This window comes from Erinaceus europaeus, chromosome 3 (assembly GCF_950295315.1).
Source record: "Erinaceus europaeus chromosome 3, mEriEur2.1, whole genome shotgun sequence".
In the NCBI taxonomy this organism is placed as follows: Eukaryota; Metazoa; Chordata; class Mammalia; order Eulipotyphla; family Erinaceidae; genus Erinaceus; species Erinaceus europaeus.
This window is the reverse complement of record NC_080164.1, coordinates 179,554,789-179,676,684: the sequence shown is the minus strand read 5'-3', so window position 1 is coordinate 179,676,684 and position 121,896 is coordinate 179,554,789. Positions and strand designations below refer to the sequence as shown.

Sequence of the window (121,896 nt, the reverse complement as noted above, 5' to 3'; positions counted from 1 at the left end):
ATAGATACCAGTATATAAATACCCCAACAATGTGACCCAGGGTCCATGTATATTCACATTTAGCATAGGAACCTGTGTAACCTCCACATTCCTGTCAGACTGAGATCACAGTCCATGGTCACAGCTGGGAACATTCTAGGCTGTGCTCATTTCAGGACCCATCTTCCTCAAGTGGCAGAGTATGTTGACCCAGTCTCCCTTTAGAGAATAGGGTAGTCACTTTGCTGCTCTACAGTGAGGGCCTAGAGCTTTTCCATTTCCTTCCTTCCTTCCTCCCTTCCTTCCTTCCTTTCTTTCTTTCTTTCTTTCTTTCTTTCTTTCTTTCTTTCTTTCTTTCTTTCCTTTTGCCTCCAGGGTTATTGCTGGTGCCTGCACTACAAAGCCACTGCACCTGGAGGCCATTTTTTCCCATTTTGCTACCCTTGTTCTTACCCTTGTTGTTGTGATTGCTGTTGCTGTTGTTGGATAGGGCAGAGAGAAATCAAAAGAGGAGGGAAGACAAAGAAGGGGAGAGAAAGGTAGACACCTACAGACCTGCACTTAACCTGCTGCGCTACAGCCCGTGCCCTGCTTCTCCATTCCTTTAGAAGCTAATTCATGGGAGTCGGGTGGTAGCCCAGCGGGTTAAGCGCAAGTGGCACTAAGTGCAAGGACCGGCGTAAGGATCCCGGTTTGTGCCCCCGGCTCCCCACCTGTGGGGGGTCACTTCACTGAGGGTGAACTAGGTCTGCAGGTGTCTATCTTTCTCTCCCCCTCTCCGTCTTCCCCTCCTCTCTCCATTTCTCTCTGTCCTAGCCGACAACAACAAAAGGAAGTAAATAAATAAACATTTTTTTAAAAAGAAGCTAATTCATTCAGGAAAGTGACTGGTGTGGTTCCCTCTGAAAGACAGGCAATTCAAGTATTTGCAGAAAAACCTTCTGGCCTTTTGGGGAGCTGATCTTGTGGAGGGGAGTATCAGGAGCAGCAGGTCTGAGTGAGCAGAGAGAGAGACTCCCATGTGCTGGAGTCTCCTGAGTGCATGCTCTTCTGTGTCTAAGGAGCCATCTCGAGTGCACCTTGGGGCGGTACACCAGGTTCGTAGATTTCAGCTAAGCTTCCTTTCAGTGGTTTCCTAGTTCTTTCAACAGTTAACCAATACCTCCTGAGTGGCTACTGCAGTTCAAGTAGGTTTTGGAGTTCAAGGCACTACTCCCAACATGCTAACATTCTTTCTTATTTTGTCTCCAAGGTTATTGCTGGCACTATGAATCCATTGCTCCCGGTGGACATTTTTTCTCCATTTTTTTCTATTTTTATGTTTACTTGGGAGGATAGAGAGAAACTGACAAAGAAAGGAAGATAGAGAAGGAGAGAGAAAGATAGACAGCTGCTTCACCTCTCATGAAGTGTCCTCCCTGCACGTGGGGAGTGGGGGCTTGAACCTGGATGCTTGCACATAGTGACATGTGCACTTAACCGGGTGCACCACCGCCTGGCCCCAGCATTCTAGCATTCTACAACACATGATCGGGCCAGGTGGTGGCACACCTGGTTGAGTGCACATGTTACCATGTACACCTGGGCTCAAACCCCCTGTCCCCACAGGCAGTGGGAAGCTTTACGAGCAGTGAAGCAGGGCTCAGGTCTCTCTCTCTCTCTCTCCCTCTCCTTCCCTCTCAATTTCTTTCTATCTAGTAAATAAATAAATATGAACATTTATTTACTGTGTACCTTTTAACACTATATATGTATTCTTAATATTTATTTATTTATTCCCTTTTGTTGCCCTTGTTTTATTGTTGTAGTTATTATTGTTGTTGTTATTGATGCCATTATTGTTGGATAGAACAAAGAGAAATGGAGAGAGGAAGGGAAGATAGAGCAAAGGGAGAGAAAGATAGACACCTGCAGATTTGCTTCACCTCCTCTGAAGCGACTCCCCTTCAGGTGGGGAGCTGGAGACTGGAACCGGGATCCTTATGCCAGTCCTTGCACTTCACACCACATGTGCTTAACCCACTGCACTACCGCCCGACTTACTAACACTATATATATATATATATATATATATATATATAATTTTTTAAATTTTTATTTATTTATTATTATTATTTCATTTTTCCCCTTTTGTTGCCTTTGTTGTTTATCATCATCATCATTATTGTTGTTGTTATTGCTGTCATTGTTGGATAAGGCAGAGAGAAATGGAAAGAGGAGGGGAAGACAGAGAGGGGGAGAGAAAGACAGATACCTGCAGACCTGCTTCGCAGCCTATGAAGTGAACCCCCTGCAGGTGGGGAGCCGGGGGCTTGAACCAGGATTCTTAAGCCAGTTCTTGAGCTTCTCGCCTTGTGCGCTTAACCCGCTGTGCCACCATTGTCTCCCAACACTATATATTTTTTAGGACAAGCATGTGGCTGGCAAGACAGCTCGCCTGTGAGGACAGCTCCTGTGCTTTGTGACCCTATGACGTAGGTTTCAGCCTGGTCCCCACCACACTGGGAGAAACTTCAGTGCTATAGTGCCTTCCCTTCTGGATGTGTGTCTGCACAATGACTTCACCGTTCCTGGTGGCTTTCACTTATTTGTTTTTTTAGGAGAAACTAAGGAGAGGGAGGGCGAGATGGAGAGAGAGAGAGGAGAGACAATTGCAGACCTGCTTTACTGCTCCTGAAGCTTTTCCCCTACAGGTGGGAAGCTAGGACCCTCAGCTGGGTGTGTCACCGCCAGGCCCCTGGAAATGTCTTGCAAGACTGTAGTTTGTCTCAGGGACACAATTTCCTTGCTGGGATAGCCTGAGGGTGCTTCTTCTCAAGCAAGTGCTCTCTGGGTTGGAGATAACTCAAGTGGAGCCAACCTAGGCTGATCAGGAACTCGTGCCGGGCTATAGCGTAGCAGGAGAGAGACTCTGGGACTCTGGGAGCCAGAAGGCAATTCCCAGTGTGTTTAATCAGAACAGCAGCTGTATATGTACTTGCCAAGTAGGGTGGAAACAGGATGTGACGTAGAGAGGGTGGAGCGAAAAGAGAGTGGTGGAAGTCAGGGTGTGTCTAGGAGAGGGGCAGAGCAAAAACAGAGTATGAACCAGTGGGGCTTAAACCAATGCCGTAGGCAGGGTGGTTCTAGTGGTTATGTAAATAGACCACAGAGGCAGAGTAAAGCAGGGGGAAGCTGGCATACAGCCCAACATTTCCTATTGCCCCAAATATGTCAGTACATTCTGCCTACCCTCAAATTCATCTGTCTTCACTGCAGAGTCCTAGACCCCCTTCTTCCTTTAAAAAAATTTTTTTTTATATTTATTTTTTCCTTTTGTTGCCCTTGTTGTTTTATTGTTGTTGTAGTTGTTGATGTCACCATTGTTGGATAGGACAGAGAGAAATGGAGAGAGGAGGGGATGTCAAAGATAGACACCTGCAGACCTGCTTCACCACCTGTGAATTGACTCCCCTGCAGGTGGGGAGCTGGGGGCTCGAACTGGGATCCTTGTGCTGGAAGCTGGTCCTTGTGCTTTGCGCCACGTGTGCTTAACCCACCCAACTCCACTCCTTCTGCCTTTTAACTCTCTTCAGATCACATTTAGTAATTTCTGATGTGCAGCAACTGTAGACCAACTGTTTATTGATTCAATTTTCTTTTTTTTCTTCCTTCTTGTCTTTCTTCCTTCCTTCCTTTCTTTTTTTTTTTTTTTGACATCAGGGCCTTTATACCTATGTGATCCCACCACCCCTGGAGGGCTACCCCTTTTTGTCTACTCTCATAGAGTCTGACTATGGGTATTAGGGGGATGAGTTAGACAGGGGGCGGGGAACAGGTGGTGGTACACCTGGTTGAGCGCACATGTTACAGTGCTCAAGGATCTGGGTTTGAGCTCCCAGTCCCCACCTACAGGAGGGAAGCTTCACAAGTGGTGAAGCAGTGCTGCAGGTGTTTTTTTTCTCTCTTTCTCTCCCTCTCTATCACCTCCTTCCCTCTTGATTTCTATCCAATAAATAAGTAAAGATAATAATAGTTATAAAAAAAAAGCAGGAGCGGGGACTTTGCCTTGGGCTAAAAATTTAGTCAGGATTTCAAAGGGGCTCTGGTTACCTTCAGAACTCGGTGTGAGAGTGATGGTGGAGGTACCAATGGTGGCTTTGCAATCCTTCCTGCCTTTTCTTCCTAAACTCTGACAGTCACTGATATCCTGATCTTCCTGGGAAGTTTTTTAAAACCTTGTCTCCTGAGTCTCACATCACAAGTGTCTGCTCTGTTTCTCAGCTTGGAGACCCCACTGAACCTGACAAAGGACATGGTATCAGGGAGATGTCTTACTTTTATTTATTTATTTATTTATTTATTTATTTATTTATTCATTCCCTTTTGTTGCCCTTGTTTTATTATTGTAGTTATTTTTGTTGTTATTGATGTCATCGTTGTTGGATAGCAGAGAGAAATGGAGAGAGGAGGGGAAGACAGAGAAGAGGAGAGAAAAATAGATACCTGCAGACCTGTTTCACCGCTTGTGAAGTGAATCCCCTATAGGTGGGGAGCCGGGGGCTCGAAATGGGATCCTCACTCTGGTCTTTGTGCTTTGCGCCACATGTGCTTAACCCGCTGTGCTACCGCCCGACTCCAGATGTCTTACTTTTTAACAAGATACCATCCCTAGGAAAAAAGCATCAGAGGTCCAGGGAAGCATCTGCGTTGAGTGTCCAGTTCACTGTCACCTCAGGTCAAGGAGATGTGTCACTGAATATCAAATTTCAGTGCTTACTGCTTGAAACCCCACATTCAAAAGACAGAGCTTGGCAGGGAGGGGAGGGGGCTGGGTGGTGGCACATCTGATTGAGCACACATGTTACAATGCTAGGGCCTGGGTTCAAGTCCCCGGACCTACAGGAGGAATGTTTCACGAGTGGTGATGCAGTGCTTCAGCTGTCTCTCTGTCTTTCTCTCTCTCTCTATCTCTCTCCTCCTTTCAATTCCTGGCTCTCTCTATCCAATAAATAAAGGTAATAAATTAAAAAAAAATTTCCCCTTTTATTGCCCTTGTTGTTTATTGTCCTCATCATTGTTGTTATTATTACTGTCATTGTTGTTGGATAGGACAGAGAGAAATCGAGAGAGGAGGGCAAGACAGAGGGGGGAGGGAAAGATAAACACCTGCAGACCTGCTTCACCACCTGTGAAGCGACTCCCCTGCAGGTGGGGAGCTGGGGGCTCGAACCAGTATCCTTGCGCTTTGCGCCACCTGCGCTTAACCCGCTGCACTACCGCCCAGCTCCCCAAATATTTTTTAAAAGAAAAAAATATTAAAAATACATGGCTTGGCAAGGGGCAACCATGTTTATTCAGGTACTAACTAGCTACATGAGAAGATGACAAGACTTGGGTCTCCAAATGCTGTTTTGACCTCAGACTGGAGTTCTAGTGTGACAAGGGGCAGGAAGGGAAAGCTTGCTTGGGAAAGGGATGATGAGCCCAGGACGGTGCAGTGGCCCAATTGCCAGGTCATCTCTCTGGCACCAGTGGTTGTTCGTGTCAACCTGCTGAGTTGCTATACAACAATCTTGAGGTGATATTATTGTGCAAAACTTGTATCCAGAGGTCTTCTGGTTAGATGGAAAGCAGCTGTACGCACGGAGAGACTGGAATGGCTTGATCCATGTAGACTTACAGCAAGCTTTTATTTATTTATTTATTTATTTATTTATTTATTTATTTATTTATTTATTTATTATCTGTTTGCTTCCAGGGTTAGCACAGAGGCTTGGTGCCAGCCCAACAAATCCACTGCTCCTGGCAGCCATGTTTTCCGTTTTATTAGCTAGGATGGAGAGAAATTCAGGGAGAAGTGGAAGATAGGGAGCGAGAATGATAAGTCACCGGCAGACCTGCTTCACTGCTTGTGAAGCATCCTTGAAGTAGGTGGGGAACCAGGGATTCAAACCCTGATCCTTATGTGAGTGTTTATGCTTAGTACTTTATGCACTTAACCTGGTGTGCCACTTCCCACCCACCCTCTATTTTTTTTTTTTTTTTCCATCAGGGTTCTCTCTGGAGATCAGTGCCTATACTATGAACTCACTACTCCCAGAAGCCACTTATTTCCCCTTAATTTTCATGAGATAGGACAGAGAGAAATTGAGGAAGGAGAACAAGATAGAGGAGGAGAAGGAAGGAGAGACACCCGCAGACCTGATTCTCTGCTTTTTTTAGCCCCTTTGTTGGTAGGCTCAAACCTGGGTCCTTGCAACTGGTGATATGTGCACTGAACCAGGTATGCCACCACCTGGCCCCTAGCAAGCATATATTGACTGATGGGTCCATTTTCTTTTCACACTGAGTGAGCACAGGCATCAGAATTTCTGGAGAGAATAGTGACTGATTTGCAGTCACAGAGAGTGCTGTTGACCACCCCCCATATACACACACCAGTCACATCACCATTCCCTGAGCCTTTGAGACAAAGTAACCCATTTCAGATCTTTTTTTAAAGAATTTTTATTAGTGATTTAGTAGTGATTAACAATATTTTAAGATAACAGGGGTGCAATTCCACACAGTTCCCACCACCAGCGCTCCATGTCCCACCCCCTCCATTGGAAGCTTCTTTATTCTTTATCCCCCTCTGGGAGTATGGAACAAAATTCTTCATGAGGTGCAGAAGGTGGAAGGTCTGGCTTCTGTAATCGCTTCTCCACTATACAAGGCTGTTGACAGGCCAATCCATACCCCCAGCTCATTTCAGGTCCTTTTGTTGTTGTTAAATCATCTTCTGAGGCCTCGCTTGGAGATGTTTATTTCCATTATGGGATATTTTGGACCAGATTTTTAAAGAGAAGGGGCCCAGGAGTCTGCACTTGAAGAGAAAGGGTAAGTTTAAGAAAGGGGGAGAAAGCTCACTGGGCAGATTTATGTCCATGAGTTACAACAGACACTGTCCCTCTGTCTGAGTAAGCTTGGTAGGAACTGGAAGAGAAAGCAGGATACTGTGGCAGCACATGGGTTTAGTGAACCGGCAGATGGGCAGATGGGAACCAGCTGTCCTGGGAACTGACAAAAGAAGACGCTTGAGGTTCTTGAGAAATTCTTACACAAACGCAGGTGAACTGGGGCTGTGGTGTGTGGACTGTCAATTCCAGCAGGTTTCTTGGAGAAATATCAGAGGAGAAGCCAGCACTCCTTACTGTCCAAGCTGTTTTTCTTGAATCAATCCATACGCAGGTAGGAAAAAAACAGAGGTGTAGGGGAGCAGAGGCTGAACTAACTTATTTAGATATGGCTTTCACTTACTGGCTAGCTTGATTGGGCCTGGGAGATAGCACATTAGATAAAGTGTTACACTCACAAGCATGAGATCCCAAGTTCAATCCTTGGCATTTTACGGTGCTCTGATTCTTCCTTCCTTCCTTCCTTCCTTCCTTCCTTCCTTCCTTCCTTTCTTTCTTTCTTTCTTTCTTTCTTTCTTTCTTTGTCTCTCTCTCTCTCTCTTTCTTTCTTTTTAAAAAATATTTATTCCCTTTTTTGTTGCCCTGTTGTTTTATTGTTGCAGTTATTGATGTTGTCGTTGTTGGATAGGACAGAGTGAAATGGAGAGAGGAGGGGAAGACAGAGAGGGGGAGAGAAAGACAGACACCTGCAGACATGCTTCACCGCCTGTGAATCAACTCATCTGCAGGTGGGGAGCTGGGGGCTGGAACCGGGATCCTTATGCCGGTCCTTGTGCTTTGCGCCACCTAAGCTTAACTGCTGCACTACCGCCTGACTCCCTCTCTTTCTTTCTTATCAATGAATAACTAAATCTTTGGAGGGGGGAAGAGGTAGATTTACAAGTAGTTAAAAATCAGATACTGGGAGTTAGTCAGTAGCACAGTGGGTTAAGTGCATGTGGTGTGAAGTGCAAGGACTGGTGTAAGGATCCAGGTTTGAGCCCCCGGCTCCCCATCTGCAGAGGAGTCGCTTCACAAGCAGTGAAGCAGGTCTGCAGGTGTCTTTCTCTCCTCCGTGTCTCCCCCTCCTCTCTCCATTTCTCTCTGTCCTATCCAACGACGACGACATTATTAACAACAACAATAAAACGAGGGCAACAAAAAAGGGAATAAATAAATAAATAAATATTTAAAAAGGTTGTTAATGTGAATAAAAACAGTTTAAAAAAATCAGATACTGGCCAGATTTTTGGAACTGGAGGTGACCACGATGCTTAGTGAAATAAGCAAAGAGTTGAAGGACAACTACTGATGACTTCACTCATATCAGGAGTCCAGAGAACTGATCCACATAAACTTGGAAAATCAATCAAACAAACTCAAAATCAAGAAAACTGATTCTGAGACTTGTGAAGAATCTGGTGTTTTTTAAAAATTATTTTTATTTTATTTATAAAAAGGAAACACTGACAAAACCATAGGATAAGAGGGATACAACTCCACAAAGTTCCCACCACCAGAACTCCGTATCCCATTCCCTCCCCTGATAGCTTTCCTATTCTTTATCTCTCTGGGAGCATGGACCCAGGGTCATTGTGGGATGCAGAAGGTGGAAGGTCTGGCTTCTGTAATTGCTTCCCCGCTGAACATGGGTGTTGACAGGTCAATCCATACTCCCAGCCTGCCTCTCTCTTTCCCTACTGGGGCAAGATTCTGGGGAAGGGGAGCTCCAGGACACATTGGTGGGGTTGTCTGTCCAGGGAAGTCAGGTTGGCATCATGGTAGCATCTGGAACCTGCTGGCTGAAAAGAGAGTTAACATACAAATCCAAACAAATTGTCTATTATGTTTTTTTGTTTTTGTTTTTCTCCAGAGCACTGCTTAGCTTTGGCTTATGTTGGTGTGGGGGATTGAACCTGGAACCTCAGAGTTTCAGGCATGAGAGTTTGTTTGCATAATGATTATGCTATCAGTCCCTACCCTAGTGTTTATCTCTGGGAGGTGGGAAGGTGAGAACACAGAACTGGCAGTGAGTGTGGTATGGAATTATACATTGTAATCTTATAATCTTGTAACCTAATTAAAAAAAAAAAAGAAATCTATGTGGTTCTCGACAACAAGCCTGTGCAATAATACAGTTGAGAGGCCTCCCTAGGCTCAATTTATTAATACTGTTTTATTATCTATTATTATTTTAGAGGAAGGAGAGAGAGCTAGAGGCAAGAGGAGAGAGGAAGAGAGAGGAGAGACTCTGTTGCACTGTGTCACCATCCATGGAGCCCATAGTTGTTCCTGTGGGGTTGGGGCTCAGTTCAGGGCTTCACATCCGACAGGGCACGTGCACTATGAGGTGAGACATCTCCTGGCATTAGACTGACTCCTTGTCCTGGAGCCCCACCCTACTAGGGAAAGAGAGAGGCAGACTGGGAGTATGGATCGACCAGTCAACGCCCATGTTCAGCAGGGAAGTAATTACAGAAGCCAGACCTTCCACCTTCTGCATCCCACAATGACCCTAGTTCCATACTCTCAGAGGGATAGAGAATGGGAAAGCTATCGGGGAGGGGATGGGATATGGAGATCTGGTGGTGGGAATTGTGTGGAGTTGTACCCCTCCTATCCTACGGTTTTGTTAATGTCTCCTTTCTTAAAAAAAAATCACTTTATCTATAAAAAAATAGAAATAAATAGACTGTCTCCTTAATTTTCAGAATCCAAAATGACTGGCAGTGTCCATTTTAACTCCTGTAATGTCTATTGGGGGAAGATTCCTTTTGAACCAGAGAAGCTAGAAACAGCAAGTTTGCAGTTAACAGTAATGTTTGAAGGGAAACAGGGACATGGGAGACAAAAATAGGAAAAAAGGCAAATTCTTGTTCATTTTTTTTCTGGGTGAAAAAATGTTAGTTGGCTTATTTCAAGTTTGACTTCCTGAAGGCAGACAAATTGGTTTCCGCAAATAAAAACAACTCAGAGCTTTGATGATAAACTCACTTAGAAAAGATGACATTTTTTAAAAAAGAGCATTGCACTGATTCTGCTTGAGGCCAGAGGGAAGGCATTTATTAAAAGCTCACAGCAAGGATGACTTTCAGGACACAGGAACTGAATGATTGAGGACACCAACAATTTCTGCAGAGGATTAAAAAAAAAAATCTATGCAGAATTTCTGCTTTAGAAAACTTGGCCTGTCTTTTGTAGGCTTTTTCTGGACCATACCTTCACAATGAACTAGCAATGATAGGGACTGTCCCACTCTCCAAAAGGAGGCTCGGTCAGCCTACTCTGCCACTTGAGGAAGACTGGTCCTGAAATGAGTGCAGCCTAGAAGGTTCCCAGTGGGAGTCGGGCGGTAGCGCAGTAGGTTAAGCACACATGACACAAAGTGCAAGGACCAGTGTAAGGATCCTGATTCAAGCCCCCAGCTCCCCATCTGCAGGGGAGTTGCTTCACAAGTGGTGAAGCAGGTCTGCAGGTGTCTATCTTTCCCTCCCCATCTTCTCCTCCTCTGTCTATTTCTCTCTGTCCTATCCAACAACAATGACATCAATAACAACAACATTAAGAATTACAATAATAAAAAAGAACAAGGCAACAAAAGGTAATATAAATAACTTTTTAAAAAAAATAGAAGGTTCCCAGCTGTGACCATGGACTGTGAGCTCAGACTGACAGGAACCCAGAGGTTATTTAGTCTTCTGTGCTAAATATGAATAGATATGGGCCCTGGGATAGATCATTATGGCAAAAAAAATAATTGTACTTATATATTTTATTCAATTTTGTGAGCAACTCTCTGCCCTAATCCTGCTTCCTAGCTTTACTCTCAACTCTGACACCATCTTCCCAGACAATATTTCTTGTCCACGCCCATGTTAGCTAGCAAGCTCAAGCAGAGATTACTAAGACACAGGCTCCTAGAAACATTTTTTTTTACTTTTAAAAAATATTTATTTATTCCCTTTTGTTGCCCTTGTTTTTTATTGTTGTAGCTATTATTGTTGTTGTTATTGATGTTATTGTTGGATAGGACAGAGAGAAATGGAGGAGGGGACTACAGAGAGGGGAGAGAAAGACAGACACCTGCAGACCTGCTTCACTGCTCATGAAGCGATTCCCCTGCAGGTGGGGAGCCAGGGGCTCAAACTGGGATCCTTACATGGATCCTTGTGCTTTGCACCACCTGCGCTTAACCCGCTGAGCTACTGCCCAACTCCACGTCCCCAAACATTTCTGAAAGAGACTTCCAACTTCCTTCTACCTTAAGGTTCCTTAAGGTTCTCCTCCATTCCTACTTTATGGTTCCTGTTTATTAAACAATTTTGTCCTGCTTTCCATCCTACTGCTTTCCAGCCACCAAGTTGTAGATGCTACTATGATTCCATTCTGACTTCCCAGGGCAGACAGTCTCACCAGTGTGTCCCAGAACCCTGTCTCCCCAGAGCCCTGCCCCATTAGGGAAAGATAGAAGCAGGCTGGGGGTATGGATTCACTTGCCAACACCTATGTTCAGTGGAGAAGCAATTACAAAAGTCAGACCTTCCACCTTCTGCACCCCATAAAGAATTTTGGTCCATATTCCCAGAGGGATAAATAATAGAGAAGCTCCCAATGGAGGAGATGGGACACAGAACTCTGGTGGTGGGAACTGTGTGGAATTATACCCGTTATCTTACAATCTTGTAAATCAATATTAAAAGCACTAATAAAAGATTAAACAAAAGGAAAACTTGGCATATTGGGTACTTGTCAAGGCCAATTGCAACACTCAGACACTAGATTAATTATGTTCTTCAATTGTATCCTTAATGCACTGGAAGTTTAACTATGTACAGAAGTATGGGGTGTGTGTGAGTAGGCAGACTGTGCCCATGCAAGTTATTTTCTCTTAACTCCAAATCCACCTTATTTAATTGTATATATATATATATATATACATACACACACACACACACACATATACACACATATACATATTTTTCCTTCAGGGTTATTGCTGAGGCTAGGTGCTGGCACTGTGAATTCACTGCTCCTTTTAGCCACTTTTTTCCATTTTTTTGATAGGACAGAGAGAAATTGAGAGAGGAGGAGGAGACAGAGAGGGGAGAGAGGGGGGAGAAAGAGAGAGAAAAGAGAAAGGGAGGGAGAGAGAGAGAGAGAGAGAGAGAGAGAGTCCTGCTTTACCACTTGTAAAACATCCCCCCTGCAGGTGGGGAGTGGGGGCTTGAACCCAGGTCCTTGTGTGGGGATTTGTGCTTGATACTCTGCATTTAACCAGGTGAGATACCATCCCCCCACTTTTTTTTTATTTCCATTGAGGTAATGGCTTATGAGGCTGTATGTTTTGGGGGCATGATATCACACTTTTTTATGATGTCACCACACTGCACCCACCAGCCAAGTCTGTGGGATACCCTCCCTCATTACAGCCCAGGTCTCCATCTCTGATGGCCAAGTTCTGCTTTGGAATCTAAAGATGTCTTCATCTCGCTGATCTTTTGTTTTGCTTCTTTCTAATCCCTCATGAGTGAGATCATCTGGCATATGTCCACTTCCTTCTGCATTATTTTGGTTAGCTTGATCTCCAATTCGATCTACTTTGCAGGAAAAGGCATGATTTACTCCATTATGGCTGAGAAGTAGTTCAGTTGGGTTTATGCCTGGTTAAGCGCACATAGTCCTAAGTGCAAGGACCCTCGCAGGGGTTCAAGCCCCGCCCCCAGCTGGCTCCCCAGTTGCAGGAGGGATGCTTTACGAGTGGCAAAACAGGTCTGCAGATATTTAGCTTTCTTTCTCTCCCTTCTCTCTCTGTCCTATTCAATTGAAAAAAAAAATTGAGAAAATGGCTGCCAGGAGCAGTGGATTTAGCACCACACCAAGTCCCCAGTGATAACCCTGATGTCGGGTTGGGAGGGGGAGTATTCCAGTATGTTCCAGACCACAACTTCCTTGTCCACTCGTCTGTCACTGGGCACTTTAGGCTGCTTCCGTATCTTAGCCTCTGTGAACAGGGGCTGCCACGAACACAGGAGTGCCGGTATATCATTTCACATGAATGTTACCGTGTTCATTCCATCCCTTTTCATTCTGCTTTGTGTGGCTCAAACTGGGGTCTGGGGCTGGGGAAGTTGCTCACTTAGATGATGTGTTGCTTTGCTATGTACACGACCCAGGTTTGAGCCCAGCCTCCACAGCACTGAAGGAAGCTTTGGTGGTTGGGTCTCTTTCACTCTCTGCCTCTTTGTTTCCATCTCAAAACACAGAGTCCCCCCCCCCCCCCACTAGGGAGAGATGGCCACAGGCTGGGGGTATGAATCAACCTGCCAGCGTCCACGTCCACAAGAGAAGCAATGATAGAAGACAGAACTCCCACCCCCCAAATGAATTTTAGCCCATGCTCCCAGCTAAAAACTAGTGAAGTTCCCAATGGAGGAAATGGAAAACAGCAGTCTGGTGGTGGGAACTGTGGGGAACGATACCTCTATTTATCTTACAGTCCTTTAAATTGTTATTGAACCACTAAGAAAAATTAAAAAAAATACACAGTAAAATAAGCCAGGTTTCTCTTTAGCCATCAGACTCTTATGAATTCTGTTCACTTCCTTTCTCTTCCCTTCCTCTCTCTCCTAATTAGAAAGAAAGAAGGAAAGAAAGAAGAGAAAAATGAGGGAGTCAGGAGGTGGCGCAGTGGGTTAAGCGCAGGTGACGCAAAGCGCAAGGACCCGCGTAAGGATCCCGGTTCAAGCTCCCAGCTCCCCCCCTGCAGGGGAGTCGCTTCACAAGTGGTGAAGCAGGTCTGCAGGTGTGTCTTTCTCTCCCCGTCTCCTCTCCACTCCTCTCTGTTCTATCCAACAATGATGGCATCAGTAACAACAACAATAATGACTACAACAAGAAAAACAAAAACAAGGGCAACAAAAGGGAATAAATATTTAGAAAAAAAACTTTCAAAAGAAAAAATAGCCACCACGAACAGTGGATTCATAGTGCTCTGTTAGCAAAAAAAAAAATAAATAAAAAAAAATAAGTAAAAAAATAAGCAAAAGCAAAGAAACATAAAAAGGCCTGAACTTATTCCTACCGTGTATGCGGTAGGAAGATTGTAGTCTTCAACCTGATACAAGGGACACCCTGGTTGAGCACATGTTACAGGAGGGCCTGCAAGTGAGGGGCCTCCCGGCAGACCACTGTTAAATCGTGAGAGCTGGTGCTCAGGGAATGCCAGGAAGGCTGGGTATAGCTACAGCAGCGACACGACACACACAGCCTCTGGAAACTGTCACACAAGCCGTGACGGTCCAAAGAGAGGCAAAGTATGGCTGAAATGGTATTTATTGCCTTTTGTTGCCCTTGTTTTATTGTTGTAGTTATTACTGTCATCGTTGTTGAGTAGGACAGAGAGAAATGGAGAGAGGAGGGGAAGACAGAGAGGGGGGGAGAGACACCTGCAGACCTGCTTCACCGCCTGTGAAGTGACTCCCCTGCAGGTGGGGAGCCAGGGGCTCGATCCAGGATCCTTATACTGGTCCTTGCGCTTTGTGTCACCTGCGCTTAACCCGCTGTGCTACCGCCCGACTCCCAGAATTTATTTTTTTACATAACCTGGGAGGTGACTTGGTGGCAGATTTTAAGACCTGCGTATGTGAGACCCCAAGACTTGGCACCACCACATATGCTGGTAATGATGCTCCTCTTCCCACCCCCTTTTTAAGTTTTTTATTTATTTTTATTGGATAGAGATAGCCAGAAATCGAGAGGGACGGGGGTGACAGAGAGGCACCTGCAGCACTGCTTCATCATTGTGAAGCTTTCCTCCTGCTGATGGGGACTTGGGGCTCGAACCTGGGTCCTGCTGCACATTGTAACGTGTAGTCGACTAGGTGTGCCACCACTGTGGCCCCCACCCCCTTTTCTTGTTAAATAATCTTTTAAAAATTGTTAATTTTCAGAACATATTATTTGATCTTGGGTCTTAAGACATAATAGGAGCTAATTAACCACAAAATGGAATTTCTATTCAACTGTATTTAACATAAAAAAAAAAAACCCAAACTGTTCACCCGGGGGCTGGGAGGTGGTGCATCTGGTTAAGCACACACATTAGTGTACAAGGACCCAGGTTCAAGCCCCGAGTCCCCACCTGCAGGGGGGAAGTTTCACGAGTGGTGAAGCAGGGCTGATGGTGTGCCTCTCTTCTTTCTCCCCCTTCCCTCTCAATTTCTGTGTCTACCCAATAATAATAATCACACACACACACACACACACACACACACACACACACACATATATAAAATTGTTCACAGGAAGTGAAGACAAACTCATCCATATAAAGGAAGAGACAATCCTGCTCCTCTTCTCCCGGGTACCTTTCAGTTCTAACATTCCACTCAAGCAGCAGAGGCCATCAACCACTTAACTTATATCTGAAGGTGAAAGTGGAGCAAATATAAAGGCTGTTCATTTGAAAAGAAGACATTTTTCCATCAGGATAAACTTGAAAGTATGGAATAAGATTCTTACCACTCAAGTTTTGGGAAACATTTTATAATTTATGTATAAAATCTCAGTAAGAAACCATTTAAAATGACAGAAATATTCACCTTACATTGAGTAAAAAAAAAAAAAAAAAAAAACCGCACACATTGAATGTATATTTTAATTATAAAGGATATGAACAAAACACTTTAAAATAATTGCAAATTATTTGGCAACTCATCACATCATTGCTAGAGACAAAAATTGATCTTAAGAAGAGTTGAATCTTATGAAAAACTTAAGTTGGACAGTTTCCTCATATGGGAGTTAAAACATGTTTTAAAAAGAATCTGGCTACAAGCCAGCTTCTATTTTGAAATCATTGTGTCTGAGACAACATGGGATCCTGGACCTCCGCAGGTAGGAGTAACGTGATCCTCACTGTTACTTCTCTTCATTGCGAAAAGCCAGGCCGGGCAGGAGGGGGTGGTGGTGGTGGTGGCTCCGGGAGTGGCTCAGGGCAGGAATGAACACCCACAGATGCACTTTTGCTCAGGTGAGGGCTCTGATTTCAGCAGAACTAGAACCCGAATGCCAGCGGGGTTGGGGAGGAGTCACAAATGCGAGGTCAAAACAAACCCAAGAATGGAGCCACAACTGTGAACAGAAAAGCCATGGAGACCCGTTATGGAGCTAAGCCAGAAGCTTCTGCGTTTCCTGCAGGGTCCTATACAGACAGTTACAGGGCAGGCCAGCTCCTAAAACATTTCTACTAGTGACTGCATAACATTTACCCCTCCCCCCTTTTATTAAAAAACAAAAAAACCAAATAAGCAGATATATAGCAAAGTTCACAGATAAGTTTTCTCTGTAAAATAAATAAAGTGTTCATTGATTAGCATCATACATCGAGTAAAATACAACCTATTTTTACATGTTTATATTCTGTACACAGATTAGCGGTAGGCGGGCCCGTGTCCCGTAGGGCTGGGCAGGGCAGGGCAGGGCAGGGCAGGGCAGGGCAGGGCAGGGCAGGGCAGGGCAGGACCACCTTGGGTGGGTGGGTGGGGGAACCCTCCCTTTCCAATGTTAAAATATACAACTACTTTGCTTGGAGTTCAGATACAAAGTAAACGTATTGACCTTCATCTGAATTAAATGTACATAGTATCTTCTCTGAACAAGAGTTTGTACAGCTGCTGGAAACAACAGGGAGAGCCTGAGCCAAAGGCCTCAGGTGAGCACGGCCTCCGCCTGGTGATGCCCCCCAGCTCGGCCCCCACGGCCACTGGGTGCTGCTGGGGCCACGTTACCGCTTTGCTTTCTTGGCCGGTGTCTCCTCCCCCCTCTGCTGACCTCGGGTGCGTGCCCCGGGTGGGCTGGCTTCTCTCTTGCGCTTGGTTGGCGGGGGGAGCTGTGCCTTTGACCTGTGGTGGACAAAAGTGCGGAGGGAAAAAAAAGTAAGTCAGAAGGACCTGCTCACCTGGTCTTGGGGTCCCCCCAGGGGGCGGGCGGAGCTGTGAACTTGAGAGACCTAGAAGCAGTGCTGTGTATACAGGCCCATCAGGCTTCGGGGTGCTTTGCATACACCGTCTTTGTTGTCGCTGCTTGGAGGGCGGATCTCCTGTACCTGCAGTGCAGGGATGTGTACCGCCGTTTCTGCATACACCACGCACCGCACGGCAGTGTAAATGTGACTCGTGCGCGTGTGGGGAAGCCAAAACGTCCGTGACTCGCTTCATGCGCACCTTCACTTTGGTGGGGCGCTCTGATCTGAACCCCCAGCCTCTCGCAGCTCCAGAGGAGCTTGCCCCTTGGCCACAGCAGGGCTCCGGGGAGGGCCTTGGAAGGCTCTGCTCTGGGCTGCCCTGTCACACAAGGTGCTGACCTCGCTCCAGTCCCTGTTCTTTTCTAGCCCCTAGTTGTTCAGCCTACACAACAAACAGACTGACAGACAGCCCCTTCGGATGCCGCCTGCCTCCCCACCCTCTGTGCCAAGGTGAACCAGGGGGGTTCACCTAAGTGCACAGGCTCGGCTCCTGGGCAAAGCCCGAGGTGGTGGGAGAGGTTTGGGATTCCGTGGGCACCAGCCTGCCCAGCTCTGCAGCCCTCAGCACAATGTCCCCTGGGAAGCAGCGCTCAGTCACAGCACTGTCCTGTGGATACACTCTGCAGACGCTCCTCTTGGCTTTCTGAAACTTCCGGTACCGCATCACCCAGAGCATAACTTGCAGAGTCCTCTGAACCTGCCTGACCTCAGCATTGCCCTGGGCTGCTGTAGTCCCGTTCTGTTATCAGGCTTTCGGGGAGCTGCGTCAAAGAACAGAGCCACTGTGAAGCCCCACAGCTCTGCCTGCCTTGCCTACAGCACTGGCTGTTACTGTGGTTTACACCTGGCTCCCCTCAACAGGAAGAGGGGACACTCAGCATATGACGATACGTGAAGAGAACACACCAGGAGACTCTGGCACTGCACCTAAGGAGCAGTGGCCGTTCTGTCACCAAAGGACACGGGAACGAAAACTGGATCGGGTGGAGAAATGGGACTCTTCCGGTAAGATGCTATCTTTGCTTACTGCTCCTCTTTTGACGGCAATGGTAACTCAAATGGGGTAAAAGGGTGTAGCTGCAGACGGTGTCACCCGTGCCTGTGCTGAGCCTGGCTGACAATCGGGGTTTCTCTCCTCACACGCTCTGTAGGGTCACTGCAGGGAGGAAGACCTATGCTCTGATGCCAAGGAGCAGAGGACAGGCGCTTCCTCCAAGCTGTGAATGTGGTGGGTCTCCTCCCAGGCCCTTTCCTTCTATTGAGTGTGACCTATGGAGACCCCCCCCCCCCGCCCCGGCAGAGTCTGCATCTCACCAGGGCCTCTAGTGAGTGGCATCTGCATATCCACCTTTGAGCAGAATCGGACCCTCAAGTGTCTGCTTAGTGAGGGCTCATGGGAGCATCTCTGGGCAGGTGGCCAGTCCTTCTGTTTGCTTGTCACTTATGCACTGACGTGGGGACAGTGATGCCTCTGCACAGGACAGCATGCTGCGCGCACCCACTGGGCTGTGGCATCAGGGAAGCTCTGTGAGTTCTGCATATTGTGGACAAGCTTTTTATTTCTTCATATGGGAGCATGCAGAGATGAAGACATGACACGGTTCTGACCTCCAAGAAAACACTCATGATTCAAGAGGGAGACTTGAAGCTCAGACACCTGCAGCCCGGGCCACAGGCTGGAGGTGCACTAGGACGGAGGGCTGAGGATGGGTGGCAGCAGCAGGATGGGGGTGTGGAGGACGGATGTCCCCAGCTTGCTGGGGAGCTGGTGGCAAGGCCACTCCTTAAGAAAGCGCTCGAGAAAGGGTGAAGAGTGTCTTGGGCAGGCCCTGGGGCCAAGCTGGCAGCTGAGGCATAGTGGGTGCTTTAGTCACCGACCCAAACCAACCATGCGGGACAGTTACCTGCTTGGCCAGGTGGCGTGAGCTGAACCAAGCACTCCATCTGGGACCTCACCAAGCAAGAGGCCTTGTCCTCGGGTCCTCATCAGGGACAAGCCTATGTAGGAGACCACAGAGGCCCTGTGCTACCTTTCCTATTCCTCCTGGAACCAGTTTCTGTCTGGGAAGCCAGTGGTTCTCCATGATGGTTATTTTGGCAAGACACACACCGGATGGGAGCTTCAGAAGAAAATGTTATTGTATGGCTGGGGGTATGGATCAACCTGCCAATGCCCATGTCCAGCAGAGAAGCAATTACAGAGGTAGAACTCTCACCTTCTGATCCCCAAAAAGAATTATGATCCATATGCCCAGTGGGGGAGAAATGATAGGGGGAAGATGACCAGAGGGCTCTGAACTCCCAACTCCATCAGAACGCAGAGAAAGAAGAGGAAAAAAAGGAAGGACATATGGAAGTAGTAGTAATAGGTGTAGGTGTGACTTGAAAAGGAAGAGAAGGTGGGACCATGGGGGAAAAAAAGGGCCAATCTATACAAATACAGACAGATAGCTGTTGAAATAATAATTAACCCATACCTGTGACTTTGGGAGAATTACTATAGCTTCTAATGGAGGGGAAGGGGACACAGAACTCTGGTGGTGGGAATGGCATGGAATTATACCCGCTATCATATAATTTTATAAATCAATATTAAAGATCACTGACAAAATTAAAAAAAATATATATATATATAAAGTGTTACTGTAGTAGAAGGGGTGAGGGAAGGGGTCATACCGAGATGTCAGGTGTGAGCACGGACTTACCTTCCTAATGGGGGAGATTTACTAACTTTTTCGCTGGCAGAGAACTTCTCTTTTGCTAATTTTTGGCGATTTCTAGGAGAAACCTTTTCTGGGTTGCCAAGTTTGGAGGCTGCACGTGTAGATGGCTCGCTATGATGCTTTCTGAAACAGATTATAGAGACACTGGGCAATGGTAGCACTCGACACGCCAGGCCCTGGGACTCCTGAGAACGGAGGAGGCCCCGTGTGGGCCAGAGCTGGCAGACAGGAGCCAGAAAAGGGAATTCCTGACCTTTGCAGTAACTGGCCGCACGGTTCCAGCCCTGCATTTCTGTTATCTCACTGGAGTCATGAGAAAGAAGAATCTGGAATACTTAGAAAATACACTGACTGAAGAGATAAAGTTTTCAAAAGGGCTTATTACACCACTGTAGGAAAAAAGGGCCAAGGCTCATGAGTCACGAGATTGAATGAATACTGAACCTCAAGACTGGATCGGAAGATGAGATGCATGAGGATCAGATGTGGCAAGAGTCGGCTTAACTAGGGAAGAGAGAGAGAAAGAATGGAAGGAAGGAAGGAAAGGAATGAAGGAAGGAGGGAAGGAAGGAAGGAGGGAAGGAAGGAAGGAAGGAAGGAAAGGAAAGGGAAGGAAGGAAGGAAGGAAGGAAGGAGAAGAAAGAAAGAAAGAAAGAAAGAAAGAAAGAAAGAAAGAAAGAAAGAAAGAAAGAAAGAGTAAAGGGCAAGGCAGGGCAGGGCAGGGCAGAACAGATCAATGGAAAAGGCTTGGTGAACTCCTGTGCAGGGCAATCTGAGGGAACAAGAGGATCCCGGTATAAGCAGTGTCTAAAACACAGGAGAGACGGTCATCCTGAGCCCACACTCGGGGTACAGTCCCTGCCTCTCTAAGTGGGTTGAGAAAAAAATGGAGATAAGCCAGTGAGGGGGCCTGAAACAAGAAGAGCCAGCAGCTGTTCTCAGTGCCTACGGCTTTAAGAATGGACCCAAGAGAAGATTCTGCTGAGCACAGGAAGGTGGAAGCAGAAGAGGGAGTGGCTTTTCCTACTCCTACTCAGAAGCAGAAAGGGCATTCTGAGGGTCTGCTGGGACAGTGGCCGAGGCAACAATGCAGTGACAGCCCAACAATTGTAAGGAAATCCCAGAGATTCTCAAGACACCAGAGCCTTGGTACTGATCAACCCATACCAAAAAGTCTAAAAGAGAACAGAGCCTGTTTGTCAATCAAAAGTTGCTATAGCACATTCAGGAAAATACCGATAACCCTGGTGATTCAGAATTAAATGAGAATTAATTTAGGTGTGAACTTTAGAAGGCAAATCTCATCACTCCTTGGAGACAGCGGGGGCGTGCTCTGAGACAGGCTCAACTGTAGTCGGTGAATTTCCCTTGACGTGTGTAGAGTGCTGTGGGACGTTCTGTGCCTGAATGCAGAGGTGCTGGGCTCCAGTACCCGACCCTCTCCAACCAGAATTCCAGAATCTGGATTCTATGACTTCTACTCTGAGCTGCCTTGTTCCAAAGACAAGTATGAGACCACCACGCCAGCATGTGTGGACTCTTGAAGGTTTCTGGCTCTAAAATCTGATTCTCTGAGAAATCAAACCATGACACAAAAAAGGCTGATAACATGCAGGTCTGGATAAATTAGTAATAGGTGATCTGAAGTCCTTGTGCAAATATGGAACACTACGACTATCATGTTACGATGATGGGTGAAATGAATGCTCCCGAATACGTTTTTATTAGTTTGGGCAATGGCATTACGGAAGGTGAGACCAAGATTCACAGCCTGTGAATCCATTAATGTGAAAAATGTTATTGCTTTAGGAAGAAACATTGAACTGCACAAGTGGTACACCATTTCTCAGCATATGCTGTAGGAAGAGAGGGGTTGATGTAAACAGCAATGACACAGGATGACAGAGAAACCACACAGCAATGTTTGCTCAGACCAAACTAAACAGTCTTCTAACTCCTCTAAGACTATGCTGGCCCTTAATAATTAAATGTGACCTGTGGGGGAGGGGAAAAGAATTCCCTCAAGTCCCTTGACCATGGTCTGTTTCTGTTTCCAGAGGCTTCTGGCAATATGAGGGCTTGGAAGAACACACTTGGAGAAATGTGAAAACACCAGTCACTTAAGTCACACACGTGGGGACACATGGCAAGCTCGTGTACGCAACCAGCCACGACCTTGGCTGAAGCAGGTGACAAGGTGGGCGTGCTGACTCTCACTCATTTGAGTCAAACTCACTGTATACTGTGTGTCTCCCTGCTCTGTGTCAGCACAGTATCTGCGATACCTGTGGGGGCCCGCTCGTTGTCTGTAAAGGAATTCAGTGGGTTCCCCCAAACAAGCACTAGCTCCGGAAAGATTCTCAAGAGACTAAAAATAAAAAAAGGGTTGGGAGAAGGAAAAATGCATCTCTGAGAAGAACTGAAATGTCTGAGTGCCCAGAACAAGTGCTCTCTACTGAAGAGAAAATGAAAGGAAGCAGCTTCCGCTGTGGCCTGAGGAACTCAGTGAGGAGAGAGCCCCAGGAGCCCGAAGCTGTGCTCAGGCTGAGAAGCCAGAGAAGGCCAGTCCTTAGCAGTGCTCCCTTACCTCTGGGCCTCAGATCTGGTAGTGGACCGAGTGGTAGCGCCCAGGGGCTCCTCCTCCTCCTCCTCCTCCTCCTCTTCCTCCTCCTCAGACTCCGGGTCCTTCTTGTCTTCAGCCGCTTCACATAAGGGTTTCTGGCGTTTTCTCTCAGGTTCTGAGGATTCTGTTTGAAAAGAAGGGCGACACCTGGATCACTCAGTTCCCACAGGCCTTTCCAAAGGGCAGAGGCAAGGAATTAAGAACGTAGGGTCTTAGAGACTTGAAGCAGAAGAAGTGGTTTTCCACTTCCTTTCTGTTTTAGCACTTGTAATTCACAACTGTTTAACTTAATCTCAAACACATTTGGGATAGTTTACTTAGGCGGTTCACAGCCAATGTCCAGGAAAAATTCTCATGCACTCAGAAAAGCATCTGGGATCTACCATTCCTGACACAGGATTAGAGACATTTCACACGTATTTACGTAATCTAATGCTGGCTGTCCCCTCACTGCATATCCCCCCTTTTAAAGAAAGTCTTTCAGAAAGGTAATTTGGAACTGTTTTGGTACAGTAATTTAGAACCTGCTAGGGACTTACCAGTGTCATCTGATAAAGTGAGTGGACGCTTGGGCTTCCGTCCCCTTCTACGTATGCTTGCTACTGTTTTCTCTTCATCATCCTAGAAGCAATTGCAATTCAAGTAGAATAGGCCATCAACTGAGCACTTAGTAAGTTTATTTCTGAAGGACACACACCGATAAGAAAGTTAGCACTTACATTGCTTATAGCTTTCTCTTGTAGGTTAGCTGTTTCTTTACTGGACTCATCTTTAAGAAGAAGAGAAGTATCTCTGCATTAACATTTTTTCCAGATGTATGATTCACTTATACATATGCACGCACGCACGCACACAAGCACACGTGCACGGATGTGAAAACAAAACCTCTAAAACCTTCTATGATTTTGTCAGTCACTAGTCTCAACACCCTGGCTTGCTGTCTATGGATGCACTAGTGCTCATTAATGAACTTCATGCCAGTCAAGCAAAGACGGAGGTGGGATATCAAGCAGAGGGTACACCAGAAGTCAAGTTTAAGACACTGAAGTAAGCCTTGGATTTCTTACTGATAAACTGTGTGATGCTGGTAAACCACTCAGTTTCTGGAGTCTCAGCTTTTTTTTTTTTTGTTTGTTTGCAAAATGAGGAGTGGCTTTAGACCACCTTTAGGCTAGAGGTGTGTGTGTGTGTGTGTGTGTGTGAGAGAGAGAGAGAGAGAGAGAGAGAGAAAGAGAGAAAGGGGCTCTAGGGGGTCCCCAGGAACTCTAGGTCAGAATCACAGACTTCACTACAATATCACTGTAGCCTCCAAATATTATCATCACCGCCCCCCCCCCCACTCAGGGAAGAGACTTAAGTAGAGTGATTTAGGTGATTTGTTTACACAACTAATAAGTAGGGTGACATAACTGGAACACTTTTGTCTCTGAATATATCCTGGCAAGACCAAAATGTGTATTCTATGAGCCCGTGTTAGCTTGTATATGCTCACCCTTCTTGTATCTGTTTTATGTAGCTGCTACAATTTTTCTGAAAACATGTCTTGGTAAGAAAAATGTTTAGTTCACTGCACTATCTGAAGCCAAAATTATGGAGAAACTGGTAAAACAGAAAATCCAACAACCCAAAGGTTACTTCTTCCTTTAGGTGAGACCATACATGGACCACCTTTTTGCAAGTCTAGCACTCTAAGGTAGAGGGAAGATTTAAATCAAGGAAAAGGAATTCTGCCTGGGCCACCCTTGCCCAAATTCAGAAAACCAGTCAAACAACCCCCAAGCAACTCTACACACAGCTTAAATTAGAATCAATAGCTGCAAATTGGTCAGAAGTTAAACATAAGCACACCCCTATTTACCTCAAGTACCATGATAAAAACCACACCGCTGAATGCAGAAATATTTAAAATTATGTACTTGTTTTGTATCTTGATAAGAATGTGCCTTTTCTTGATCTGACCAATACACAACTATGGGTCAGACAGTTTGATCAAATTCACCATCAAGTTATAAAATATTTGACCCCAAATAGCTGCTATATTCATCTCTTATTTTTGCCTAAGTCATCTCTTTAAATCTAGTAATGGCCCTTCTAGATGCTTTTATGCATTTGCTATTTTTGTTGTTGGAGAGAGATGGAGAGAGCAGGAGGGATAGTGGAGGAATGTCACACCTCTCTCTTCCCTTTTCTTTCTTTCTTTCTTTTTTTCTCTTAAAGATTTTATTTATTTGTTAATGAGAAAGATAGGAGGAGAGAAAGAACCAGACATCACTCTGGTACATGTGCTGCCAGGGATCAAACTCAGGACCTCATGCTTGAGAGTCCAGTGCCTTAGCCACTGCACCACCTCCCGGGCCACTCTCTTCCCTTTTCTATGTTACTCTCATACATTGGCCAGCAACTTCAGCCTATGTCCTCACACAACCTGAAACATGAGTCTACTCATGGTAGTCTATTCTGCCATTTCCTGGCCGCTATGCAAGACATTTAGGGTCGGCAAGACAGTACACATGGAGCATGTGGCCAGGTTATAGGCTGGGTCCTACCACACTAGAGGAAGGGAACTAATTAACTGAAATGAAACTATGACATCAACGTACACACACATGCAACAGCAATAAACAAGATGGAATGTTCCCATCACTGCACCACCCAGAAGTAATCACTCAGCTACACTTCAGAATACAGAGTACATTTCTCTTTGGAGGCCAAAAATGACTAAAACGATTTCCTCTCTTGGACCCTGTTCCTGTTCCTGAGGATAGGTTCTATGGTGGAGCCCTGGTTTCCAGAATGGCTTGTATCTTCCCTAAACACATTCAGCAGAGAGACGATAGTTTGGACCTAGAAGGTGCCTTCTCTATTTTGCTTTTTCTGTTGGCTCTATCACCCTCTCTTAAGATGTTCTGGATTTCCAAAATGGAATGACTCAGCTCACATATCACAGGAAAACAAGAGTACAGTTTCTCACGGCTCCAAGGTCAAGTGCTTTTACCAAGAAGCCACCACCCACTGAGACACGAAGACACTCTAGTGGTGTCTCCAAAAGGCAGCCCCTCTGCCCCTTCCCCAGGTCACACAGAGCGGGAGATACACACCTGTGTGTGCTGCTTTTGGTCTGCTGCCAGGTGAAGACTCTTCTGCCTGAATTGAAACAAACCCCAAATTGAAGAGTTTTGGTTACTAGGCAGGCAAATGTGTGTCAACTATCTCCTGCAGCTGACAAAATGTACCCGGTAGATAGCAGATTCTCGTGCTTCTGAACCCCAAGGCCCACTTTTACAGGAGGAGACTCAGGGCTTACGGGCCGCTTGTGCAGTCTCTCTGCTGCTGCCCGGGGGACACACTCGAGGAGGGGACACAGCACAGCCCATGGGAACATTCCCCAGCCCTACAAAGTCACTGCATTGCCCACACGTCCTCACTTGAGGCTCCCTGTGGGCCTAGTAATTCTGTAAGTACCACAAGTACTGACACAGGGTTTTGTGTCTTCAGAGACTGAGTCTCAAGAGGGTCACATGACTGACACGATGCCACAAACTTGGGACTGAGTGGCTGAACTGAGGCCTGAATCTCCATTTGCTTTTCTTTGCTCAGGATTATAATAATAATAATCCCACACCATAACATTTTACTGCAATTTCATCAGGCATATGCTCCAGGGTTAAAGAGAAGGAATGCTTCAAGACAGTATCACTGAGCATTTCCCTGAACTGAGATCAGTACTTTTTCCCACAGAAGTTTCAGAAAAAGCTAAGATGGTGAGTTGCAATGGAGGATTCCATAATAAATAAATAAAAACAAAAAGCCCTGCTATTTAAAATTTATACAGTCTAGTTCATTTCTACATTCATCAAGGATGACCACAAGGTAGGTAAGGTCCCTAGATAATTCTTAGCCAAGCAAACTCACAGGCAGAATAGGCTGAAATCTGATGGGAATAGTTAGTTAGTACAAACATGTTTCTGTAAAGATATCTGCAATCAAAATATCATTTGAGTGTTTACTTGATGCTTAAGAAGTCTGCTAAAAAGTTCTTCTAATATTAAAAAAAAAAAAAGGTTCAAAATACTATGCAGAGCTGAGTACTCTTTCTGGGTCAAGAGAAAGTGGGATTTCCTGTGTCTTGTAGAATCACTTACAGTGACAGCTCCAGTGTCGGGCTTGCAGTCTTCTTCTAAAAAGCAAGCAAGCAAACAAGAAACAAACGTAAAAATGAAAGTCACGTAGAAAATCACTTTGGATATCTCTGACATGTGGACTGCAAACAGCAAATACCTACTTGCTTTCACTGTGGCTTCTAAGGGGTATTTTCGAGGTCTTCCTCTTCTCCTTTTAACAATTACTGGCTGATCTTCCTAAAAGACGAAAAGAAAAAAAAATCCACAAGAGTAATTTGTATTCTCTGTTATACAAACAGCCCCCCATTTTCTCAAAAGGAGACTGAATTTCCTAGGGGATCTTAAATTTCAACTTTTGTCACTTTTAAGTAAGTCATTTTTATGGGTTGAATGCTTATAAACTATTCAAAGGTCATTTGGAGATGGGAGAACTTGGCAATGGGTAGCCAGAGCATCTGCTGGTGGATGGGCTGTTTCCCTTGATTCAGGGCCTCTGTCTTCAGCTGGTGTGATGTGATTCTCTGCCTCACTGGGCTCACTGGAAAACCGATGGGCTTTGGTGTCCAGGATGGAGGCTGGCCGTCCTCAGCAGCCTCCCAGGAGTCCCTGGCCCTGTCTGGAAGCTGGGTCTCGTGGGACACTTGCTACAGGCCTTCTGCACACCCTCCCTGCTGCTGCTTCACTTCATCATGTCAAGACCCAGGGTGGGCCACCGTGTTTCTCGGCCTTGAACTGGTCATGGACTTGGCCACGCCAAGTTGCCAGCTCAGAACCTGGCATGACCCCGAGGAATGGCTCTGAGTTCATCCCATCCATTCGGCCATGGCATAAGTAGGTCTCACACAAAGGTTTGGATGAGACGAAGAGAACAAAATTCATCAAAACGACACTGATAAATGCACCGGAAGAAATGGTGCCCCACTTTGGATGGACCTTGAAAAATTCATGTTAAGTGAAATAAATCAGAAACAGAAGGATGACTATGGGATGATCTCATTCTCAGGCAGAAGCTGAAAAACAAGATCAGAAGAGCAAACACAAGTAGAACCTGAACTGGGATTGGCGTATCGCACCCAAGTAAAAGACTCTGGGATGGGTGGGTGGGGAGAATACAGATCCAAGAAAGATGACAGAGGACCTAGTGGGGGTTGTACTGTTATGTGGAAAACTGGGAAATGTTATGCATGTGCAAACTATTGTATTTACTGTCGAATGTAAAACATTAATTCCCCAATAAAGAAATAAAAAAAGGTGCCCCACTGCACTAGGGGAAAAAAAAAGAACTCTTGTGTTTGAGAGAAACATTGGCTGACAGCACTTGATAGCACTATGTTTGCAGCATCTTAGTGAAGTGAAACAAAATAAACAGGAAAGGACATGCCGTAATTACCTCTTGCGACTTTACGGTGCCATCATCACTTTGTTCTGTCTTTTCACCGGCAGCATCGCTTCTGCTCTGTTCATCTGCAGGAAAGGGCAGAGCCTGTTCGCTGTTGGCACAGCTCCAGGCCCAGTCCCTCATGCACGCACACTCGTTCTCAGGCCTGCAGCCCCCAAGGGATCCCATGGGGGTCTGGCTGGCTGAGAAGCAGCCCAGTTTGGGTGGGACAGACTGCCGTAAAAATGACTCCTGAACCTTCGGTACGTAAGACACGAGCAGCTGGACCCTAAGCCACAGATTAGCTGGTGAAGACTGGTGAGAGAGGAAGAGTGACTGGCTGTGGAGAAGGATTCCTTTCCTCCCCAAACGATTTCTCTACACAGATGCACAGTGCTTACCTTGCCCTTCTGTGGCTCCCTGAATAATGCTGTTAGTCTTGGGACTTTCTTTAGACACTACGTCTTCCAGGTCTACAGAGCTCTTTTCCTACAGAGGAATTTAAGAAGTTTCATTCTTAATCCTGACCCTGTGTCCATTTATATGGTCCCAGACACTCCTTTCTATTTCAAAAATAGCCTAGCAGTCTTTCAGAATGATTTACTGAAAAAAAAAAAAAAAAGAAACTTGTAAAGTAACTGGTTTTTGCTACTATTGAGACTGTAAACAAAAGGTACAGCTACCAGTGGGTTAAGCACATGTGGCATGAAGAGCAAGGACCAGCGTAAGGACCTTGGTTCGAGCCCCTGGCTCCCCACCTGCAGGGGAGTCGCTTCACAGGTGGTGAAGCAGGACTGCAGGTGTCTTATCTTTCTCTCCCCCTCTCTGTCGTCCCCATCCTCTCTCTATTTCTCTCTGTCCTATCTGACAACAGTAATAACTACAACAACAATGAAAAACAACAAGGGCAACAAAAGGGAAAATAAATAAATATAAAAAATAATAATAAAAATTAAAAAAAGGGTACAGATTTGGAGGGTAGAAAAGCACAAGATAAAAGCTCAATCGTAAAGCTAGAAGAAGGTCACTGTCTCCTGGCTCCTCCCAGCTATCAAAACAAAAACCATTCCTCTCCTTTCCCTCATTGTTGGATTTCACCTGTCAAGAGAAATCCCAGAGAGAGCAATGACAAGAATGTGCAGTTAGGTTTTTCTGTTGTTGGCAGGCAGAGGCACAGAGGATGTAGGAAGATACAACAGAAGGTGTCGAGAGGAGTGTCTGCATATCCTGCTGGGCTGACTTTGATTGCTCAACTATTAGCTACAAAGAATTTCCAGTATAAAAATATTTGTTGTAATGCTAGTATGTTCTGTACATGAAACATATAAATGAAATGTACAATTAGAATACTGTTTTATAATAATGAAAATGCTGTCAGTTATATTATTTTTTTATATTTATCCCCTTTTGTTGCCCTTGTTATTTTATTGTTGTTATTGATGTCGCTGCTGTCGGATAGGACAGAGAGAAATGGAGAGAGGAGGGGAAGCCAGAGAGGGAGAGAGAAAGAGAGACACCTGCAGACCTGCTTCATCGCCTGTGAAGCAACTCCGCTGCAGGTGGGGAGCCGGGGGCTCGAACTGGAGGACCCCTGTGCCGGTCCTTGTGCTTTGCGCCACCTGCGCTTAACCCGCTGTGCTACTGCCCGACTCCCATATTATTATTATTATTATTATTTTTTTTTAAGTAAAAGTAGTCTTAAGTTAGATTTCACTTAAATTTACCATAAAAAAAAAAACATAGAAATTTCAGGGCAAAAAAAGAGATGCCCTTTCAATTGCGTTCTTTCCAAGTTTAAGATCATTATTTCAAGATTTTTGTTCTGGATAGCATGTGGATATTCATGGGATTGGAAAGTCAGTCTCTTCCTTGGCCACAATGAATTGAAACTCATGATCATATGTGACTTTCCATGTCTGACTATGAAACTTCTTTCTCCAAGTTTTATTTAGTTGACCAATCATTGGAGACGAGAGACTTTGATTTTTGTGAGCAGGGCAGAAACTTAAGTATCTTTTTATCAACAGACTTAAATACTTTTGAAATTAGGTAGAAAAATAAATTAGAGAAAGAGAAAGCTCCCCACCTGCTGGGGGAAGTTTCATAAGTGGTCAAGCAGGGCTGCAGGCGTCTCTCTGTCTCTCTCCCTCTCTATCACCCCTTCCCTCTCAATTTCTGGCTGTCTCTATCCAATAAATAAAGTTAATAATAATACTAAAAAACTTTAAAAAAAAGAGAAAGAGAAAGAGAAAGCATAAGGATGTGGAAGTGGCTTAGGATGAACAATGGCAAGCTAGTACTCAGGAATGGAAGAACAACCAAGAGGTATCAGGAAAGAGAGATTTCCTAAAAAACTCTGCTGCAGAATTTTTAAACCAGGGTCATATATACAAATCTGCGAGCTATTTCTGGCTCATATGGGGGGGGGGGGCGGCGGACACAGGGAAAAAGTTGAGTGAGGCCTATCCTGGAATGCCTCTATTTCAGTGGTAAAAGGTAAGTATAGGCAGAATATTAAAATAAAAACATGTGACAGCATTTTAATATACTGTGGAAGAAAGCACCTATAAACCTTAAGAAGTCAATGACGTGACAGAACAAAAACTCAAGCGAAGATTATTGGATCGACCTTCTCGTGGTGCATCCCGTGAGTACCCATTTATTGGGGAAACTGACGATCCTTCCTAGCCGACTGAATCCACATGGATCCCAGTCACTTTCAAAGCCAGCAACAAGCAGACATCAGGCTCAACCTGACGCTGTTGACTGGCTACGGAAGAAGGGCAAACGCTAGAAGAAGAAGTACAACCTTTCAGCTTGATTATATAGTATTTGTGTTCTTTTTCTTCTAGTATTTGTGCTAAGGAAGCCCTAAAATCCCCTTTATATGAAAGACATACAAAGCAAATGTAACACTAGTAATAAATACTGCAACTTACAGTAATTAGGTTACCCCCCAAACTTAAATTAATATGTAGAAAAAAAAATACCTTTGTGTCTTGTGGCTCTGTTTCAGAACATTGCCTCTGTGCTGTTTCTATTTTGGAATCTAGGACATCTGGGTTATCATCTGTAAGACAGTTTGATAGGATCACAAAGGAATAATAATTAGATGAGAAATGAAATGCACAATTCCATTTTAAGGCTGTCTGAGACAGCTTTCCTGGGTTTGCAATACTGAGTGAAGCCCAGTTATTCTAAATGCATTTAAAATGTCATATGATTGAGGACTGCCCTTGACTCTGGCAAAGCAAAGTGGGGGAAAAATATATCCCACAAAATGCTCGAGTCTTCCTGACTGAGCAGCAGATCCTGTGGGAAGGATTCATGGCACAGAGAGTTCCCAGACATACCTTTAATCTATGGAACAAGGAACCCACCAAGTGGCATGAAAAGCTAGCAAAACCATGGGCTTCGGAATAAGGTTTTCTTTTTCCGGGTGGAGAAAAAGAAAAAAAAAAGGAAAAAAAAAAAAAAAAGAAAAAGAAAAACAAACCACAATCTCTAAGAAGCTTATTCTCTTTATAAAATGGCGCTAAACAATATTTATACCCCTTTCCCATATTTGGGAGCTACTCTCTTCCCTAATCCAGCTTTCTGGTTCTTTTTCCAGCCATGACATCATCTCTGCAGACAATAACTTGGATCCACCTGCATATCAGATTTCATGCTCAGGGGAATAAAAAAAAAAAAACTAATATAGACACAGGCCCTTTGGAATATAACTAAAATAGGCCTACCAGCTATCTACAAAACGGAGACACTCCCCCACCACCACTTCTTCATCTGCACTACTCCAGCCTTTAGGTTCATGAATAATCAATAATTTGTTTGGCTTTATATGTTTTTTTAAAATTTTTTTTAAATATTTATTTTATTTATTTATTCATTCCCTTTTGTTGCCCTTGTTGTTTTATTGTTGTAGTTACTATTGCTGTTGTCGTTGTTGGATAGGACAGAGAGAAATGGAGAGAGGGAGGGGAAGACAGAGAGGAGGAGAGAAAGATAGACACCTGCAGACCTGCTTCACCGCCTGTGAAGCGACTCCCCTGCAGGTGGGGAGCCGGGGTTCAAACTGGGATCCTTATGCCGGTCCTTGTGCTTTGCGCCACCTGCGCTTAGCCCGCTGCACTACAGCCCAACTCCCTGGCTTTATATGTTAACTCTCTCTTCAGCCACCAGGTTCCAGATGCTAGCAGGATACAACCAGACTCCCCTGGACAGACAATCCCACCAATGTGTCCTGGAGCTCCACTTCCCCAGAACCTCACCCCAGAGGGAAAGAGAGAGACAGGCTGGGAGTATGAATCAACCTGTCAATGCCCATGTTCAGTGGGGGAGCAATTACAGAAGCCAGACCTTCCACCTTCTGCATCCCACAATGACCCTGGATCCATACTCCCAGAGGGCTAAAGAACAGGAAAACTATCAGGGGAGGGGATGGGATATGGAGTTCTGGTGGTGGGAATTGTACCCCTCTCATCCTATGTTTTTTTTTTTTTTTAAAGAAAGAAGGTTTTCTTTTCTTTTTAAAAAATATTTATTTTATTTATTTATTCCCTTTTGTTGCCTTTGTTGTTTTATTGTTGTAGTTATTACTGTTGTTGTCGTTGTTGGATAGGACAGAGAGAAATGGAGAGAGGAGGGGAAGACAGAGAGGAGGAGAGAAAGCTAGACACCTGCAGACCTGCTTCACCGCCTGTGAAGCGACTCCCCTGCAGGTGGGGAGCTGGGGTTCGAACCAGGATCCTTATGCCGGTCCTTGTGCTTTGCGCCACCTGCGCTTAACCCGCTGCGCTACAGCCCGACTCCCCATCTATGGTTTTGCCAGTGTTTCCTTTTTATAAATAAAATTAAAAAATTGAAATAAAATGGTGCTAACACCCAACAGTTATTGTGAATAGATATGATGCACCATGCAGAGTACTTTGACATAGTTTGAAGCCAGCAACTGCCAGGTATTTATATGGAAGACTTCATAATAAGGGCAACTTCAACTATCTATTCATTCACACATATTATCTACTAAGTACTGACTGAATCTGTGTCAAGTGTTAAAATATTACAAATTCATTTATTATTTTTTTTCCATCTTCCCTGTTTACCCCCCACCCCCAGCCCCCATGTGAGCACACAAGTGGCACCTCCACTGAAGTACTTTCCTAGTGTTTTCTTTTGGTGGTGCTGGAGGGGGAAGAGTACGACTGTTTATAATTTAAAATAGCGAATTATGTGGCACCTAAGGGACACCCAGGGGCTGGGCCTGCTGCTGGAAACAATCTACTTTCCACATCAAGCCCAGAGAAGATGCCAGGGGTGTCAAGTTGGTTTGCAAACAAGTCAGCCTCAGGAGCTGCAAATGAGTAATTCTGACCCTCAGGAGTTTTGCTTTTAGTCTGCAGTCCTGGATGTCAAGATATGATTTCCAGAGATGGTTAGGGGAGGAACATACCCAGCTCATCTTCTGAAGAGGGATGCTGTCTCTTTCTTTTTCTTCTGGGAATATGCTTTTCTTCCTCTTCCATCTGAAATTGAGAATGGCAAGGGCAAAAGCAGTAGAATATGGACTGGGATCTATTGAAGTGGGGACAAATTCTATTTCCCTTAGAAATAAAAAGATTTTATATACATTCCAAAAAATCTGGAGAATTACTTGTTTCTGGCATCTAGGTTTGGATTATACTCTTTCTGGTTAACTTTTTTGGGCTTTAAAAGTAGATTCACGTGAAATAACTAAATCTGCTTCTGATGACATACTGCCTCCCAGCTGCCTTAGGAAAACACTTCTCCTTCTACCACCTCTGCAGTCAGACTGTCTACAAATAGCTGGCAGTGTGTTTCTCCTGTCTCAGTGGTCATCACTAACGGGATGATGACAGGCAGAATATGAGAAAACTCTTTTGACTGTACAACGCAGACATGTCCCTACAGTCTTGGGACCTGCCCAATACTCTACAATTTACAAGGACAAAATGGAAAAAAGACACCCCCCCCCCCACTACACTCATTTAATATTTAACATACCTCCCCACCCCACTTGGTGCCCTAGTGGCAATACTATGTAAGATGTGACGTGCCAGTTTCTTAGAAAAACCTACCTTTTTAGATTTTGCTTCAACACTGTGGTCTCCAATCGCTTCTGTGCTGTCTTTTCTGCCATAGGATGTCTCTGAGTAATAAATAAAGCAAAAAAGTCTCAAATACTAACACTTTACAAATGACCATGAAACTCCCAACAACTGTCAGTAAATAATTTCTATTTCTAGATGTGAGTCAATTAAGTACAAGGAGGGAAAAAGGCTCATCAGCAGACTTAAAAAAAAAATATATATATATTTTACTTATTTATTATTGGATGGAGACAGAGAGAAATTGAGACGGGCGAGGAAGATAGAGAGGGACAGAGACAGAGAAATGCCTGCAGCCTTGCTTCACTACTGGTGAAGCTTTCTCTGCCAGTGGAGACCAGGGCCTTGAACCTGGGTCCTTGTGCGCTGGAATGTGTGCGCTTAGCCAGGTGCGCCACCGCCTGGCCTCCATCAGCCGACTTTGCATCGTAGTCTGCAAGTCATTTCACCAGATGGAGGGGCACGAAGAAGTATCTAAGGAGAACAGATTCTGGCTCACAGTCGTTAAACTGGCAAACACTCGCTTATCTGAAAATACCAGCTACGGAGCAGAGGGACAAATGGGACATTCATCAGAGTTGAAGACGTGTGTATGCAAAACCAAGAAGCTCAGCACAAACAGTATAGAAAATGGGATCAAGACCATTCAAGCTTGCACATTTTGTAATCAGGTAAAGCTGTGAGAATCCTAAAAGTCCACCAGCAAAAGAAGCCAATCCTAACTAGCACGCTGGCAGGGACTTCACCTCACCGAGTACTGAAGAGCGGCTGTGGTGAGGTAGCTTCAGCGACTTAAGACACAGCAACCTGTGTCTTTCAAACTTTAAAACAATGTTGAGTGAACAGAGAAGATTTTTGTGAAGAATGAACTAAATGAAAATCAGCAGGAATGGGTAAAATTCCATGTTCTACTTGATAGGAGAATTCTCTCTGCAGTTGGCAACTGACAAGTTGAGTGAAATGAGGCTTAGGCCCACAGAAATGACATCCCGGATACACCACCACAGAGGCTGCCAACACAAGTCTGCAGTTAAAGACACAGTATAGCACTTCCCCTATGGCTTCATATTTCCATCGACTAAACCACGGTGAGGTGCTGGCAGAGTTCTAATCGCTACATTGGCAAGGCATCACTTAGAAGCCTTATGGGCTGGAACAAGACAAAGGGGCTCCCCAAGTCTCACGTTTCCTTAACTATAGGTGTGACGCCAGACAGTTACTTTGTACAACTGCTGTTCTGTCATCCTATTAGATAACAAAAACAAAAAGTTCAGACAGAAAGATTCAAATGCATGAGGTCCTGGGTTTGATTCCCAGCAACGTCCCTCGCCACCCCCCAAAGAGGTGGGGGGCACTGCCTGCCTTTTCACGGTCACAGCAGTTCATGAAATTACTAGATGGTTTAACGAGGTTTGTGAGCTGAAGCTAAGAAGGCGGGTGGGAGGCCTTCACTGGAACTGTTAAAACACAGTGTGACATGGGCTCATTTAAAAAGAATGCCACCAAATGAAAAGTCAGGTCCTTTCCCCTTAAACAGCCATGATCTATTTATATTCTCTGGAAATTCAAAGTACAGGGCCTACTGCTTCTACTCAACTATGACAGAATACACATTTTTCTTTTAAACAACTTCCTTTTACGTAAGTAGATCTCCTATTGAATCTTACCTAAACACAGTAATCTGAAACAACTGCAGGAGAACCAAGGCCTTCTGAACCCTGAAACATTACTGCCTTGACAACCAACAAATGGGATATTAATTGTTTGTGCTACAACATATACTTACAAATTTTAACTAATACCGCTGCCTAATTAGTCATCATTAGGGTGTTAAGGTGTCAGCATGAATGACTTCTGAGGCCTGGGGTGGTCTTTCAAGACTGCCTGGTACTCTGAGTCACCCTCCTGAGGTTCCACGCGGAAGGCTGCCCTTTCTGAAGGTCTCCTCTGGGGAGGCTCCTGCCTGACTGCTCCAGAGAGTCTTGGAATTATACACACTGAGTGACCCCACCTCCACTGTCTCTTTCCTTCTCTCTCTCTGCCTTGTTGTTCCCTTATGGCATACCCATTTCTTCTTTAGGATTTGGTCCCAAATTCAGGGGAATGACAAGTGCTTCTTAAAATTCAAAACACACATATTTTTTAAAATTTTATTTTCCCTTTTGTTGACCTTGTTTATTGTTGTCATTATCATTGTTGTTATTGCTGTCATTGTTGGATAAACAGAGAGAAATGGAGAGAGGAGGGGAAGACAGAAAGGGGGAGAGAAAGACAGTCACCTGCAGACCTGCTTCACCACCTGTGAAGTGACCCCCCTGCAGGTGGGGAGCCAAGGGGCTCGAACAGGGATCCTTACGCCGGCCCTTGCGCTTTGCACCATGTGCACTTAACTCGCTGCGCCACTGCCCGGCTCCCAGCATACACATTTTTAGTTCAACCATGTGTATGGTGCGAGGCCCTGAGCATGCATGATCAGAATGTTTTGAAAAAAAATTCAAGTAGAGGGGCTGGATGCTGACACACCTAGCTAAGTGCACATGCTATCTTGAGCAAGGACCTGGGTTCAAGCCCCGGGTCCCTAAGTTCAGGGGGCAAGCTTCACAAGCAGTGAAGCAGGGCTGCAGGTGTCTGTCTCCCTTTCTCACTATTTACTCTTCCATCTTGATTTCTGTCTCTGTCCAATAAATAAATATTAAAAAAAATTCAGGTAGCTAGAGTAAGACCCCCCCCCCCACACACACACACACACACCACACACACGATACCAGAGCGTTCTTCGGTGCCATGGCACTCCCAGGCACTGCCAGGGCTCAAACTCGGCTGCACTCACAGTAGCTATGCATCCCCTGCATCAGATAAGCTTATCTTCTGGACTCCCAATTTACTTTTATGGAAATACTTGAGGAGACATACAGTCACAGCATATGAAGTCTATTGAAATTACTTATAGTAATAAAAACTGGAGGCTGCCAGATGGTCTTAACAATTGGGGAAAATACTACAAGCTGTCTGCAGCTGTTAAACAAATGTCGTTGAACTGTCCACACCAACAATGAAGGATGCCTACAATAAATAGCTGAGAGAGAGAGAGAGAGAGAAACAGAACAATATATATGTTCTGATTTCCTTTGTTTTAATACAGAATTACAATTGAGGTAGGTGTGCATGAAGAGTGGGAGACTTTATTATGCACATCTGTGCAGCTTGCTTTCTACAGTTAACGGACAGCAGTTTAAACATAGTTCTCCCTAAAGCCCTACCCATCACAGGAGATCTCAAAAGACAAGAATGCATTGTTTCTTTTTTGTTTGTTTGTTTGTTTTTAAAACCAAAGCACTGCTCAGCTCTGGATTATGGTGGTGTGGAGGACTGAACCTGAGAAGTGGGGGCTTCAGGCATGAGAGTCTGTCTACATAACCATTGTGCTATCTCCCCTACCCCAAAATACATCTCTTTTTTTTGCCTCCAGGGTTTTTGCTGGGGCTTGGTGCCTGCAGTACGAATCCACTGCTCCTGGTGGCCATCATTTTCATTTATTGATTGATTGGATGGGACAGAGAGAAATTGAGAGAGATGGGGAAGATAGAGAGCAGGAGAGAAAGACAGACCCCTGCAGACCTGCTTTATGGCTTGTGAGGCGACCCCCCTACAGGTGGGGAATCTGGGACACAAACCAGGGTCCTTGCACTTAGTGCTATGTGTGCTTAACCTAGTACACTACTGCCTGGCCCCCAAATGCATTATTATAACTAGCAGCATCCTCATTTGCAAGTCCAGTTCAGAGACTTCCTGAAGGCACTGCCTTCTCCTTTCTCAATTTCCCTATTACTGACAAAATCCTGGCTTCATGTTTGTCGAGGAAAAACACACACACACACACACACACACACACACCTATTTAAAATGGTCTATAAGATTTCAGGGGCATAGCTTCATATCCAAAATTAAGAAAAGTCCCAAAATATGGAAACTCAACTGTATACTATTTAACAACTACTGGGTCAAAGAAGAAATTAAGGAAATTCAAGAATTCAATAAAAATGAAGACACAAGCTATCAAAATATTTGGGACACATATAAAGCAGTACTGAGAGGGAAATTCATAGCCATACAAGCACACATTAGGAAACAAGAAAAAGCTCAAGTAAATAACCTGACTGCACACCTTAAAGACTTAGGAGAAGAGGAACAAAGGAACCTTAAAGTAACCAGAAGGACTAAAACAACTAAAATTATGGCAGAAATACATAGCACTGAAAATAAGAGAACCATACAAAAGATCAAGGAAGCTAAATGTTAGTTCTTTGAACGGGCAAACGAAATCAACAAACTCTTAGGCAGACTCACAAAACAAACAAGGGAGAAGACTTAAATAAATAGGACTGTAAATGAAAGAGGAACTATCACAACAGACACCACAGAAATTCAATATATCATAAGAGGCTTCTATGAACAACTATATGCCACCAAACTAGAGAACCTGGAAGAAATGGACAAATTCCTAGATACCTACAAACTTTCAAAATTAAACAAAGAGGAACTAGAAAATATGAACAGGCCAATAATAGCAAAGAAATTGAAACAGTTATCAAAAACCTTCCCAAGAAAAAGTCCTGGACCAGATGGTTTTACAAATGAATTCTACAAAACCTTCAAGGAAGAGTTAATACCTCTACTTTTAAAACTATTCCAAAAGATTGAAGACACAGAAGTACCTCCTTCCAGCTTCTATGAAGCCAACATCACCCTGATACCAAAAGAAGACAGGGATATATATATATATATATATATATATATATATATATATATATATATATATATGAAAACTAAAGACCAATATCTCTGATGAACATAGATGCTCAAATATTAAAGTTCCAGCCAACAGGATACAGCAGTGCATTAAAAAGATTTGCTCATAGCATATGTTCACAGGTATCCGTATCCATAAACTAGGGCAAATATATACCTGAAAGCAGAAGTACACTAGAGTTTGCAGTGAGTACCCCTCAACACTTCATCTCCACTATTCCAACCTTTAGGTCCATGATTGTTCAACAATTTGTTTGGCTTTGTATGTTAACTCTCTTTTCAGCCACCAGGTTCCAGATGCTAGCAGGATGCCGGCCAGGCTTCCCTAGACTGAAGACCCCACCAATGCGTCCTGGAGCTCCGCTTCCCCAGAGACCCACCCTACTAGGGAAAGACAGAGGCAGACTGGGAGTATGGACCGACCAGTCAACGCCCATGTTTAGCGGGGAAGCAATTACAGAAGCCAGATCTTCCACCTTCTGCAACCCACAACGACCCTGGGTCCATGCTCCCAGAGGGATAGAGAATGGGAAAGCTATCAGGGGAGGGGGTGGGATATGGAGATTGGGTGGCAGGAATTGTGTGGAGTTGTACCCCTCCTATCCTATGGTTTTCTTAATGTCTCCTTTCTTAAATAAAAAATAAATTAAAAAAAAAAAAAGATTTGCTTATCATGACCAAGTGGGGTTTATTCCAGGGATGTAAGGTTGAATAAATTAAAAAAAATATATATATATATATACATACACACATATATGTGATCCACCACATCAATGAAGACCAAAAACCACATGATATATATATACATACACACATATATATATGTGTGATCCACCACATCAATGAAGACCAAAAACCACATGATTATATCAACAGGTGTAAAGAAAGACTGACAAAATTCAACATCCCTTTATGATCAAAACACCACAAAAAAATGGAAATAGATGGAAAGTTCTCCTCTAATAGTGGAGTCTATATACAGCAAACCTACATCCAACATCATACTCAATGGTAAAAAAGAAGCATTCCCCCTCAGATCAGGTACTAGACAGAGCTGTCCACCATCACCATCAGTATTCAACACAGTGTTGGAAGTTTTTGCCATAGCAATCAGGCAGGAGCAAGAATTAACATACAAAAGTCAGTGGCATTCCTTGATGCAAACACTAAGTTAGCAGAAGAAATCCACAAATCAATTCCTTTTACTATAGCAGCAAAAACAATAAAATATCTAGGAATAAACATAACAGAAGAAGTGAAAGATTTGTACACTGAAAATTATGTCACTACTCAAAAAAACAGAAAAATTCTCTTTATAACCTATTTTGAAAATAGGATGGAGAAATTGACAGGACCTATCAGTGTTTTATTATGAGTCACTAAGTGATTTTAAGCTTCAAAGGTCAAAAAAACAAAAAAAAAACAAAACACATGCAGAGAAACCATGTGAGTACACAAAGAGGCTTACCTGGTCCACTCTGCACTTTACCACAGGGACTTTCTGATGGTGTGAGAACTGTGAGTTTTTTCTCTTTCTCTGATGGTACACATACCTAGAGAGGTGAAGGCACCATATGTAAGGTAAGTTAACAAAGACTTCTACCAGGTGGCAAGACTAACTTCAAGTTAATTAAATGCCCAGCATCTTGTGTGATGTGAAAATCTACTTGGAAGTCTGTGGAAAACTAAAAAAGGAAGAGACACATCACCCTCTAAAAAAAAACAAAACACAAAAACACTGAGGGGGAGATGAGACAGCTCAGCTGGTGAGGACCTTTTGTCATGTGTGTCACCCAGGCTGGAGTCCTTGGTATACCACCTGGGACAGCCACCCTGGGGAAGCATCAGTTCTTCTTCTTCTAGCGTTTGCCCTTCTTCCGTAGCCAGTCAACAGCGTCAGGTTGAGCCTGATGTGTTGTGAGGTCTCTCCCTCTCTTTGAAAAAGTTGACCAGGAGCAGTGAAGCCCCAGGGAAAACAACAACAAAAAAAATCTAATCTCACATTTTACTCATCAACATGGTTTTCCTACTACTTTCAAGCAGAACTCACAACAGTCAAGGCCTTTATACCACTCCCAGGCTCAGGCTGAGTCACTGGCCCAGGACCATCCAGAACATGCTGTTTTGCCTGAAGGCTCTTTCCTTTCTCCTCTGGTAAACTTCTACTCTACTTGCAAAATCCCATTTTAACAATGCCTTTGCCATCAACCTTCCCACACCCATACTCGGGGCTCCCTCTGCATTTTCCAAAGCCCTTGAGCACATCAGCTCTTTGTCACATATACTGGGCCAGTGCCATGAGCTCGGGCCAGATATGGAGAACACACTGTTTGAACCACACAAGCCACGGCCAATACTAGATTTCTTTCAAGACGACTTCTTCTTTTTTTTTTTTTGCACTTTTTTTTTTTTTCCTTTTTTTTTTATTTAAGAAAGGAGACATTAATAAAATCATATGAGAGGGGAGGAAAATTGATTGTATGTCTAACAAAGGGACTTTTCAGTTAACCCAGTTACCAAATAATGTGATGTTAGCAATGACTACCCATTGTCTTCTTGAACCCTAACACAACAGGAATCTCACATTTCCACTGTAGAGCCTAAACTTCCCCCAGTCCTGGGACCCTAGGGTAGGGCCCACTTTCCCGTATGCTTCTCCCAATTCTTATCAAATAATATTGCATCCGCTGATCTCAACCTAATCAAGACGACTTCTCAGGGCTATGTGAACCAGACTGTAGGAGGGTCAGGAACAGAAGGACAATGGGACACACAGAAATACAGATGTAAGAGGTTAAGCTATATGCTGGGAACAAAACCAGTAAAAATGGGCACTGGACTGTGTGTGACATGCTAGGAAGGCCCTTGGACTTCTAATCTCAATCACTGGAATTGATGGTGGTATCATTTACTGAGATTATTGTGGCTCTTACCACACACACACACACACACACACACACACACACACACACACCCGAACACACATAGGATGTAAGTGTTGTGAGTCCAGTGATAACAGCAAGTGCACTGCTCAGGTGTAATCCGGAATACTTATACCACTCACAGGTACAATCAGTGTAACTGAACTGCCAGTCATACCTCAGAGGTCAAGCTGGTTTTCTGTTCTGATCTTCCTGAAACACTCGATGGAGACTCTTCTTCATTGCCTAGTGAAAATCAAACCATGAAGGCAATTTCAGAATTTATTTACAAAATACATCCTGACTCAAAAGCTAACAGAAGGTTGTTGTCTAACAAGCCTCCTTGGTTTGTTCTATTTTGCTGTTGACAGAAAACAAATACAGAGGCACATGCACGATCTCAGGTAAGAGGTAAAAACTCGGGGGCCATTCACTTTTTTTTTCTTAAATAAAATCATTTCTTGTTAAGTTTCAGATGGCTATTCAGAAAAAATAAGATAGGAAGACGATTTATTTCCAAGTTATTTTTCTGTAGTGACCTGCTGCTAGCTTCAAGGTAACATTTTGGGTTGGAGAGGTATATTCTCAAAACAGGAGGGAAGTTATGAAGAGACTCTTGTTACAGAAGTGAGTATACAGCTAGGCATCGGAGGAAGACAAAAAAGAAAAGGGAGTCGAGCGGTAGCACAGTGGATTAAGTGCAAGTGGCACAAAGCACAAGGACTGGAATGAGAATCCCGGTTTGAGCCCCCGGCTCCCCACCTGCAGGGGAGTCGCTTCACAAGAGGTAAAGCAGATCTGCAGGTGTCTCTTTTTCTCTCCTCCTCTCTGTCTTCCCCTCTCTCCATTTCTCTCTGTCCTATCCAACAATGACGACATCAATAACAACAACAATAACTCCAACAATAAAACAAGGGCAACAAAAGGAAATAAATAAAAATAATAATAAAAAAATTGAAAGAAAAAGAAAAAAAAGGGCATTTTATCTAGTGGAGATAATTCTACCCGTCCTGGTCCATTTTCTCTTCACTGCCGCCTGCCTCATATGCTATCTGTTTCTCTCATTCACCCACCCACCCAAAGTCACCAAAGAGAATCTTTCTCTTCTCTAAGATGCAGTAAGCTTTTCCTTGCTAAAAAGCCCTGCTAATTTTGCTCCTTTAGAAAAGGGGGCAAAGGGTGGGTAGGTGGGCAGGAAGGGGCAGTTGACTAAAGTAATGGTTAAGTCATTAAACCTTCCAGTGTGCCCAATTTACCTAGCCATAATGCAATGGAAAAGCTTTTAAGTACCTTATTTCAACCCTTGAGACATTGCTTAATGTCTTCTACCTAGTTCCTAGAATGACCAAGATGATATTCACTCCCCCTCAGCTTCCTGAGGCTGCCTGAGGTGATATCTATGGACTATTCATGTTCAAAGTCCAGAACTACAATGTATAAGCCAGAGTGGAAAGACACAGCTCCGATCCTCTGCGTGAGTTCCCACAGCACCCTTCGCCAGACCACCCAGGCATCTGCCACGCCTGAGTCACTTTGCACTAATGAGTATCTTGCCACCTTGAGTGTCTGCCCCCCACCCCAGCCTGATGGGGTGGCACCTGGTGTAAAATGCCTGGGGCGGGGGGTGGGGTGGGGTGGAGTGGCTGGTTGACTAACAGCTCAAAAGTCCACACCTTTGAAAGTGATCCACTAGGGGCTTAACAGTTATGCAAAAAGCCACTTTTGCCTGAGGCACCAAAGGTCAGCAGGTTCAATCCAGAGCACCCCTAGCACCAGCACCTCAGTAAACTAGAACTGAGCAGTGCTCCGGTACAAACAAAAACACTGCCGGGGGTAAAAAAAAAAAAAAAAGGCATTGGGGCCCAAGTGCTTCTGGTAAGATCAGCACTCTGCATCTATCAGGAAAGGTTTTCAACACATTCTAAACTAGAAAACTAGGGATGAACTCGTAGTTTCTGAATTCTAAACTCCACTAAAAAAAAAAAAAAGGGGGGGAGTCCAGCGGTAGTGCAGTGGGTTTAGCGCACATGGCACAAAGTGCAAGGACCGGCGTAAGGATTCTAGTTCGAGCCCCCGGCGCCCCACCTGCAGGAGAGTCGCTTCACAAGCAGTGAAGCAGGTCTGCAGGTGTCTGTCTTTCTCTCCCCCTGTGTCTTCCCCGTCTCTCTCCATTTCTCTGTCCTATCCAACAATGACGACAACAGCAATAATAACTACAACAGTACAACAATAAAAAAGGGCAACAAAAGAGAAAATAAATAAAAAGATAAATAAGAGAAGTCACTGGCTTGACCGAACTCGTAACATGCTGCAGGTTCTAGGCCAGGTTCTAGGCCGGGGAAGAAGCTACGGCTCTTAAGCTCTCAAACATGCGTTTCTTTTAGAGAAGCTCTACCTTCGAGTGGTGGTTAAGAGTTACTCTGTGGCATGCTGGAACCAAAGCCATCTTTGGGCAGGTTGTCTCACGTGTCCTCTACATACTATATCATCTCTGTAAAAAGTGAAACTTTGCAAGGAGGGAAGTTCTCACCTATGTTACACAAACTTCCTTCAGAGGCAACTGTGACCTGGAGCCCTCCTTCACCCTGGAGCGACTCCGTCAGGCCCTCTCCTGTTTGCCCCATGGGTGTCTGAACGGTCCCTGTGCCACAGCCACTGTGCTCTCGCTTCCCTGTCCAGTCCTGCTCACACTCAGGAGCCGAGAGAGTTTGGCTGCCGGCGGCTGAAGGGACCGCTGCGTGGGAAGGGACAATTTCCGACACCTGAGCACAGGCAGGCTCAGTGGTGGCGTTCTGGGGGCCCCCTGGGCTCCGCTGGGGAGGGGGTGAGGGATGCTCGTTGGCTGTGTCTCTGCTCTGTGGCTTGTCACTGGCTTTTTTAGCACTGGTGTTTAGTGCTGTCTCACAGCTCACACTGACTGAAGCAGCCTTGGTTGTCTGCTGGGATGTCTGCCCTGGGCCTCTGGGACCCACAGGGGAGTCGGTGTTGTGGCTGAAGCTCTGCCCAGTCGAACAGCTGGCCGAGGAGCCCTCCCCTGCTGGCCGTCTCTCAGGGCCTGTGCCTTCTCTCTGCACACAGTCCAAGGAGCTACCCTTTACTGCATCTGGGGGGTGCGATGCGCTTTCGCTGCGGGGTTCCTTGCCAGCTTTCTCTTTTTCTTGGATACACACAGCAGAGAGCATGCTGATGGAGGCCCTGCCACGCCCGTCCTGGGCGCTCATGGTCACCGCAGATGTGAGCGGCCCAGGGTGCTGACAGCTGTCCTCTGCCATCGGGCTGGGCACAGGCACCTGGAGCCCGGTCTCCTTTCCGGCGGTGGTGGGCTCTTCTCTTCCTCCTGGGTCATTCTCCTCGTGCCTGTCCAGGCCGGCGCCCGCCGGCACACACTCAGCCGTGCTGGTGGAGATGATGGCGGCATCGCCTGGGTCCTCCAGTCGGCTGACAGAGGGCTGATCCTCGTCCTGTGGCGTGGCACCCACCATGAGCGCCTCACATCCCTCGGAGGTGCTGGTGGAAATCATGGCAGTGTCGCTCAGCTCTTCCGCTGTCCCGAGGGACAGATGGACAGCAGGCGGGGCGGCGCTGGACACGGGGCCCTCGCAGTCTTCCACCGAGCTAGTCGAGATGACGGCACTCCCGTCTTTCTCTTCCAGGAGGGAGACGGAGGCCTCACATTCTTCTGCGATGCTGGTGGAGATGAGGGCACACTCATCCTTCTCCTCCTTGCTAGTGGAGGCCAGAGGGCTTTCCACGTGGGTGGGGGCACTGGGCATAGGCCCCTCAAAGTCCTCTGTGCTGACCAGGGCTGGACCTTCTCCCCTTGTGTCAGCTGATGCACACGGCAGCCGACTAGGGGCACCGATGGTGGTGGTCGCGCTGGAAATAGGCACTTCGAACTCTTCTCCGATGCTTGTGGAGATCATGGTGCACTCGTCTTTCTCCTCACTTCCCGTAGCCGTTGGTTGGCTCTCGACCCCCGATGCCGCACTGGGCGTGGGGGCCTCAAATTCTTCCCCACTCCTGGCACCCTCTGCGCCCTCCTCAGTCCTCGGAGTACTGGAATGGCCTTCTTCTGCGGCCGCCAGTTTGCTCAACGGAGTGGGGCAGTCCCTTCCTGTGCTGGTAGAGATCATTAGGCCTTTGCCTTGCCTCTCGCCCCCCGCGAGACCAGCGTGGTTGGCAGCGCTGTCACTGGCTGTAGTTGCCGAGAGGCCGTTGCATTCTGGGTTTTCCCCAGAGGTGATGACACCTTCGTCTTCTTTTCCACTGGGTGATGTGTGAGGGGCCTCATATGCTGGGGTGGCACCAGATACGAGGACATCGTAGCTGCCCCCCACGAGACCCGTGGAAATCGTGGCCTCCTCTGCGTTGTCCTCTTGCCTGGTGACTTGACCGTCACTCTGATCTAAACCTGCACTTGCCATCGGGCCCTGGAACCCCTCAGGAACACGTGCCCCTTCCCCCTTTCCAGAAACGGCACTGGTCACACTGCTTTCTACAAGCCCTTTGGCGCTGGAACAGATCTCCCCATCTTTAATCTTCTCTGTGCTGCTCATGCTGTCGACGTTACTGTCATTTGTGTTTGTGACGGCCCCTCCGGCTTCTGCTTCCAGGTGCCCTTCTGCGGTCCCGAGCTGACCGACCCCTTCCTCCGCACTCTCGCAAACTGCTACCCCCTCGCCCTCGCCCTCGCCCTCTGTCCCCGTGCAAGTTGAAGCGTGCCCGATTTCATTCCCCCGGCCCGTGCTGGTCACCACACCCTCGTCTTCCTCATCTTCCTCTTTGGCACCGGTGCTGGTCACGATGCCTTCATCATCACAAGGACCGGCGGCAACTACGGGCACACTGGAGGCTTCTTTGGCGACGGTGCTGTCCATTGCGCTCTCTCCGTTCTCCTCTGACTCGGAACTTACGGCAAAACCTTCGCTGCCCTCTTCCGGCCCCGAGCAGCTGGCCGGCCCCTCGCCGTCATCTTCTGTTATGCCCGTGCTGGTGACGGCACTCTCGCCCTCCGTGCCGTCATTCACGGAGCCGTCTCCCTCTTGGGGGGCACTTGTTCCGGGGGGCGTCTCGGCACCTACCAGGGCCGCGGCTGCACCCGTCACCACGCGCTGCTCCAGGGGCCCTACGCCGGTCCCCGAGCACATCACAAAGCTGCCGCCTCTCCCTTCTGCTCCTGTGCACGTCACCGCCCCCTCAGTCTCTTTCTTGGGGCCCATTCTCGCCTGAGCGTGCTGGAACCCATTCAACTCTTCGCTGCTCACAGAGCCCTCTCTTATTTCTGTCCCAGCGCTTGTCACCGCTCCGTCGCTTTCCACCTCACCGACGGAAGTCATGGCTCCTTCTGTCATCTCAGAGTCTCCGCTTGAAGGGCTGTCGTCGCATTTTTCCTCGGAGCCCGCACTGGTCACGGCATCATCCTTCTCTTCCGTCACCGCGCTGTTGACGTTGCCTACAGCTGCGGCCACGTGGGCAGCTGCTGGCTCTGCGGCTCTCTCTCCAGATGCGGCTGTGGTGCACTCTCCGCCGTCTCCCTCCTTGGTGCTTGTCAGGAAGGTCTCACTTTCAGCAAATCCTTCTGTGACGATGCCCCCACCTTCTTCAGCGGCAGCAAAAACCGTGCATCTGCTGGGTCCTGTGCCGACGAGCAGGGGCTTGTCTCTGGGGCTTGTGCCTGCCGTGACACCTTCGTCGGCCTCGATGCTTGTGCAAGGCCCAGCCACCTCACCTGCACTCTCTGAAGTGGTGGTGGCAGCTCCTGCCTTTACTGGAACTAACGCAACGCCCTTGACTTTCCCCTCAGTACTAGTGGCGATAAGAGACTTCTCAGATCCGCCGGACCCAGTGGTCACATTTTCTGTGTCTCCGTTCCTCTGGTCTAAGAGAGAGGATGGGCTGTTGCTTCCGGCACTGGTGTCTACCTCGCTGTTTTCATTCCTTCCTTGAGCCTCTACGGATTTATCTTCTACTTTGCCTGGACCGTGACTATGTGTACACTCAAGAGTCTCAGCACCTTTTTCTGTAGTCGTCTCTCCCATGCCATCAACAGCCACGCCATCCTTCCTTCCGTTTTCTACTGCAGCCCTGACTGTCTGCTTTGGAGCGGGCTCTGCACTTACGCCGCTTTCTTTCTCGGCTGTGTCCGCCAATGTGTCTTGTTGGTGAACGCTCTTGTTTTCTATGGCCGTGGCTGTTAACTGACTGCCAAGAGGCACCCTGGCTTTTCCTGGCTTGCTGTGTGGTGCCGTGGCCTGGCATCCTTCTGGAACGTGTCTTTTGCTGTGCATGCCTGCTGGTGTGTTGACCGTGGGGACAGGACCCCCTTCTACGTTGTCGCTTGTCCTAGGAACTTCTGACTCTCTAGTTGTGGAACTCTGGTTGGGGGTGTTGGTGTTCCTATGTGACGTGCTGGCGGCGCCACCTTCTAGTACGGTGCTTCTGCCACTGGGTGACAGTCCATCTGCAGCTTGAGACTGCGGCTGAGGTGCAGCGTCCGCCGTGCGTAAGGATGGGGAGGGGTCCGTGTTTGTGGGGTGTCGGAGAGCAGCATCTGCTTGGGCCAGATGCTCTTCAGGGGGTCTGGCTGTGCTTTTCAAATACTTCTGTGGCCTCTCATTTTCTGACGGGGTCTGAGGAGGCATTCTAGGACTCATTTCTGAGTTGACACTGGCATCGTGAGCTCCGGGCTGAAGGGGTTCTTTCTCTCCAGGGTCTGGTCTGCATGCGGCGCTCTGAACATGCGCCGCCTTCTTGGTCAGGGCGCTTTTGTGGTCGGCGTGCTTTTCGGAATTACTGACTCCTACTCCTCGCCCCAACTTGGGAGCCGGAGCTATTGCTTTTGTGTCCGCTGTGCTTTTTGATTCATCCTTCAGGACTGAGGCAGTCGCTTTTGGTCTTGCTGTATTTTCACTGTCTGTGCCTGTCTGAGGACCATGATCACCATTGTCTGAGGTTTTAGATCTTTCAGATACATTTTCAGCAGCTGGCACTGGATCAACTTCCATCGGTTCTTGCTCTGGGATCAATGTGGCATCGCTTTTCTTGGGTCTCTGAAGGGAGGAACTCGTAGGTGTGCCGGAAGTGTTGACTGTGGCTTTTTCTTCTCCTTTGGCTGTGTCTTGTGATAAACTTCCTCTTCGGTTTTCACCTGGCTTTCTGCTTAATTTCTTTTCCAAGACAGAACTAGTCCCTTTCGCCTTTTCGTGGTTACCGTCAACTTCTTTGCCATCTCTGTCGTCTGGTTTAGTTTCTTCTTTCTTTTTCAAGTCTTTACTGCTGTGTTTCAAGCTTCTGCTTCGGTGTCCATCTGATAACTTCCTCTCCAGTCTGGAGGCACCTGAGTCCTTGTCACCCTTACACTTCTCCTTTGTCAGCGGCAACTTAGCTCTGTGACCGGAGTCCTTCTGTGCACCATGCGTTGAAGTCGCAGCACCCTCCTGTACAGGCTCAGTCCCAGCTTCCTCAGGCTTGTCCTCAACTTTGGATTTTCGCTGCCTCTCTGGGTCTGGGTCCTCTTCTGAGTTCTTCTCTTTATCTGGTTTTGAAGTGGCTGGCTGCCTCGTGACACTTTCTTGGGATTCTGCTTCCACTTTTAACTGCTTGCCTTGACTTTTAGATTTAGTCTTTAATGTCAGCTTCTCTTCCAGCAAGCTCTTTGTCCTTCTCTTCTCCTTGTGGACAGTATCTTCTGGTTTTGAACCGCTGTCCAAGTTAGCTGAGTCTGTATCACACCTGTCTTCTGAGTAGCTTTCACTTCTCCTCGGTAACATGATACCGTGCTGCTTGGAACTCAGAGAGTCCTTCTGGATTTTAGAGTCACTTGATCGTCTTGATTTGTGTTCTGCCTTATTTTTGTCCGTTGATGTGTGTCTCTCTCTCTTGTTTTCTTTCCGAGCATTCTCCTCTGACTTTATCAGGTATTCAGAAACTGGCTTCCCATCTTTGCCTAAAATGGACAGTTTTCTATCATTTCGGTGTTTACTTTTGCGATCGGCTTTGTCATCTGAAGAGGTCTTAGTCTGATGACCTGACTTCTGAATGCTTTCCTCCAGCTTTGAGCCTTTCTCCGAAGAGTGGGGCTCAGCCTCGTCTCCGGTTTTGTGCGTGCCGTCACCTTTATGTTTATGTTTCACAGTCAGTTTGTCCTCGGACTGTGTCTTGTCTTTCTCAGGTTTCTCCTTGGAGGACTTCGTCTCTTTCTTAGGCATGCTTTTCGAAGGGGGCGCTTCAGAGTCATCTTTCTTGAGATGCTTCTCGTTTTTCACTGTGCTCTTCTGTTTCTGGAGTTCTTCCTGGACGGTTTCTGTGCGTTCTGCTTGCCTTTTCCCGTCTCTTGAGTCCGTCTCTTCCTGGACCTCTTCCACCACAAGGGGGGTGGATGTCCGTCTCTTATGCTCTCTTTCCACCTTAGCTTCGTTTTTGTTTTCATCAGCTGAGTGCAGAGACTCTGAAAGTCTCCGTGTAGGTTTACTGGCTTCCGTTTTTGCATGAACGTGCTTCGAGTCCTTTGAAGAAGACATCTTTTCTTTTTCACAATGCTGAAAGACAAGGCGAGAAAGAAGAAAACTCAGTTTTTATATTCAGATTTAAGATTAAGGTGCACTATTTTAATACACTGAGTGTTATCGCGTTAAGACCCTGCTTAATCTGTTAACAGCCTGGGGGAGATATTAACTTTCTTTTATGCCTCAGGAAACTGAAGATTTGCATGGTTCAGTAATTTCACACGCAGGCAGCAAGTTAGCAAGTTCAGATCATCTCCTTTGAAGCCCAGTTCTCTTCATAAATGACTCCAGCAAGGCATCTTTACGGAGACTAGTTATTTCTCCCGAGATCTGTCCATGCACCAAGGAGGTCTCCTTTAACTTGCTGATGCCCACCAATGCCTAGAAATCTTGGCACTGAGTAGACTATTAATGTTAGTGAGAGGGTGCTGTGAGACACACTTAAAGCCTTGACTGACCACTTGCTGTTCTCATTCAGGAACTACTGGGTCAGCTTAACTTATGATTTTATACCACAGATGAGTGTCCTTCTGCTATATATGTGGGTGAGGGTATAGCAAGATGTAAACGAACCGTTTAAAAGTAACAACCATGTCATTGTACGGAAGGGTTTAAGTCCCAGGCAAAGCAAAAACATAACACCAAGAAAATTAGCTGAAAATATAGGAGATGCACTCAGTACCAAGTTTTTACTTTTTAAAATGATCAAATCTTGGAAACAATCTAAGCGCTCAACTGTTAAGGAAATGCTCACACAGGGAATATTTATTCAAGCCTACACTATGCTATCATTAATGCTGTCATCGTCATCACTGGAGTTTCACTGCTTTTGGCTGACTTTTCCAAATAGAGACAGACACAGAGAAACAGAGGGAAAAACAAACAAACAAACAAACAACAAAACCAAAGCACTGAAGCTTCCTTCAGTGCAGTGGGGGCCAGACTCAAACTTGAGTCATGCAGACAAAGCAAGCAGGTTATCAGTGTGAGAGCTGCCTTGCTGGTCCACAGTGGTGAATTATAATGGTGACTGGAAGAACTAGGAAGCCCACAAGGTAACGTGAATAAAGAGGAATATGAAGAACAGTTTGCGAAGTCATCACCTACTGTACAAAGTCATGTGTGCTGTGGACAGGAGAGTGAACTGATGGTGACTTATTGTGGTAGAACGCCTCCCCTCACCCCCTCAACTCTTATTACTGGCAGCTGTTTCTGTATTGCCATCGTCAGAAATGGGAGAACGGTATAAAAGTAGGCATTATCTAGATAAGTGATCACATGAACCAAGTTGCCACAGTGATGAATTCAGCGCATCAGCTGGCCATTCAAGAATGTCCAAGATGGGGGAGGGACTTTTAACTCAAGTTAGGAAAGCCCTGCCCTGTCTGGTAAGCTCTGCTCTTCAAGTTGTACCGTTATCTAACAGGAAGACTGCCATCGAGCAGACCGTCTAACAGTCGGAATTTAGTAACGAAGACATACCTCACTTGTTTTGAGGATCTCTTTGGAGTCTTCTTCGGAATGCTGCTTCTTTTTAGAATTCTCCTCAGTATTCCTAAGTTGGGGAAAAAAGTCAAACGTGAACTTTGAGTCAAATGTTCAAATTTCTCAGGAAAAGTTAAAAAAAAAATAAAAGAGTTTTCCCTTACTGGCAACAACTTGCCCCACCCATGGAGAGTTGCTCTGTTTTAATTTGAATCTTGTTCTTAGTCAACAGAGAACACAAGACAAGATGTGATGTGCACTATTCTAGGAGCTGAGAGATGATGCATTTGAAATAAGAACACTTCTGACTTCTTGTTTGTACATGGCTATTTTATGGGCTATCATATTTTCAGAGTCTTGCTATCTTTCGAGTAAACAGAAATAAGAACACTTCTGACTTCTTGTTTGTACGTGGCTATTTTATGGGCTATCATATTTTCAGAGTCTTGCTATCTTTCGAGTAAACAGAAAGCCGACTCTTTTCACTGAGTTCTGTGAATTACTGATTCAGTTCTAGTCAACTCCCTGAAAAATTTACATTGCTCATCTTACAGAACAGGAGGCTACAGATCTTTGTTCACGTGACTTGAGTTTCGGTCTCTCTGGCTTTCTAGTCCATAAAGAATTAACTATGGGAGTCGGGCTGTAGTGCAGCGGGTTAAGCGCAGGTGGCGCAAAGCACAAGGACCGGCATAAGGGTCCCGGTTCGAACCCCGGCTCCCCACCTGCAGGGGAGTCACTTCACAGACGGTGAAGCAGGTCTGCAGGTGTCTATCTTTCTCTCTCCCTCTCTGTCTTCCCCTCCTCTCTCCATTTCTCTCTGTCCTATCCAACAACGATGACAACAACAATAATAACTACAACAATAAAACAACAAGGGCAACAAAAGGGAATAAATAAAAAAAATAAAATATTAAAAAAAAATCATAGACCTAAAAAAAAAAAAGAATTAACTATGACAAGCAGTGCAGACAGACAGAACAGAAAGACTGGAGAGTGAATACAATCACTGTAAATATTTGGTTACTGAAAACTCAGAATACAGCTGTCTCCCGAGTAAAGACTTGAGCCATCCCCTGGAAACTTCCGAAACAACTGTGTGCTTATGAATGTCGTTTTTTCCTGGGGGGGGGGGGGCAAATTTGCATCACATAGAAAAAGAAAATTTCCGGCATTCCAAACAACTTTAAGATATACTAAACTTTGCAATAGTATAGATATTATGATGCTAAAAACAAAAATCTACAATCTTTCATAAACATGCAATAATATACACATTCTTTTTTTAATATTCACTTTATTTTTTCCCTTTTGTTGCCCTTGCTATTTAATTGTTGTAGTTATTATTGTTGTTGTTATTGATGTCGTCGTTGGATAGGACAGAGAGAAATGGAGAGAGGAGGGGAAGACAGAGAGGGGGAGAGAAAGACAGACACCTGCAGACCTGTTTCACCGCCTGTGAAGTGATTCCCCTCCAAGTGGGGAGCCGGGGGCTTGAACCGGGATCCTTATGCCTGTCCTTGCGCTTTGTGCCACGTGCGCTTAACCCACAAACATTCATTTTCAATGCCTCATTTCTAAAAGCATACTGAAGGAATGTCAGACTGCAGTGTGGCTAGAGAAATGACGCACCTTGAGTCTTTTTTCCTTTTTATGCTTAGGGCCACTTTTTTCTCTAAAACTTTCCGTTCTTTTAGGACTTCTTTAATTCTTGGGGCTTTAGGTTCCAAATTCTTTGCTGACAACTCTTCTAAGTCCACACTGTTTTTGCCTTTGAAAGAAGCCATCAATAAACTGTATTTTAGAAAGAGTATCATAAACAGTTATCACATTTATCTTTCATTAAGATTTTTAACCACTGTAAAAATGCAAAATGGTTATAAGCTCTGAATGGGGTAAAAATGATGTTTTAGATTGATAAGGTCTTTTTTTGGCTACTAGGGTTATCACTAAGCCTCTGTACTGGTACTATGAATCCACTGCTCTCGGTGGCCTTTCTCTCTCTCTCTCATTTATTTTTTATTCAATAGGATAGATAGACATTGAGAGGGATGGGGGAAGTAGAAGCGGGGGTGGTGGTGGGGGGGCAGAGCTGCAGATTTGCTTCATGGCTTATGAAGTGTTCCCCCTGCAGGAGGGAATCAGGGGCTCAAACCCGGGTCCCAGAGCATGGTACTGTGCGCACTCAATGGTGTGCTACCATCTGGACCCCAGATGAAGAACTCTTACCTTTCACATTTCAAATGCTCATATATATGTGTGCGTGTGTATGACAAGACCAGTGTTCAGAGGGAGTTCAGTGTTGTGCAATAATTTATTCCTCATTAAGTGTCTGACATTTTAGTTGACATAAAGCACAGGTCAGTTCCATTAATGTCACCAGTGAGATTCAATTATTCACATGTTAACCCATTCTCTCAGGGTAATTAATTTCACCGTCACTAAAAACAAATTACTAACACATGAGTTGTATGAGCGGGCAGAATGTCTAATTTCAACACAGCAAGCAAGAAAAAAAAAAAGGTGACTAAACACATCAGATACAAAATAAATTTTCCACACCTGTGGAGAGATAATAAAAAGTGCTTTATGAAGACATGATTCAGATCATTTTATTTTATAACCATATCTTGTAGGTAATAGGAGTTTCTAGAGAGAATTAAAGTCTGAGTAAGATAATCTAGCACAGGGAAATGAACACCTCCTGTACCTTGGTTCTTAGCCTTTGAAGACTTGGTCTTTTCTGCTTTCTGCTTTCTTTTTTCTTCAAGTTTCTCTCTGTTGATTTGCCTTCTTAAGAGCCTCTCTTCTTTTTCTTTGGCCTAAAAACCATTAAATATTCCTAATTACTCCAAGAGATCACTAGACAAAAGCGAAAACACTAGGGGGAAATGCCCTTTAGATGCCATGAGCTCCACAGCATGTAGACAGACCACATCGTGCTTCATCTGAGAACTACTGCAAGAATAAATGAAGCAGATGCCATAGTTCCCCATTATCCTTTCAGTACACCATTAATTTAAGACACCAGAAAGGTACCACTTGGAGGGTGTGTGACGGCTTAATAGGCTGGTTACTTCAAGGAAAACAAGAGATATAAAGTGAGATCAGTCAGAAGGAGAAGGTGATCTCATCTCTCGGTAGAACTTAAGAACAAGGGCAATGCAAAACACAGGGTGACAGCTGGACTAGACACGCAGCAAGGCCAAGGGCGTGGGTGGGTGTGGTGGTGGCTGAGCGGGCATGGGGAGGTCGGTGCAGGGTTGAGGAGGGAGACCCGGGTTGGCTGTGCAGATGCTGAGTAGACACCTATCATGGGAGGTTCAGAAACTGTACCCATGTGACAGCAACTGACTTACAAATCATTACTTCCCTAATAGGACAGTAACAACAACAACAACAACAACAATAATAATAATCCCACTAACAAAACCTAGAAATAAGTTAGATCTCTTGGAAAAAACAAGAACATAGTTGAGTATCAGGCATCCAAGGTAGAGCTTCCTAATCTTCCAGTACACTTAAAGGTCAAGGCTGAGATGCCAAGAGACCGGCTGGCTCTACAACTAATGTGACTCGGTGGGGTGGTTATACTCTCAGGATTTGCATGCTGACTTTCTGCTGTCCGAGTTTAAAGTCAGAGAGAATCTAATCATGTGACCCTACCACCCCTTTCTGACCCAGACCTCAGAGTCTTAACGTACCCTACATCTTAAGCACAGGGCTGAGTCCTGATCAAACCTTTTAAAACCAACCAATCTACCAACCAGATGAGTCACTACCAACATTTTGGTGCGTTTCCTTCAAAGAAATCTTTCGAGCAAATGATATGTCATCACTCTAAGATGTTCAGCTTTAGCTATTTAGCATTTCTGAAACTGTTAGTCACCTTACAGGCAAATTACATATTGAGTGAAGCAGCAGATTCCCACCACACTGCTATCGATTCATGACCCATCAAACAACTAGAAATACTTTAGGGGGCTGGGTGGTGGGCACCTGGTTGAACGCACATGTTACAGCGCGCAAGGACCCGGGTTCGAGGCCCTGGTCCCCACCTGCAGGGGAAAACTTCACAAGTGGTGAAGCAGTGCTGCAGGTGTCTGTCTGTCTCTACCCTCTTAATCACGCCTTTCCCCTCGATTTCTGGCTGTCTCTATCCAATAAATAAATAAGGATTAAAAAAAAATACACAACCTTAGTTTCCCCTTAATATTAGATGTCAGTGACCACTCACCATATACATGGTTCGATTTTTACTTGCTTTGCACTTTTTTTTTTTAATGGGGGGGATTAACGGCTTCTAGTCGACAGTAAATACAGTAGCTGGTACATATGTAACATTCCTCAGTTTTCCACATAACACTGTAACTCCCCTCCCACATCCTCCGCTGCCATCATGTGGCAGGACCTGAACAACTCCGAGTTGTTCCCACCCCGGAGTCCTTTAGTCTGGCGCCATACACTACGAGTCAAACATTTTTCATACCTTGAAACTCCTATGCTGTTACTGGTTTTCCACTACCTCTGAACACGATGATCTATCTGTGTATCCTTGTAGCAGCATGACAGGTCTAGTCTGCCTAGTGAAAATGACAGGTCTGAACTAATCGTTATGACAAGGCACTCTGGTGCCACTGTTTCGTCCGTATCGGTCGGTTTGTCACGTCTGCCGTCCTGACCAACGGAGGCTGGACTGGACAGGGATCAGACTCACGATTGACTGCCGCCGCTGCTCCACGGTCAGCTCGTCGTCAGAGTCGCTGTAGTACTTGGAGTAGAGGTAAGGCTTGTGAACGTAGGCTTGCCGCACACTCTTGGCTTTCCCCTCACCGGTGTCGCTGGCCTGGGCTTTTGGTTTGCTCTGCTTGCTCTTCTCTTCATCTGGAAGGAGGTCAACAGGAAAGAGGAAGGCTTCCGTGAATGTGCGATAAAGCCCCCGTCCTGCCTGAACAACACCACGCAGCAAGAGCAGCAGTGCTGTCGTTGTGGTGAACTCACGGATCCAGACAGAGGAAATGCCAGCCTGTGACACTTTCAGAGTGGTTGACCAGTGCACTAGTGTTTTAGCAATCTGCTTCTCACATATGAAGAAAGAAGGCAAAGACACATGAGACCTTATGGTTCTTCATTTTTCTGGATAAACAGCTCGGTCTTTGTGTCTGAACCTTTCTTCAACTCTGCCCTTCAAACCTCCAAGCCTCTTCCTTCGCTGAGTCTAACCTGTGTCTCCTAGTAGCAGCCAACAAACCACAACCATGAGCTTAAAAGCCTTCTGGAAGATCTATGAGTCCCCCCCAGTTAATTATCAAACCCAAGAGTGGCCTTCAACTTGACAATGGTGTCAGAAATGGAAGCAGTTGGGAGTCAGGTGGTAGTGCAGCGGGTTAAGCGCACACGGCGCAAAGCGCAGAGATCCCAGTTTGAGCCCCTGGTTCCCCACCTGCAGGGGAGTCACTTTACAGGTTGTGAAGCAGGTCTGCAGGTGTCTTTCTCTCCCCGTCTTCCCCTCCTCTCTCCATTTCTCTCTGTCCTAACCAACAACGATGACATCAATAACAACAACAATAACTACAACAATAAAACAACAAGGGCAACAAAAGGGATAAATATTAAAAAAATAATAAAGAAAGAAATGGAAGCAGTCTTGTGGACTCCCACAAAATCCAACCTCTCCAAACATAATGTCTTCATGGGTATTTGTTTTCTCAGCTAAACCTTATCACCCTAGGGGATGGAGCTAAGAGATATCCCAAGCTTACTCATTAGACAACTCTGGAGCTGGTACCTGAGCAAATCATCAACTACAGAGTCCTATGCTCTTACCACTCTCTTTATACCATGTATCACAAAACAGCCATCTGCATATCCCAGCAATGTTTCACAGGGGCCAGTATTAAGTAAAATGCTTTACCATCTGATGTGATCTCTCCTTCTTCCATGCTATCAGACATTACTACTTCCTCCTCGGTGTCCTCTTCAAAAGATGAAAGGTCACTGGTATGGACAGAGCTAACTGTGATGTCCGTAAGTCCATCCACATCAGAATCAAGCACTGAGCAATCTTAAAGCAGAAAGTAAAACAGACAAGTTGAGTCACCTTATTATGGGAACAAACTCAGCTCTAAATTTCTAAATTAGGTGAAAATTTGTTTTCATAAAGGGAGGAGGGAACTCAGTACTCTATGGTGAAGGGAGGTGGCATTTTGATGACAAGTGAGATATAAAATTATACCCTTAATAGGGGCCAGGTGGGGGAGTAGGGCGGCATCGCAGCAGGTCAAGTGCATGTGGTGCAAAGCACAAGGACCGGCATAAGGATTCCGGTTCAAGTTCCCGGCTCCCTACCTGCAGGGGAGTCGCTTCACAGGTAGTGAAGCAGGTCTGCGGGTGTCTGTCTTTCTCTCTCCCGCTCTGCCTTCCCCATCTCTCTCCAGTTCTCTCTGTGCTATCTAACAATGGCAACAACAATAACTACAACAACAATATAAAACAAGGGCAACAAAAGGGAAAATAAATACAAAAAAAAAAAAAAAGGGGCCAGTGGTCATGCACCTGGCTGAGCACACGGGCTACAACGCAAGAGGACCTAGGTTTGAGTCCCCGGTCTCCACCTGCAGGGGGAAAGCTTTGTGAGCAGTGAAGCAGTGCTACAGATGTCTCTCTTTCTCTCTTCTTAACTCCCCCCTACTCTCTCAATTTCTGGTTGTCTCTCTCTACCCAATAAATATATTAATTTTTAAAAAGCTTGAAATTATACCCTTACGATAAACAAGACTTATAAAATGATACGCTTCTGTTGAAAAGTAAAATTTTCTGCTTTAAGTAATTTCAATGGATTTCAACTCTAGGGATGAAAACGTGTCATTATTTAGTCACCAAACCGACAGTTATTTCAGAAATCACCAAGAGGAAAATGGCATCCTGTAAAAATGACAGAACCATCAATTTCCAACGTGAATGACAGAAACAAAAGCATCTTGTAAGTAACTGAAGTATTTACTACTTCAGATTTAAGATCAGGATATAAAACTAAGGACTGCTTAGAGTTAGTTAGGTCTGTGAAAACACGACAGTAGCTACACTGGAAGGTTTAACGCTTCTCTATCCATTCACTTTGTGAGCCAGCACACTGGCACAGAAACCACGTGTGCCTGCGTCTACGCTTCCTATTTCAGCAAAGGAGGGATGGGTTCTCTCTCCACAGACAGCCTTTGTTCTTCAACTGCAGACGTTGTGAACCGTTCTGGATACCTTCTTTCGTGCCCTCGGTGGCTTTAGTCTTATTGCTGTTTTTTTCGGAGGCAAGTTTTGAGCACTCAACTTCCTTTTCCTTCGCTTGTTTTTCATCTTTTACTTTTTGTACGTCTTCACTTCTTTTGGAGTGCTCGATTTTTTTTTCCGGCTTCTCCTTTTTTTCCTTCTTTCTTTCTCCTTTCTCACTGCCATCCGGCTTCTTTTCAGCTTTGTCTATTGATTTGTTTTTCTGGTCACTGCTTTCCTGTTGAGTGTCCTTATTTAGCAGAACTGAGTTGTCAGTCTCTCGGGTGTGGTTTTTAGTTTCTTCAGCTGGACAGGGGAGATCGTTACTGTCTTCAGACTTCGGGGCTACTTCCTGTGCATCCCCCACACCATCGGGTGTAGAGTTTTCTTTATCAGCCACGTCCTCTGCCGCTTTTTCTTTCTCAGTACCACAATCTGTATTTGCTTGAGATGGGGTTTTTTTGGACACTCTCTCACTGCTCCTTGCATTGGATGTTTCTGTTGAAGCTCTGGCAGCACTAGCTTCTTGGTTAAGAGAAGTTATGGTTTCCAATATTGACATGGCATCATTGGCGACATTAGCACTGGGTCCTGGAGCAGGGACGCCTGCAGGAAGAAGACAAGCTTAAAATGATCCTGGAAACAATTATCATGGTGAAAACCAGTAATTCTGCAAAATTATTTCTCTAGAATCCCATTTACATGAAGTCAAAGTGGTAGAGGGAAAGGAAAACCAAACTTAGCCTGTAAGTTACATTCAGAGTCATGACAGTTATTCTTGGCTCTGACTGTCACAGTATAGGTAGTAGTACAAATGCAGACATACAGACAGTAGTACAAAACGTTCTGTTTGTTCCATGAAATCATCATGATTATTTATTTGCTGAATACTCGCTGGCATGACTTTTGAAAGGGAAAAATGTATTAAATTCATCAATATCATGCTGTCCTGCAATTAAAAAAGATGATTTTTGTGTCCTTTGGGATGAACCAGATAGAGCTGGAGGTGATGATGCTTGGCCAAGGAGGAGATGAAAGGCAACTACCAGGTGGTTTCACTCACAGGTAGAATCTAGAGACCTGATATACAGGAACTTGAAAACCAACAACAATAATTAAACACAGACACACACACACACACACACACACACACACACACCATGGAAGCAAGCAAACTATTTCTAAGACTTATGGGAACTACAGTGGTTATCTTTTGGGAAGTGGGAGGGTGGGGATACAGAACTCGTGGTGGGTGTGGTGTGGAATTATGCCCTGTAATCTTACAATCTTGTAAACTACCATTAATCACAAAGAAAAAAAAAATCCATCAATTTCAGAAATACGTCCTTTTAAGCTAAATATTTTGGTGTATGTCTGATGTATATTAAATAATAAAATAGTGGGGATCCTGTTAAAAGAAGTTAATATATTTCATTTTGAAACTTTTTAAAAAAAATGTACCTATGTTGAGAAATACTATAAGCTACATTTTTCTTAAACAAATTTATTTTTTATTATCTCTATTTATTTATTGGATAGAGCAAGCCAGAAATTGAGAGGGAATGGAGAGGTAGAGATGGGGAGGGATAGACAGACACCTGCAGCCCTGCTTCACCACTTGTGAAGCTTTCCCCCTGCAGGTGGGGACCGGGAGCTCAAACCTGGGTCCTTGGGCACTGTGACATGTGCGCTCAACCAGGTACGCCACCACCCGGCCCGTGTGGGCTACATTTTTAATGACTCTGGAGAATTTGAAAAGTTGTTACTTGAACCTCCATCCAAGAAGAGGCAAACTTTGCAGGTGGGAGTGGGGAGAACTTCCATGTGCTGTGCCTGGGCCTCAAACCTGGGCAGTGAGAATGATAAGGCAGACAACCTCTCAGGCAGACTAGCTCAATGTTTTTATGACCCAAACATCCCTGACTGGATACTCAGTGGGACTGATACTCAGCGGGTCTCCATGGGCCTGACTGAGTGCAAAAGCAAAGCACCTGGCGTAACGACGGAGGAGTCTGGCTTCTCCTCGTCGGGAGCTGCGCTGCTGCTCACGTCTTCTTTGTGGCTGAGCGTGGCCAGAAACTCATGCACGGCCTTCTCCACCTGAGGTCGGAACGTGTGGTTGATCTTCGGATCCACCACCTGAGAAATGATTCGGTCGATACCAGACTCCAACATTCCTGATCTGAAACAAGGTGATTTACAAAAGGCAAAAAAGTAATTTTGATTGTAGCATTTCATACTTGGTTTTAGTCAAACAGTGTCTACTATGCATCTGTTCAACCTCAAACCACCTCAGATTCATTCATCTGGATAAATAGGAAAAAAGCAAAACAAGACAAAAACAGACAGTGGAAAATCAGGTTCCTGCTACTGTGGCATTTAAGGTACACCTACTACACTGTTTAAAAGAAAAAAAAAAAAAAGTCCTTGTGCTGCCAGTGGAAACAGAGAAGCAGGGAAATAATCTTCTCAAACAAGGTGTAGCAAGCTGTCTAGAGATGAGACTTACAATGATGCCTATCTTACTACTCCTGCCTGTGCCATCCAGGGAGGGATACTAGTCACTGAAGCTGACTCCTGGCATAAAGAACACACACATGATGGTCAAGCACTCGGCTCCCCACTTGGAGGGGAGTCGCTTCACAGGCGGTGAAGCAGGTCTGCAGGTGTCTATCTTTCCCTCCCCCTCTGTCTTCCCCTCCTCTCTCCATTTCTCTCTGTCCTATCCAATAACGACGACATCAATAACAACAATAACTATAACAACAATAAAAAACAACAAGGGCAACAAAAGAGAAAATAAACATAAAAAAGAACACACACGGCCGGGTGGTGGCACACTGGGTTAAGTGCACACAGTCCGAAGAGCAAGGATCCCTGTTCGAGCCCTCGGCTCCCCACCTGCAGGGAGGTTGCTTTCCCAAGTGGTGAAGCAGATCTGCAGGTATCTATCTATCTTTCTCTCCCATCTTTCAATTTCTCTGTCCTATCTAAAGGGGGGGGGGGGAGAACACGGTGTAATTTTATCACACTTGCTTAAGACTTCTTTCTCCTTTTATGCTTTTGCTATAAAAGTGGCTAAGTTACCTACTTAACAATGACATCTTCCACATAACAGGCACCATGCTGGTCACTGGGTAGCTACAAAGCAGACTGCTCCCTGATCTCATGGGGGAGACAGACACAAATAATCAGCCCACAAGACAACAGGCACTCACACACCACCTACTGTGGAAAAAGGAGCACAGGAGTTTTTAAGACACACCTAGTTTAGGAATGTTCCACAAAGGAAATGACATTTAAGGTCAGGCAGGGATGACATGAAGAGACAGAATTAAGACGGCAACAAGATCTGAAATAGGCAGGAAGTCACAAAGGTGTCTGAGCAGAATAAGAGAATGCAAATTTACTTTAAGAAACACTTCAGCCTTGCTTCTCCCTAAAATCTGAGTAGTCCACAAATTCCTGGAAAGCACTGCAAGACAGATACTGGCTGTCCCCAGCTCTTTCTTACCCCTCAGGCTCTGTCTGGAGCCGGGGCAAGGAGACACCCCTTGAATGTCATGTTGCTATTTTTCAAGTGTAGCTCTTCTTGGGAGCAGAAGTCTCATTTCCCGAGGCAATTCTGTTCTTGTGATTCCACTACAATCCGACCTCTGTGGGCCATAGAGAAAAATGAGTCGATAGCCCATAAAGTAGGTAACCTGCTTTCTTCAAGTTGTAAGATTGGGGGGAAAAAAAATCAATAAATACATAAACTCCAAAGTTTTTTCTTTTTCTTTCTTTTCTTTTTTTTTTCTTTCTTCCTTTCTTTTCTTTCTTTCTTTCTTTCTTTCTTTTTTTTTTTTTAAATATATTGAGGATAGCTTTCAAATGTCTCAGCAGACACTGAGGCCAGGAGCTGGCTTGTCTGGTAGAGCCTCCACTTGCCCTTGTGTGAAGAGCCAGGCTCAAGGCCCCAGCCAACACACGAGGGCATCGTGCCAGTGGGAAGCTCTGAGAGTGGCAGAGCAGAGCTGTGTTCTCACCTTTCCCTCACACTCTATCTACAAACGAGAGCTTACTGAAAATGGTGGAGTCACACAGGTGTGACTCACCCACAGAGATGCTGGTGGCAAAAACAAAAACAAGACACAGCAACATAAAGAAGAAACAAGGACAAGGGGTCTTAATTTTTTAAGGCATGAAGACAAAGCACCCGACCCAACATTCTTGCATCAGTCTCTGCCCTGAGCCCCAGACCCCTGCCATCTACTTTAGCCCACCTGCAATGCCAAGGGCAGTTCTGCTCTTAGGCGGACAGGGACGTCTGTGCTAGTAACACACAGTGGGCCCTGTCTTGGGAGGGGTGGTCAGAGCTGCCTCACCAGAGGGAGGAAAGGCCACGGTTTTGCATTCACGGGCAAAGCCAATGACTGCTGGCATTTTTCCTAGTTAAAGACACTCTCTCTCTTCTTATTAGTGATGTAATATTGACTTACCAAATTATGAGGTAAGAGGGGTTTAATTCTGCACCATTCCCACCACCAGAGTTCTCTGTCACTCCCCCCCCCCCCCCACCTCCTTCTCTCCACTAGAAACTGCAGTAGTTCTCCCAAAGTCACAGATGTGGGCTATTATTTCTATGACTATCTGTCTCTATCTATCTGCCCATTTTTTCTACGGTACTGCTTTCTCTTCCTTTCTAAGTCACACCTACATCCGTTACCACTTCCAAATGTCCTTTTTTTCTCCCCTCTGTTGATTTAAATATTAAGAACACTATCTAGGGTTGGGTGGCAGGGCACCTTGTTGGGTGTATACACAACAATGTGTAAGGACCTGGGTTCAAGCTGCTGGTGCCTGCAGGGGGCGGGGAGGGGGGAACCTGGGTTCAAGCAACGGTCCCTAAAGGCAGGGACTTCATGAGTGGTAAAGCAGTGCTACAGGTGCTTCTAGCTGTGCTTTCCTTCTCAATTTGTTTCTATTCAAAAAATCAAAACAGAACAAAAAACACAACAAACAAAAATCAACCTTTTTTTTTTTTTCTTTGATTCTGTGGCATAAATGGAGAAACAAAGTAATATTTGTCTCCCCTACTGACTTGACTGGTAAGGTATTACATTAAGCCATCTAAAACTGTTTTTGTTCTACCAAAGGAACAATTGGGGGCCAGGCAGTGGTGCACCTGGTTAAGCGCACACACTACAGTGCCCAAGGACCCAGTTTCAAGCCCCTGGGCCCCTCCTGCAGGGGGAAATCTTCAACAGTACTGCAGGTCTGTCTCTCTCTCTCTCTCTCTCAGTCTCTCTCTCTCTGCCCCCTCCCTCTCTCTCTATTATCCCTCTCAATTTCTGTCTCTATCCAATAATAAATAAATTAATTTTTAAAAAAGCAACAACTGTAGACAGTTAAACTTTGTAGCCAATGGAGTATATGCATGAAAAATTATATTTATAGGGGTGAGTCTATCCCTATATTAGAACGTGATTAAATAGTCTTCCCTTAAGGCAGCTTATGTAATAACAAATAACATTACTAATAGAATTTACATCTGAAAATTACACACCCACATCATATATAAACAAATAACTCAATAGCAAAAGTAAATAGAAGACAATCTACAGATGTCCCCGGGAGGAACAATGGCTGAAGGACTGGAAAAACAGCTGCTTCTTCCCCTTTCTCTAAAATATTTCTAGGGAAGGGGCCAGGTGGTAGCACTCCTGGTTAAGTGCTCACATTACAGTGCACAAGGACCCAGGTTCAAGCCCTTTGTCCCCACCTATAGGGGGGGAGCTTCATGAGTGGTGAAGCAGAGCTGCAGATGTCTATATCTCTTTCCCTTTCTATCATCCCCTTCTCTCTCATTTTCTTTCTGTTTCTATTCAATAATAGTAGTAATAAAAAAGTAAAATCTAAACTATTTCCAGGGGGAAGAGAATTCCTCTCAGCCACAGGCAAACTGCTCCAGTATTAATGGTGACCAGTCCCAAGCACCCCCTAGCGATGTGGAAACTGCTTTCTAAATATGACTGTGGAAACTATGCATTTAAGTGCTTAGCTGTGCCTGGATCCAACTGAGCTAGTTCCCATTCACAGAACAGAATAAATGGCAGTGTCCTAACTATACAGTTTGGGAATTACACGGGTTTTTGTATGATAAGGGGCTAACACAACTCGAAGAAATCCGCCCCCAGATTACGGAGAAGACATAAACAAGTATCTCTAAGAGATCCTGGAAAACTGAGTGAAGTGACTTCAAGGGCCTGGAATGACACCGAATAATGACACCCCCCCCCCCCCCCCGAGGTATTTCCTTTTCTTACTAAGTGGACATCTTCATTTGAGGAACCTGTGATGTCAGAGGGAGGCAGCTGCGAGCAGACAGTGAGCGTGCCAGTGCCAGGTCACCAGCAAAGCTCTGGAAAGGACGATGCAGTGCCAGCTCACACTGTCAATGACCCTGCCTCCCCAAGTCCCATCCTCAGAGCTATTTTGGTGGCAGTTCCCCGATCGCCTGGAAGTGAATAGCCCTCCCCTGGAGGCCTGCCACCCAAGAGACTTACTTCTCCAGTCTCTCCTTTTTCAGGAAGGGCCTGGAGTTTCCCCGACAGGTATTATGATGCAGTCCTCCCATGGAAACTTCTGATCCCATCTCGACTCTTTTATAGGCTCCTCGAACACTCTCTAAGAGGTGGACAACAGAGTTATTGTTACATCTCCCTCTTCCCTACTTCACCGGGAGACACAGTCTGAGCTCCTGGTTTCTACTATTACCCAGAGTGGCTCAATGGGTCTTTTGAATCATAGTTGGGTTTTATTCCTGGGTTTCCTGTGGGTGGGAATTAACAAAGGAAGAGAACAGTAGGTAGGCTTGCAAGGGTCCCGGGGGACCAGAGGTAATGAAGCTGAGGCAGGTAAAGACCACATAAGCTTAAGGACTTAATCGCCACATTTCAGGGCTGGGCAGGGGCACTTCCAGTTGAGTGCACATGTTACCATGTGCAAAGACCAGGGTTCAAGTCCCAGGTCCCCCACCCGCAGGGGAGAAGATTCATGAGAAACGAAGCAGTGTTGCAGGTGTCTCTCTCCCCCCTTCTCTTGACTTCTCTGTCTCTATCCAGTAAGTAAATGAATCGATAAATAATTAAAAGTTTTTATTTATTTATTTTTAATTTGTTTTATTATATTTATTTATTTATTGGATAGAGACACTCAGAAACTGAGAGGGAAGGGAGGGATAGAGAGGGTGAGAGACAGAGAGACACCTGCAGTACTGCTTCACCACTTGTGAAGCCTTCCTCTTGCAGGTAGGGACTGGGGGCTCGAACCTGGGTCCTTGAGCATTGTAACATGTGCGCTCAACCAGGTGCGCCACCACCCGGCCCCGAAAGTTTTTTTTTAGAAAATGTCAAACTTCAGTCTAAGAGACTAATTTGAACATAAATATTTGTTACAGTAGGAAGACCAGGCAGTCTTTAAATAGGCTATCTAGTCACCACTTTTTGGAGGTGGGAGCAAAGCTGGAGAAGACAGGCCTAACTCTTCCTGTCTTACAAATTAGGTTTATGGGAGTTGGGCGGTAGTGCAGCGGGTTAAGCTCATGTGGCGCAAAGCACAAGGACCGGCATAAGAATCCTGGTTCCAGCCCCCGGCTCCCCACCTGCAGGGGAGTCGCTTCACAGGCGGTGAAGCAGGTCTTCAGGTGTCTATCCCTCCCCCCTGTCTTCCCCTCCCCTCTCCATTTCTCTCTATTCTATCCAACAACGACGACAACAATAACTACAACAATAAAACAAGGGCACAACAAAAGGGAATAAATAAATAATTTACACTATTTTGGGGGGGGGGAACACAGCTTTCTAAAGTTCCTCTAAACACTCAGTTCTTCTCATCCTCTTTATTTTATGTTCACTGAAAAAATGCCTGTCATAGATCCAAAAGTACTTCCTCCCTCTTTTATCGATAGCCAGGTGTGCAGTGAAAAGCAGAATCAAAAATCAACAGTGAAATGTAAAAGGAAGAAAGTCTATCTAGGGGTATAGAAGTCATGGCCCATGCTCGTTTACAGGCAAGAAAATAACCGAATGTAACTGTTCAAGGTTGTCTGGCGTTTGCCATCTATTAGTATTATATCTAGGCTGTTTTTACAACTCATTTGTCATTTCCTTCTTTCAATTATTTCCACTGGTCAACAGGAGAAACCAGCCTGTCGAAATTCATGGGAGAAAATATGGCTTGAGCCTCCTGTAAGGTCGTATTGCCAAGTGTGCCAGGGGTAGTGCTGACATTCTCAAGCCTGTTACTTCTGAGACTTACTTGAGCACTTGTTGCCTAATGTTGTTTCTGAGCTGGTTCTTGTTGAGGTGAGGACTCCAGGTATGAGTTGCTAAGTGGTTTGCAACAAAGTTGTCAACACGTTGTCTTAGGTTCTGATAGGCAGGCTGAAAAGAAAATACACAAATAACATTGGTCATGTCAGGAATGTATGTTAACAGTGTTAAAACCCTTTGATTATACTGTGTAGCAATAAAGTCTCAGTTCATGACATTTAGACATACAAATACTTCTTACATTCTCCTTCCTCCCCGCCCCCCCGATTTATTTTCACTGTATTTATTTTACTAATGCACTGCTCAGCTTTGGCTTATGGTGGGACTGTGGATTGAACTTGGGACCTTTGGTGCCTCAGGCATGAAAGTCTCTCCATAGCAGTTATGCTGTCTCCCAGCCCAATACAGCTTATTTTGCATTAGACAAGAAGATTCTTCCACAAAGAAGACAGTAGCTTTCATGTATAGATGAGGAACTAGACAATGAGGCAAATAAATGTTACTGGGTGGTGCTGCACCCAGTAGAAGGCACACGCTACCATGCACAAGGACCAGGGCTCAGGCCCCGGTACCCACCTGCTGGGGGAAGCTTCAGTAGCAGCGAAACAAGTATTGTAGGTGTCTTTCTCCCTCCCTCATCTTCCCCCTTTCAATTTCTGCTGTCTGCTATCAAAAAGGAGAAAAATAATAAAAGAAGGAACAAACAAACAAATGGCTGCCAAGAGTGGTGCATTTGCAGGGGCGTGGAGCTGAGCAGACCTCGGTGTGTACCATGCAGCAGGCCCCGGAGTGTAGGCCTTGAGGGAAAGCTGACTATGTGGGCACAGAATTGGTGTGTGCAAAGACGTTGCACCAGGAGCATTTGGAGCCCCTCTAACCCAGGGGCGGTCTGGCTGGCAAACACTTGAATACAGAAAGCCAGAGGAGAGAGGCCAGACACTTTGCTAGGGGCTGGGGATGGGAGGTTCTGGGGATAAGTGCAGAATTCTGGGGAGGGGATGGGAAACCACTGCACAGAGGAGCCCTGTCACGTGCAGCAGGGCTTCCCGGTGACCTGCCTTCCTACAGCCCAGGAGACAAGACACAAAAACAGAGCAGAGTACACAGTGACTACAGTGACGGAGGCCTGCACTGAGGTAGTAGCAGTGGGCCGTTCCCGTAACAAAGAACCCAGCCCCAAACGCCGTCAACAGCGCAGAGACTGAGGGTCTGGGATGTGAAGGAAGGAGCAGCGAGGGTATCACCGCTACTTACAAGGTAGCCAGCTGCCCAGGCGTGTTTGAGGCCCTCGTCAGAACTGCATACCCCATTCCTATGGTGATATTCTTTCTTGCATGTGGCTTTTCAGATAGGTGAGCCTGTGCATACCTGAATGATTCCACACAAAACTATACAGCTCCATCTCCTGCCATTTGCTTGTTCTGTCTTTCAAATCCTATATACTCCAGAAGCCCTTCTCTCCTTCAGAGTTTACTCTGACTAGAGAAGTCATCCAGACACCCCCCGGAAGGTATACGCCTCCCCCTGCCCCCAAGTTCCGACTGCCTATTGCATACAGCTGATGGTTGCAGCAAATTTTGCCTCATACTGTATTTTGGGGAGGGGGCATCCTTATCTTCTCACTGAAGTTCATAAGCCTGTTCCCCACAGCCGCTTAATCCTTTGTTCACTCAGTTTATCAAAGTACTTGATAGAGAAACAATTAAAAAGTAGTTATAGATGACTCCAACACAAATGACAAAGATAAAAACTTTTTATCTGTGATGCTTTCATTCCTTCCACAATTTCCAGATTTTTGCTGGTACCTACTTTCCATCCTATAAGAAATCTCACATTTTTCATGTTCCTCTGTTTATCCAAAATCAACGTGAACTAAAACAAACTCTCTCCCCAATGATTCTGAAACATAATTATTTCCTCTCCAACATCCTCAAATGTCAGAAACATAAGGACAGACATCACAGTGCATTAAGACCTGTAGTCTCATGCCACGTTCAACAGATAATTATTCTAGTATGCAAGTTCTCTTCTTTCAGTAAAAAGACAAATGTGAATTCCATCACTCTTTTGTGGTAACACACACACACACACACACACACACACACACACACACATACACACACACACACACACTCACTCCTTTCCCACTCCTCTGGTAAGAAACCTCGGAGCCATCCCTGATCCCTTCCCTCTCAACAGTCCAAGGCACTAGCAAATTCTGTCAGCACCAGCACCAGCATACACTAGGACTGTGATCCTGTCTTCTGCCTTCGCCACTACTACTGGTGCCAAGTATTCTCCGATTCTGTCCAGATAATAGCAACTGACCTCCCTGCTTCTCTGCTTTGCCTACCTCAAGTCCGTTTTCCATACAACAGCCAGTGAAAAGCTTCCAGAACTGCGGTGACTGGCCATATATAGTGCTTTATCCACACACCAGGACTCAAAGAGGCTGCTATTAAAAATCACACGTGGTCATCTCATTAGAAGTCTGTCCATGCCCTTCTCCAGGTCAGCACCGGCTGATGGCTTCACAGCTGAGTCAAAGCCAACCCCCCAGATACTGGTGAGGAGTCGGGAGGGGACATTACTAGTGCCCTGCTATCACTAGCTCCTCTGCAGTCCCGCCTTTCGCCCCAGTGGTGACAGCGGGGATCTATCTCTAGGTGCAATTCTTAGTCCCAGAGAGCGGCCCGGCTCCTCCAGTCCTTAGTCCCTTTCAGTGATGACAACCGTTTCTTCGGCAACTTACTCAAAGTAGGCCAGCAATCCTTCTCACCCTCCTCCTGCTTTATTCCTTCCCTAGAGTGGAGCACACATTATTTACTGTCATTTTTTCTCCCTCCCTGCTGAGAGATAGGCTATACAACAGCAGGGACCCGCTCACTGCTGGGACCCTGGCACACAGCATAGTGCCCGGCACATGGTGACCATTCACGCCGTGCATAAAGTCACATCCATCTGTGTTTGATATCTGAGTCACAGAAAGGAAAGATAGAGGTGGTCGAGAGACTCTGCCACACTCGAGCCCCAGGGCCAAGCCCCAGCACCCACGTGGGAGGGTGCTCTGGCAAGGGACGAAGGGTGCTGTGCTGTATCTCCCTCATGGTCTCTTTATATGGAGTTACAAAGTGGCTGAGCACAGTGAAACTGTGTCAGCGCAAAGCCTAGTCACGCACACACATCCCCACAGTCACAGGTTAACAGAGGCTAGTGGGCATTTGTAACAGAGAAAGTGTCCAGTCTCTACTTTATTACCTGGGGAGAGAAGTGCCATGGTTATTTGGTGAGTGAGCCCTGGTGGGGACAGGATGAGGGGCCTCTCGGCCTTCCCTCCTCAGTCTCCCTAGCAGGGCAGAGGGGTCCAGGGGCTCTGGCACGGTGCGACCAGCTCCGGGACTCAGAGACTGGAAATCTATAGCGGAGGAGACTTAGCATGGGGCGGGAGGCTGCCCAAAGCTGTGGTTCCCTGGGGTGTGGGCTGACATCACAAGCCGCTTTCCTGGTTGGTGACCCCAGGATCAGTGTGTGTGGGGGATGTCTTACGGCCTTCGGGGGAGCCAGCACACTGGGTCTTTCTCACCTGGCTTTAAATAGCTGTGCTCTGGAGAGACAGGTACTGAGTGTCTTGTCTTTTAGTTTAACATGCGTGGGGCCTGGTAATTCCCTCCTGCCACGACTAGAGACAGGACACAGCAGACTCAACGCAGAGCAGACCAGGCTTCAGATGAACTGGTCATCTGGTGAACTTAACAAGTGGTCTAACCTCCCACCGGGCGCTCTCTGCAGCGGAACAAATGGCTGAAGGGTCCTTCCCGGGAACAGGGAGCCTCATCCCTGCTGGGCTCCGGGTAGGCAGTACTGCACAGAAACAGTGTTACACTCAGGGGCAAGACAACTTTGACTTTGCATGCTTTCTTGATACTTTCAGTTACTTTTCTTCCCTCCCCTGTAAATAAGGAGTTAAAAAAAAAAAGCTACTCAGTAAGAACTGTCTTTGATCAGAAGCTACATCATTGCTAGCTAAAGGAGAAAAAAAAAAGTAAAGCAGAGCTGTGGGGGGACGGAGGGTGAAAAATCCAGAGAGAAGGACCTGGGCCAGCTTCCGCCCTTCTGCGGCCTTAGGTGTTCAAAGCCTCAAGCTTTGACTCTCAGCAGCAGACTGTAGACAGCAGCTGTGCCCTTGCTCCCCAAGTTTAAAGGCTTTGCTTTGAGGGGGTTCAAGCCCCTCGGCCCCCACATGCAGAGGGGTTCACAAGAGGTGAAGCAAGTACAGTTTAAGCATCACTTTTTCTCCCTCTCCTCACAATTTCTCTCTGTCTCTATTAGGAAAGAAAGAAAGAAACAAACAAACAGAAAAATTAGCAGGCTCATCCTGTAAGACAAAACGAGAGAACAGGACATGCCTTCTCCACCCAGACCGAGATCGCAAGTCATTGGGGTTCTGTGGACGACAGCTCCCGGGCCCTGAGGAGGCAGAGGCCTTGCAGTCCTGTGGAGGTCGCCAAGGTCGCCCCCAAGCCGGGGAGCTCCTCTCTCTCAAAGAAAGCCACAGAAAGCACTCCAGTGTGCTGGTCCAAGCAGACTTACAGCAAACAACCCCTACTTCCCATGTGGGAAATATGTATGTATGTATGTATGTATGTATGTGTGTCATACTTTAATAAGAGAGATACATGGAAGGAGAGAGACCATAGCAGACAGGCCAGAGCACTGCTCAGGCCCTGGCTTGTGGTGATGCTGGGGGAATTGAACCTGAGGACCTTGGCATCCCCCCCTCCCAGAGTGTGGAGACACGCTGCGCCCCAGAACCCCAGACTCCACTGCACCCACATTGGTGTCCTCTGCTCACCCAGACCCAGGCGGTCACCTGTGTCTTCGACCTCACCTGTCCCCAGGCCCCGGGGGGCTGCGAGCTCCTTTAGCTCTGCTGACACCCTTGGTCGCCTCCATCCCCAGCCCCATGAACAGGCCACTCCATTCTCTCTCTCTCTCTCAAATGTTCTCTCTCTCTCTCTCTCTAGGGAAAATGTTGGGTCTAAGCCATCCAAACCAACCCCCCCCCCACACACACACTGCACCCCAGCAATGCAGCTGCAAATGCACAGGGGTCACTGCACAAGGTTCCCCCAAGATCGACCCGGGCAGGGACCCTTCGTGCCCAGGTGAACAGGGCCTTGAGGAGGACTGGAGGACTTGCAGCCAAATATGAGGGTCCAGGGAGAGAGGTGGGGGGTGTGTGCTGCGCGGAAGGCACCCCAAGCTGGCTCCAAGTCTGCCAGCTCCAGTCAATCAGTGACTCAAACCAGCTCCCACTGCAGCCAAGTTTGGGGGTGCAGGGGTGGTACCCCAAGCTGGACCCCATCACCCACGTCCCCCCCATTGCAGCCAAGTTTGGGGGTGCAGGGGTGGCATCCCAAGCCGGACCAGGTCACCCACAACTCTCTCGTTGCAGCCAAGTTTGGGGGTGCAGGGGTGGCATCCCAAGCCGGACCCTGTCACCCACAACTCTGTCGTTGCAGTCAAGTTTGGGGGTGCAGGGGAGGCATCCCAAGCTGAACCCCGTTATCCACGACTCCCCCATTGCAGCCAAGTTTGGGGGTGCAGGGGTGGCACCCCAAGCCGGACCAGGTCACCCACAACTCTCTCGTTGCAGCCAAGTTTGGGGGTGCAGGGGTGGCATCCCAAGCTGAACCCCGTCACCCACGACTCCCCCATTGCAGCCAAGATTAGGGGTGCAGGGGTGGCACCCCAAGCCGGACCAGGTCACCCACGACTCCCCCATTGCAGCCAAGTTTGGGGGTGCAGGGGTGGCATCCCAAGCCGGACCAGGTCACCCACAACTCTCTCGTTGCAGCCAAGTCTGGGGGTGCAGGGATGGCACCCCGAGCCGGACCCTGTCACCCACAACTCTGTCGTTGCAGTCAAGTTTGGGGGTGCAGGGGAGGCATCCCAAGCTGAACCCCGTCATCCACGACTCCCCCATTGCAGCCAAGTTTGGGGGTGCAGGGGTGGCACCCCAAGCCGGGCCAGGTCACCCACAACTCTCTCGTTGCAGCCAAGTTTGGGGGTGCAGGGGTGGCATCCCAAGCCGGACCAGGTCACCCACAACTCTCTCGTTGCAGCCAAGTTTGGGGGTGCAGGGGTGGCATCCCAAGCTGAACCCCGTCACCCACGACTCCCCCATTGCAGCCAAGATTAGGGGTGCAGGGGTGGCACCCCAAGCCGGACCAGGTCACCCACGACTCCCCCATTGCAGCCAAGTTTGGGGGTGCAGGGGTGGCATCCCAAGCCGGACCAGGTCACCCACAACTCTCTCGTTGCAGCCAAGTCTGGGGGTGCAGGGATGGCACCCCGAGCCGGACCAGGTCACCCACGACTCCCCCATTGCAGCCAAGTCTGGGGGCCCCAAGCGAGCCCCAGCGCCCCCCGCCCCCCGGTGCACCCCAGCCCCGCACCTTGGTGTCCACGTCGGCCAGGCAATCCCGGCGGAACTGGTCGAACAGCCCCTGGCTCTTGAGGTGGTTGACGATCATGGCCACGAGCTGCGGGTCCCCGGCGCCGGCCCCCGCGCCCGGCCCGCCCCCCGGTCCCGGAGGCGGCGGCGGGGGCTGCGGCTGCGGCTGCGGCGGGGGCGGCGGCGGCGCGGGCGGCGGCGGCTGCGGCTGCGGGTTGGTGGCCATGGCGGCCTCGGCGCTCCCGGGAGGCGGCGGCTGCAGCGGTCCCGCCGCCGGAGCCGAGCCAACGGGATGTTGTGACGGAACCAGCGGAACCTGGGCCACCCCGGAAGTGAAAGGAACCGGAAGGAAGAGGCGGTGACAAACTGCGAGAGCCCGGAGCTCCGATGGGGGCCGCGCCGGGGCAAGTCCCGGCCGCGTGGGTTCTCGCGAGATCTCCTGGTGGTGGCGGAAGGCATGGCGGCGCGGTGGAAGCCGTGTGGTCTGCGCGGGGCGCGGGCGCCCGCGGGGTTGTGCGCACTCGGGTTTGTACTAGAGGACTCCCGGGGCTCTGGGTCCCTCCTGGACCGGCTCGGAACTCGGTGGTCTCGGGTTCTGACCCTCTGGCTTGTGTGTCTGGGATGGAGCCCCTGCCATTAGTTAGTAATCCGATTTATCCCGCGGACACTGACACAGGCACCTGTTTGTTCATAGCTGCAGCCTTCACCACAGCCACAGCGTAGAAGCAGCCTAGATGGGATATATAGACCCCATGAAATGCAATAACAATAATAATAACTACTCAGTGTTGGAGCCAGGTGGTGAGCGCACATGTTGCAATGCACAAGGACCCGAGTTCGAGCCCCCCTCCCCCCCACCTGCAAAGGGGAAGCTTTGCCAGTGGGGAAGCAGGGCTGCATGTGTCTCCTTCTCTATCACCCTTTCCTCTTGATATCTGGCCATCAATGCAATAAAGAAATAAATAAGGATAATACAATTTTTTTTTTTTTTAAAAAGAACCTTTACAAAATCAGTCTTAAGGGCCTGGGTGGTGGTGCACCTGGTTGAGCGCACATGTTGCAATGCGCAAGGGCCCAGGTTCAAGCCCCCAGTCCCCACCTGCAGGGGGAAAGCTTTGCAAGTGGTGAAGCAGTGTTGCCGGTGTCTCTCTGTCTCTCTCCCTTATCAACCACCCCCTTCCGTCTCAATTTCTGGATGTCTCTATCCAATAAATAAAGATATTAAGAAAAAACAATCTTAAAAACTGTTTCCTCCTTCTCCAACTCCTCTTCTTCGCCGCCTCCTCCTCCTCCTCCTCCTCTTCCTCCTCCATCTTCATCTTCATCTTCCTCTTCTTTATCCAAATACATGTGTATCAGGTCTCTAGAGTCCACATATGAGTGAAGCCATGTGGTAATTGTCTTTCATCTCTTACTTCATTAAACAGTATCATCTCCACTTTCACCCATTTTGTCCCAAAGGACACAATATCATCTCTTTTGATTGCAGATTAGTACTTCATGGAATATATACCCCATAAATTCTTTAGCTGGTCATCTGTTGCTAGGCAGGTGTTGGGGAGGCTGTGGAGAAAAAGCAACTGTGCTTCACTACTGGTGGGAATGCAAATAACCCTTTTGGGATATGATATGGACATTCCTTAAATAAAAATGGAATAACTTTATGACGCAGTAATATCACCCTTAGGCATTTACCCTGTGGACATTCAAACACTAATTAGAGGAGACATATGCACACTTATGCCGGGCTAGCCTGAGGGTGTTTCTTCCCCAGGCACATGCTCTCTGGATTGGAGAGAATTTAACTGGAGCCAGCCTAGCGATGCAGAAGAGGAACCAGGAACTCTCATGGCTGAACAGGAACGCAATGCAATGCTGCCTTTATTGATCAGAAAAGAACTACCTTCATACCTTCCGAAGCGGAAGTTGCAGGTTGGAAAAGGAAATTGGTCAGACGGGGTGGAGAGGAGAAAAGAGCAGGAAAGTAGCAAGCTTCCATCTAACCAGTGGGGATTAAACCAATGCCCTGCAGGCAGGGCGGGTCTCAGACAAAACAATGATTATGTAAATAGACCACAGCCTTAAGCAATGGAGCAGGGGGGAGCTGGCATAATGCCCAACACACTTAGGTTCATAGCTGCATTATTCATGATAGCCAAAGAGTGGAGGCAGCCTAAATGCCTATTAACATATGACTGGCTAAAGAAATTATGGGATATATATTATATGGAATATTACTCTGCAGTCAAAAAGATGATATTGTGTCTTCTGGGGAAAAATGAATGGGATTGGAAGTGATAATGCTTGGTGAATAAATAAAGACATGAGAGACCACTACCAGATGGTTTCACTTATGTGGAATCTAGAGACCTGGTTAACATGAACTTGCACACACACACACACACACACACACACACACACACACACACACAAATCCAAACAGAACAGAAGCAAAGCAACTGTAAGACTTGTAAGGGAGGGTGGGGATGCAGAATTTTGGTGGTGGGTGTGGTGTGGATCTATGCATTGTCATTTTACAATCTTGTAATGAACTTTTTTGCCTCCAGGGTTATCGCTGGGGCTTGGTGGAGCTCTATGAATCCACTGCTCCTGGTAGCCATTTTTTCCATTTTGTTGCCCTTGTTATTATTATTATTGATGTTATTGCTGTCGTCATTGTTGGATAGGACAGAGAGAAATTGAAAGAGAAGGGGAAGGCAGAATAGGAGAGAGGAAGACATCTGCAGACCTACTCCACCGCTTGTGAAGCGACTCCCCCCTGCAGGTGGGGAGCCAGGGGCTCGAACTGGGATCCTTGTGCCAGTCCTTGCGCTTTGGGCCATATGCACTTAACCTGCTGCGTTACCATGCCCTAACAAACTATTAATAACAAATAAGTAATAATAAAATAATGCTGGGCTGGGCAGCAATGCACCTGGTTAAGTGCACATATAACCAAGCACAAGGACCTGGGTTCAAACCCCCACTCCCTACCTGCAGGGAGTCTGCTTCATGACTGGTGAAGCAGGTCTGTAGGTGGTCATCATCTTTCCCTCTATCTCTGCATGATGCCGGCACTGAACCCCAGCAATAACCCTGGTGGCAATAAACAAATAAAAAATAAATATAATGAAAGACGCACACCTGCTTATTGTGCACTCCGCCAATCCTTGTACTTCTGCTTCCCAACCTGTCCCTCCCTACCCACCATGGTGGAGGTCCCTTCTAGGGACAACACCATGCCCCTTCCTGCTGGGTTGAATCACTTGCAGCTGCTCTCTTTTTATGATTTAGTATTAATTTACAAAATTATGAGATAATAGTGGTATACTTCCACACTGTTCCCACCACCAGAGCTCTGTGTCTCCATTCACTCCATTGGAAACTACAATGGTTCTCCCAAGGTCACAGATAAGGGTTGACTATTATTTCTGTAAATATATATATATATATATCCGTGAATATATGGCTTGCTTTGCCTTCTCTTCCTTTCTTTTTAAAAATATTTATTTATTCCCTCTTTCTGTCCTTGTTGTTTTATTATTGTAGTTATTATTGTTGTTGTTACGGATGTCATCATTGTTGGATAGGACGGAGATAAATGGAGAGAGGAGGGGAAGACAGAGAGAGGAAAGATAGACATCTGCAGACCTGCTTCACTGCCTGTGAAGCGACTCCCCTGCAGGTGGGGAGCCAGGGGCTTGAACCAGGATCCTTACTCTGGTCCTTGTGCTTTGCGCCATGTGCACTTAACTTCTCTTCCTTTCTAAGTCACACCTACACCTATTACTACTTTTGAGTGTTATTTATTTATTTATTTTCTCTTCTCTCTTTGGGTCCTGATGGGATTGGGGTTCAGAGACCTCTGATCATCTTAAGGGTTTGCTGCCATTGCAGTGACACTTGACAGGCAGCTCCTATATGTTAGCGAGCATAAATCAAACCACCATCCACTGTAAGGAAGCAAAGATGTTTATTAACGAATTGCAATCCGGGCCGAGATGGTGACTGGTGTTAGTCTACCAAACTCGACCCCGAACAGGGCTCAAACCATACAATTTATAGGAATTCAGACTACACTCAGGGAGGGGGAGCACATCACCTTATCAACCTACATCCAATAACAGGCTATAGCAAATCATTTCAAACTTAGCAAAAAGCGGGGTCCATACAAAGCAAAGCGTGGGCTAGTTTCAAATATAGTAAGATCACACAACCAATAGAATTCAACCAGGCACATCCTCCTGCCATCGGCTATGACCACCCATCCGGTAGACAGCACACCGCAAAGTCTGTTCAAAGGTCCTGATAAGGCTTGTCCCCATGTAGGGTCCTTCAAACAATGGGTGGCCTTCACTGATGAGGTCCTGATAAGGCTTGTCCCCAGGCAGGGTCCTTCGAACAATGGGTGGCCTTAACTGATTAGGTCCTGCTTATTCAAGGGGGAAGGGGCAAGGAATTTTACACCTCATACTACAAGCAACTCATACTAAAAGCACTTAACAAACAATTGCATAAAAAGGGAATTTCAAGGCTACCGCCTTTTACATTCCCCACTTGTCTTAGCCAAGAATCAAATCTTTGATTCATCTTCATCTTTTTTTTCTTTTGGGTCAGTGGGATCAGCAACTGTCCTCTTCAAAGGAGTGTGATGAATCTAGTGGCACTTTCCGGCAACCTTTGCAGCAGTTGGTGTACTCAGGATCACAATATAAGGTCTTTCTCACTGGGTGTGCCTTGTGGAGCAGGTAGCAGGTGACAGGGTCCTTCCCAAAGGCTTGTAGCACAGCATTCTAATTGTCCTGCAATATAGGCTGGAGATCTGTAAGAACTTGGTAACAGTTGTGGGATAGATCAGAGACAAGAGCATCACAGATCATGACAGCAGCAGTCTGCCAAAAACCATTTCAAAGGGAGACAGTTTGTTTACAATGGGAAACAGTGTACTCTCAGAAGGGCCTGAGCCAGGAGCAATACCCATCCCCTGCCAGATTCAAGGGTTAATTTAGTTAAAGTCTCCTTTAAGGTCTAATTTATCTCTCTACCTGCCCAGGGATATGGGGCTCGTTAGCATAATGAAATTTCCAATTTGTTCCCATTTCTCGGGCCACTAACCGAGACACAAAAACAGTGAATGTCTGTTTACCAGAACCAATGGTGAGAGGGAACTCTCCACCTGGGCACTGTTTTATCTAAAATTTTCTTGCTCACCATCTATGCCCCCTCAGACTTTATTGGTTAAACCTCTACCCAACTTGAAAATGTGTCTATAAATATCAGCAAGTACTTATACCCAAAAATCTCTGATTTTACTTCTGTAAAATCTATTTAATCTCTAGTCCTAATCTCTTGCCCATCTTATTTCTCCTTACTGTATCCAGGGTCCTTTGGAAGCAGGGAGCCTAGTAGAATCAATGTCAAGGCTGGCTCTGCTTGTTGTGTAGCTGCACAAGTGGTTTCATCTGCCCTCTAGTTTCTTTTCTGATGTCCGGAACAATGGGTCACGGCTGCTTCTTGCAGGGTCCATGCAGCCTCCAGTAGGTTCTTTGCTGGATCATCTTCCCGGTGGGAGTCAGGAATCTTCTCTCCCCACATGCTCCATGCACACGCCATGTAGCAAAGGCATACCTCTTGGCAGTCATGCTTTTGTAGGGAGCCTCAGGATCCGTCTCCAACATCAGGGTGGCAGGGTTCAGGCCGGTGGCAGCACTGAATTTCACTCATGGCTGGTCTAGGAACAGAACTTGGTAGCAGGTTAGGTGGGCATTGGACTTGCCCCAGTGATGGCTTGTCTGCTTTCCTTACCAGCTGTGCCACAGGTGCTATTGTTTTCAGGCATTTTGTCCATCCAGCAGCTACAGGGTTCAATATTTGACAAATAGGCAACGGGTCTGTGCCATGGCCCAAGTTTTTGGGTCAGCACTCCCCGGCTTATGCCTTTAAGTTCATCAACCAGCAGTCTAAATGGCTTGTTGATAAAACAGCCTTTCTTCCAGTGTCCTTTTTCTTTGCAGTAACATCACTGATCTTTCTCTACCCTTAGCCCCCAATTTTCTGACTTTCCTTTTCCTTCTGGGCACGGCCCCAACTTTCTCTTTCTTTCTTTCTTTCTTTCTTTCTTTCTTTCTTTCTTTCTTTCTTTCTTTCTTTCTTCCTTCCTTCCTTCCTTTCTTTCTTTCCAAAGTCTAATGTCAAAACATTTACCAACTTCTTAAAAACCCTCTGAGCAGTCTCTCAGCTTTTCTTTAAAATCTTTCTGTCTTCTGTAACTTTTTTCTAACACCTGGGGCAGATTTGAGCAACAAAACGCCAAATTTAGTGTCATTCTATTTACCTTAGAGAAATTTGTGGGCCATTTTACTGCCTCTTGGAGACCCCCTAAGAGAACCTGGCAGTATGATTGAAGGGGTATCACTGCCGTACTCGTACATTTGTAACCAGTAAGACATACACAAAACCAGATTAAGAGCTTACCAAAACTGACAATCTAATGACCAGAATTTGCCTATACATCTCTATGTAATTTTAGAAGGTCTTTTTAACAAACAGATATACCAGTATAGTATATAAAGTCAATATCTAATGTGTTGACATAATAAAATGATCACCATTTTTTAGCATTATTTTAAACTGCTTGGACAATTTAAGCACAATATCAAAACAGTTTTTGTTAAGATCTTTACTCATCACAAAGCTATCATGAATAAGTGTAGATATAAAACTCTTAATAGATTTTACCCCCTTAGAACTCTAATATGGCAACTTAAAAGGCTAAAATAAACCTCATAACTTAAATATTCAAAATAATAATTTTGTTAAATCAGGATTTGCCAAAACAAATCTTCTATCAGACCAAAAATACCATTTGTCAAGAATAAATCTCTGACAGTGTCTTAAAACAAACCAGATAATTTTTAAAAGCAGAAAGATATAAAGAGGAAAACCAGAGCAAAAGCTTCAGGCTAGAAAATCATTAATATAACCACTGTGTTATTTTTCACTCACCTAAGCCAGTTCTACTTCTTTAGTTGAGAAGGTATTTTAAAACGTTTACATGTCAATAACCTTCCTGCCATTTTTCACACAAGAGATAGAGACACATCTTCAGCGTGTGATACCTAACTTGAGAGACTCTGTTTGAATTTTAAAGAGTATACATTTAAAAGTTATTTTTTTAACCTCCTGTAGCAATTTCCATAACCAGGATCTCTAAACCAAATTCAGTTTAACTAAATTTTTCTTTAAACTTTAAACAAACTCTAATTACTTAGAGAGTTAACACATACTAGTGACTTCTCAAAGCATTTTCAATGTCAGACAAATGCCAAATTTGCTGTGGACCAATATCTATAAAATAGATAATTTGCATGTCAATTTGGAGAAGATGAATTGTCACATTAAATACTTAAGACTTTAAATCTTTAGCTGTCTTAGCAAATTAATTTTTACCCTTATATTACCACATAAGAACTGTATTGAAAACTCTTTTTTAAAGAACTTTGATAAGAATGCAGCTTTAAAGTTACTTACACTTTTAACCTTAAGATTAACATTTTTAGGCCACTAAAACAAACCTAAAACACACATATAAACATGTAAGACATCTCATAGCCACCTTTTTATCATTTATATATCTGGGCTGATTGCTTAGGGGAAAAGAGCAGCTTTTAACCAGTACAGACACATCTTAGCACTATACCTGGTCAAACACAAATTTAGATCTGCACTCATACAATTTTTCAAGATGAAACATCTCACATTTATATACTAAGATTTTTTTTTATCCAATAGTTCCTAGGACAACCTTAACTAGCCCTAAAAAAAACAAGGAGGAAGAAACAAATTCTTTCAGCTTCTCTCCACGTGGAGCCCAAGAGGACCAAGGGCAGTTTTCAGACAGCTCCAGTCAGCTCCAGGGGCATGGGTAAAGCCACACACATGCTAGCACTAGCACCCATCTGCACCCATGGGCCCGTCCCAGGTCACAGCCACACCAAGGCAGGGCGGGGTGTCGCCCCTGCACTAGAGCTGCTGCCTGGCCCGGCTCCAGGCCCCTGCTGTGACCAGCCAGCCTGACTCCTGTGAGGGCGGGGTGGCACCCTCAGGGTCCTGCCTGGACTAGCCTGAGGACATGATTCTGCTACTCAAGCTTAAAAGAGAGACAAAGACAAGGCAAAATTCAGCTGGCAACTTCAGGCCGGAACCAAATCTGGTCCCGTCGCTCTGAGATGATTTCTTAATGTTGACCAAAAAGACACAGGGACACAAAAAAGCACAGAAACACATCTTACATCAAAGGTGAGCCTCTCTGAGGAACAAAAAGTCATGAGTTTATATTTATGCACTCCTACCCCCAAACTATGAGTAACCAGGTCCAGTGGGGTAGATGCCGCCTGGCCCATTCCTGCAAAGTGAAAGTAAGTGAACACGAAACACAGACTGACAAACAGACAAGACACACACAGACAGACAAGCGTGCTTAACAAATGTCCAGACAATATATAACACCCCAGATTTCACAGGTTCTTTTTATACTTTTTCTTACAGCCAGCTGGCACACTGTTTTCTCATTCTCACACAGTTTTTCCCTATCAACCCAAAGGGTGTCCACTTGGGACCTTCTTCCCTTTTTAGGTTGCAAGAAGTTTTTATTAATGGAGACTCCAGTTTTTCTAAAAATTTTTTAACCTTTAACCTCCTGTGGTACCATAACACAAAATAAGGGAAGGAGACAAACGAAGAGACAACCAGCTAAGACTACAAGGCCGACAAGACAGATAGTTAGTGGGGAAAATGGAACTGACATCCGAAGGACATCAGACACTCAACTGTGCCCGCCTGGCAGGGCCCCTCGCGGGACCTTAAGGAGTCTTAGCTTTAAGGGTAGCCGTATAATCCCTGGCCCTGGTCTCAACTAAGTTGAGAATCCCCGTTTAGCTGAAACGACTCCACGGACACGCAGGTTAGGGCCCACTCAGGCCCCGTAGCCTTAAGGCCGTGAGGCACGCGGCATTCACACACACACACACAACGCATGCAGCAGATCACTCACTCAGTCAAGATTGGGCAATTACCATTCCGGCCTCCGCTACTAAGGAATGTTGCCAGTTAGGCCTTCAGGAGTCACCGGAGAGTAGCTCCGGCCAGACCCCCTCAGTTGCACTAATAGGCTCAGCCTTTTCGCGAATTGCCAAAATGAGGAGAGTAAAGGAGACAAACACAAAGTGGCCACGAGAGACAGTTCGGAAGCGGACCCTTTTCCAGATCCTTAGGGGACCCTGTTTCAGGTCCCGGGTGGACCCTGTCTCAGGTCCCGGGTGGACCCTGTCTCAGGTCCCGGGTGGACCCTGTTTCAGGTCCCGGGTGGACCCCGTTTCAGGTCCCGGGTGGACCCTGTCTCAGGTCCCGGGGCGGACCCTGTTCCAGATCCTTACCCCAGCAGCCTGGGAGTCGTCACTCCCCAGCGCTGCGGTCTGGGATTTTTAACGCGGCGTCCCGCAATCCACAGACCCCCAGGCCCCGCGGGGACTTACACAAAAATCAAGCTTGACTCACTGGTCCTCCGGAGGCACAGAGCTAGAAAAGAAATGGTACCATACAAAATTCAGGCCTGATTTACCGGCGCCGGGCAGGACTTCCAAGGCCTCCGAGGGTCCGGACCCAGGATAGGGTGTCCTCAGGAATACCCGTCTGAGGGATCTCGCTGGGGCCTCCAAATGTTAGCGAGCATAAATCAAACCACCATCCACTGTAAGGAAGCAAAGATGGTTATTAACGAATTGCAATCCGGGCCGAGATGGTGACTGGTGTTAGTCTACCAAACTTGACCCCGAACAGGGCTCAAACCATACAATTTATAGGAATTCAGACTACACTCAGGGAGGGGGAGCACATCACCTTATCAACCTACATCCAATAACAGGCTATAGCAAACACAAGATCCAATCATTTCAAACTTAGCAAAAAGCGGGGTCCATACAAAGCAAAGCGTGGGCTAGTTTCAAATATAGTAAGATCACACAACCAATAGAATTCAACCAGGCACATCCTCCTGCCATCGGCTATGACCACCCATCCGGTAGACAGCACACCGCAAAGTCTGTTCAAAGGTCCTGATAAGGCTTGTCCCCATGTAGGGTCCTTCAAACAATGGGTGGCCTTCACTGATGAGGTCCTGATAAGGCTTGTCCCCAGGCAGGGTCCTTCGAACAATGGGTGGCCTTAACTGATTAGGTCCTGCTTATTCAAGGGGGAAGGGGCAAGGAATTTTACACCTCATACTACAAGCAACTCATACTAAAAGCACTTAACAAACAACTGCATAAAAAGGGAATTTCAAGGCTACTGCCTTTTACACTATATACAGCACAGACCCCATGAGCCTCCCAAGATAGGCGTGGCCTGAGGAGCTTTTGCATTCATTCAAAGAGCTTCTGCAACCACTGGGTCCTCCTACTTTGATTGGTGAGCAAAGCAGGACACAGACCCAGAGAGATGAGACAAACTGGCAAAATTACAAAGAAAGTACACCACTAGATAGCACATGAAGTTCTCTTTAAGAGAGTATTCTTAGACTTGTAAATCAAAGCATGACCAGCATGGTAGATTCTGTTGAAATAGATATCTTTTTTTTTTTTTTTTTAATTCATTAAGGCTGAAGGTTTTCATGCCTGAGGTTCTGAGGTCCCAGGTTCAATCCCCTGCACCACCATTAGCCAAAGCTGAGTAATGCTCTAGGGGAGAAAAAAGAAATCAAATCTGAATATGCAGTGTGTGTCCCTGGCCAATTTTTATTCATTTATTTTTATTTCGGCTCAACTTGACTCTGTTGACTGGCTACGGAAGAAGGGCAAACGTTAGAAGAAGATTTCAGATAGAAAGGAGAGACTCTATAGCACCACCTCATGGTGCTTTCGTACACTGCCGGAACTTGAACCTGGGACCTTGCTTGTGGGGAGATGTGTGTTTTACTGGATGAGCAGCCTTCAGGCCCATGTGCCTGCGGGTAAATGCCTTATTGTTAGGTAAGAGAGAGAGAGAGTGTGTGTGTGTGTATGGGGGGGTGTCAGGTTCCTTGGGGGGAAGGAGCCAGTCCAGCTCCCACTTCCCTGTCTGGCCTGTTGGCCACCAGGAGAGCAGGAATCCTCAGGCTAGCAGAAGCCAGGAGCGAGTTCGCTAAGGGGTTTTCCAGCATACCATAGCAGCCAAGGATACACAAACCTCCTCAGGGTACCATGGACCTTTTATTGACACAGCTACAAATTTATAAAGGGGTAGCTATGTAGGGGGAAAGTAGCCAAGCTGGCCAATGAGACCAATGTCTCCTTATCAGTGAAAAGAGGACAAGGCAATGAGAAGGTATGGATGGTGATGCAGGAATGGGGAAACAGAAATTTAAGGAAGGCGAAGCCCGCCAGAGGGAAGAGAGGTGGGGTGATGCAGTGAGGCCGATAGGAAGGTTGGAATTCCCCCGTGTACTCTGCCACATCTCGCTCCACCACAAGGCTGGCATGCCAAGGGGAGTCTGATAGACGAGCTTCCAGGGGTTCAACCATCCATGCTCAAACACACATTAGACCCACAGTGGGGGAGCGTTGATTCCATTCTGAAGTCTGATTTTTATTGTTGGATGCCATAAAATTGATGTTCCTGTGATTATAGTGAAGTCATTTCTAGATGCCAAAAAAGCAGATTTGATTGTCTGTAAGCTGATTATCCATTTAGGCCCTCTTTCAGTTTTGTGGAAAGCAAATAAATGAAATCCATCTGTCTTGTCAGAGGATTTGTTTATCTAGTTGCTTTTTAAAAAATATTTTATTCATTTTTTTAAATATTTATTTTATTTATTTATTCCCTTTTCTTGCCCTTGTTTTATTATTGTAGTTATTATTGTTGTTGTTGGATAGGACAGAGAGAAATGGAGAGAGGAGGGGAAGACAGAGAGGAGGAGAGAAAGACAGACACCTGCAGACCTGCTGCACCGCCTGTGAAGTGACTCCCCTGCAGGTGGGGAGCCGGGGTTCAAACCGGGATCCTTATGCCGGTCCTTGTGCTTTGTGCCACCTGCGCTTAACCCGCTGCGCTACAGCCCGACTCCCAATCTAGTTGCTTTTTTTTTTTTTCTTTAGTTCTGAAACACACCAAACAGGTTTGAGGAAGACATTTTTTAAAAATGTGTATTATTTTTTCCATTTGATAGGACAGAGAGAAATTGTGAGAGAAGGGGAGAAAGAGGGAGAGGAAAAGAGAGACACCTGCATTATTGTTTCACTGCTTGTGAAGCTTTCCTCCTGGGGCGGGGAAGGGACTTGGACCTGGGTCCTTGTGCATGGTGACATGTTCACTCTACCAGGTGCGCCACCACTACGCCCCAACATTGTTTATTTTCATGGATATTTTCAGACAAGATTCTCTTTCTTTCTGTTCTTTTCTCTCTTTTTTTTTTTCTCCTCTTTCTGCTCTCCAGTACTTCACTTTTGTTTTTGTCAAAGCTCGGCAGCTAATGATATAGCTCATTCAAATCAAAGCTGTGCAGTGTAGATGTTTACTGCACAACCTAATTAACAGCCTGGTTTCCTCATCAAATAGCCAAATCAGGTTTGCTTCCTGTCAGAAGCAGTTTGACTTCATTGTTTCAATTCAAATAAGAGAGTCTTGCATTTTGAGGAGTATAATGAAGACACAGGGAGACAAAATCATGGAAAGAATTTTAAAAGATTCACTACTAGAAGTAGCGAAGATTAAAACAGTACGAGGCATAATTACTATATCCATTTCAAAATTAGTTATAAAAAGATCAAAATGGGACAGCTTTTTTTTTTTTTACCTACTTATCAACAATATAACATGTTGCTAAGTACACATTATTAAGTGTAAGTATACTCAAAGCATGACTTTTTCTTTGGTATATATAGATGGTTCATATTTATTTGGCTTTTTGAAAATAAATACCAAACATTTATAAAAATTCAGCTACGGGGAGGTGGGCGGTGGCGCAGCGGGATAAGCATAGGTGGCACAAACGCAAGGACTGGCATAAGGATCCCGGTTCCATACCCAGCTCTCCACCTGCAGGGGAGTCACTTCACAGGCGGTGAAGCAGGACTTCAGGTGTCTGTCTTTCTCTTCTCCTCTCTGTCTTCCCTCCTCTCTCCATTTCTCTCTGTCCTACCCAATAACAATGACATCAATAACAACAACAATAATAACTATAATAAATAAAACACTGAAAAAAAATTCAGCCACCAGAAACTACCAAATACTTAGAAGAAAACATTGGTGGAACATTTTCCCACCTAAACTTCAGGGACATCTTTGATGATACAAACCCAATTGCAAGGAAGACTAAAACAAACAAACAAACAAAAAAAATCAGTGGAACGCCATCAAATTGAAAAGCTTCTGCACATCCAAAGAAACCATCACCCAAATAAAGAGACCCCCCTCACAGAATAGGAGAAGATCTTCACATGTCACACACTAGACAAGAGGCTAATAACCAAAATATGTAAATAACTCACCATACTTAGCAACAAAAAAGCAAATGACCCCATCCAAAAATGGGCAGAGGATATGAACAGAATATTCACTACAGAAGAGATCCAAAAGGCTAACAACCATATGAAAAATTGCTCCAGGCAGTGGTTTGACAATCAGTGGATTGTCAGAGAAATGCAAATAAAGACAACATTGAGATAACCCTGTGAGAATGGCATACATCAAAAATAACAGCAGCAACAAATGCTGGAGAGGTTATGGGGACAAAGGAACCCTTCTGCACTGCTGGTGGGAATGTAAATTGGTCCAGCCTCTGTGGAGAGCAGTCTGGAGAACTCTCACAAGGCTAGAAATAGACCTCCTATGTGACCCAGTAATTTATTTTTTAGGGATATATCCTAAGGACTCCATAACACCCAATAAAAAGATATGTGTACACCTATGTTCACAGTAACACAATTCGTAATGGCTAAAACCTGGAAGCAAACAAGGTGCCCCCAAACAGGTGAATGGCTGAGAAAGCAGTAGTATATTTACACAATGGAATACTACACAGCTATGAAGAACAATGAACCCACCTTCTCTGACCCATCTTGGATGGAGCTAGAAGGAATTATGTTAAGCAAGCTAAGTCAGAAAGATAAAGATGAGTATGGGATGACCCCACTCATAAAGAGATATTGAGGAAGAAGAACAAAAAGAGAAACTCAAAGCAAAATCTGTAGAGGGTGAGGGTAGATGGAGTGGGAGGGGGCTGGGACATAGACCTTTGATGATGGGAATGTTATTAATACACACTCCTATTAACTTACAGTCTCACAAATCACTATTCAATTTTTATGAGAGAGGTAAATTGGATCGAATGTCTGAAACTTCTGATGTATAGACCATAGCTCTGAGTATATGTTCCTTCAATCTAAGCACTTAAGACTTCAAATTGGCAATCAGATTGAATTTTAACAGTGGGCTCAAATTGTTAATACATTTCTAATAATGACTTGTTTTTTGAAATGTTGACTTTCCTAAAAGCTTAGACCAGGGAGAACAGAAGTAACTGGTGGCATGACTTTATAAGATACAGAAATCTGTAAATAGCATCAAAGGACATAAATTATAGTTCAAGTTCTTGTATGCTACAGCATACCCAAACAATGGGACTTTCAAAGTTAACCCAATTGCCAAATGATTTGGTTATAGCAATAACTATCTATTGCCTTCTTAAACCCTAAGACAGCAGGAAATTCCCCTTTCTTTATAAAGTCCGTATTTCTCCTGCTGGGCTAGCTTTGTAGGCAGGAGACAGAAGACCAGGAACTCATGGCTGAGCTGGGAAGCAGTATCTCTTTATTCATGTGGAACGCAGCACAATCTAAGCTATCTCTAATCACAATCTTGTCCTTATATATCCTGGGGCTGCCAGTGCAGTGATCAGCTTATAGGCTCTCTCCAGAGCCTGTTAGAGACGGAAGTCCTGGTGAAGTGATTCTTCTGATTCTGGTGACAGAGCAGCTGTATATATACTTGCCAAGTAGGGTGGAAACAGGATGTGACGTAGAGAGGGTGGAGCAAAAAGAGATTGGTGGAAATCAGGGTGTGACAAGGAGAGGGGGTGGAGCAAAAAGAGAGTATGAACCAGCTGGATTAAACCAATGCCTTGGAGGCAGGGTGGTGCTTAGTTAACAGTGGTTTATGTAAATAGAATACAGTGTTAAGCAGGTGGGGTTAAACTAATGAAACAGAAGGGGTCTTAGAAGCATACCAACATTCTCCCAGTCCTGAAAATCTCTAGGGTGAGGCTCACTTTCCTGCATGCTTCTACCAATTCATACCAACTGGTACTGCACCTGCTGATCCCAACCCAATCAATGCAACCGGTACCACCTCAACTTGTTTCATTCTCACTTTGGACTGCATCCAGAAAGATCAGGCATGAATGTCAACTCACCAGCTTCATTACTCTGATGATAACTTTCCTAGCTCATAGGACACCTTAACTCCATTTTGGTGGTACACCTCTGAACAAACCTCAAAACCTAAATATAAAGGTCCATGAGATAGGGCATATGTACATGTATCCATAAGTTGGGGAAAAACATAGACCTTACAGCAAAAGTGCACAGTAGTTTTCAGTGAGTCAATACATGTAGCAAGCAATGAGAAAGACCTAAAAAGACACCATAAAGTACCTAATCAAATAGTTTCTACTTAGATCTAGATACTCTCCTCATCTACCTCCTATTGCACGTCCCTCAGTCACTTGAAAGCTAACCTTGTCAGACAAAGTAAGGACTGCAAAAGCTGAATAAGGGCAAGAGACTGGCATATTTTATTTATTTATTTTCACTTTTTTTAAAAAAAAATTATTTATTTTAAAAAGGAGACATTAACAAAACAGTAGGATAGGAGGGGTACAACTCCACACAATTCCCACCACCAGATCTCTATATCTCATCCCCTTCCCTGATAGCTTTCCTATTCTTTAACCCTCTGGGAGTATGGACCCAAAGTCATTGTGGGATGCAAAAGGTGGAAGGTCTGGCTTCTGTAATTGCTTCCCTGCTGAACCTGGGCGTTGACTGGTTGATCCATACTCCCAGCCTGGAGACTGGCATACTTTAATGATGACTCTTTAGCCACTACCAGGTCACTCCACCAACTGGAACCCTAGTCAGGGAGTCCTGAGATTCCCACACAGACATGATGGATATAGACCTCTAACAGATCCCTCTCACCACTGTCATTGCTCATCTCCATCAAAAACTACATAATGGACCCCTTTGTGGGCACCTATCGGACCTGGCCCTCAGTGTGGATCAATAAGGGTGGGAAGTATTCCATCCTCCGAAGGGAGGTTGGATAGCATATTCTACCTATCACCCAAGGATGATGGTCCTGAAATTGGCACAGCCTGGAATGTTCCCAGCTGTGATCACAGAATGTGAGCTCAGACCTACAGGGATGCAGAGGTTACATAGGCTCCTGTGCTGACTATGGGCCCCAGATCGAATTGATGGGTTTACAGTTAACAGTATTTATATACTTTTCCCATATTTGGGAGCTACTCTCTTCCCTGATCCAGCTTTCTGGTCCTTTTACCAACTATGACACCATTCCCCCAGACAATAACTTAGGTCACTTGCATATTAGATGTCAGGTGCAGGCAAAAATTAGTAAAGTCATGGGCCTCTTGGATTATCCCTAAACTAGACCTACTAGCTTTTTCCAAAATGGAGACTCAAATCTTCATCTGTAATACTTCAGCCTTTAGGTTCATGATTAGTCAACAGTTTGTTCTGCTTTATATCTTAACTCTTTTTCAGCCACCAGGTTCTAAATGCTATCACGATGCCAACCTGATTTCCCTGGGCAGATAACCCCACCATTTATCCTGGATCCCCACTTCCACAGTTCCTTACCCCACTAGAGAATGCCAACAACGGGGGGTCAGGCAGTAGAGCAGCAGGTTAAGCACACGTGGTGCAAAGTGCAAGGTACATCCTAAGGATCCCGGTTTGAGTCCCCGGCTCCCCACCTGCGGGGGAGTCGCTTCACAGGCAGTGAAACAGGTCTGCAGGTGTCTATCTTTCTCTCCCCCTCTTTGTCTTCCTCTCCTCTCTCGATTTCTCTCTGTCCTATTTAACAACAGACATCAATAACAATAATAATAACCACAACAAGGTTACAACAACAAGGGAAACAAAAGGGGGGGGATGGCCTCTAGGAGCAGTAAATTCATGGTACAGGCACTGAGCCCCAGCGATAGCCTTGGATGTAAAAAAAAACAACAAACAAACAAAAAAAACCCTGCCAACACCTATGTTCAGTGGAGAAGCAATTACAGAAGCCAGGCCTTCCATCTTCTGCACCCCATAATGATCCTGGGTCCATGTTCCCAGAGGGATAAAGAATAAGAAAACTACCAGGGGGAGAGGTTTGGATATGGAGCTCTGGTAGCGGGAATTGTGTGGAGTAGTGCCCCTCTTATCCTATGGTCTTGTCAATATTTCCATTTTATAAATAAAAAAAATTCAGCTAAATTAGATCAGGGGAGTTATCACAGCAGAATATCCACAAACTTTCATGCCTGAGGTTCTGAGATTCCAGGTTCAGTCCTAGGCCCTGCCATAAGCCAGAGCTGAGCATTGCTTTGACCAAAGATGCAAATATGCAAATAGTAATGACACAGTAAGATATTTGCTGCTTAAATGAATTAGTTCAGTGACAATAAAATAATCTGTGAAGAGAATATAGTAAATTTAAAATTCTTTCTTCTTTTTTGTTTGTTTTTTTTTTTTCCACCAGGGTCATGGCTGGAGTTTGATGCCGGCACTACAAATCTACTGCTCCTACTGGCCTTTGTTATTGTTGTCCTTTTTATTTGATTTGATAGGACAGAGTGAAATTGCGAAGGGAAGAGGAGATAGAGAGGGAGAAAGATAGACACCTGCAGACCTGCTTCACCACTCCTGAAGCATTTTTCCCTGCAGGTGGTATTCAGGGGCTCAAACCTATCCTTGCACAGAGTAACATGTGCAGTTAACTGAGTGCAACACTACCTGATCCCCTTAAAACATTTTCTTTTCTTTCTTTCTCCCTTCCTTCCTTCCTTTTTTCCTTTTTTTTTTTTTTAACAGAGAATTGCTCAGCTCTATCTTACAGTGGTGTGTGTGTGTGTGTGTGGGGGGGAATTGAACCTAGGACTTGGAGCCTCAGGCATGAGAGTCTCTTTACATAACCATTTTGCTATTGACTCTACCCCCCCCCAATATTTTATAAAAGGTAATAAGGTATATCTTATGTAATCTACAATTGATTTTTTTGATTGCTACTAGAGCAAATCCTTGGTTCTCTGTGCTATACAATCAATCTACCATTCCTGGTGGACTTGTTTTCTCTATTGATCAGAACAGAGAGAAATTGAGAAGATCGTGAAATAGAGAGGAAGAGAGAAAGACTTGCAGCCTTGTTTTACCACTTATGAAGCTTCTCCCCTGACGCTGGCGGCTATGGCTTAAGCCACTGTCCCTGTGCCTGGCAACAGATACTGTACAGGGTGCTCCGCTGGGTCCCCTCCACCGCTGATTTTGTAAAATGTATGTTCATGGTCTAAATGCTCAATACAATGAATCTAAAAGAACTAGCGCACCATTTTACCCATGGGTTTAGACTTCACTGGGTGCACTGATGGTACAGTGTAAATCAGAATGACTTTGGGAAACTGCAGGTACATTGCAAAGAATCAAGTACATAGATCTGTGCTGCTTTGACTCTTCACAGGCACTTTTCTTTCATTTGCAAACAGACCTAGAGGCTAGAATTGTGAACATCAGGGGGAAGTGGTGTGCACTTAACTCTTGTTATTAAAAAAATGCTATTTTAAGTAATCATTTATTCATTCTCTTTATTTTTTTATGTTTGCACTGCATTTTATTCATTACTATTATTTTCATTTTTATTTATAAAATGGAAATATTGACAAGACCATAGGATAAGAGGGATACAATTACGCACAGTTCCCACCACCAGAACTCTGTAACCCATCCCCTCCCCTGATAGCTTTCCTATTCTTTATCCCTCTGGGAGTATGGACCCAGGGTCATTATGGGGGTGCAGAAGGTGGAAGGTCTGGCTTCTGTAATTGCTTCCCCGCTGAACATGGGTGTTGACAGGTGGATCCATACTCCCAGCCTGCCTCTCTCTTTCCCTGGAGCAGCAGGACTCTGGGGAAGCAGAACTCTGGGACACATTGGTGGGGTCTTCTGCCCAAGGAAGTCAGGTTGGCATCATGGTAGCATCTGGAACCTGTTGAAACAGACAAGCTCTGCTCTTAAGCTCTCGGATCAAACTGTTGGTTGGATTCAGAAGAATCAAGCTGACGGCTTGGGGCGCCCGTGAGAATCTTGTGGCAGCCGGGGGTAACATACAACAGAAATGTCCTGGAATGACAGGGACAAGTAGACACAGCACGGCATCTCTCAGCATTCTGGTTTTGATTTGTTGTTGTTGTTGTTGTGGTGGTGGTGGTGGTGGTGGTGGTGGTGTTTTTGGAGTCCCAGCCCAAGCTCAGGGCTCAGGGCTCTCAAGGTTCCAGCCAGCATAGCGCCGATGAGGGTGGGATTTTTATTTATTCTTTTATTTTATTTTCTATTTAAGAAAGGATTAATTAACAAAACCATAGGGTAGGAGGGGTACAATTCCACACAATTCCCACCACCCAATCTCCATTTCCCACCCCCTCCCCTGATAGCTTTCCCATTCTCTATCCTTCTGGGAGCATGGACCCAGGGTCATTGTTGCAGAAGGTAGAAGGTCTGGCTTCTGTAATTGCTTCCCCGCTGAACATGGGCGTTGACTGGTCGGTCCATACTCCCAGTCTGCCTCTCTCTTTCCCTAGTAGGGTGGGTCTCTGGGGAAGCGGAGCTCCAGGACACATTGGTGGGGTCTTCAGTCCAGGGAAGCCTGACCGGCATCCTGATGGCATCTGGAACCTGGTGACTGAAAAGAGAGTTAACATATGAAGCCAAACAAATTGTTGAGCAATCATGGACCCAAAGCTTGGAATAGTGGAGAGGAAATGTTAGGGGGGTACTCACTGCAAACTCTAGTGCACTTCTGCTTTCAGGCATATATTTTGCAGTAGTTTACGGATACGTGTGAACATATGCTCTCTCTCACAGAAACTGGTGTATATCTAGGTTTTGGGACTGGGTGGGATTTTGAGGTGTGAGCTTTAGGAGACCAGGCTCAGGGTGAACATCCACTCCCTGTGGATTCCAGGGTCTTGATGATCACTTCCTTTTGGCTGTACTGGGAAGTGGGCAGGCAGGGAAGCCAGTACCACCCGCTGAGCCTGACCAGCAGGCACTGGGAGACAGGATCACTTCAGCTCCCTGTCACTGTTTCAGCAGTGACATGAGAAAATGCAGCCTGCTCTCAAAATAGCCTGATTTTTATTGATAATTTAATATTGATTTACAAAATTATAAGATGACGAGTATAATTTCACACCTTTCACACCACCAGAGTTCTGTGTCCCCATTCCCTCCATTGGAAACTGCAGTAGTTCTCCTCGGGTCACAGAGATGGGTTGACTATTATTTTTATAACTATCTATCTATTTATCTACTTGTCCATTTTTCTAGGGTTCTGCCTTCTACTCTAAGTCACACCTACTTCTGAGTGTCCTTCCTTTCCCTCCTCCTCCTCTCCCTTCTCCTCCTTCTTCTTTTTCTTCATCTTTTTCTCTCTCTGAGTCCTGATTAAATTGGGTTCTAGAGTTCTCTGGTCATCTTCCCCTAACATTTACCCCTCTGCTTGTATAGACCAGAATTATTATTTTTTATTTTTATTTATAAAAAAACACTAAAAAAACCATAGGATAATTCCTACCACCAGAACTCCATATCCCATCCCCTCCCCTGATAGCTTCCCTATTTTTTATCCCTCGGGGAGTATGGACCCAGGGTCATTATGGGATGCAGAAGGTAGAAGGTCTGGCTTCTGTAATTGCTTCTCCACTGAACATGGGCATTGGCAGGTTGATCCATACTCCCAGCCTGTCTCTCTCTTTCCCTAGTGGGGCAGGGCTCCAGGGAAGCAAGACTCCAGGACACATTGGCGGGGTTGTCTGCCCAGGGAAGTCCAGTTGGCATCATGGTAGCATCTGAAACCTGGTGGCTGAAAAGAGAGTTAACATATAAAGCCAAGCAAATTGTTGACTAATCATGAACCTAAAGGCTGGAATATTGCAGATGAAGATTTGGGGTCTCCATTTTGAAGATAGCTAGTAGGTCTATTTTAGTTATATTCCAAAGGGCCCATGACTATACTAGTTTTTTCCTGAGCCTGACCTCTGATATGCAGTTGGCCAATTTATTGTCTGGGGACATGATGTCATGGCCCCAGCCTATTTCTATCTTTCCCTAGTGGGGTAGGACTCTGGAGTGGTGAGATTCTGGGACACACTGGTGAGGTCATTTACCTAAAGAGGTCATCTACAGTTTGGTGGCTGAAAGGCAGTAAGATATAAAGCAGGACAAAATGTTTAATACACAGGAACAATAAAGTAGAAATAGAACAGATAAGAATAGGGACTTTAGGGTAGCGGGGAACTAGGAAGTTCCGAGGGGGGTCCATGACTGGTAATTTTTGCTGCAGTGTGATAGCATGCGGACTAAGAATATTTTCTGGGAAGGAAGTGTCAGAGTTGAGAATAGGACCAGAAAACTAGATGAGGGCAGAGTGTAGCCGCCAAATGAAGAAAATATGTAAATACAATGAGCTGTTTACCACGTTGACCTGACCCAGGACCTATATCTATTCATATTTAGCATAGGAGCCTGTGTGACCTCTGAGTCCCTGTCAGTTCATGGCCACAACTGGGAACATTCTAGGCTGCACTTATTTCAGGACCAGTGTTCTTTAAGTGGCAGGGTAGGATGACTCAGCCTCCCTTGGGAGAGGTGCACCCAATAACTTCTAACTAGACTGTCAAAGGTCCAATGCCCTTTAAGCCTTATGTTATCCTAACAATCTTTTGTATTCATGATTTAATATTGATTTACAAAACTGTAAGATAGTAGGGGTATAATTCAATATAGTTCCCACCACCAGAGTTCTGTGTCCCATACCCTCCAAAGGAAACAATAGTAATTCTTCCAAAGTTATTGATAAGAGCTGATTCTATAACCCTTCTTTTCTAGGTCACCCCTACAGCTATTATGATGTCCACATGTCTTTTCCTTTTTCCTATTCTCTCTGAGATAAGCAAAATCATACCTGGCTTCCTCTGGTATTTTCCAAATTTGCTTCCCTTTCCTTGATGGTACAAAAATAATACTCCAGGGTTGGGTGGTGGTGCAACTGATTGAGCGCATATATTACAATGTTCAAGGACCCAGGTTTGAGCTCCCAGTCCCCATGTGCAGGGGGAAAGTTTTGAGAGTGGTGAAGGAGTGCTGCAGGTGTCTCACTACTTTTCTCTCTCTGTACCTCCCCTCCCTCTCAATTTTTGGCTGTCTATCCAACAAATAAATAAAGATAATAAAAATAAACAAATAATATTCCTGGTGACCAACACTTCAGGTCCTGTTGGAATGGATGGGGGTACAGAATCCTCTGGTTTACTTCTCTATCATTTACCCATCTGGAAGTATGAATCAAAATTCTTTTTGGGGTGCTGAATGTGGGAGTTCAGTCTTCTGTAATTGCTTCTCTGCTGGACATGGTCATTGACAGTCCTATTCATACCCCTCCTAAAAATCTTTTAACCAGACATTCTTTTCTTCAGTTTCCTGTCTCTACCTTTTCCCCTTCCATTGCACACTGTCAAGTACTTTGTAGTTAGATAAACCTTATACTCTTAGAAATTCATGGTCATTTCCACCCAGTGTGGAAATACAACTCCTTCAGTGTTTTATGATATATTAGGAAAAGAGGATAGGGGTAAGAGGAGAAGGGGAGGGGAGAGAGAGAGAGAGAGAGAGAGAGAGAGAGAGAGAGAGAGAGAGAGAGAAATAGAAAGGAGAAGAGAGACAGAGAGGAGAGTAACACTCTGGTATATGCAATACCAATGATCAAATTCGGAACCTCATGCTTCCAGGTCCAGTGCTCTAGTCATTTTCCAGGTCTCTCCCTCACTTCTTGCTCCGTGATAGAGCTGGTCATTTGCTTTTGCCTAAGATCTGTTTCCTTTTAGCAAGAACAAGGATTTTACTGCCAGCCTCCAAATTTTGCATCTGTGTGTATGTGTGCAGGAGGACGGTACCCACGAGAAGCTTTGCTTAGAACATCGAGTATTGCAAGCTTTCAACAGATGACAGTCAAAATTGAAATTCTGTTGCTGTTCACTAGGTGTTCACCTGCCTCAGGAGCCTGCCTTACCCCACTTCACCCAGTAAGTGGCGGGCTCGACTCGTGTTCCTTGTGACTTGGCACCCTGACTTGGGCATATTCCAAGCCAAGGCTGCCAGAGGTTTTTCTCTTAGCATTCAGTGCCTGTCTCCAAGTGACACCTCAGATGCATAGAACTTGACAACCTTTTCTATTAGAAAGAAATGCAGGGGGAATTCTTTCTTGCAATATGTTGAGATGGCCTGAATGGCTTTGCAACTACATGTAGGTATATTTTGTCTCCATGATAGATGCTCCATTTGTGGTCCAGGAGGTGGCACAGTGGATAAAGTGTTGGACTCTCAAGCATGAGGTTCTGAGTTTGATCCCTGGCAGCACATGTACTGGAGTAATGTCTGGTTCTTTCTCTTTCTCCCTCTGATAAATGAATAAATCAATAAATAAGTAAATAAGAAAGATGTTCCTCTTAATCACCACAGGGATTGTTTAAAAGTCTTTAAAATATTTCTATTTATTTATTATTTGATATAGACAGAGAAATTGAGAAATGAGGTGGAGGTAGAGTGGGAAAGCAACAGAGAGACACCTCCAGCCCTGCTTCACCATTTGTGAAGCTTTCCCCCTGCAGGTGGGGACCAGGGATTTGAACCTGGGTCCTTATGCACTGTAATGTGTGAGCTTAACTGCCTGGCCCCTAGGGATTTTTTTTTTAGCAGGTAGAAGTTTTTGGACTCTTCCTTTTAATTTTTCCTCTTTCCTTTAATTTAATTATTTTAAATAATAATAATAGTTATTACTTTATAGTCATATAGTTATAATAATAGTTATTAAATATTAGCTGTTATTACTATTTAATTGTTAGTTACCAGTGTTATCATTGGGGCTTGGTGCATATACAGTAAATTCACTTTTCCCAGTTGTATTTTCCCCTTTGCTTTATTTTTTTTATAGGACAGAAAGAAATTGAGAGAGGAGCAGTAGATGGAGGGGAGAGAGAGAGAGAGTGAGAGAGAGAGAGAGAGAGAGAGAGAGAGAGAGAGAGAGAGGGCTGCAGCATTGCTTTACCATTTATGAAGCTTCCTCCCTCTGCATGTAGGGGTCAGGGCCTTGAACCCAGGCCCTTGTGCATAATATGTGTGCTCTACCATGAATATTCTACCACTGGCTAGCACCCTTCTTCCTGTTTCTTGAAGGCAACATAGTAAAGTCAAAATGGATTCTGCAGTTAGATAAATTTGATAACAGATTCTACTTTTTTATGATGAAGAAGCTTAAGGTTACTCACCTATTCAGTATCTCACTATTTCCTAATCCATCAAATAAGAACATCTATTGATCTGTTTATCCATTTATTTATCTAATATTTATTTAATTTATTATTGGATAGAGGCCAAGAGATATTGAGAGGGGAGGGGGAGAGAGAAAGGGAGAGAGACAGAAAGACACATGCAGCCCTGCAGCCCTGCTTCACCACTTGTGAAGCTTTCCCCCTGCAGGGTTGAGGGGGCCAGGAAGAGGCCTTGAACCTGGGTCCTTGTGTTGTAACATGTGTGCTCAACCAGGTGAACTATCACCCAGCCCCATAAAACAGTCTTTTATCCTAAAAGCAAATTGTAGAAATGAACATTTATATGTCACTCAAAAGGGTCTCTAAAATAATTATTTCTGAGATAAATTCTCCCAAAGTTCAAACTCTTACTAGAAGCACAGAAACATCATAAAACACCCAGAATGATGGTTTTATCACTTCCCTTCTCTTTTTAAAACAATTTTTATTGGGTAGTTAATGGTTTACAGTAACCATTGGCCCATGGGTTCAACCTCTCATCTACAAGATAGGTGTCTACAACACAGGTGTCTACAACACAGGTGTCTACACAAGATACGTGTCTACAACACAGTCTCACTCCAGACTGGTCCATCATTGTGTACCAGACCTGAAAGCCACACCCCTCCATCACCCCTCTCCCTGTCTTTTCCCCCCAGGTTTTCTTACTTTGAACCAATTTTATGTTTCATTCTTCTCTGCTTATTACATTATGTCAGTGAAATTGATGTGAGTTGTAGTGGAGGAGACCAAGTTGGATGATCTGTGCAAAGAAAAATAGTCTTTAAAAACTTTATTTCAGATAGAGACAGAGAGAAATTGAGAGGAGAGAGGAGACAGAGAAGGAGAGAGACATCTACAGCATTGCTTCCCAGCTTTTGAAACTTCTTCCCAGCAGGTGGTGACAGTGGGCTTGAACTCTGGTCCTTTGACACTGTAATGCATGTGCTCAGTGAGATGTACCACCACCCTGCCCTGAAAAAGCAACTTTTGATGTTTTATCATCATCATCATCATTGTCATAATCACGGGTATTAACTATTTTTTCTACTTTTATTGGAGTTGCCTCTTTGGACAGTGAGTCCCCTAGACCCATGTCCTCTCTTTCCCTCTTCCTACCCTGGTCTTCCATTCAGGGTGGTGTCCCTGGCCCATGATTAAAACAATCCAGGGACCCCAGTTCTCATCTCTTACTAATAAGATGAGTTGCATTACTAAAAGATGCAGGACTGAGTGTCCACTGTGTCCTGCCAGCTCTCCTGCTCTGGTTTCTACTGTGGGTTGGTTTCTAAACCTGGGTTTTCCCTTTGGGTAGATTGGTACATCTTCAGGGGAAATTAGGAGAAGCCAGACTATGAGAAGCTTGACCCATTTTTCTGACACAGCCAACCAAAACCATTGAATAATGGAACCATTGCAAATTTACCTGGTCCTTTGGGAACATTCTTTTAAAAATTTTATTTATTTATTTATTTTTATTTATAAAATGGAAAAATTGACAAGACTACAGGATAAGAGGGGCACATTTCCACACAATGCCCACCCCCTGAGCTCCATATTCAGCCCCCTCCCTTGATATCTTCCCTATTCTTTGTTCCTCTGGGAGCATGGACCCAGGATTATTTTGGGGTGTGAAAAGATGGTGAAAAGTCTGGCTTCTATAACTGTTTCCCTGCTGAACATGGGCATTGACAGGTCAATCCATACTCCCAGCCTGTCTCTCTCTTTCTCTGTGGGGCAGGGATCTGGGAAGATGGGGCGCCAAGATGAGATGAGAGGTTCTACCTAGGGGCGTTTGTGTGGGAAGAAGCTAGGAAGTCTATTTGAGGTATGTTCCAAGATGCCCATAACTCTCGTAATTTTGCCGAAGCATGATAGTTAACGTACAGGCGAACTGAAAGTATTGTCTGGGAAGATGGTGTTAGAGTTGAGAATAGGACTAGAAATCTGGATGACAGTGATCATTTTAAGAAATGTGTGCCTTCTTTATCTGTCCCAGCCCTGACCTAGATCTTCAGCTGTTTTCTGTTCGCTCTTGTAAATCTTATTCCTTTCCACCACAGGGGAAGCTTTCAAGAAAGACACTTGTTGGTCATGTTACTATCTTTACTATCTTTAAGTCAAGGAGTGTGCAGTCTGAATTGGTTATGTGTACACACACACACACACACACACACACACACTCCTCACAGACAGCAATAGATGCCGGGCTAGCTAAAGGTTTGTCGATTTTGTTCACTCTTTCGAAGAACCAACATTTACTTTCGTTGATCTTTTGTATGGTTTTCTTATTCTCAATGTTATTTATTTCTGCCCTAACTTTGGTGATTTCCGTCCTTCTGGTTGCTTTAGGGTTCCTTTGTTCTTCTTCTTCTAGGTCTTTAAGATGTGAAATCAGGCTGTTTATTTGTGCTTTTTCTTGTTTACTTATTTATTTATTTATTTATTCCCTTTTGTTGTTTTATTATTGTAGCTATTATTGATGTCCTTGTTGTTGGATAGAACACAGAGAAATGGAGAGAGGCGAGGAAGACAGAGAGGGGGAGAGAAAGACACCTGCAGGCCTGCTTCACCACTTATAAAGTGACTCCCCCACATGTGAGAAGCCAGGGGCTTGAACTGGGATCCTTACGCCAGTCCTTGTGTTTTGTGCCACCTGTGCTTAACCCGCTGTCAACCACCTGACTCCCGAGTTTTTAATTTTGACTTTGTATTAGTTAGTGATTTAGGGACCAACAATGCAACAAAGTTCCTTTTCCTCCATATCCTCACCAATATTTTAGATCTTAATTTTTTTCTTTTTTTTATTAGTAATTTAATATTTCTTTCTTTTTCTTTCTTTTTTTATTGATTTAATAATGATTGTCAAGACCATAGGATAAGAGGGGGGTACAATTCCACACAATTCCCACCACCAAAACTCCGTATCCCATCACCTCCCCTGATAGCTTCCCTATTTTTTATCCCTCGGGGAGTATGGACCCAGGGTCATTATAGGGCGCAGAAGGTGGGAGTTCTGGCTTCTGTAATTGCTTCTCCACTGAACATGGGTGTTGGCAAGTCAATCCATACCTCCAACCTGTTTCTGTCTTTCCCTAGTAGGGCAGGGCTCTGGAGAGGTGGGGTTCCAGGATGTGTTGGTAAGGTCATCTGCCCAGATAAGTTAGATCTGAATTTTTTTATGTGATAAACTGTTAAATGTAAATTTCAGGAGTACAGCTTCACACCTTGACAAAAGGTCTATGTTTTACCCACCCACAGCCAAAACCCCAGTGTCAGTGTCACACACTGTCAAGTTGATCCCCTCTGCTCATCCTTCTCACACATTTCCCCTTTGTTTCTGGGAACCATCATATTCTTTAGAACTTTGCCGTAATCTGTTTGTTAACTTTTAAGGTTACTTACATTCCAAATTTATCTTTCACTTTTGGATTTATTTTACTTAGCATAGTCACCTCAAATTTCACCCACATTGTCTCAAAAAAAAAAAAAACAAAAGCAAAACCCCTCGATTTCACCATTTTAAAAGTAGCTTAGTAGTATTCCACTGAACACATATGCCACAATTTTCTTATCTTTGGATAAATTCATCAGTGGGCATATAGGTTTGTTTTTTCTTAAATTTTTTTGTTTATCATCTTTTTTGATAGAGACATCCAGAAATCAAGGTTGGGGGAGTATGATATGGGGGGGAGGGAGAGAGAGAGAGAGAAACAGAGAAACACCTGCAGCACTGCTTCACTACTTGTGATGCTTTCCCCCTGCAGGTAGGACTGGGGACTTGAACCTGGGGCCTTGTGCACTGTAACATGTGCATTCTACCAGGTGTACTACCACTCAGCCCATGTATTATTATTATTTTTAGGTGAATAATGCTGCTATAACTGTAAGGCTACAAAATATATCCTTTTGAATTAGTGTTTTCATATTGTTCAGATAAATTCATAGAAGTGGTATTGTTGGTCCAACAGTATTTCTATTTTCAGTTTTTAAGGACTTTTTATTCCATTTTCCATAGAGACTTCACCAACTTACATTCTTACCAACCCAAGTATTCCTGTTTCTTCTCATCATTGTTGAGACATAAGAGTTCCCAGTCTTTGTGACATGGGTACAAATGAAGTTTTGATGTGTATTTTCCTAGTAATTTTGTGAAATTGAATGTTTTATTTCCCCTGTGCCTGTTGATAATCTGTATGTCTTCTTTGGAGGACAGAGCTGGTCTTGAACCTGGCTTTAACACCTGTGGTTCAGATCAGAGTTCTTACTTCACTGGTCTTGAGTCTCACTTTCACAGGTTGCTCAGAAAGCATACAGAATGTCACTCAGGAGTCTCACAAATATTTATGAGGCACCATAGACAGCAATAACAAAAACGTTTGACTTCATTATATCACACTTTAGAGGCTCAGTGAATATTATTATTTTTCTTCTTCTTCATCTTGCAGAAGCTAAGCAAATCTTGGCATCAGATGCTGCAGAAGAGGTCTAGATGAATACAACCCTGGTTAAGAGGGCGAAGGCTTCTGATCTCATGGGTCAGCTTTTGTGTAGTGTGCAGCCCAAGGGAGGAAAGTGTGGCCATGAATTTCAAGGGTCAGCAGGGAGCATGTCCCAGTTGATTACCTGTGTCCTTGGGCTCAGGAGTGGAAATGAACAGCCCATATTTGCCATCACTAACATCAAACTCTGCTTTGGGTAGCTGAAGCTGATGATAAATAATGATAAATAAGATTGTCTTATTGATAAGAGAGGTACAATTCTCACCACCAGAGAACATTTTTTAAAAAATTATTTATTATTGGATAGAGGCAGAGAGAAATTGAGAGGGGGAGGTGGAGATAGAGAGGGAGACTGAGAGACAGCTGGAGCTCTAGTTCACCACTCATGAAACTTTCCCTGTGCAGGTGGGGACTTGAACCTGGGTCCTTGCACACCATTGTGTGTGCACTTAACCAGGTGTGCCACTGCTTGGCAGAGTGTGAGATTCTGAGGGAAGACATAAGTGGTTCCTGGGTACAGGGCACTGAGGGGTGAACATTTTTATACATATTATGTCTTGGACCCCCTCAGGCAGTTGGAGATGGGTGAATTATGAGTCCAACTTGATTTATTTATTTAAAAATATTTTATTTACTTGTTATTATTGGATAGAAATTGAGAGAAAGGGAGAAGGAAAGGGGAAATAGAGAAGGAGAGAAATACCTGCAGCCCTGCTTCACCACTTTCCCCCAGCAGGTGGGGACTGGGGGCTTGAACCTGGGTCCTTGTGCACTGTAACATGAACTCTCAACTAGATGCACCACCACCTGGACCCATGAGACACACTGTGTAAGTGAGGAAGTGGTGGCTCAGATGGGCGGAGGCATTTTCTCAAGGTCTTACAAAACAAGATGTGGAATTGGGTCCTGGACTCAGATTAGTCTGATCCCAGACTCCTGAGTGATCTCCCTGGCCCCAGTTTTTATCTTATTATTTTATGTCATGAGGGAGCAGAAGAAATAGAGAGAGAGCAAAGCACCACTCCGCCATTTGTAAATTGCCCCCCACCCCCAACACCACTTTTTTTTGTCTTCATGTGTTGGTCTGCTTCTAATTCTGCTTCTAAGACCCCTTCTGTTTTGATCATCACGTTAGGTTCGCTTTCATTGCTTAATGCTGTGGTCTATTTACATACTCACTGCTTTACCTGAGACCCGCCCTACCTACAGGGCATTGGTTTAATCCCCACTGGTTAGATGCAAGCTTGATACTTCTGAGTGCATGCACTTTTTCCTTCTCCCCACCCCCTATCCTACATACTTCCTCTTCTGACCTGACACTTTTGCCTCAAGAGATATTAAAGGATAGGATTTTCTAATGAATACAGATTAGATTGATTACACTGCATTCCCACTCATCAATAAAGACTGAACTGCATCTGAGCTCAGCCATGAGTCCCTGGTCGTCTCTCTCCTGCCTAAGAAGCTATCCCGGCATTCACGCAGTGCTAGCTTTGGAATCCAGGACCTCACATGAACTTTTTTTTCTTTTCTGCCTCCAGGATTATCACTGGAGCTTGGTGCCTGCACTTCCTTCAGACATCTTGAAATGAGTTTCACATATAATAAAGCTACCTACACTCGTATTTCCTTTTCAATCAACATGGTACCCTGACTCTTTTACAAAAAAAAACAATAAGAGGAAAGTAATTTATTTTTCATTTCTTTCATTTTATTGAGGCAAGTCATTTATAAGAAAGTAACGAATGTTTCAATATGTGAATGCCCCGAAGTTCAACATGGGAATGGCTACCTTAAAAGGGCTGTTATTTTTATTTTATTTTATTTTTTTAAATATTTATTTTTATTTATTTATTCCCTTTTGTTGCCCTTGTTTTTTTTATTGTTGTAGTTATTATTGTTGTCATTGTTGTTGGATAGGACAGAGAGAAATGGAGAGGGGAGGGGGAAGACAGAGAGAGGGAGAGAAAGATAGACACCTGCAGACCTGTTTCACCGCTTGTGAAGCGACACCCCTGCAGGTGGGGAGCCAGGGCTTGAACCAGGATCCTTATGCGGGTCCTTGTGCTTAGCGCCACCTGTGCTTAACCCGCTGCGCTACAGCCCGACTCCCAAAAGGGCTGTTATATACAGGTTTTTAGTCTAGATGTAGATCAAGAGAGAGTGCAGTGGGGACTTCTTATTTTTTTATGTTAAAGACATATTTATCTATTTAATAAGAGAATGAGGCATAGAGAAAGTAGGAAAGGGAAATAAAGAGAGAGAAAGAGAACCCAAACATCATTCAGACACATGAGAACTGAAACTTGCAAGTTCTGCGGCTCATTTCTTTGACGACAGTGACTGAATTAAAAAAAAAAGAGATTGATTGATTTATTATAAGAGAAGAGGGAGAAAGAGAGAAACAGAGCTCTGCCTCTGGCACCTGATGTTGAACCTGTAGTCTTTGGGGCCTAAGACATGCAATTTGCTGTTCTCATAAGTTGAGCTACCTCACTAGCTCTTAATTTTTTTTTTCTTGTAAGCAAGGATTTCATAAGCGTATAACCAGTGGTAACCACATTTTAGGGAAGAAAGTCTGTGTTGTGATTACTAATGAAACTCGTATGTTTTCGTGAAACCACAAGCACCATGACTGAGCTTGAAAAGAAGCACATGGCATGCTTCCAGAGATCCTAGTGTTCACACAGATCTTTCGTTAGTTAGGGACTAAACTAAGACTTTCTTTTCCTTTGTGGCTGTAGCAAGTCCAATACAAGCTAGGGTGTGTGGATCTTCTCTTTACCTAAAGGCCATCACCAGGACTTACTGAAATGCCTATACAAAATTTAACCTTAATAAATGCCAGCTTTGGGGGTTTGGTGGTAATGCAGCCTGCTAAGTGTGCATAGTACTAAGTGCAAGGACCTGCACAAGGAAGGATCTGGGTTTGAGCTCCCACCCCAGCTCCCCAGGGGGGTTGCTTCACAAGAGGTGAAGCAGGTCTGCAGGTGTCTTTCTCTCCCCCTCTCTATCTTCCCACTCCATTTCTTTCTGCTCTTTCCTATGGAAAAAAAATGGCCTTCTGGGAGCAGTGGATTTGTAGTGCCAGCACCGAGCCCCAGAGATAATCCTGAAGGGAAATAAAAAAAAAAAAAAGTCAAATTCAAGATCACGCTTGTTTTTCTTTGGGGTCAGATCACCACCTCAGTTTGGAGGGAGGTAATTCATTCTCATAGCTGAGCAGAGAGCTTTGATATTCTGTTAATTCCTCTCATGACCTGTGTTGTTGGATATAAGATTCTCTAAATGGTGATCAACTACTGGTAACATTTTTTCTTTTAAATAAGAGTAGCTTTAATTTTCTCCTAAATGGCTATGAAAAATTTATTTCACAGTAAATTTGTACAAAAATACTTTGTGGTGTGTGTGTGTGTGTGTGTGTGTGTACAGTGAACTTAGGGTCTAGATTCAGATGACTTTCTCAAACTACAAGATTATTATATTGGGGATAGATGTGGCTTGAAATGCATTTCTCACTGATTAAAGCTGTCTCAAGGTGGGTCCATACTCCCAGAGGGATAAAGACTAGGAAAGCTATCAGGGGAGGGGATGGGATACGGAGTTCTGGTGGTGGGAATTGTGTGGAGTTGTACCCCTCTTATCCTATGGTTATTGTCAGTGTTTCCTTTTTATAAATAAAAATTATAAAATAAAATAAAATAAAACAACTGTATCAAGGATCCTACTGAGTATCTATTACTTCTTGACCTTAACCATAAATACCAGTGAGTGACCTCTTACCAGGATCCTGCTATCCCTACAAGTTTCCCAAATACCCCTGGGCATGGTTTCACCTCCAAGAGCATAGTGTTTCTAACTCAACTTCCTTATTTTACAGGTGAAGGAATAATTCCTGGGGTAAGGAGCTGCCCTTCTCCCCTACTCTCCCACATCACTATCACACAAGGATTTAACCATTAACCATGGACCATAATCTCCAGACTCCTTACTCAAAATCAGGGATCTGCTCACCAAGGCAACCAGTATCAGGTTCAAATCCCAACTCTGACTTTGGAGTTTTTCTGAGTCTCTGTCTCATCATTTGCAAACCTGAGATTAAAAATAGCATTTATCAGGGGTGGCACACACCCCACGATGTATAAGGACCAGGTTTGAGTCCCTGCTCGCTACCTGCAGTGTGAAAGCTTCTGTAGGTGTCCAATTTTCTTTCTTCCTCTATCTCCCCCTCCCTTGTCAATTTCTCTCTGTTCTATTCAATAAAATAGAGAGAGATAAAAGAGGCCACTGGTAGCAATGGATTCATAGTGCTGGCACCAAGTCCCAGCGATAACCCTGGTGGCAATAAAAAAATTACAGCATTTATTTAGGAACTGGGAGATAACTGGCCCAGTTAAGTGTGTGCATTCCAAGTGTGAGGTTTCGAAGCCACAAGGGAGCACCGTGGACTGCACTACATGCTTGCACCAATGATGCTATTGGGAGAGAATCACTGCCGGTGAAGGGTGCTGTTCTCTCTGTGACTCTTCGTACCTCTCCTTTCTTTCTCTCAAAAGAAAGAGAGTGAGAAATGTTGTTCAGGGAGACTGCTTAGTAGTGACATTATGAATGCCTTGGCTTCATTCCTGGTAGCAACATAAAAATCAGCACTCTTAAGGGCAAGAGACCAGCTCACTTTAATGATGACCCTTTGGTTAATACCAGGCCACCCCATCATCTGGGGGTCTAGTCAGGAAATCCTGGGATTCCCCTCAAATACAATGGGCCTAGACTTCTAATGGATCCCTACCCTTCTCTCTGAAGGGAGGCTGGGTAATCATACTAGCCTCTCAAGGAAGACTGGTTCTGAAATGAGTACAACCTAGAATGTTCCCAGTTGTGATCATGGACTATGAGCTTAGACTGATAGAACCTCAGAGGTTACACGGACTCCTGTGTTAAATAGGAATAGATATGGTACCGAGGTCAGATCTATGAGATAAGCCATTAGTGGTATTTATATATTTTCCTCATGTTTGGGAGCTACTCTCTGCCCTCTTTCAGCTTTCATTCATTCATTCATCCTTTCTTTCTTTTAATTTTTTTTTATAAAAAGGAAACACTGACAAAACCATAGGATAAGAGGGGTACCATTTCACACAATTCTCACCACCAGAACTCTGTATCCCATCCCCTACCCTGATAGCTTTCCTATTCTTTATCCCCCTGGGAGTATGGATCCAAGGTCATTGTGGGATGCAGAAGGTGGAAGGTCTGGCTTCTGTAATTGCTTCCCCGCTGAACATGGGCAATGACAGGTTGATCCATACTCCCAGACTGTCTCTCTCTTTCTCTAGTGGAGCAGGGTTCTGGGGAAGTGGGGCTCCAGGACACATTGGTGGGGTCCTCTGCCCAGGGAAGTCTGGTTGGCATCATGGCAGCACCTGAAACCTGGTGGCTGAAAGAAGAGTTAACATATAAAGCCAAACAAATTGTTGACTAATTATGAACCTAAAGGCTGGAATATTGAAGATTTGGGAAGGGGATGGGATATAGAGTTCTGGTAGTGGGAACTGTGTGAAGTTGTACCCCTCTTATCCTATGGTTTAGTCAATGTTTCGTTTTTATAAATAATAATAATAATAAAGAGTAAGAAACAAACAAACAAAAAAAAAAGACATGGGCTTGGAGTATGGATCAACCTGCCAATGCCCATGTCCAACAGAGAAGCAACTAGAGAAACCAGACCTTCCACCATCTGCACCCCATAAAAATCTTTGATCCATACTCCCAGAAGGATAAATAGGGAAGTTTCCAATGGAGGGGAGTGTATATTGAACTCTGGTGGTGGTAATAGTATGGAATTATACTCCTCTTATTCCAAAATCTTGTCTATAAATATTAAATCACTAAAAAAAAGCAACATTTAGAACACTAAAACAAAATAACTCTTAAAGTCATAGGCCCCTTGGAACATACCTAATTAGACTTCCTAGTTTCTTTCTATCCTAAGATCTCTGTTCTCATCTGTTCTATTCCTATATGTTGGTTCCTGTGCATTAAACAGTTTGTCCTGATTTATATCTTACTGCCTTTCAGCCATCAAGGTGCAGATGCTATCATGAATCCATCCTCACTTTACTGGGCAGAGTAATCCTCTAATGTGTCCTGGAACCTCATCTCTCCCGAGCCCTACCCCACTAGGGAAAGATAGAAACAGGCTGGAGGTATAGTTTGATCTAACAATGTCCCTGCTGGGCAGGGAAGTGATTACAGAAGTCAGACCTCCCACCTTCTGTACCCCATAGAGAATTTTGGTCCATACTCCACAAATGGGAGAAATGTTAAGGGAAGATGATCAGAGGGCTCTGAACTCCAATTTTATCAGAACCCAAAGAGAAGAGGAAATAATGAAGAACATTTGGAAGTAGTCACAGGTATAAGTGTGACTTAGAAAGAAAGAGAACGCAGGACTATAGAAAAATGAGCATATATATGTATATAATTAAATATAGACATTTATATAAATAGTAGTCAAGCCATATCTGTGACCTTGGGGCAACCACTTTGGTTTCCAATGGAGGGATCAGGGAAACAGGACTCTGGTGGTGGGAATGGTGTGGAACTGTATCCTTATTATCTCATAATTTTGTAAATAAATATTAAATCAATAATAAAAATCAGCATCCTTTTTGATAATCAACTCTAACAAAACAGCATTTTATTTTTGTTTGGGAGCAGGTAGACCATCAAACAGAGTGCAGAATTTATATGGGCTGTAGCAGAGAGATGCTCTGGTCTCTCTTCCTCTCTCCTTTTTCTTTTCTATAAAATAAACTCATCTTTAAAGACACATTTACTTTCAAGAGTCATTGTGAAGACTGAGATTATGACTAGAAGTTCCTAACACACAGTGAGGTCTCAATAAGTGGTAGCTATTATTACCCCTCTTCAAGACTGAGAGGCAACAGAATTGATGTGTCACGTTGTGAGAGGGAATGCTTCATTTGAACTTCTCTCAGCAGAGAAACACTTATTTATTTTTATTCCTTGTTTCCAGTGCTTCAGACAATTCCTTTCCAGGGCAAAGAGTCCTTCTCACCGCCTCCTACTAGTGCCATGCTGGGTCACAGACAAACTGTCTTGGGCTGAGTATCACAGAGCACCATGACACTATGAATCATCTTTGGGGACTAAATACAGTGCATTTGAGAAAGAAGGGAGGAGAGAAATGATAATTCCCCCCTCCCAGTACATCTTTTGTATCAGGTACATTGTGAGTGGTCCATTTTGTCCAACCTCTCAGCATGCTATTATTTGGAGTTTGTGTTTACTTTTACTGGAAAGATGAAAAATGGGAGTGTGGGTGGGATTTCAGCTGTCTGACTCCCTTAAGGTCACACAGAGCTGGGACTGAAATCAGGTTTGATAGGCATTATCTAGACTTGGTTTTGTTTGTTTGTTTTTGCTTTTGTAAAGTAGAAATAGAGATAAAAATTTTGATGCAAGTATTATTTGGGGAGGTGTACTTGTCATCAAGTTATTGTCTCTTAGTTCTGATCTGCCTTTCAGTGCATACACTGTAATAAAGGAATTTTCCCTTCTTCTTCTTCTTCTAGCGTTTGCCCTTCTTCCGTAGCCAGTCAACAGCATCTGCTTGTTGCTGGCTTTGAAAGTGACTGGGATACATGTGGATTCAGTCGGCTAGGAAGGATCCTCAGTTTCCCCAATGAATGGATGGATACTCACGGGATGCACCACAGGAAGGTCAATCCAATTCATCCCAAGGAATTCCCTGAGTTAGCATATTACCTAAGCTTCCTTCCTCTGATGTAGTAGGGGCTAGGCTTGAACCTGGGTCGCATACATGGTGAAGCAGGTGCAAAACCCAGGCAAGTGACTCTTTTGAGGTCAGAGTCAGAATTGAAATCAAGTTTGATAGACCTTATCTAGACTTGGGTTTAAGTATTTATTTATTTATTTTTTTGCCTCCAAGGTTATTGCTGGGGCTCGGTGCCTGCACTATGAATCTACTGCTCCTGGAGGCTAATTTTTTCCCATTTTTTTCTTGCCCTTATTGTTATTGTTGTCATTGAGGTTGTTGTTGGTTAGGACAAAGAGAAATGGAGAAAGGAGGGAAGACAAAGAGGGGGAGAGAAAGATAGACACCTACAGACCTACTTCACTGCTTGTGAAGTGACCCCCCTGCAGGCGGGGAGCCGGGGGCTAGAACCCGGATCCTTATGCTGGTCATTGCGCTTAGCGCTTAGCGCCACGTGGGCTTACTCTGCTGCTACTGCCTGACCCCCCCCAGACTTGGGTTCTTTATGAAGCAGACTCAGAGACAAAGGCTTTGCTTACCATAATGTTCCCTTTTTTAAATTTTTTAAAAAATATTTATTTATTTTATTTATATTTTATTTATTCCCTTTTTGTTTTATTGTTGTAGTTATTATTGTTGTTGCTATTGATGTTGTCATTGTTGGATAGGACAGAGAGAAATGGAGAGAGGAGGGAAAGAGAGAGAGGAGGAGAGAAACATAGACACCTGCAGACCTGCTTCACCACCTGTGAAGCGACTCCCCTGCAGATGGGGAGCCAGGAGCTGAAACCAGGATCCTTACGCTGGTCCTTGAACTTTGTGCCACCTGCGCTTAACCCTCTGAGCTACCGCCTGACTCCCTTTAAATAATTTTTGTTAGTGATTTAATAACGGTTAACAAGACTGTATGGCAACAGGAGTACAATTCCACCACCGCAGGTCCAACCACCAGAGATCCATGCCCCATTCAAGTTTCCCTATTCCTTCCTTCCTTCCTTCCTTCCTTCCTTCCTTCCTTCCTTCCTTCCTTTCTTTCTTTCTTTCTTTCTTTCTTTCTTTCTTTCCTCCTTTCTTTCTTTCTTTCTTTTCTTTATTGGGGGATTAATGGTTTACAGTTTATAGTAAAATACAATAGTTTGTCCATGTGTCACATTTCTCAGCTTTCCACATAACAATTCAACCCCCACTAGGTCCTCCTCTGCCATCATGTTCCAGGACCTGAAGCCTCCCCTCAGCCCTAAAGTCTTACTTTGGTGCAATACACCAACTCCAGTCCAAGTTCTGCTTTTTTTTTTTTTCAGCTTCTCTCTCTCCCCCATTTCTCCCTCTTTCTCTCTCTCTCTCTCTCTCTCTCTCTCTCTCTCTCTATCACTAGTGATTTAATACTGATAGACAAGATTGTGGTATGACAGAGGTACAGTTCACACAACTCCCACCACCAGTGTGCCATAGCCCGTTCCTTCCACTGGAAGCTTCCCTATTCCTTATCCTTCTCTGGGTGTATGGACCAAAATTCTTGATGGAATACAGAAGGTGGAAGGTCTGGCCTGGGCAATGGCAGGTTAATTCATACCCCTCAGCCTGTTTCTATCTTTCCCTAGGGCTCTGGAGGGGTGAGGTTCCAGGACACGTTGGTGAGGTCTTCTGCCTAAGGAAGTCAGGATGGAATCATGAGTGTCTGCAACTCAGTGGTAAATTTTTTTTTTAAATGCAGTGATGGGGAACTAATTCAGAACCTTGTACTTGTGGGGCACAGCTGAGTGGCCTTCAACACTCGTTCTTTCATTCTTTACTTATTTAGAGAGGAGAGAGACAGAGACAGAGAGGCGAGATGCCACAGTACCACACTACCACCTATGGATAACCCCCCAACTCCCAGTTTTGTCCACGATGCTCCTAAGTGATATTGGGGCTTGAACCACACAGCCACACACATGGCAAGGCCCATGGTTCTTTGAATGAGCATGATGTTAAGCTTTCACCATAGAGGGCATGGGGGAATGCTGCCATTCCAGCTTGGCTGAAGTAGAAGGCTCCTCTGCTCTCTGGTGGTCTAAGCCCACCCTCCCCAAAGCTGTCCAGAGTCATCTGATATGTTCTTTGGGTCCTTATGCATAGTCATCAACTGTTTGAAAAAATTCCTGACGTCTTATAGTTATCGTCTATCCTAGTTAGTGTTTCTTTATCTTCTTTTTAAAAATAAACATTTCTTAATTTTTTCTATTATTTATTGTAAGGAAACAGGGGTACGACTTCATATAGTTTCCACCACCAGAGTTCCATGTCCCATCCCCTCCTCCCCTCCATTGGAAGCTTCCCTATTCTTTATTCCTCAGGGATAATGGACCAAAATTCTTTATGGGGTGCAGAAGCTAGAATGTCTGGCTTTTGTTAATGCTTCTCTGAAATATGTTTATTTTAAAAAAAATAATGAATCTATTTCTATTAGGTAGAGGCAGAGAGAAATTGAGAGGGGAGGGGAAGATAGGGAAAGAGACAAATAGACACCTACAGCCCTGCTTCACCACTCATGAAGCTTTCCCCCTGTACGTGGGGACCAGGGGTTTGAACTTAGTTCCTTGAGGACTATAATGCATGTGCTTAACCAGATGAGCCACTACCTACCCCGCCCTCAAATATATATTTCTTATGGAGGAAACCTTGTTTTTCGAGTCTGTTATGTTCTCAGGGGTTTGGTTTCTAATCTTGCCCAATCTGTATTAGCATACTTCATCTGTCACCAGAGTGTCACCTCCCACCATCTCCTAGTCACTCCTTCCTCCCCCTTCCATATTTGTAAGTATATGCCTCAGTCTCTCCTGTTCCCTTGCTTTGTTATCTCCCACGCCTGAGTGAGCCCTCCCAGGATTTACCTTTTTCTTTGTCCCCCGCCCCAGTACACAAGGTCTCATCTTAAAGTTGAGTAGTATTTCAGAATGTAAAGATGCCACAGCTTTCATATCCACTTACCTGTTATTGGTTGTATGAAAAACGACACTGGGGGGAGTCGGGTGGTAGCATAGCGGGTTAAGCACAGGTGGCTCGAATCACAAGGACTGGATAGAGACAATAAGAAATCAAGAGGAAGAGGATACATATATATATATATATATATATGAAAAGAGAGAGAGAGAGAGAAACAGAAAGACATCTGCAGACCTGCTTCATCACTTGCAAAGCTTCCTGTCTGCAGGGGGAAATTGGGGGTTTGAACCCAGGTCCTTGCTCATTACCACATGTGCACTCAACCAGGCAAGTCATCACCCAGACCCCTATTTATCTTTTACCAGAGCACTATTCAGCTCTGGCTTATGGTGGTGTGGGGGATTGAACCTGAGATGTTGGAGCCTCAGGAATGAGTCTTTTTGCATAACCATTATGCTATCCACCTCTGCCCTTATTTACTTATTTTTGCAGAGCTTCATCCATGTGTGACTTCACTACTCTAGGCTGCTTTCTCATTCAGATAAAGAGACAGAGAGAGAACCATAGAGAGACAGAGAGGAGAGATAAGGAGAGACACCAGAGCACTAGAGTTTTCCTCATTGTGATAGCCTCTTCCATGTGGTGCTTGGGCTTGAACTGCATCATGTGTATCATGATCATGATAAGACACATGCCCTACCCCATCTCTGGTTATCATCTATCTATCTATCTATCTATCTATCTATCTATCTATCTATCTATCTATCTATTCTATATTGCACATTAAAATCTAATGAGATCTATCATATGTATATTGATAAGTTGATAAGTATAATGAGTGATTAGAATTATGCTTTAAAATATAAAGTATAAAGACAATGGAAGAGAACTGGTTAACTCGAAATCTCCACGAATAGCCTAGATTGACTCAAGGATGAATTTTCTGGTAAAGTCAGATGCCAGAGTTTCAAATGTTTTCCTGACTGCTGCAATCTCATTGCATGGTGAATATTTGCTCTGGATAATTGGGTTTCTCTTTGACCTTGACGGTCTTGCTGGCTGGCTGTCTACATTGGGAGACACCTTGCTTTAACTCTTTCAAATGCAATTAAGTCAAACCTGGCTTCCTTCCCTTGAGGTTCAGGTATACCTGCCCTTGTCAAGATGAGCTTCCCACCAGTGGAAAGGCAGTGTGTTGTTTGTAGTTTGCAGGAACATTTTAGCTGTAGCCAAAGGCTTTTTTCCCTTCACCCTGGGCTTTTAAATACAAAGCGTGGTGACATTCAGACCTTCTAATTCTGAGCACCAGCTTCTAAAGTTCAGTAACGACAAAGCTCTGCTTTGCCTTGGAACACAGCAGTGAGACCAAGGTGAAGAAATTCCATCAGCAGGGGCACTGGTATCAAAATAATCAGCAGGAGATAAGTTCATGACAAAGGTCACAGACAACACTTAGTCATGGATAATCTGGACCAAAGGAGATTTTCTTGAAATTAACATTTTAAAGTTGCTCGTGTTTTGCAATATTTAAACCCATTTGATAACATAACCGTTGCACTTTTAAGGTAGTGAAATGGAGCGGGAGGTAGTCTAGTAATACAATGAAAGACTTGCAAGCCTGTGACCCCAGAGTTTCCAGGTGCAACTCCTGGCTCCATCTTAAAACAGAGCTGAGCAGTGCTCTTGTCTCTCTTAAAAATTTCCATTTTGCGTGGTGCACTTCCTAACAAAGCCACTAGCTATAGACCAGGGCCCTTGAGAGAGCACATGTGCACATGTATACACAAGTTGGGGGGGAAAATATACACCTTAAAGTCAAAGTGAAAGTCCACAATAGTTTATAGTGACTCAATAAGTGCAGCAAGCAAGTAGAAAGACCTATAAAAGATACCGTGAAGTACTTAATCAAATAGTTTCTACTTAGACCTAAATACTCTCCACACTTACTTCCTATTTCACTTCCCTCAACCACTCCAAGGCTAATCTTGTCAGATAAATTAAGATCTACAAAAGCTGGATAGGGGCAAAAAACCGGAATACTGCAATGATTCTTTTGGTTACTACCAGGTCACCTCATCATCTGGGGCCCTAGTCAGGGAATCCTGGGATTCCCACATAAATATGATGGGCCTAGACCTCTACCAGATCCCTCTCTCCATTATCACTGGTCATCTCCATCAGGAACAGCATCCTGGACTTACTTGTGGACCTCTACAGGACTTTGCTCTCAATGTGGACCAGCAATGGTAGGGACTGCCCCATTCTCTAAAGGGAGGTTGGGTCAACATAGTCTGCCATTCAAGAAGACAGGCTGATTGTACAATGAGTGCAGCCTAGAATGTTCTTATCTATGACCACAAAATACGAGCTGAGACCTCCAAGGATGCAGAGGTTACATAGGCTCCTGTGCTGAATATGGGCCCCAGATCAAATCGATGGGGCTTACAATTAATGGTTTTTATATACTCCTCTAATATTTGGGAGCTACTCTCTGCCCTGATAAAGCTTTCTAGTCCTATTTCTAACTCTGACACCATCTCCCCAGATAATACCTTTAGCCCTCCTGCACGTTAGCTGTAAGGCTCAGGCAAAAATCAGTAAAATCATGGGCCCCATTGGAATATACCTAAAGCAGACCTACTAGCATTTTCCAAAATGGAGACTCCAAATATCATTGGTTATATTCTTAGTTTTAGGCTTCTGAGTATTAAGCAATTTGTTCTGCTTTATATTTTAATGGTTTTTCAGACACCAAGTCATAGATGCTACCATGACACCAACCTGACTTCCCTGGTCAGAAGACCTTACCATTGTGTCCTGGAACTCCACCTCTCTAGAGCCCTACTCCACTAGGGAAAGAGAGACACAGGCAGGGGGTTTGGATTGACCTGCCAATGCCCATGTCCAATTGAGAAGCAATTATAGAAGGCAGACCTTCCACCTTCTGCACCCCATAATAATTCTGGGTCCACGATCCCGGGGGGAATAAAGAATAAGAACCCTTCCAATGTAGGGGATGGGATGCGAAACTCTGGTGGTGGGAATTGTGTAGACTTGTACCCCTCTTATCTTATGATCTTGTTGATCATTGTTAAATCAATAAAAAATCAGTATCTTATACGAAAATTAAATATGGTGTGAAACCAGAACAGAGGACTTCCTCTCTCCTAAGAGGGGAATATGTCAGAGACATCATGTTGAGTGGTGAAAGGTTGTTCATATAGAACAGTGTGGCTATCATATGAAAAACTAGCAAAAAGATAATGACCTTGGCTTTTACTTAAAACTCTTCTGTGCCATTCATTATCTAGTTGGAAAAAACAAAGAGACACACAAGACACTAGCTAGAAAACTAATGCTGAACTTCCTGTGTGGTTCCTGTCTCCTGACTGGATCCAGATTGTCTGAGGAGGTGATTCCAGAAAGAAGGTGAAAGAGTGGAGAAAGGGCAATGATACCAGGGAAGGGGAGAAATAAGATAATCTCTATCAGGAACAACACAAAAGACCCCTTTATGGGCCCCAATAGGACCTTGCCTTCAATGTGGATCAACAATGGTAGAGAATGTTCCATCCTCCGAAGGGAGGCTAGATAACATACTCTATCTGCCACCCGAGGAAGATGGGTCCTGAAATTGGGGCAGCTTGCAACGTTCCTACTCATGACCACAAAATGTGAGCTCAGATCTATAGGGATGTAGAGGTCATATAGGCTCCTACGTTGAATATGGGCCCCAGATCAGATCAAATTAATGTGGTTTACAGCCAACAGTATTTATACACCTTTCCCATATTTGGGAGCTACTCTCTTCCCTGATCCAGCTTTCTGGTCTTTTTACCAGCCATGACATTATCTCCCCAGACAATAACTTAGATCTACCTGCATATCAGATTTCAGGCTCAGGGGAATGAAAACAAAAACTAGTATAGTCATGGGCTTTTTGGAATATAACTAAAATACGCCTACTAACTATCTACAAAACAAGAGCCCCCCCCCCCTCGACTGTTCAAATGAACTTTTCCTGCCTTTAGGTCCATGATTGTTCAACAGTTTTTTTTTTGTTTTTGCTCTATATGTTAACTCTTTTTTCAGCCACCAGGTTACAGATGCTAACATGATGCCAACTGGATTTCTCTGGGCAGGCGACCCCACCAATTTGTCTTGGAGTTCTGCTTCCCCAGAACCCTTCTCCACTAAGGAAAGAGAGAGACAGGCTGGGAGTATGGATTGACCTGTCAACACCCATGTTCAGTGGGGAAGCAATTATAGAAGCCAGACCTTTCACATTCTGCATCCCACAATGACCTTGGGTCCATACTCCCAGAGGGTTAAAGAATAGGAAAGCTATCAGGGGAGGGGATGGGATACAGAGTTCTGGTGGTGGAATTTGTGTGGAGTTGTACCCCTCTTATCCTATGGTTTTTGTTAGTGTTTCCTTTTTATAAATAAAAATTAAAAAAGAAGTGATTTTTTTCAGCTTATGTATCTACTCATTTCCTCTTCAAAGGAAACAAAGTCCTAACGTGAATAAGACTGAAGAGCATAGTTGACTCCAAACAGGTCTCTGCTCTCTGATCATGTTGGAAATGTTTGAAGGAAGTTTCCTGTGGTGAAGTGCATTTTACAGGATTCAAGTATCTGCAAAGAGTAAAATCTTTTGCAAATAGTGAGGATGTGAGTTTTTTTTTTGTTGTTGTTTTTGTTTTAATTTTATTTGCTCAAGGAAATCTCTCTTCCATTCAAGCTGCTGTTTCCCAAATGATCAGCAGGGGGAAGTGTTTCTCTGTTTTTCTCTTTGCCATCCCTCCTCCTCAACTTCATATGCAAAAAGCAACCAAGAATTTGCCCATTCAAAGCTAGGCAGAAAATGTACCACATCTTCTGGATTCCATGTTGTTAATCTCTTGGATGGGGACTTAACCAATCTCTTGTTGGGGAATTGAAACTTCCAGTAGGTTGCTAGTGACTATTTGAAAGGAACTGATTATTGAGTTTGCCTGAGTAAAGTCTCTTTCTGTCCCATTCTTGTCATTCCTCTGTATTCACACTTCATCTCTCATAATCAAATCATCAAAAAAAGAAGTATGAAAATGTCCGGTTGTCCATTTTTCACTTTGCAGATGAGACTCAGGCTTTTAAAGGCAAAACAAACAAACCAACAAACACCAGATTTTTGGATTATTACAAATGATGCCAAAGTTAAACACTTGACAGGAAAGAGTGGAGGAACGGTGGGTGGGCATTTTTGTGCCTGGCCATCTCTACACCTCCTGTTGTCATTCCTTCTATCTTCATGGAAACAAAGAAGTGTGTGGCTCAGGGCGCTGTGTTGGGGAGGATGAGATGAAATGTCAGAGAGGTTGAGCATTTCCCCCAGGTTTATGTCACTGCACAATGACAGGATTAGAAGTCAGACTGCATACAAAGCTGAAACCTTGACATAGCTTTTGCCCAATGCTGCCTTTAATCCATGGAAGGTGATGCTTCCCTTGAGCTTCTGTTTCTTTGCCTCCTTGTCCTTAGTCTCTGCATCTGTTCCCTCATGGGTGTGCCCCTTCTCCCTGCTCCTCATGGGGAACCCACAGACAGAGGGACAGGGGGAAAGGAAGGCCACAGCACAGCAAAGCACTTTCAATGCTCATTGGAAGCTGGACTTTGCTGTTGATGAATGTTGAGCTACCCAAGGTCAGAGATTCCAAAGGCTTCAGACTAAGGGAAGGGCAGAACTAGGGAAGGTACTGCACTGATTCTAAATTGATTTGTAGTAGTGTGTGTGTGTGTGTGTGTGTGTGTGTGTGTGTGTGTGTAGTGGATGCAGGCCTGTGTGTCGCTGCTCTCTCATTCCAGCTTCCCAGCAGTGCCTGAATGTTAGTGGGTCAGAGAACTGAACTATGTCAGGTTAAACATAATTGAGTTACATTCTGTTACTGGAAAAGGCCAATAATAAGCAGCAACAACAATGCCAGGTTCTTGGCCTCCACCCACCCCTCTCCACCTCCCTTTGGAGATGATTCTGCAAAAATAGAGGTGCAGGTTTTAGTGAGCAGACTCTTCACTGATTAACCGAGAGAGCAAGATGCATTTTATTAAAGGGAGACCCATATATATTCAACGAAAGTGAGATGTAAGAAGTACAGGTGACAGTCATCAAATATTTGTTATATTCAGTAACATCTTAAAAGCATGGTGGGGGGGATACCTTGTTCCACCATCCATTAAAAAGGAGTGGGATCTCATGGAGTGAACCAGAAGCCAAGAGACTTTGAGAACCAAAAGGGGAGGGAGGAGTAAGACTCTCACGGTTATTTTGCCTTTTGGCCCCACCTCCATCATCCAAACTGATCCATTAATATCTGCACAGAGTGCCTCAGACCTTCTGATTTGCTTAGATGAAGGTGGGCATTGCTACATGATGCCACAGGTCACAGTGTTATCAGGTGGTGCTAAGCCAAGGAGGCGCTGCCATGTTGCCTCCTAGCTGAGTCATCCTGTGTGGTCTCTGCCATCTTGGTTTGCCTGGTGCAAAAGATGACCAACCTTCCCAAGTTGAAAGCCTGCTCAGTCCTTTTTTTAAAAGTGATTTAAGAACTATCAACAAGATAACAAGATTGTGGGATAAGAGGGCTATATTCCCATTCATTTCCTGCCATCAGAGTTATGTGTCTCGTCTCTTTCATTTAAAGTTCCCTTATTTTCTACCCCTTTGGAAGTATGGACCAAAGAGCTTCCTGGGGTGGAGAAGGTGGGAGGTCTGGCTTCTGTAACTGCTTCTCTGCTGGGCATGGGCGTTGTCAGGTTGATCCATACCCCTGGCCTCTTTCTGTCTTTCTCTACTGGGACAGGGCTCTGGAGAGGTCGGTTTCCAGGGAATATTGATGAGGTCTTCTGCCCAGGGAAGTCAGGTTGGTGTCATGGTAAAATCTGTAACTTGGTGGCTGAAAAGCAGTAAGATACAAAGCAGGACAAATTGTTTAATACTCAGGAACCTAAAGGGAAGAGCAGATGAGATTTTGGGTTCTTTATGTTGGAAGAAGCTAGAAAGTCCATTTTAGGTATATACTAGAAAGTCCATTTAGGTATTAGCTAGAAAGTCCATTTTAGGTATAGAGGCCCATGATTTTATCAAGTTTGCCTGAGCCTAACAGCTAACATACAGGTAGGCTAAAGGTATTGTTTGGGAAGAAGGTGTCAGAGTTGGGAATAGGACCAGAAATCTGTATCAGTGAAGAGAGTAAGCAGCTCCCAAATATGGGAAAAAAAGTATATAAATACCATTAACTGTAAACCACATCCTGACCTAAAAGTATCAAACACAAGGTAAAGGTGATGTTGAAAATGTAGAAATGGGAACTTTGGAACACTGGAGGGACCAATTAGAAATATGAACAAAGAACCACAGTGATGGCATTTTACCTTTGTGAATGTTTTTGTGTGGGTTGGGTGGTAACACACAGGGTTAAGTGCACAAGGACCTGCTCAAGGATCCAGGTTCAAACCTCACTCCCCACCTGCAGGGAGTTACTTCACAAGCAGCAAAGCAGGTCTGCAAATGTCTATCTTTGTCTCTCATTTCCTCTTTCTCTGTCTCTCCATATCTCATCCACCTCTCTCAGTTTCTTTCTGTATTATCCAGTAAAATGTAGAAGGAAAAAAAGGGGGGGGGATAGCCACCAGGTGTGATATATTCTTAGTGTAGGCAACAAGCCTCAGCAGTAACCCTGGAGGAAAAAAAAGTTCTTGAAAGGGACTATGGATGCTTTCAGCTTTTGCATTAAGCAACATCATTGCCTGTTTTGAGAGAGTTGCCCTTCAGTGTTGAGAAAGGCAAGGTAGAAGTTCCCTTCAATGGAAATGGGACTCTGGAGCCTTTTTTTTTTTTTTTTTTTTACATATGCTGTGCAACCTTCTCAATGGAGAGACAAGCTTCAGAATGGAGTCCTGGGAATAAGACCCAACTATAGTTTTCTTAGGTTATATAATCTTTTCATTACAATTCTGTTTGAGGTAAAGAATTGTTAACCTCCTGTTTAGATTCATGCATTTAAGTAAAATAGTGGTCTGATAAGAAAAATAGTTGAGGGTTGTAGATATTGGTGAATATGATGAAAGTGGTGGTATTGTGGATTCTGTTTAAATCTTCTTTTTTTTTTTTTTTTTTGCCTCCAGGGTTATTGATGGGACTCAGTGCCTGCACCATGAATCCACTGCTTCTGGAGGCCATTTTTTCCCCGTTTTTGTTACCTTTGTTGTTGTAGTCTTGTTGTGGTTATTATTGTTATTGTTGATGTTGTTCGTTGTTGGATAGGACAAAGAGAAATGGAGAGAGGAGGGGAAGACAGAGAGGG

General features: G+C 44.8%; 1 protein-coding gene across 2 annotated transcripts; it reads right to left on the bottom strand.

Moving 5' to 3' along the window:
• Nucleotides 1–15,538: 15,538 nt before the first annotated feature.
• On the bottom strand, nt 15,539–74,385 carry BOD1L1 (biorientation of chromosomes in cell division 1 like 1). Of its 2 annotated transcripts, XM_060188324.1 has the most exons (25): nt 73,649–74,385; nt 67,177–67,301; nt 60,867–61,057; nt 58,867–59,481; nt 57,527–57,676; nt 56,330–56,496; nt 54,323–54,434; nt 53,245–53,383; nt 51,610–51,682; nt 44,154–50,160; nt 41,802–41,869; nt 40,171–40,255; nt 33,864–33,934; nt 33,218–33,290; nt 30,756–30,835; nt 28,167–28,254; nt 27,778–27,851; nt 26,549–26,624; nt 26,409–26,443; nt 25,365–25,410; nt 22,986–23,035; nt 22,806–22,887; nt 22,231–22,390; nt 19,626–19,766; nt 15,539–16,798 (listed from the first exon to the last, which is right to left on the bottom strand). In XM_060188324.1, exons 1-25 carry the CDS (start codon nt 73,871–73,873, stop codon nt 16,681–16,683), a joined length of 9,051 nt encoding a protein of 3,016 aa, XP_060044307.1. In that variant the 5' UTR covers nt 73,874–74,385; the 3' UTR covers nt 15,539–16,680. The 2 variants fall into 2 exon arrangements, with proteins under 2 accessions (XP_060044307.1, XP_060044309.1); XM_060188326.1 differs by lacking the exon at nt 19,626–19,766.
• Nucleotides 74,386–121,896: the final 47,511 nt, after the last annotated feature.

Coding starts and splice junctions, on each gene's coding strand:
- BOD1L1 (XM_060188324.1), bottom strand. CDS start 73,873: ATGGCCACCAACCCGCAGCCGCAGCCGCCGCCGCCCGCGCCGCCGCCG. Junction 33,935..40,170: donor TAAAGTGCAGAGTGGACCAG/GTAAGCCTCTTT, acceptor TTTATTACTCAG/AGACATCCTATGGCAGAAAA. Junction 22,888..22,985: donor AAGAGAAAGCTATAAGCAAT/GTAAGTGCTAAC, acceptor AATTGCTTCTAG/GATGATGAAGAGAAAACAGT.